Source organism: Mixophyes fleayi, chromosome 2 (assembly GCF_038048845.1).
Source record: "Mixophyes fleayi isolate aMixFle1 chromosome 2, aMixFle1.hap1, whole genome shotgun sequence".
Lineage (NCBI taxonomy): Eukaryota > Metazoa > Chordata > Amphibia > Anura > Limnodynastidae > Mixophyes > Mixophyes fleayi.
This window is the reverse complement of record NC_134403.1, coordinates 40296616-40425279: the sequence shown is the minus strand read 5'-3', so window position 1 is coordinate 40425279 and position 128664 is coordinate 40296616. Positions and strand designations below refer to the sequence as shown.

The 128664-nt window shown below is 41.5% G+C and overlaps 1 protein-coding gene across 1 annotated transcript; it reads right to left on the bottom strand.

Moving 5' to 3' along the window:
- Positions 1–13814: 13814 nt before the first annotated feature.
- On the bottom strand, positions 13815–107455 carry MIPEP (mitochondrial intermediate peptidase). The gene is made up of 19 exons (XM_075198838.1): positions 107267–107455; positions 105086–105259; positions 103286–103374; positions 102057–102143; positions 101025–101088; positions 99337–99519; positions 91872–92028; positions 89575–89623; positions 87321–87381; positions 84702–84754; positions 72069–72222; positions 71292–71369; positions 69488–69692; positions 56807–56916; positions 55680–55754; positions 54818–54937; positions 45593–45714; positions 44275–44348; positions 13815–14503 (listed from the first exon to the last, which is right to left on the bottom strand). The coding sequence occupies exons 1-19, from the start codon at positions 107438–107440 to the stop codon at positions 14406–14408; spliced, it is 2127 nt and encodes a 708-aa protein (XP_075054939.1). The 5' UTR covers positions 107441–107455; the 3' UTR covers positions 13815–14405.
- Between the last annotated feature and the right edge of the window lie 21209 nt (positions 107456–128664).

Below are 128664 nucleotides of genomic sequence, written 5' to 3'. Positions count from 1 at the left end.
ACGACCGACTGATAGGTTACATTTTTCTAAATAATCAGTTCATTCCACAAAATGACTCTAAAATTTGCCTCACAAAGGGCCTCAGTGGTGTATGTGATTCGGGGTGAATTGATAGGCAGCATTTTCATGAATATTAATTCAGTTTAGGCCACCGAAATGGTTGTCTACATTTTGTGCAGGCGATAGGTACTAGTTATAGTGAACTTGTCACTATGGAGGCAGCCATTTTAGAGTCAGCATGCAGGAACTAGTGACATCACTGAGGCAGTACCTGGCTGATATTCATGATGAGGTACTGGTTTCTAATAAACCTATTGGCTACATCATACGCGTCTACTTTCATACCTCTGAGAGATGTGGAGGTAGGGTATGAAATAAAAATGGCTGACCATGATAGATGACGCCATTCGTGTCATCAAGATAGTGGGGCAATGCATATGACGTTTATTTTAGTCAGTAGATATTTTTGTGAAAATGTTTTAAGGTGGTTAATGTATGTTTAAAGAAAAAAAAAAAAGCAACATAACTTTTTTGTCTGTCAGTTCAGACCAGCAAGTTTCTGTTCACGTTATGAGTTAACTTTTTATTCCTCTGAGCCACCACCAACCAATTCCTGGGCATGAAAGCAATTTTCGGTCTTCTTCCCTTCAGTGCTTGTGTCTGAAGTCTAGATTACTACCTGCAGCACATTCCAGATCATGCATCAGCTCTTTTTTTTTTCCCTTTAAGACAAAACAAAGGACATAGTGTCTGATTCTTTTTACAAAACTCAAGAGCACAGTTTGTGTGCTGCGTAACAAGGGAACACAAAGCATGCTTTGTGCTGGCAGGGTGCAATCTAATCCATATTTGGTTTAAGCATCAGTGTTGGCAAAACCCTCTTGGCTTTCACAGCGCATCTGATCCATCTTGATGATATCCCATGATGCAATGCTCTCAGCGGGGCAATACGGCAACAATGGCAAGTGGATTTGCCAGCAGTCCTGCTGTTTTTCACATCAGTGGTGAATGACGGGATTAGGGGGGAATGTTTTCTAGTGGCAGACGGGATAGTGAGAGGATTTGATTGGGTTCAGGGATCTTCAGGGATCAGAATAAGTGGCACTGTCTCTGCAAGATATGTGAGAAAAGGGGGCTTCTCATTAATTGCTAAATAAATCCCATTGATACTGAGAAATATCTACTAAATCTCTCAAAAAGACAAAGCTATTGTTAGTGACCTTCATATTTCTTCTTACAATTTATGAATTTTAAAAAAAATCCACTATAGGTTAGCATGCATTAATAGGTACATAGTTCAGTCAACTATGGCTCAAAGACCTAATAGTTCTTTAGATAAAGAGAAAAAAATGTTTTTAATGGCTTGTACTTGAGGATGGTTTTACATCTGTCAATGTGTACAACTATAGTGTATTTTTTCAAAGCCTTATTTGACCCAAAAATGAGCATTTTGTTTTGGGTGGGATTCTGTTCATTTAAACAGAGATGCAGGTTATGAATTACTTTTGTTCCAGCAGCACGGTGGCTTAGTGGTTAGCACTTCTGCCTTACAGCACTGGGGTCATGAGTTCAATACCCGAACATGGCCTTATCTGTGATGAGTTTGTATGTTCTCCCCGTGTTTGCGTGGGTTTCCTCCGGGTGCTTCAGTTTCCTCCCACACTCCAAAAACATATTGGTAGGTTAATTGGCTGCTAACAAATTGACCCTAGTTTGTATATCTGTCTGTGAGTGAATGTTAGGGAATTTAGACTGTAAGCTCCAATGGGGCAGGGACTGATGTGAGTGAGTTCTCTGTACAGCGCTGCGGAATTAGTGGCGCTATATAAATAAATGGTGAGGATAATGATGATGCACCCGATCTGGGGGGTCCCCGACATTTGACGCAGTCACAGAAGGCTGCCCTAGTTCTTGCTGGCAGTTGTCAATGGACAACGTGCTATGGTAAAAGTCCACCTAGGTAGGAGCGACCCGCTGGATTGAGTGGATTACTGGACCCCAGCTAAGAAATATTGTGCATTTATATATACCTCCCAACGGCACCCAGTTTGGAGGGACATCCCGCTTCTTGGGCCACAAAAGGGGCAGAGTTTTAAATTAATTTTGCCCATATGTGGGCGGAGATTGTATGGAACAGGGTGGGTCTTATTTTGGCCCAATTTTGTGATTCTAAATGCTGAGAGGTATGATTTATGTTGAATGTAGGGAACTCTATCTAAGCTGGGGTTTTTTTTTTATCACTAATCATTTGTATAAATGCCAAATGGGTAATGAACGCTGTATTCTTGGTCAGTTTGGAAGTTGTTACAAATCCAGTAGGCGGAACCAGTTTCCAGTCTAAGGGCAGCATAAAAATTTTGATTTTATTTCAGTTTTTTTCTCTGCTTTTTTTAATTACATTTAAAAAAATTTTTTTTTTTTAAACTCTGTCTCTACAAATCACTTAATTCTCCCTGTAGAAATACAATGTGTGTGTTGAGTAGATAGAAAAGAGCTTGTTGGGTGCAGGATTACTAAATAGGGGAACCAGTCACTATGCTGATGGTGACAGCTATCATACTTGAAATATGGCTTATAACTATTGCTACAAAACAATCAAAAATGTAAATATGGTTGCAATGTAACAAGGCCACTAGGCTCAGTAAATAGGGCAAAATCAACCCTTCCAAGTTAGTGATATGAGCCTGTAGACTGCAAACAGTGTATACTTTGCATTATAAATGTATTGGACTGTTCTATATTATTGTATCCGTAACAGTGTTATACTGTTACTAATCAGTGTCTATATGCTGCACAATCCTGTCTAAACCAAGGAACAATCATTCAGACATTTCTCTCTTAGGATTTGCCAGAGGTATCATTATTGTTGGTGGAAGCAGTTGGGATTCTGGGCTGTGTGTAATTCGGTGACCTGGTGATACAATGTAACCTCTCCACTTCAAACGGTTTCTCATGCAAAGATCAAATACTGTGTTGTGTATATTGTTTTATACCCATTGTACTCCAGTAGGTAATCCCATCAAGGGCTTTCAGGGCAGTCTTGATAATAACAAAGTAGAGAACACTTCTATCCCATCTATTGAACACAAACCAGATCCGTCTCAAGTGGTTTTACTTTGTTTAAAATAACAGAGAGATAATCAGCTGGGTACCCAAACAGGTGCTCCCAACACAGATCTGCCAAATGTCTAAAGCGAAGACGCATGAGTAAATTGGAGAAGCCGACGGAGAAATAGCGTGGCATAGAAATTCACTGAGCTCTATATGGCTCTGCTGTCTAAAGGGACAGCAGTGATACACGGCTCAATGGTTGCCCTGAGAATAAGGTCAGCACCGTTTGCTGCAGTCTCTGCCTAGTCAGGTATATCTCTTCTGTATGTGTGAACGGCAGAGGTGGTGTGACATAGAGATCAATGTATCTGTATGCTGCACAATTTTTCCCGTGGTTGTCTCAAGCTGCCTCCGTTTGGAACACCGCTGAAGTCATGTGGTTTAAGTGGAAAAGTCGTGTGCAAAAATGTGAGAAGAGATACGCCCGCGCTCAGTGTATTGTATATTATATATAGTACCAGCTACATGGCAATATAAATGCCCAAAGATGTATACAAAACAAAAAGACAGTTGTTGTTATTGGTTATACCTTTGGTGTTGTGAAAGATGTCAGCGGTGTTAGGTGGGTGTAAAGCCACAAATGCTTTTAACTTAAACGCTTTTAACTTAAACAGGTTGTTGTTTATTGAACTTTGTAACACACTTGATCATATGCTGGTACTCACAGTTGTTATACTTTGTAGTCAGCAGCAGTCAGACAATACAGTGGTATGCAGATATTCACATATGCTGGTCACTGTATTCATATACATATATAGATGCAGGCACTTTAGGATATGCTGCATATCCGTGCAGTGTTTATTATTGTGGGTACGGGCTCCTATATTATTATGGGAGTCTCCGGTCACTTAACTGAGTCTTTGAGGGCTTTTACTATGTATAGGCAAGCAGCTAGTAATTGCTGCATCCGTGTCTGTGCACCGGCTGATGGAAGTGTCTGTGCACCGGCTGATGGAAGTGTCTGTGCGAAAGCCAAACTTCTTGTTTCTGTTCTGACTGCGGATTCCGCAGTAGCGTATATCAGATGCTGGGCATTCTGCCCCACTTCCTCCTTCTAGACCATCAGAGAAATGCAAGGTAGCGGAGAGGGATCATAGTGCTCCTATTCCAACAGTTGTCAGCACCCTAAAACTGCGTAACTGTGTATCTAGCAAAATGAAAACATGAGGTTCGTATATTCATCAAAACATATAAGCCTGCATGTTTAAAGCATATAGGTCAGTGTAGAACCTGCATACAATGAGGTGTTTAAAGCATATAGGTCAGTGTAGGACCTGCATACAATGAGGTGCTCTTGATGCTTGGATGCAGGCTTAAATGTTTTGATCAAATTATAAACTAATACCTCATCTTTTCATATTGTTAGATACACACAGATATGAAGTGCTAAGGATGAGCGCTGACAACAACTGTTGTTATAAATGGTCCATGAATAGCATTTGTACTTGTCTTACACCAGTTTCCTGGCTTCATTTGGTCATCAGACAGACTGCATATATAGGATATGTTCGCATGTTGGTTCTGGTTATATACATTGGTGTAAAACAAATAGAGACATGCAATGAAGTGAATTGAAAAGAATACTTGGAATTTAACACCCTGCGGTCTGAACTCTCTTACATCCAGAGTGCACAGCTTCGGGGAAACACTACTATACACGGATATATTTGAAGATATGTAATCTATATCTCCTCTTTTTTAAAAAAAATAACCACAAATCTTTAATTGGCTACATATGGATCTGTGATCCATTAAAACGTTCTTCTCCAGTGACCAATCACAAACAGGTTATTACAGTGTTATTTCCCGTCTGCTTGATAATACGTCAATAGTAACAACAGAAGGCGCCAAAGATGACATACCAGTCTATACCCTCCTATAATTTTGGTCTGGTTGCACCCTTGTCCTAACCACACAAACCTCTTTTCCAAAGTTCCTTATAATTATATTCTCTTTCAAGAGATTGGCCATTCTTCATAGAGAATATGACAACTTGATTAAGTGTAGAGGGAACGGCATTATTTACAGAAGCTTCTCACAGAAACCACAGGATTGTGAATTGGAGATTAATACACAAGACAAATCCTCTTCTTTTAGACACGTTAAAGTGAAGACTGATCTCACTTTTATTAAAGCGGACTTGGAAAATGTCAGCTAAACTTCACCTACACATTGATCCACTATGGAACAGCCCACTGTCAGATCTGTAAATGTACATGTAAAAGGCTGATCCATCTGATTAGATTAAGAGACCTATTGCTAGGCTGCTGGTCTGATCACCAACCCACAGAACTAGATGGCAGAGGTCTTCACCTATAGGAGCCGCCTATCCCTTAGAGCAGTGATAGCTAATCTGTGACACTCCAGGGGGCATATTCAATTCCGATTAGCGGCCGCAATTCCGTGTGGCTGCGCATGTAAAGCGTTGATACGGCAGCGCAATATCACGGATTTCCACCATGTTGCGGTACCGGGACCCGTGCGGCCGCATGTAATCGCGGCTGCGAATCGGAATTGAATATGCCCCCAGTTGTTGTGAAACTACAAGCCCCAGCATGCTTTGCCAGCTATCAGCTAGTTATCTACTGGCAAAGCATGCTGGGGCTTGTAGTTTTACAACACCTGGAGTGTCACAGGTTAGCCATCACTGCCTTAGAGCTTAATGTGCTCACCGGTATTTAGATGCCCCCAGGACTTAACTCCAGGTGTAAGGTGGGTTAGCAATGCAGGCCCATAGCGGCAGGCCAGGAGGCAGCGGATAATCAGACCGTAGCTGAGGTCAAGGGTCACAGGCAAGCAGGGTAGTCAGGAAACACGCCAAGGGTCAGGGTCACAGGCAAAGTAGCAGAGTCCAAGGTACAGGCCAAAGGGTCAGGGTCACGAGCAAACAAGCAAAGTCCGCAGGCTTGCAGAGACGCGCCCGGCTGTTCTGAATAGCAGGGGTGCAAGCGCTGTCATTTCGGCGTCCGGCTGTTGTCCTAGCAATGGTTAGACCAACAACAGGAAGTGACGTCATGGTCGTCATAGTGACGGCCGGGACGCCATAGAAAGGGGCGGCCGCCGCGGCTAACACCTATTTACTATGATTCTCAATTTTGGATCATCTTTCATCGCAGAGGAGCAATTTGCTATTAATGTCTGACAATGACTCTGTAGTAATGAAAAGTCTGGGTTCTGACCCAGTCACACATGCGGAAAGGTCAATCCCATTAATTAACGCAGGGTAAAGCAGGAAGGCTGCCGAAGAGAGATCCAAAGATCCCACCCCGCGATACTCTCTCCACAGGATTGAATGGCTAACGCCAGCGGTGTCGAACTCCAAAAACCTAAGCTGATATTAAGCTATGTTAGACTATTGTTAAATTGGTGACCTACTTAAAAATGCCTAAATGTAGAATAAGATGTTTCTGTATGGTTTAAGGCTTAATAAATAGGCACCATGTGGATCATGTTTCCATTTCCACAGATCCAGTGAAAATGAGCTAAAATCCTGATAATGGTATGGGGCTGTTTCTCAGGGTTTGGGCTAGGCCCCTTATCTCCAGTGAAGGGCAACTCTAATGCTTCAGCATACCAAGTCATTTTGGATAATTGTATGCTTCAAACTTTGTGGCAACTGTTTAGAGAAGGCCCTTGTCTATTGTGTCCTAGTGCACAAAGCAAGGACTAAAGACATGGTTTGAGGAGTTCAGTGTGGAAGAACTTGACTGGCCCGCACAGAGTCCTGACCTTAACCCCATTGAACACCTTTGGGATGAACTGGAACAGAGATTTTGAGCCAGGCCTTCTCGTCCAACATCACTGTCTGACCTCATAAATGCTCTAAATAATGAATGGGCACAAATTCCCACAGAAACACTCCAACATCTTGTGGAAAGCCTTCAAAGAAGAGTGGAAGCTGTTATCGCTAAAAAAAAGGGGGACCAACTCCATCTATTAAAGTATATGTATTTGAATACAATGTCATTGCAGTCTCTGTTGGTGTAATGGTCAAGCGTCCGAATACTTTTGTCTATATAGTGTATCTTAAATATAGAAAGATCTCACAAGCTCTCAATACTGAATGTTATTAGTAACTTTTTATGACAGTTCTTTTTATCTATGACTGTGCCCAGGTTTAAATCTTTAATTTATTAAGTTATCAATGAGTTGGATGTAACCGTCAACCTTTTAAAAATAATTAGCAGCTTAGCAGCTCTTCCAACACAGGTGGCTGCCCAATGTCGTTTTTGTTTTTATATTAAATGTCATTCAAATCTATCCAGTGTAAGACCTAGATCAGGCTTCCCGGGTCAAATATCTGTCCAGTGTGCACCAACGTGCGGTCTGACCGGGACCTCAACTCCCTAGTATGTCTTCAGGGATCCAATGTTACCAGTATGTGAAGTTTTCATCCAAATCTATCCAGTGGAAAGCTCAGAACAGGCTCCCCGGGTAAGAGCTCTGCTCACTGTCTACCAACGGGAGGTCTACCCTGGGAATCTAACCCCCTGGCCCAAATTCAACTGAACCACCTTGCGTTGATTTCATCCCAATCGGTGCAGGGTTGTCCGAATGCAGGCTCAGGACAGACTCGCCAGGTCAAAGTTCTATCCAGCGTACACCAACGGGAGGTCTGATCAGGCACCTAACCCCTTAAAACCTGGCCAGGATCCAACTGGACCACCTCGTGTTGGTTTCATCCCAATCAGTGCAGAGGTGTCTGAATGCATAAATGGCGAGACAAACAAACAGACCAATGATTTTTATATATTAGATAGGGCTTTACACATACAGTTGTTATTGTGTAGAGCAGCTTCTGCTAAGGACGTCACTGTCTAATACAATGGTGGGCAACAGGAGTTTAACCTGCTGTCCTCTGACTCAGTCTGGGTCCACACTACAGCTTTTTCACACAATTTTTGGGCCTAACAAGCGATAAATGGCTTGATATCGCATTAGTGTGTATGGTCCAATGATGAACGGTTATTGCTGCAAAGCACATTGTATCATTTGATTTGATTTTATAAACAGACTAAAAATCTTGTTCAGCAATGGAACGATGTCAAGACAATTCTGCAGTGTGTATGCACTCACGACCAGCAGTGTAGACAGATCTCCATAGAGTTTACAGAGTCACGATCTTTTCAGCCCATGGCTATGACAGATGAAGAGCACAGATCTGAAGGTAAATCTTATATTACCTGTATAGTATGTACAAATGAATCAGCATGCTGATCGGGAGTTTCAGTCATTAATAAACTCGTTAATAATAATCCCATCGGGATAAATTTCCAGTAGTGTGTACCCAGTCTTACTCTCTGCTTTATGTCATAAAGTGGAGAATAGGACTGAACGGGAGCAGCCGCCTTCCACATCAGGTGACCTCCTATGCCCCCCAGTTACGTCACTCAGCACATTCTATCAGAGGAGGAGGACTGAGTGCAACATATCCTTCTCCTCATGCTTTCTCTCTTTCCTCTGTAGGCTCCGGCTGTGATGGCATTTTTTACTGTAAATTAGCCAGTGAGTGGCCTGTGCGGCACATGTAGGGGAGTTTTGGAGTATATCTGAGGCATATGGGGGTCTGAAAGCGTGTGGGAGCATTATGTGGCAAGTGGTGGTCCGAGGGCATATGGTGGCATTTTGGAGCAAGTGAAGGACATATGGGGATATGGTGGGATGCCGAGGTCTTTTTGAGGCTGTTTTATCGTTCTTGAAATTACGGTTAATATGTGGCCCATTTGAATATTGAAGGGCCGCACATGCAGCCCTAGAAGTATATCAGGTTGCCCAACATGGTCTAATATAGTGCACAGTAACAGCATAGATAAGGAGTGCTGCAACGTTCTTAGGAATATCAGAGTGGCAGAAACTGAAGATTTATATCTTGTTTCCACTTGCTGCACACATTGTAAACGGTTGCACAAACCACTGATTAAATAGAATATGTCATTTTACCCATGTGGTGTTGATATCTACGCTAGCCCACAGTTAGATATACACACTATTCATGCATCCTAAACACCAATAACAGTGTAATACTTATCACTAACTTACATTTATTGGCTATACACAAATGATTGGCTGTATGCCATGACAAGAACAGTGGATATAAATGGGTTAGCATCCAACACCCTTTACACCCCTAATTGGGCAGATTAGACGTTTGTGCTGGGAGTAGGCCTTGGAAGCCGACTCGTTGGCTCAGCTGTGCCCACTAAACGGGCTCTCAACTGGGTACAACAGTTGGAAGGAGTGAGTCATATAATTTTATTGAGAACTGAAGCAGCAATGTGTGGTAATGCAATCGGATTTAATTCTGGTATTCTTAAACTGTATTTTTTAATAAACTAAAGAACTGTGAACCTTCACAAGAACCCTGAATGTGTGGAAATAATATTTAATACTATTACAGACAGCTTACCCAGTTTATATCTATAAATCTTTATCTAAACTAATACAGTAAACAGCTATTCTGAGTTAGACGTTAACAGACTGAAGTACTCTTCTGAAAGTGCTCCCATCATTTTGAAACATAACTGTAACAGTTGTAACATCTATGGACAGTGCTGGTACTGCAATGGATACACACTGCAGAATTGGAACAACATTGTTCCATCGTTGAATGAGATTTTGATTATAGTGTGAAAATCAAATGAAACGATACGATGTGCTTTGGAACGATAATCCTTCATCGTTCAGCTATAGAACCAGCAGAACGTTGGTGACTTTTACACACCATGTGGCTTAGCAGTCGTTGAAACCTGCTCTGTGATTTTACGTGGTCCACTTCGTGGCAGAGTTGCTGTTATTCCTAAACGCTTCCACTTTCTAATAATATCACAGTTGACCTTGGAATATCCATCAGGGATAAAATTTCACAAACTGTCTTATTGCAAAGGAGGCATCCTATAACAGTACCACGCTTGAAGTCACTGAGCTCTTCAGAATAAAACATGGCTAGATGTTTGATTTTATACACCTCTGGCAACAGGTCTGATTGAAACACCTCAATGCAATAATTAACAGGTGTGGCAAAATACTTTTGTCCAATATATAATGTTTTTACACATTCTATAATAACATTTTACCTGCGGTGAAGGATATTTGAACGAATTTACGGTACTTTGTGGTTGCTGAATTCAAAAATAAAAGTTTATTTCAAATTGGCTCCAGTTCATTAGTTAATGGATACCCTGAATAGGGAACATAGTCATAACGCGTGCATATGGGAATCTACCCGAACATTCTAGAAGGTGAGATACACAAATATTCTAGGTGTTCACTCTGCACATTCTAGAATATTCCTGCTCTATATATAATTGATCGGTCACTCAACCAGCAGTCAGTTGACAGTGGGATAGTATCATATGATAGCAGCCTCTGCTTGTGGGATAGTAGGACGAAGCAAGATCATTGGAAAATAGTAACACGACTGTAGGTGCAGCGATCATTATTCATGAACCTTTGGTCGATAGGGGAGAAAAAATTAAAAGCATTCTCCCACCCCTCCATATTAAGCTGGAACTATTGAAAATTTGTTAAGGTCTTGGACAATGATGGTGATTGCTTCACATACATTTGTCGATCGTTCCCTGAACTCGGTGTGGAAAAACTAAGAGCTGGAATATTTGAAGGTTCTCAAATTCGTAAACTTATCAAGGACTCTAATTTCACAAAATGTATGAAAGGTGTTGAAGCTTCTGCCTGGTGCAGATATGTCTCAGTTGTCAAGAACTTCTTGGGTGACCACAAAGGAGACAATTATGAAGAACTGGTGCAAAACACGCTCAAACTTTAAGAACGTCAGTACTAATATGAGCATAAATGTACACTGTCTCCATAGCCACTTACACAGATTTCTGTATAATCTTGGTGATTTTAGTGAGGAACAAGGGGAGAGGCTGCATCAAGATATTAAGGTGATGGAGGAAAGGTATGAAGTCACATGGGACAGACACATGATGGCAGACTATTGATGGAGCCTCCAATGTGACTGTCCTGATAACCAACATTAAATAAAATCGTACAAACAGCGTTTTAATTTTATTTATCCAAATCAGTGTACTATGTTTATCTCCTATACTGAATAAAATGCTATTAAGTATTTCATGTGTTTACTTTTGTATAATTTGAGACAGCTTCAATGCAATTTGTAAGTAGATTCTATCTGACCATTACATTTTTTGCATTTTTATGTTTTTCAATGGTGTACCAATCATCTCAAAAGTTAGAGCCAATCTAGCAAAAGCAATGTCAGATTCGGAATCAGCACCACAAAGTTACCCCAAAAATCAGCATTATGATTGGCAATAAAATACCTGTTACACGAAGTTTCACTAAAAGAGTTTACAGATCACATATAATTAGAACTAAATATAAAATGTAGACACATTCCCTTACAGACAGTGGAGAGGAGTGTAGTCAGTTATTGGCTTAAAAACAACAACAGATTTCTTCCGGTATATATACCAGTTGTGAATAGAACCCATCCATCTGCCAGGTGCGGGCACATCGATAGCCCGATCGTTACTATATAAAAGCTACATAGAACTGCACAGACCATCCGGGAAACACTCTGTAATTTACTGTGCTGAGTAAGACCACAAGGTTTTATCCTTTCCTCTGCTGACAAGGACGTACAATGGAAATAAACGTGGTCCTCTCATAGGAACACCACAAAAATGTGGGGTCACACTCCGTTCAGTGACTCGAACATTAAATTAGAAAGTATAAATAATTAAGTCAATATATGGCTGTATTTACATGAAGTGCGCAGAGGTTTTTTTTGTATATGGTTAACGGTCCAAGTAAATGTTATATATTTTTTGGGACAAGGCCTGCCCTCCAGTGGGCCATCCCTTATATGGATGGCATAGACACATCCACAGCTGAAGTGCTTTACTATCTCCACTGAACATAAATATGTTGTTCTTTCATGTACCAATGAGCTTGGTATTGGCATCTAACCACGCCCCTAGTGGGTGGTGCCAAGTGACGTGCAAGGCTCAAGTCAATGACTGCAAAAAGCACAAGACGTTGAGGTCAATCACATTGTCACTGTCACATCAGATGGACAACAGCACCCAGGGCAGCGGTTATAAAGCATGCACTGATATGTGACATCTTTCATCCTTGTGACTGTTTAACGAGTCTCCCTTAACAAATATGTAGTGGTAGCCCCATGATACACAGAGAGCAGGTGTGTCCCGCAATGACAGAGTGACCTACACACCTTACAGGTAGCAATGTGTTTACATGGATTGATTAGTTTCCAAAGACTGTCATGTCAACATTCCTTGGGGTGCCTAGAAAGTTATCTGTAAGCATTATTCACTATCCATGTGCGCAGAGTATAACATAAGTTCTATATCTACTACTGACTACACACGGGCTGATACTGATGTTTAGTGTTTTACATGGGAGCCTATTAGTGCTGGTGGTAGATGACTGGTCATGTACCTTCCTAATTTGTGCCCGACTCAAACATTGTAGCCAAGATCAATTAGACTTAACAGTGTTGGCCTTGTTGTGGGGCCAATATGACCAGCAATATTGAAAACAATGGATCGCGTTGGCCCAAGTGTGTAGTGGAAAGTGCATTCAAATGTTTGGACCATTATCAGCAGTTCTGATAAATATTGATAATATAGCCTTCCACGATCATTAAGGTTAACGTACAGCAATAAATATAAAAAATACGTAAGCAGAGCAAAGAGGAATTCAGAATTGTAAAAATAACGGGAAAGGTTACATTAGAACTTTAAAGAAGGGGGGATAACTTCAGGGGTCACCGAATGAAATATAATACACTTGTCGCAGCACGGTCCGGGCACTTGTAAACGACACTGGAACAACCATCCCTCCCCAATCATACTAGGGCTGTTACCCCTAACTGTATATCTTCCTTAAAGAACAAAAAAACTCCCCTGAATGTTATGTATAATATTCAGGAAATTGTAAGGACAATAGTTTTATGGAGGGTTCAAATGACACAAAAGGGATAACAGCATTAAAGGTTTCCATAGGCAAAAGTGGTCAGAACACGCCAACAATCACTCTCCTGTATATGAAAACATTTTATTTTATATTGTCTAAGTTTTTGATTTTTACAGAGATAAACAATTCCAACGAATAATGACAGATATATCCAGCATTCTGAAAGCACAAAGTAGAAACTGGATAAATTCCCTGATATGTCAGTGGTCCCATGTATGCAAACATTCAGCACCGTAATTAGCCCCCTCCTTCAACATGTAACTAGTCATGCACCACTCACTACGTGACCTGGTTATTTAAATTACTCTAACCCATTTTTTTCACATTTGTATGTGTCTGGTGGGAATATTTAGACTAATGCATAATACAAAGCTTATTGTATGACCTTACCTATTTTCTATGAAGATGTCACTAAGACTAAGGGGTATATTTACTAAACTGCGGGATTGAAAAAGTGGAGATGTTGCCTATAGCAACCAATCAGATTCCAGCTGTCATTTTGTAGAATGCACTAAATAAAAGAAAGCAAGAATCTGATTGGTTGCTATAGACATCTCCACTTTTTCAAATCCAGTTTAGTAAATATACCCCTAAGAGCACATTATTCAGTATGACGTCATTCATTTTATCACATACTCCAATTATCCCCTCGTAGAGCCATCTTTCTCACACTATAATAGCTTTGGGATGCAACTTAGACGTAAGGGATGGGTATACCATAATTGGGGGTGAAGTAAGAGTTCATTATAAGAGTGGACAAGATGAAAATACGACAGGATGTGTCTGTCCCTGGGACCGTATGTATTGGTCCAGCCCACAAAATTGCCACCGTCATTTTGTGTAGCTGAGGGGTAGACTCTGGTAGATGGGACATCATAGGGCAAAAATATAAGGGGGATAAAAATATCAATGGAGGGAGAAAGGATGAAGATTATGTCTTATCAGTCGCAGCAAAAGAGGGAGCTATAAAACATGGGTTAGAATGCATTTAAAAACCTAGGAAGAATGCTGCTGAAACATACAGGACATGTCTTCACATAAATAAATAAAACTGGGCATAATACCAGTACAGAAGAAATAATATTCCCTGGAAAGTGCATCCTAGTTGATAACACTTACAGGGGTAAGTACAATAGCAGCCATGTTGTAAGGAAGGTAAATAGCTTACACTGAACCACACAGTCACATCTATATCCGGTACTAGAGAACATGCCACTCATTACCTGCAGTTTTATTATTACAATGGAAACAATTAAAAAAAAAGGACTATTACATAAATTACATTGTTAGTATTTCTACTCCTTCCATGGCTTCTACTCCGAGTCCATAAGGAATGTTTCAAAGTCCGGATCCAGATCTGAAACAAGCGCATCCACCAAGTCTTCCACAGAGGGGCACTTCTGAAGCATCCCTATAAATAAGACAGACATGCAATTAACACAACAGACACCAAGTTCCAGCAACAGGGAATACTTTAAAGATATTTACTTTGATCTGAAACAGTACCCCACTACCCACCACAAGTATTCTGTGCTCAAATAGCAGCGTTCAAAAACACAGGGAGGTCATGCAGCACCAGAGCACATCCGAGATCAGGAGGAGGACCGTGCAAGTCTGCACCATATGGTCTCCCTCCTTCCCTTTCTCCACAGGAAGAGCTGGGCGATTCCTGCTTACACCAGAAAAGCAAGGTAAATAACTTTTAAGCAGGTGCTGTTTCCTGCAAGTTGTCTGTGTTTGATTCCACTTACACTTCTTATTTTACACATAACCTTCTGGTCATCCAGAAGTCACACTGAATTTCAGGTTTGTCTGTTACAGGCTATAACACACTATAATACCTGCTAATAGGTTATTAAAGGGAGATATGTTTTTGATTATTGTAATGTGCAGCCCTGTTGAAGGTTTAGAGGGCCGCCTATGCGGCCCTTGAAGTGGATCAGGTTTCCTATCACTGCATTAGAGTCTTTGGATGGATGTTCCCTTATCTTTACATGGCAACCAACAGAACAGCTGCAAAGTGTGTTTATTTCTCCGTTCATTTCTATTAATTAAGTTGCTTGTACAGAATAACTATGTGAATGATTTAATGATGATAACTAAATAGTAATACAGTGATGTGAGCTATATTGGAGGCTGAATCATTTTTGACGACCATACAGCCAGTTGGTTCATTAGGATCTAGTACTATTACAGAGGTTCTACATGGTTCACTTTAAATTCATCATTATTGTCAGTTCATCTGCAGGTGGGAATTCAGTCTTGGCATGGGCGCCTCTCTCTTACAATCCAGTGAGTACTTCAGAATGGACTCAAAGGGCAGACAAGCAAATTTAATTTCATAAAAATTGGTTCTCCTGATTTGGGGCAGATTGACACTCTTATATTTAATGTTTCCATATGGCTTTCTTTGGACTGCTTTGCATGATGAGCAGAAAACTTCATCCTACACTGACAAGTTCCAACAAGGGTGAAACAGTCTGTCTAGGTGGAAATTCTGCATTAGCACATTGTCTGAATGTCTAGTGGTTAAGGGCAATGACAACTGCTTTGTACTTTAAATTTCTTACAAGTATGTTCTCAATTGGATGGCTACTCTCTTTAACTGTTCATTGTTTCAGCATAATTATAGGTCATACATAAAGTTCAAGAACAAGCACACATTGGACCAAATTTTTTCCTACACTATATATATATATATATATATATATATATATATATATATATATATATATATATATATATATATATATATATATATATATATATATATATATATATATATATATCTCTTGAGTTTCCTTAAATGTTCGCAAGCTGCACATCATTTAAAATCAAAAAGTCTAATGTGATGTAATACAATTTTGTGTACACACTTATACTGAACGATTTATATGAAGTTGTTCTAAAAGTAAAAAAATAAAGTTTATCCTTAGAGATTTAAAAAGAAAAATTGGATACAGGTTAAGAATATATACTACACAATGTTCCACTTTCAACAAAACCCAGATCTTCTTGTGTTACAATCAAGGCAGCTTAAATGCCACCTACTCCAATATATGGTAGTGCCAACATGTACACCAGGGCACGGCAGAGCAATAACAGAGTAGCATAGTGATTAATACTGTTGTCTTGCAAACCTGAGTTAAACTCTGAGTATTTATGTTCTCCCCATGTTTGTGTGGGGGCTCCTCAATGTTCTTCTGTTTTCTGCCATGGGCCAAAGAGAGGAGAGAGGGAGGGGGAGAGAGAGGGGGGGGGGGGAGAGGGGGGGGAGGAGGAGTGGGAGAGAGGAGGGAGGAGTGGGAGAGAGGGGGGGGGAGGAGTGGGAGAGAGGGGGGGGGGGAGGAGTGGGAGAGGGGGGGGGGAGGAGTGGGAGGGGGGGGGGAGAGGGAGAGAGAGAGGGTGGGGGGGGAGGGAGAGGGAGAGAGATGCCAGTGGTAGGGAAGTTAGATTGTAAGCTCCACTGGAATAGGATATGAATAACATTCTGTAACTGCACAGCATTACAATGAAAGATACTAAATACGGAAAAGGTCAGATCACGGGAGGTTATAACTCCTGTAAATTAGTTGTCTTGATATTGCTTAGAGGGGTGATTGGCCCAGCATGTCAGCTCAGGAGAGGATGAGCAATGTGCCATTGTCATGGGAACCATTGTGTCAGTGTTTAACTGCTGGAAAATCCAGAAGAGGTAGCTTCCAATATTATGTATTGCACATCTGGCAATCAGGGCACATAAAAGCCAGATTTCGATACTCCATTCGAGGTCACGATCCTCCGTTTGCTCACCTCTAGCACAGAGTAGCTAACAAAACCTTATACGGGTTCCATCGACAAAACTATTCGATCATGTCAACACCATCTGATAATCATGTTCACAATTAGGCGTATGTGCTCCACTTAAGTGATTAGTGTTAGAAATGATTTTCTTCGTCATGTAAAATGACCCTGTGGCGTGGCGCAGGACGGATTCGTTTCCTATGCAAGAAGACATCTGCACACGGAGCCAGAGCGTGCTGCACTCTGCAGACGCCCGCTGCTTTGAAGTGGTTCTTTATTAAAATAAAATGCTAATATGCCAAAGTAAATATGACCTGGTTGAGGACTGACACACCTTGTGTATATCATGCAAAATAAAAATGCTTTTAACAATTAAAGCTTCTCTCTGAATAATTATAGGCAGCGCTTATTAAAAAAAATACAAACTTTGCCCTGTATCCTTGAACAAACACTGCCGGAGCCGTTTGGCTTCTGCGAGAGCTTTTTGAGAATGAGCCTCCAGCGTTGACAGTTGAATCTGCATTGAGAACGAAGAGCCGCGGGCGGTAATGAGCAGTTATACAGATTGTTCCTTGATACAGGCATTGAGCTGCTTGAATATAAAACGAATGCTTTGTGCGAGTGCCAGCATGAAGAATCAATAGTATCAGAGATGGCTTTCCTACTGACAAATACAAATCTAATTACTAACCTAATTCCCGAGAACAAGTAATAGAAAAGATTGCTTATAAGGAATGCAGGTGGATTTTTTTTTTTCCTTAAACCTCCACATTCCAAAAGTACAAGACAAAGTAAACATTGTTACCCAAAGTCATTATACCAAATATTCCCCATCTACAAAAACATCAGCCTGTGTTATAGGGGTCTACCAAAAGCAAAACTACGTAACACTAAAACTAACATTACAAGATTTCAGTGCAGCTAACCAGAAAAACTGGTACAATAGGCACAGTATACAAAAGAAAATCTCATGTATATGTTTTGTAAACCACAAAGTAATATTTCAATATAATGTGTATTTTAGCCCAAAGCACCCTAAACAAAGCCATTTTAGATTTGTATGTTACTGTGCCCTCAATATACCACTGTTTCTCTCTCCTATCCTATGACATGATGACCACAAATGACTGAGTCATCTTGTTTTAATTGGTTAGTTCTAATTGGCCCCTAACGGCTGCATTGGCAGGGTAGGACAACGTTCTGTGGGTGTCTACAGGTTGGGGGCACACGGCTAGACTATTGTGGGCACATGGCTGGCATTTTAGGTTTATAGCTGGCATTTTATGAACACTGGGTGCATGGCTGTTTTTATTGGTATGGGAACACATGGCTGGTATAAAATATTATGCTCAGGTCTGATTATGATGGTGTCGGAGCACACAGCTGGCATGTTATGTAGGGGGGGGGGCAAGAGTACACGGCTGGTAGAATATATTGGTCAGTGTGACTGTGTAATATATAATTTAGTGACATCTGCAATGGATATAGTTTCTACACCCTCACCTATTAATGTGCATGCATAGACTTTTCTTTAATATAGCTCACAAAACTCGTGCCTCCAAACATTGGCCTTGACTCCTAATTTGGACTCCGGCATTAACACCGTATCAATATGAGGAAGAGGCACGCAAGGCTAACAGCCCAGAGTCTTTTTACCAAAATGTCTACTATATTATAGTAGACATAGGAAGAATAGGTAATTAGTTCATGATTTTAGACATCCACTGCAGCTATCAAGGGTTTTATCAGACATTTGTTTTACATCCTCTTTAGCGGAGTCTTTTATTGCAATTTTAACTCTTGTCCTCAGGAATTATTAATATATTTTATTTACTTAAGCTGGGTACACACTACAGAAATTTCAAGCAACTTTTTATGCCGAGCGATTTTACATGCGATCGATGGTCCGATCGCTCGATCCATGGACTGCATACACACTAGTCTTGTTTAGGACGATAAAGGGAAGAGCGGACGTCCCTTTAGCGACTTTTTACAGCCATGTTGTCGTGAGCAATGACTGTAATTTCGTACGACCAACCAAATGAGGCGACAATCGTCCATTTGGGCAGACTTTCGACCATCGCGACACTACACACACTGACCCGACTTTTGCACGAGCGGTCGTACGTCAGCTGATTGAGCCGATTATTGGATGAAAACCGTGTAGTGTGTACCCAGCTTTACAAACACTTTTAGCTGCAGCCCCCAGGGCCTTTCTGCTTTGATGTTAGATTTGTTTGTTTTAACACTTGTTTAAAATGCCTAAAGTGTCCCCTTAACTAACTGTATTGTTTTACCTTATTACAGAGATTAAGGGGGAGGTGCAGTCCTTTTAAAGGCTAGAGGGCAGCATTGTGCGGACAATGAACAATATCAGGTTGCCCATCACTAACTTACAAGGTAATTCATAGTGTACATATAATGATCTACATCTGGATAACACCTCTATACTTTAACCATTCACTGGTGACAGAATGGGGAATTGGTTTGTAGAATTATTATTGTTGTTGATTTGTAAGGCTCCACAAGACTCTGCAGTGCCGGACAGACAGAGCTAAAAAACAGAGCGCACATAAAACAGGGACATACAAATGAGAAAAAGTAAGTCCAGACATGGAAACCAAGGGTAGGAAGGGCCAAGCTTACAGTTTAATCTATATATACTGCAAGGCCTCCTAATGCAAAAACTCCAATAAAACGCATGTGACATGCACTTGTTAATAGCACTTTTACTTGCATTCAGGTGGTCACTGGAGTTCAACTAAGATCCTCCAATGCTTTCACTTGCAAGTCTATAGCACAAACTACGTTTGAAAAAAATGCAACGCAACAAAAACGCACATTAACGCAAAGTAAAAACGTAAGTAACAGGAAACAATGGTTTACATTTTCAGACCCGTTTACATGCGTTGTACTAACATTATAAACACTAGTATAACACAAGAAGTTTAACACTAGCATGTAGAGAGCCTACAGCACACCTGCCAAACTAACTTTTCATCATGCAATAATCTGGTTCTGCTTCTTCCACTTCTTCACAATTGCAATAAACTTGGTTTAATATGTTGATTGTTGTTCAAAGATACATATTACTCCAGCTCAGGTTTACAGCTATTTTAAATTGATTGAGAAGCATAGAATCTGACTATTCTTACACCGGACAGGCTGGCAAGTAAACTATTATGTCAAATCAAAAACGTGATGAAAACCTGATAAATCCACAAGAACGAATGAGCCATTTTCTTTTGAACAAACCAGCAGTCCAGGAAACATCTGTTATCCTAGGAAATATTTCCCCCAAAGCTCTATACAGTACAGTATGTTGGGCTCATTCCCATAAAACTCACACTGTTACCATGACTGGACCTCCAATTGCCAAACATTTTTATTTTCCTGGCACTGCTGCCTGGAAAACATTTGAAGGTTTGGAAGTCTGCCGCAGCCTCTTAACTCCAGACTTCCCCCAGCACAAGTCCCAAAGCAAAGCAGTACAGTGCTATATCGTAAACTCCTCCTACCTGCTAGCACTATAAGACTAAGGGTGGGTACACACTTCTGTCTTTTCAGATGATTATCAGGCCAATCAGACGATAAATGACCGATTGGCCCGATGTCACAGCAGTGTGTACCCTGGAGCAATGAACAATTATCGTTCCAAAGCACACAAAATCGGTGATGGAGGTTTTCAAATGGACTTGAAAATCTCGTTCCTTCATTGATGGAACAGTGTTGTTCCAATTCTGCAGTGTGAATGCACCTTGCAGAATTGGAGCGACAATTTAGGATGTACCAGCCCCTCTCTGGCTTTCAGCCGCTGGCAGTCAATTCCAGCACTGGAAATATTGGCACTTATTCTACACAATCACACTCTCGACACTGTGAACCTGTCAGCACAACGGCACTGTAGGCATTTAGCCTGCTGACATGGCAGGTTAAGTGCAGACATTTCCAGTGCCGGAATTACGTACCCCACCGCTTTCATAAACACCGTGCTCCAGCCCGGCCTCTCTTCTCTGGGCTCATTCCTTCCATCCTGTTAAGTACTTCACATATCAATAATATATAAAAATAATATATAAAAAAAATAGTATTGCGGACCTTATGACCTCTGGCAATGAAGAGATTTGGTTGTTGACAGGCCGGGGGGCTGCTGCCGGAGACTATGTGGTTGCCAAACGGCTACTTTCAAAGCTGAATAAGTGTTCAGAAATGAAGTGACTACAAAGCCCGGCTGGTCTTCCAGTTCTATTCTGAAGCAGAACCCTATGGAGAGTAGAACTACAGCATCACCTCCAGATTACCAAATACATTTTGCTCTGTTCAGAGCAGTTGTGCCGGTTACCGTCATTGTACTCATATCTACCTGCAAACTTGTCCTGCAGTGTGTAACAGACAAACACACAGAGATCCCCCAGCACACTGCTATAGCCAGCAACAGGTCTGCTATTTCTACTGTGATAAAAAAATGCAAAAGTCTCAGTTGCACACATTTGCAAATGTATGTTTAAGCCACCCGCCTCTCCACAGCGCTTTTGCTAATTGGGTGGTCCTAACTCTAAACCATAAGAGTCCCATATATTTGGGCCATACAGGTGTGTTTTTAAATTGAGAGCTAACTTACCAAAGAGGTACCCCAAAGACCTCCAAATAGCAATCCAATGTCAGCACTCCCCCTCAGCTACTGACACCAACATGCCAAAGCGCCGTGGAGAGGCGGGCGGCTTAAACATACATTTGCAAATGTGTGCAACTGAGACTTTTGCATTTTTATCTACAGTAGAAATAGCAGGCCTGTTGCTGGCTATAGCAGTGTGCTGGGGGATCTCTGTGTGTTTGTTTCTTTTAGGATAACCCCACCCTTTCATGCACCTGCTGTAGCCTATAAATTGATTTGAGCAACTTCCATTTCTTTATTTGTCACAGGAACAAACAGAATCACAGACTGAAATATAATTATCTCAGCTACTGCATTGATTTTGCACAAAAGTGACATTTCTGATAAAAGTCAGTTAGGAGGTAAGCCCTTCAGTCTAGGTGCGGTCACATCTCCAGTGTCGGCATTTAGTACCTAACTCCTCTGCATGTGCTGTGTCTACCCACTGGCACCATAACCTAGGACAGCTGTTGCTTGCAGCCATTGGTTATGACATATGAAGAGCGAAGAGCACAGATTGAAGGTAAATCTTGTATAGTGTGTACACTTGAATCCACAGACTGATTGGAATTTCAGTCGTTCATAAAATTGTTATAGATAACAAATTGGCCTAAAGTTTTTGTAGTGTGTACCTAGCCTAAGAGTCATTTAATGTATGCAAAAGCTAAGGCTAGATACACACTGGAGGTTTTTTAGACGATTATCGCGACAAATCACCCGATAAATGGCCGCTCGGCCACATAATCGTTCCAAAGTGCCGAATGTCGTTTCATTTGGTTGGTCGTACTATTTAATAATCTCGTTACAATCACCTTCCGGTCATGTAGTGTGTATGCACTCACGCTCTTCACAGAGTTTACAGAGTCATGGTCTTTTCAGCCGATGCCGGCAATGAAATGTCCCGGTGACTTAAGTGTAGAGAGTGCTGTATATGGAATAGTTTGTTCATTTGTTCTGAGACTGAATATTTTGTTTCAGTCACAGAAGCTAATGAAATTTCGTAAGGACATGGATAGCTATAACAAGGCGGTTTTAATCAGTGTGACAGGAATGAATGAATGAGTGACCATTGTGCTGTGATTCTCTAGACACTAGAGGACCAGATGAAGAGCACAGATCTGCAGGTAAATCGTGTCACTGTGTGCGCATGAATCGCTCGAGCGATCGGACGTTCAGGTCATTCGTAAAATCGTTGTAGATAACATGTTGGTCTGAACATTCTTCAGTGTATATCTAGTCTAAGGCCATCCAAACAAATCAGGTTGTAAGAATAATTTACAATAAGAAAAAGCTCCAATGCTACTACACATTAATTCGTCTCTATCACTCCTCTAATAAAATTCCTAGATCTCCTCAGAAAAAAACATATATTAAGCATTCATTCTAAGTACATTACATTCTGTCTAATATTAAATCTGCTTCAGTGAAAGAATGAAATCGCAGACTGACTAAAACCTCATGGCACTTATTTCTTCTGCACACTTGTTTATGTTAGAATTAACAAAACTATCTAGACTACACAGAGTCTTGTCTTTGAGAACTACAATATAAAGTGTATTTTAGCAAACCTAAAAAAATAAATAAATATTGTTATATAAAATAAGTTACTCCCGATGAAAATCAGATGGCTTGGCAAGTGCAAGCTTTGGAATCTTAAAAGGAAACCAATTCTGGGTCTGGTGTGGCCAGATGTGTGTGTATGTGCGTGTGTGTGTGTGTGCTTGTCAAACAATCAGTTTTACCAAAATGACTGAATTCTGTTCTTCCATTTTGTCTTGTCCAATTTGGTGGTCGAAATGTGGCCTGTTCATTGTGGGCACATGCTTGGTATTTTTCTGGGTATCAGGACAAGGCTGGCATTTTATAGGTATTGAAGCACATGGCTTGTATAGAATATGATGATCTGGGTCTATTGTACATTTTTCCATCACTCCAGATTGCTCACTACATGACAGCTTGGCTCTTCTGTGCATCAGTTGGGAACCATTAGGAGCTCATATGCACAACGTTCTAGAACACAACCAGACTTCTACATTAGCCAGGTGTCATTACAGGGTTTGATGTGTAGCTGTAAAGCAGATTTCTGGAACACTGTACATAAGATGTATAAACCACAAGAACCAGTTCTGATTGGCCCCCAGCTGATGCATTGGTGGGAGCAAACAATGTTTTGTGAGGGAATATGAAGGCTTACAGGATGGGGATACAAGGATAGAACATTGTGGGCACATGGTTGGTATTTTTCTGGGTAACAGGACATGGCTGGTATTTTATAGGTATTGAAGCACATGGCTTGTATAGAATATTATGATCTGGCTTGATATTATGCTGGTTTGAACAGCTGATATATTATGTTGGGGGAACAGGGTGGTAAGGTGTCCATTGTGTGTGAATATTATATAAATTAGTAAGGCTTGTAATGCATATACATTCTATATTAACACCTATAAGTGTTGATCCAATGTAGCTCACATTATACGTGACAAAACTGCTGACTCCTAATATCTGACCTTGGCATCTAACTTCTGAAGTACCTTTATCAATAAGGACATTGGAGTGTATAGTACAATAATAATTTTAGTCTGTAGCTATTTTGAAAAGAAAAAAAAAAGTAATTTTAAAACTTTATTTGTATAACTATTCAGTAAAACTGTACGTGCACAGTCACACTGCAGGGAAAGTTACGTTTTTCACTTAACATGAGTTGGAACAGATTTGTGTGACATTCTATGATGCGCATAACGCACCATGTGACTGATCAGTAGAGGTGAACTGATCCTAACACGCCCCCATCTGTACCACACTACCCGAATATCCAGTGCCCTCTCACGACTAGTTTGTTACGCACATCTCAAACACAAGAATGCTATTGTTCAGTATAATGAAACAGTTCAATAAAACACGTATTGCTTTCAAGAGAAGCAGCATTTCAGCAAAATGTCCCTTTAACAGTGGTCGATTAACAATATACAAGCGCACTATTGTCTAACACACATGGGAGTTTAATTAGCCAGTGACAACAGAGATTTCACAATATAGTTTGAGAGCCAAGAGTCACAGAGCAGCTGAGCCTCTCCCAAGCCCGGGGCCACTGTAAGACTCACCTTCCCTGCTTTGATGTTTCTGCCCTTGTGGCAGGAAACAATTTCTTTTAATGATGTCAGTGATAAGTGTTCCTGGTTGAGTTTTTGCATTAATGAGAGGGTGATTTATGAGACTGGATGGCAGTGTGCTCGAAAAAGGGTCAAGTGCTGCAGCTAACTGCAATATAAAGTGACCAGATGCTGCAGGACATTTCTGAGAGACACAATGATATGTCCTAAGCTCTCAGACATGTGACAACATAATACACTGTACTACATGCATAGAACATTACACCTCCATACAATGTGTGCAGTAATACTATGTACAGCGGCTACGGCATCAATCAAAGAAACAAAAATACAACCCAACAACTAAAAAAATCAAGTGTACAGTCCAAGGAAGGCTTTACTGAAGACAAGCCTCACGCCCCACTGGCATCAATATTAAGATTTTTAAGAGTTTAAAATTAGATACCATTTTCCCCAATCTGCAATGTTACTTGGGTCTGGGATTGTGGCCGAACGCTGCCAGCTCCCTTCACTGGGGAAACCTAACTGACCTCCAAAGACACTGTCTTTCACTGGCGTTTACCAATGGTATATCGCTTTACCAACACCAAGAAAGACGCTCTATGTGATTTCATTGATCAGAATATGGATAGGCAGCATCGTCCCAGCACTGGGGTCCTTATCTGTGTGGGGTTTGTAGTCTCTCTCCGTGTTTGCGTGGGCTTCTTCCAGGTGCTCCGGTTTCCTCCCACGCTCCAAAAAAACAAGAGTATACTGGCAGGTTAACAGCCTGTTGATTAGCAGTATGGCAATGTATATTTGCATGGCAGTGTGTCTCTCTACCTGTATGTATGTCAGTGTGTTGCTTTATCATTTTTGTGTTTTAAGTAGATTAAAACTTGTGTAAGAAATAATATACCTTTACAGTAAATCATGATATTAGAAGTCACCTCGGAATTCAGTGACCTGTATAGAAGCATTTTGGCTCTTTTATACAGTTATGGAACTCCCTGGAAAACTCTAATATCGTAACTTACATTAGGGGGTACAGTATTTTATTCCTTGTGTTATAGACTCTTGCTTTTGTATACCAGCACTGCCACCTATATTGTGCTCACCTCTTCTGTCTCTACCTGGTAGCATAATAGCATTAACTTTGGTGCTGATTTGTTTTACTGAACACTGGAAGACAATCATTTTACACAGCGGCTCCTAATTCTCCGCACAGCTGAAATTACCAACGTCACCTGCCACATTCAGCAGGAAGAGACCACAAAACACCTTAAGGATATTTTTAACATTGTGGATTAAATAAAACCTGGCGTTAACAGTGGACTAATTAGGGACCATTATAATTGTGGCTATGTAATGTTTATATAACATCATTTGTTACTTAATCGCTCTAATAATATCCATGCGGTAAGTGAGGAGACAACCTTTGTGTAGCATCAAAACAAGAGATAAAAGATTTTTCAATGAGATAAAATACATTTACTTCTACAACAGACAGTTCTCTACAAAATATGTCTTCTTGCAATTGTTGGTGTGGAAATATATCGTAAATGGTCTTTTCATCCCTGCGCATAATTCCCAATTTCTGTATTCGATAGAGATTGTGCAAGGGGAAATTTGGAGGGGTGCTATTTACAACATCCGGGATGGAATGTCAGTAGAAATTACTTTTATTTCCAATTTCCCCGATGTTCTAGGCAGGCACTACATAAGGTGAGTGAAGAAAGCCTGGAACTCCTATCAAAATACCTCTCTTCTTAGATGTGCAGCTGATGTTTAAAAAAATCTGCAAAAAAAAGATAAACTAGCTGCATAAGAAGATGAAACTATGTTTATCAGATCTGAAAATGTAGGGCATGATAAATAAGACGGGTTCTCTCTTTGTAGTGCCTGCTTCCTTCTACAATACAGCGATTTTATCTTTGCAGAGACCTGATGGGCAAAATATATCATTACTTTAAGAGCAAAGCAGATCAAAGAAGAGAACATGACCGAGTCAGGCAACAAACAGTAACAGTATATCTTAAGCATTTCAAGATTCAATGTCAGGGCAAAAATCATTTCATACTCCCAGGCGACAGCATGAAATTGAGACAAGGCTAGAAAAAAAATGGCACAAATAAAATCTAAAACAATTCTGTTACTTTATTTCTTAAAAGCACTTGAAAAACTGTAACCAAGTGAAAGAGTGGAGAGCCAAAGAAATAAAGGTCACTGTTACAGGATGGACCGCCTAAGCCACCCTGTCTGTTGCTGCTGGGAACCATCTGGGCTTACTTTGCCACCGTTTCCTTTTGGTATCCCAATGTTTTCAAGCAGGTCTTTGAAGCAAGTGATGTTTATTTGCAGTCACACTGGTTGAAGGTACCAGACTTCCTCCAGCAATGTTACAAACCCAAACAATGACACTTGCATACAAAACACATCCCAATGTAACACAAGTGCATTTCAAATGATACATTGGTGCCTGCGCCTCTGATTGAAATACATTTCTGCAATAAATTATTTCTACATGATCCAGCCACAAATAAGTTATTTATAAGTGATCCAGTCACACTCCTCCCCCACCCTTGTCCATGTGGGCAACCAGTGTGCCATGTCCAACGATTTGGCTCCTGGTCCGCAGTTCTTAGGGTTACCAGGAGTGACCCGAGGTTCCGGCTCTTCTTGCCAAGACAGTCCATCAGCATTGCTGTGAATTATGTCAAAGTCATAAATTTAAAGTGCAAGGCTCCATCGCAACAGTCGGCCATTTTCCCCTGAGGTGTGTTGTAGACATTTTAAAGGATTATGATCAGTCACCACAGTAAAATGTCATCCATACAAATAAGGTTGAAGTTTTTTCACTGCCCACACAATGGGCAAAAATTCCTTCACAATTGTGGCATACCCCACCTCAGGGGTTTAGCAGTTTTATGCTCAAATAAGCCACAGGGTGCTCCTGCCCATTTGGCCCCACCTGGCTAAGTACTGCTCCTAGCCCATACTGTGACGCGTCAGTTTGCACAATAAAGTCCTTGTCATAAATAGGCACCAACAGTACTGCAGCACGAATCAGCGCTTCCTTTAATGACTGAAATGCCAGCTCACAAGCGGGTGTCCAGTCAACTACTTTGTGGAGTTTCTTCTTACTGAGAACTGTCAGGGGATTCGCTACAAGACTAAAGTCTGGGACAGAACGTCTGTAGCACCCTGCAGTCTTTAAGAATGCCAGTACATGTAACTGGGTCGGTGGCTGTTGCCAGTCTCCGATTCGCTCTACCTTAGCTGGTTCTGACCTAACCCTACTCCCCCCCCCCCCCCCCACATGATGACCCAGGTACTGTATCATCCCCACCTGGCACCTCTCTGCCCTCACAGTCAGACATGCCCACCCAATCTTCCCCAACACCAGCCCTATTTGCTCCAGATTATCTTCCCAAATCTTACTGGAAATGTCTTCTAGGTAACCCTGAACTCTGTCCAACTCATCTACAAAAGCGTTAATACAGGGCAAGGGGTAGGTGTCAGACATGGGCGCATTATTCAACTGGCAGCAGTATAGGCAAAACCGTGCTGCCTTATCATTTGTGGGAACCAATACTCCTTGGCCGCTGGTGAGACCCGATACGCGGGTCAGACGCTTCAGTGTTCAGTCTCTTCCCTGGTGTCCAGCCATAGGGATTTCACGGGCAACTGACATTAGTTGCGCGTGAAAGTCCCGTGGTACCACCAGTTGAAGTTGTTCCCAGACTGGTCTATCCCCATCTACCTTCCTAGCTCCACGGTACGACAACCCTTTACGCCAGGTCACACTCCCTACCTCCATCGCTGGAAGGCTGCCGCCAGCCTGGCGCCTCATGCCTTCCAGTAAGGGATCAGAGAGCTGTGCTGCCCTGAACTCTTCCCTGCGGCCCTCACTATCATCTAAGTCAGGATACGCTGCAGGGGGGGTCTATGTTGGGTGACTAGGGTCAGTCAAAGGGAGGTCACCGTGGTCTGCTATACTCACCGCTGAAGCTGGCGTACTGCTAGGGACAGGAGCATCCCCGTGCACCCCCACAATATCAGGTTGGCAAGAGAAAACATCCGCTGCATTGCTATGGTATGTAGTCTTTCCAGAGGCAAAGCGCTGGTTGTTTCCTGAAGAAATAGCAGATGTGGTCTTTACCTCTGGGCTGGCTGTTGCTGTGGTTGCTGGTGATGGCGGTTGTCTAGCAGCTGTGGTCTTTTCCTCTGGGCTGGGTTGTGCAGGTGTAGATCCTGAAGACACTAGTTTAGCAGTTTGGCTCCGGGTAATAGAGTTGAGAAATGCAGTCACAATTCCACCCCCAACATCGTTGCCCAAGATCACATCAGTTGGGAGGCCATCCATAACGGCAACAACTCGCAACTCCTGGCCATCTCCCCAGTCCCTTTCGACAGGCACTTCCTTCTCCAATCAATCTGACACAGTAACTTTGGCAGTGCCACCCTGCAATACTGCAGCAGGACCAATAAGATGGAGACTCACAACAGTGATTGAGGCCACCGAGTCTTTAAGTCCTTCACCCTGCAGGGGTCCCAATTGAACCGGCTGCAGGTTCCTCCACATGTTTTTGGGGGGTCTTTTGAACAAACAAGTGACTCTCTCTGCTGAGTCAACTTCAGACACCCGACACTCCATTGGGCTGGCAGGGTTGGAAACAGTCTCTACTGGCCGACCTTTGGCCCCAGGACTCAGATTAGGGGCACGAGTCTGGGGCGCTGGGGCTGTGGGACAGTCCATCCTTAAATGACCGGTTTTCAGTGGCTGTAGCACTTCTTCACCAGCCTTGGCTCTGATAGTCTCTACTAACTCACAGGGACAGGGCAAGGCGGTGGCTGGCAAGTGGTACCTGAAGGGTTAGGTACTTGCTTTTGGGGGTGAGTAGAAGAGGGTTGTCCTCCTAGTTGTACAGTCCGTTGGTGCTGGCTGTGAGCCTGGCGCTTCTGCCAGTGTGGCCTCACTGCCACATACTGATCAGCCAACTGGGCTGGTTGTGCGGGTGCAGTCTGCTCGGTAGAGGTCGCTGCAGCTGTTGAGCAGGGGATCTCTGCTGTCTGGGGTACCTAGCTCCAAGTCCTCAACTGGGCCGCCGCCTTGGCCACTGCCGCCATCAGTTTCCTCCACCTGGGTACCATACCCCAAGAGCCTCGCTCATCTCCGCCCTGTTTGGCGAATGGCTGATGTCTATGCCCTTGGCACTGCAGAGTCTCGAGGTCTGCCCTGGACACGTTGGTATAATCAAACATCATGTATGTTCCCTTGGCTGCAGTTATTCATCTCCTGAATAACTCGGCTCTCCCGAATGATGCACGAAAATCCGCCTGCGGTTATCCCACCGCTTGTCGCCAGAAATCTGTGACAGAATGGATCGCCTATGCCACCATGTCTGTTGCTGCAGGGAACTGGCTGGGCTTACTTTGCCACAGTTCCCTTTCGGTATCTCAAATGTGCCCTCTCATTGTAGTAGGAGGGGCTTACAAATGCTGCCACCACTGGACTCCTTTACCGGCATCCAGTACCGGGTTTATTCTGGGTAACTGACGCTGCGAGTGTACCCCGTTACTTATGTACCTGGGCTGGTATTCCTGACCTCTTCCTATGATCAGGGTTGCTGTGGATGGATTCCACCTGGCCTATCACACTGGCCAGAGCTGCTGGGTAGCAGCAGAGCGGTGGTACTGGATGCTGGGTCCAAACCTCAGAAATATCCGGGAACGGATTAGATTTTGGGTCTAATCTGCAGGTCACAGGATTTTCAGCATGGAAGATGTGTTCAAGTCAGATGGAATCAGAAGAACAATTTTCAATAGAAGACTGTGCTTTTTATACAGATTTGGACACAGTCTCACAGGCTATTTTTAGAATCAGGATGCAAATTGTTTACCCAAACATGGATTTACATGCAATGCAAAGCTAACAATATTTACACTTCTCTGTTATGTACAAAAACTTGATCCTTGCATTATCTGAGATGCAGTCAAGCCAGACAGCGGCCCACTGCTGGGTTTACAGGCTAAATAGGTGTTTGTCACTTCACATAACAACTTACTTAACACTTCCTGCTATCTACAAACAGACTTCCTCTAGCAATGTTACAAACCCAAACAATGACACTTGCATACAAAGCACATCCCAATGTAACACGATAAGTGGATTTCAAATTATATATTGGTGCCTGCACTTCTGATTGAAAAACATTTCTACAATAAATTACTTCTACATGTTCCAGCCACAAATAAGATATTTATAAGCGATCCAGTCACAGCTGCAGTAAAACCTTCAGTGCTAAGGATGATTAGGAATGCACATATACCTCTAAGCGCTAAGGACGAGTTCTACTCATCTTTGTGCTGAAGGTGTTCAAAGTAATTAAAATTATATTTACTTGTCCCCCACCGGTATTTCCTGCCAGTGGGGGCCACGAGAAGAGATAACATCACCGCACCAGAGCACAATGAATTCACTGCCCTTTCAATTGCCAAACACACAAATATTCTTCCAATCTCTAAAATCCACCCAATCTTCTAACCCATGTCGCCTCTTTGCCACCTTTAACTCACTCTGCCCGCCTGCACCTCCTCCCCCCCTCACTGCCCATGATTTTGTCACTTATTTCAAAGACATAAAAGACACCATTCGACAAGATATTTCCTCATGCCAAATTCCACTCACTCTACTCGCCTATACCTACACTCCCCAATCCACCCTTAAGTCATTCTCACCAGTAACTGAAAACGAAGTCTCTGCACTCATCTTACAACCTGTCCACTCGACCCTATTCCCTCCCAACTACTCCGCTCCCTCTCCTCCACCGCATGCCCATCCTCTCCACTGGCACATTTCCATCCTCCTTTAAACATGCACTCATCTCACCTATTCTAAAGAAACCATCTCTCGAACCAGCCTCTCCCCAACTACCGCCCTATTTCTCTCCTCCCATTTGCCTCCAAACTACTTGAGTGATTAGTGTACAAACGCCTGTCTCACTTTCTCTCCTCTCATTCCATTCTCGACTCTCTGCAATCAGGCTTCTGCCCCAACATTCCACTGAAACTGTTCTCACAAAAGTGACCAATGATCTACTTACTGCAAAATCTAATGGTAATTTCTCCATACTCCTTCTCCTGGATCGCTCTACTGCTTTTGATACTGTTGATCACCCTCTTCTCCTACACATCCTTCACTCCATTGGACTTCGTGATACAGTTCTTTCCTAGTTTACTTCCTACCTAACAAACCGCTCCTTTACCGTTTCTGGCGCATCCTCCCCTCCACTCCCAATATCTGTTGGGGTCCCACAAGGCTCTGTTCTTGGCCCTTTACTTTTTCATTGTACACCTCTTCTATTGGGGTACTAATTCGCTCATTCAGTCTCCAATCTGTAGTCTCCTTCTGTACTATCTTGTGCAACCAACAGTCTTTCTGCTATCTCAGCATGGATTTCCCAACACTGCCTAAAGCTCAACATGCCCAAAACAGAACTTATTATCTTCCCTCCTGCCAGAGTCACCACCTGCCCTCAAATCTCCCTCACTGTCAATAACACCACAATTTCCTCAGTCTCACAAGTCCACTGACTTGGTGTCACACCTGACTCTGCCCTCTGCTTTATTCTTCACATCCAGACTCTCTCCCAATCTTGTCGACTCCACCTTAAAAACAATGCCAGAATACGATCTTTTCTTACTCAACTTGCTACCAAAACGTTTACCCATTCTATCATCATCTCCTGTCTTTACTATTGCAACCTCCTGCTATCTGGTATTCCTGACACCAATATTTCCACACTTCAATCCATCCTAAATGCTGCTGCAAGACTGATCTTCCTCTCTCACCGTTCCACATCTGTTGAACCACTTTGCAAATCCTGACACTGGCTCCCTGTGTCCTCCAGAATCCAATTCAAATTACTCACCCTTACCTCCAAAGCCCTCAACAACACTACCCCTGCATACATGTCAAATCTCATATCAAAATACTCTCCCTCCTGCCCTCTTAGATCTACCTCTGACCTGCGCCTTGTCTCGTCTCTGGTAACCACCTCTCACTCCCGTCTACAAGAGTTCCCCCATGCTGCTGCTCTCTACTTATGGAACTCCCTACCACGCTCAATCAAATTTTCTGACAACCTTCAAATCTTTAGATGCTCTTTGAAACCCCATCTCTTTTTTAGAGATGGCCTTATCCTCGATAACACTATTCACACTAATCCACCTTCACAACTATCCCAATCTACACTCTGAAACACATTTGCGCCTCTTGTTTCAGCTGTGCCCTCTTCCATTTAGAATGTAAGCTGGTCCTCCATACCGTTTGTTTTCATGTCTGCGTTTATTTTGTCTACCTTGTATGTCCCTGTTTTATGTATGTACCGTTATTCCTACTGTACGGCACTGCAGAGTACTGTGGTGCCTTACAAATCTACTACTACTAACAACAACAACTGAGCTTGCAGGCCCTCAGCCTCTGTCTTGCCTTCCCTCTCCGCTTCTGACTTCGCCACCTTTTTCTCTTCCAAAATTGAGGCCATCAGACTGAACATCTCCTCCTCCCCTTTTCTCCTGCCACTCTCATCGCTTTATCTCCCTCCAACCAACTCTGGTGTTCCTTCTGCCCTACAACAGGTGAAGAAGTTCCCTCTCTTATTCTTTCCTCTCCACCCTCTACCTGTCCTCTCGATCCCATCCCCTCCCACCTCCTTCGCTCTCTCTCTCCCACTGCCTGCTCTTACCTAGCACACCTTTTCAACCTATCACTCTCCTCTGGTGTAGTACTCTCCTCATTTAAACACGCTCTTATCTCCCCTATCCTCAAAAAACTCAATCTCAAGCCCACCTCTCTTGCTAATTATCGTCCTCTCTCACTTCTCCCCTATGCCTCTAAATTACTTGAGCAGATTGTCTGCAGCCGCCTAACCATACACACCTCAGACAATTCCCTCCTTGACCCTCTCCAATCCGGCTACCGCCCCCTCCATTCTCCGTGACCTCTCCGCAGCCTTTGACACCGTGGACCAGCCCCTCCTGCTGCAAACTCTTCTCTCTCTCGGCCTCTCTGGTTCTGTCCACGCCTGGTTCATCACCTCATACCTCGCTAATCGCTCCTTCTCTGTATCCACGTCTGGATCTTCCTCCTCCCCCTACCCTCCCCTCTGTTCTTGGCACTCTGCTCTTTTCACTCTATACTTCCTCCCTTGGTGCTCTCATCTCCTCCTTTGGGCTTCAGTATCACCTTTATGCTGACGACATTCAACTCTACATCTCTTCTCCTGATCTTTCCTTCACCCTCCTCGCTCGGGTATCTGACTGCCTCTCCGCCATCTCCTCCTGGATGTCCGAGCGCTTTCTCAAAATCATTATCTCTAAAACTGAACTCATTGTCTTTCCTCCGACTAGACTCCCATCCCACCATGACCTCTCTATTGTCGTCAACAACACCACCATCTCCTCCGTCACCTAACTCCACTGCCTGGGTGTTACCCTCGACTCCTATCTCTCTTTTGCCCCCCACATTCATTCCCTTGCCCAAGCCTGTCGCTTCCAACTATGCATCATCGCCCGCATCCGTCCCTTTCTCTCTCAGGATGCCACCAAAACTATCATCCACGCACTCCATCTCCCGCCTCGATTATTGTGACCCCCTCCTCACTGGCCTCTAATGCCCAGATCTCTCCTACCCTGGCTCCAAGAAACTATGGGGACCCTAAACTGAAAGAGAATAGTCCTCTCTTTGAAATGAGGTGGCCCCTTAGTAGTTACACCACCACCCTACAATAACAAATTCATAGATAGGGGAGAGGGGATTATAATGCTCAGATCTCCCCCATCCTGCCTGCAATAAACTCAGGGTACTCTCATTTGATGCGGTATAATTTGTGTAGGTACTGCATCAACAAATTCCGGATATTGATATTGGAATGTGACTAGCCCAAGTAGTGCCAAAATAGCTTCAGCACGTGGATAAGAAAAGCCTCAGCGGTGAAGGGGTTATGGGCTAATCCATACCTAAAAGACTTTTATTTGTGCTTCTCAACCACAATTTAATGCATGGAAAGCAAATTAAAAACAGAATATTGCTTTCCATGACATTTACATACATCACATTAGAAATCTCAGCAGTGAGTTGAAGATTTTATAATGCTGCAAATTATATTTCAGACACGTTAGCATCTAGTATTTAATTAATTAAACTAATGAAGAGAGCATGAGTATTTATTTATTTTTTGTCTGAACACATCAATGTGAACAGAGCTTAAATATTTTGTGCCAGACAAAGACACAGGGAGGCAAATAAAAGGATGACCAACTTTATCCTTGGTGCACACTATTTGTATGGTTATCCCCTATCAATTAATCCTGGTATATTTTTTCATCAGGTCCTTCAGAGAAGCACAGAAAATCTAAGCAGACACAAAGGGGGGAAATCAATTGCTGGCTATATGCCACCGGACATCGCAAGTTGTCGGCCAATACGGTACAGAATCTCCGCTAATTTTCTTTTTGCATCTCTATTGGAAGTGAGGGAAAATGAGCAGAGATTTTAGTAAAAACTCCAATGCAACATGTCTCCATGGACTATTCCAGAGGCACATCGCATCCAATAGAATCCCCCCCTTCCCCCCACATACACACATTGTCTGGCCCCCAACCCAGCACGTTTTACTGCTTTAAGTCAAAAGTTTTCATCTGCCTCCTAAAGAATTGTGGGTGTATGGCTATTATAGATACAAACTTGCCAAACAAAACTGCTTTGTAACATCAGATGTGTCATGAGGACAAAGTCATCTGTCTAGTGCTGCCCAATGGATCTTCTTTCACCGGTATAACTCTTAAGGCTCCCCTACATTGTCGAGGTTCCCAAAACACAAGACACCCACGGCTCTATTCTCACCTTAGTGCTGAGGCAGACAGGTTACTTTGCACTGACAGTTTGTCGGTCACCTGCCTTTTGCATTTATTCTACTGAACTGGAGTCCAGGTGAAGGCTTGAAAAACATGTCCAGCGAAAATCATGACCATCTGGGGGTATGCTATATACATCCTGCTATAGGGGCAGGCAGTAAATGCAGTATATGCATTTAGGATCTAAAGATGCAGTGCATCCAAAGCTCCCCTCCACTTGTATATGGATTTATTATTTATAGTAAGTAGTGGCCAAATAAATATATAGTTTGTATACATTCAGTTACCTATAGGAGATCTATAAAAGTATAATTGGAAGTTTACCGGTGATTGCTGTTTTGATACGAGAACCAATCATTTATAGTTATACCTCTAAATAGAAGGCTGTCCCATAATTCCCAGCATGCTAGGAGTCACACAAGGCTCACAGAGATAGAGGAAACTAATGCACCAAGGGAATGTTGGTAGGGACACTCAAAGCTCATTTTCTAACACACAAATCATGAATAAAATAAAATCCACAGAAGACGTATAAATTTCACAACCATTTCTTCATTTTCCAAGCCATCTGAACATAGAGGTTGAAAACAATTCTCTCACAATTCAAATAGCTGCATGCCACTGCAAATATCCTACAGAGGTCTGAAAATCTGGTGGAAGTAACCCTTCCTATATAGTGCATCAAAAACGTGTTTACTCAGCAATTAAGCAACAACCAGACGATGGGCTGAGCTCATTCACATTAATCTCCACTGTATAATAACTGGAATTAAGCCATCTTCTCATTTTAAAATAAGACTAAATATTTTAAAACACAAGAGTAAATATTTAGACATGTTCCACCCTTAATCCAAACAAAGTTCTTCCCAAGTCACTAAAATAGGGTGTGTGTGTGTGTGTGTGTGTGTGTGTGTGTGTGTGTGTGTGTGTGTGTGTGTGTGTGTGTGTGTGTGTGTGTGTGTGTGTGTGTGTGTTGGGGGGGGGGGGGGGGGGGTTATATTGCAAAAGCATTTCATTAGTGTGTTTACCAGGTAAATACATTAAAAAAAAAATAATAATAAGATATTCACCAGCATATCCGCTAATGAAAATCACAAAAGTAACGAAAAGAATTGTAACAAAAAATATTATACAGAAAATCTATTGGAATACCAATAAAGTGTACCAGTCACTGGCACACATTGGAGACGGGCATTTTGTAGGCTGAACCAGTGTAGTGCGTCCGTTCACAACCAACTAGCGAGACCACTGAGGTGTGAGGCACTTTTTTGATAAGCCTAATGATTGGCTTGGCCCACAAAATGTCCGCCTCCACTTTGTAAACAATGATACACTTTAAAATAAAAACAAGACACACTTATGGGAGCAGTGGCTGTGATTGCTGAATGTTCAGCATACGATACTTGGCATGAGGTATCAGTGATGTCATTAGTTCCGAGTGTCCTTTCATAAAAATTTGTTCAACCAACAAAATGGCTGACTCCACTGTGTGCAGACGATGAGTTTTCATATAAACCACAAACCTCTAAAAAATTAACCAGCAGGAATAGTAGCATGAATTAAAAGTGCAAAGATACTCAAAATTACATGGTCTCAGACATAGGTCCCATTTATAATAGTTAGATCATTATTGGTAAGTGCAATTATTTTAGTAAGATTGCTTTTTAAAGTGAAGACCCAGTGTAACTTTCATTAAAAAACCATGACCTTACTGTAAATTATATAAAACTTGCAGGATATTTAATATATTGTCCTATGGACAACTTTCACAAGTTAGGTAGCCACAATGCCTAAAGATTTACTGCTTGTGAGAACATTTTTTGGGGACATTTCCACAGCTCTCAATGGGTGCACCTTTTTCCAGGCTCATTAAAAGCTGGCTCCTTGATTTGAGTGACTGGCCCCTTATACACCTATACTTATTTTTGTCAAGCGCTGTAGCTGTACCACAGATTACGCACTCCTCCCTTACAACCGGGCTAGTCTCTGTCTACCTTTAGTTGACATCTCTGGTTTATGAACTGAATGTCCCCCTCAGGGAATTAGTCAATCTTAATCCTTGTTGATCTCTGTCTAGCATTTGACAGACTCAATCACAAGGGTTTCAAAACAGCTCCTGTAAGATTTACATGGCTTAGACTAATCAGTTCTGATTGGTCATACAGTCTATATGACAATCAGCGTCTCTGCGTACTGTCCGATTTGTAACACATTGTCACAAAGGGATTCCAAGCTGTGCTATTCACCTTTGCAATTCCACTGACAGCCGCACGTCATGAACTACACTCAAATGAAAAGTAATGCTCGATATATGTTATAAGCTGAAATGCATGGTAAGAACATGTAGGTTGGGCGCTTATCTGACCAAATTGCATCAATGGGGACCTCTGTGTTGGGTTGTTCAGTAATCAGGTTGAAATCCCAAATTATGTATTTTTAAGATGTTTGTGCCTAGATTTAGCAGGCTGTTCACTGTACATTGGTGCTAGGATATTTACATGCAGAATCTTAGCCCCAGGGTCTGGTAAACTAGGACAGAACACAGAATACTATTGAGAACAGTCAGGAATGGAAAAAAAAATACAGGCTTTGTAGATATTTTCTTGTTTTGCAAAACAATAATACTTAGAAACCAAACAAGTATTGTCTGGTAAAGAAAAACAAGAATCCTACCATAAACCATTGTTGGCCACCGAGCACTTTCCCATTGGAGTCTGTGGATACTGAATTCTATCTTACAGCAATAAATAATTTGCCATATCCCACCAATATGAATATAGTAATTGCACAAAGTGAAATAATGAGTATTTCAAGAAGAATAAAGCACAAGAACATTAATACTAATGAACAAGACATGTTTACGAAATTAACACGTTATCCTCCAAGGAGAGTCTTGCCACTTAATGACTAGTTATTTTAGTATTAGTAATTGTATAGTGACATAATCTGATATAACTTCACTCTATGGTGTGAACAGAAATATGCAATTTGCTTGGGTGTGACCATATAAAAAAACAAGCTGTATTTATTTTTTGTACCATGATCTTTAAGACTTCGAACATCCTGGTTTGTCTTGCTTGTTCGGAAACCCTGGCATTTTTAAAGTGTCAATTAGGATTATGTCAACATACATAGATGGATTACTGAGGGCTGACGATGGTAATGTCAATAATACGATCTATTAAAAGCATATTTATCAGGTCATATTACATTGGAACTAAGGTAATAGTTGATGGCACTCCCTTTTAAAAATGGATTATTGGCAAATTTTAAAAAATTATTTATATGAAACATTGCATCAGTAAAAAACACAAATCTATTTGCTAAAGCGAGACGGACCAGGGAAAACTGAATATAGTTTTCCTAGAGGAAGATTCAATTTTTCTTTGCACTCCAAACTTTCCTGGGAGAAATGAAGGTAATAATTGTGACTTTATGGACACTGGCATTGCAAGATGCATTTAATTGGTGTTTAAAAAACAAAACAAAAAAACAACTCAGTATGAACAACCTTGTAAACCCCAATGCAGTGTGGTTTACATGTGATATAAAAAGAGACACTGCAAACACCACTGTGTATATTAAAGATTAAAGTTAGCCATATGTGCATCAATGCTGACAAATTGGTCCCAATATCTTAACATATGATGCACAAAAATGGGCACAAAGACCAATAACTATCAAACATCGCTCTGATCATTGCAGGGCCTGCCAGTAAATTCAAAGACAGCCATCTGCTGCGTGTGCCAACCACACTAATAATACCCAATGCCATTACCTATCCTCATGTGTCCTATAGATTGTAAGCTTGCAAGCAGGGCAGTCTTACCACTCTGTCTGTCTGTAATACACAGACACTCAGGGCCGGATTTACCACTAGGCAACCTAGGCAATTGCCTAGGGCCCATCAGTCCCCAGAGGGCCCTCCCAGGACCGGCGGTGAGACCACCCTTTAAAAATAGGCCGCTACTTATGGGCCAGTGCTATATGCTTGCCCTCCGGGCTAAAGTCTGCCAGCCAGCCCCTGAATAGGGATATATGTTATGCTAAAAAACTATAGTGCTATGGATTTTTTTCAGGGAGGGGGCCCCAAATTAGTATCTTGCCTAGGGCCCCATGAGGTCTAAATCCGGCTCTGCAGACACTACCTGATCAATACCCATTAAACTTGTGTTGGCTTCACGTACTCTGTAACTGGTATTAGTCAATTCTAAATGATAAGAACACAATTGGTTCAGGTAACTTAGAAGCAGTCACAAACAGGCCTTAATGCGACTATGCAACACAAGAGACAGGATCATCATTCAGTTTGACCACACAAGTGAGTAGCCAGATTAGACCGGATCCCACCATAAAGCTCTTGGGTCAGATCACTTCTGGGTCGTTACCGAGCACACAGGACGATAGCAGTCACCTTTACAACCACATTATACACCATGCACAATGAGCATCTCAGACATTAAGTCTCCACACATATAGTAACCCCCATAGCAACGACAAGCATTCTTTCATTTTCTAAACACTGGAAACGCGTCAAAGCCTAAGTGGTTGCTGTGCACAATGGAGCACCATATTATGAAATATACCCAAATTACTGGCCCGAAACAAGTGGATAGCAGACACTACTCGCAGCTCAGGGAGGATACATTTGTGGAGCGATGTCTCTGCTAGCTTGGTGGTGGGGTTGGGGGACACACCTTGAGCTCGAAAACAAAACAATGCTTGAGTCAAGTGAGATTAGTCAAAGACCTTACAAAGGGAAACAGAAGTCAAAACAATAATACCTAAAAAGAAAACAAACAATGTTTTGTAGCACAACTCGAACCCCATGACAAACAACGGACAGGGAAGTGAATGCATATGTAGAAACACCATTTCTAGAGTAGGATATCTCATGCTGTGAAGACATTGTATAGAAGGGTTATTTTTACAGCAATGAGCGATGGTCGGGATAGGTTGATCTTTACAGTACAATGCACTTAGCTGCAGGGTCAATAAAACAATAAAGGTCAAACAATACAGAATATTAATGGTGCATATAGTGTTCTAACAAATGCTCAGGAAAACCTATTGGCACGCCATTCTCTGCACATATAACTATATCCCTATACATAACATTATTAGCGGGAGATGATGGATGTGTCAAGATAAAATTAAAGTGTATCCCATTCACCTATAAACAGAGGAGGCTGCCACGCTGAGCCTAGCGATTCACCAAGTACTATAGGCACTCTGAGAGGTGGGAGCTGGAGAGACATTTCACCGTCTCAACTGCTAGAGGTAACAAAAAAATCTGAATGCAACGTTCATATAAAAACATACAACAGGATGGAGCAGATGTCAGCAGAGATGTAGTCTAGCAGCAGCCACAATAAGGGTACTGGAATGTGAGTGAAAATTGATCAAAGGTTTCCTACTCTTCAAACTAAGAATTTTAATAATACTCTGCAGCCATATAAATATAGCTACGCTGGCATCGGACTTCCTCCTGACAGAACTGTGCACACTCCCACTGCAAAATGTGCTTTTATCTGGGACACAGACACAGCGATAGCCGCTTGTGACTGCTTCTAGTTATTTTTGTTTATTTTACCAGGAAACGTACAGCAGTCTACTTTGACATCATTTACCTTTAAAGAGGTTGTGCACCTTCAAATGACTACATGCCCTCCTGCAACTATGACTTAATGCTTTGCTTTGTTTTTCTGGCGTTGGTGCCCTTCATCCATGTGTTTATATCATCAGACGGAGTTGTTTTTGTACTGTGGTCTCTGCACTAGTTGCTATCTAGAGAGCAGCTTTGTATCATATCCCAGAGCGACATGAAACCAACTGTGATATCAAGACATATCACATATTAGGACAGAGGTCAGCATCGCTGCCTCACGGCATTGGAGGCGGGGTCTCAAATCCAACCAGGGTCCATTCTGTGTGAGGTTTGTATGTTGTCCCTTTACTTGTGCAGGTTTCCTCCAACAGCCAAAAAACACACTGTTCATCATCATCACCATCGATTTATATAGCGCCACTAATTCCGCAGTGCTGTACAGAGAACTCACTCACATCAGTCCCTGCCCCATTGGGGCTTACAGTCTAAATTCCCTCACACACAGACAGATCAGGGTCAATTTTCTTAGCAGCCAATTAACCTACCAGTATGTTTTGGGAGTGTGGGAGGAAACCCACGCAAACACGGGGATAACATACAAACTCCTCACAGATAAGGCCATGGTCGGGAATTGAACTCATGACCCCAGTGCTGTGAGGCAGAAGTGCTAATCACTACGCCACCGTGGTTCATTTTAATATAGACCATGAGCTCCACTGGGGCAGGGACTGATGAGAATAATTACATATTCTCTGTACAGTGCTGTATAACATGTAGGCACTATATAAATAATGGTTAAGTAATAAATAAATAATATCCCATAGCAGCGGGTAGCCAACCTTCATCTGAACCACTGGGCACATGCACCCTTCCCTCTTCTGGTTTTATACAAGAGGGGGTGGGCCGTGCACCTCCAGGGCATTATAGATGTGAATGTACCAATGTTAAAAGGATAGTAAGGAAGATATTACACGCTGTAATTGTCTTTAAATTATTAGTAAAACATATGAACAGAAGTTATTTTGCACAGATAGTCTTATTTTTCTGCACATAAATGTGTATTAATGAGAAACCACACATATTAGGTCCACTTTGAAGGTAAAATGAAATACTGACCATGGGGAAAAAAATTTAACATTGGGACATTATTAAGAGGCTGACATTTTGATTCCTAAGAACATACCTGCACATTCTTAGAAGCTGCCCAAATCCAGTGCCTCATACATATTTGGACATGATGCACCTTAGTGCTGTTATTAGTGCCGAGTGGATAGATAGCATAGGCTGCAAATCTTAATAACATTGGATCAAGCCACAAAATAGCTGCCTCCACTGTGTCTAGGTGACAGATGCATGGTAAACTATTTTTTACAAAAATGGGACGGAGAAGTATCATTAGAGTTGAAAGTGTGCTTTATAACCAGTGTGTGTGGCTGATGTGGATGAATGGAATAATTTTACATGTATAAGATATTTTTTTTTTGTTGGATATTGCTGTGTATTGTAATGGGGTGTGGGTCCTTTGAAATGTAATTAATTAGGCGATATCTGTGTAAAAGAGTAAGGCTGGTGTCACACAAGCTGCTTTCATTTAGCCAGGGGAGAAAAAGGTTTTCAATATGTCAGAGCAGGGAAAAGGCAAGCTGAAAATGTACACACACAATACATGAGCCGCAAAGCGGTGTCATTTCTCGTGAGACAGGAGCAGGAGAAAACAACACACAACGCATTTTACATCTTCAGCTGTTTTCCTGCTCACCAGAAACAGAGTTTGCAGTGTTTCAAATGTTTTCTAAGAATCTCCCATACACAATGAGCAGAGAAGTTTCTACACAGCAGCAAAAAGATTCCCTGCAAATCCATTTAGAGGAGAATATAGATTTATACTTCCCAGCAGGGTAAAACATAAGTAGGTATTATGTCATGTAGATATCTTACAAAAATGACATGACATCTAATTAGCTCATATTCTGTACAGCATTCTATAGCACAGGCATGAATTATCACTAGAAATACTAGGCCTGGATTAACTGAAAAAAATACATTATATTATATATACACATATACATATATATCATCATCATGTATTTATATAGCACTTCTAATTCTGCAGCGCTCTACAGAGAACTCGCTCACATCAGTTCTTGCACCATTGGAGCTTACAGTCTGAATTCCCTAACACACACACACACACACACACACACACACACACACACACACACACACACACACACACGGTTCAATTTGATTGCAGCCAATTAACCTGCTGGTGTGTTTCCTGGAATGGTTGAGGAAAGCGGAGCATGCACATACATACATACATACATACATACATACATACATAACACACACTTATATATGTCCATAAACACTTACAATGAAGACACATAGACAAAAACTACCATCTCTATGTGTGTAACATTTCTCATATATCAGATTTCCTGCCTGTAAGCCAATAGCAGTGCCCTGAAGGGTAACGATTATAGCCTATATATGTACTAACTAGTGACATCACTGACACAGCATAAATTATAGCATAGGCTGAATACCGATACAGCCCACAAAACGGGTGTTTTCACTTTAACTGCTTGTAAGGAAGAGATACAACGTAGGTATCACACATAAAAGCAAAATAATGTTCAGGATGCGGCCAGCGGATAACCGAGAACGAAGGCCACTTTCTTGACTAGTACACAGCAGATTAATATATTTTCAGCTGTTGCAGTATTACTATTTTTGCTGTACTTTTAGTTGGTCTGTTTACGCTGTTTGTAGAATACTGTTCTTATTTTACTATCGTCCAACGTACACTGCAGTATGTGGTCGTAAAGCAGATAAGAACAATGAAACAACATACAATGAAACAGGTGGTTCTGCTCGCTAGAGCTTACAATCTAAAGAAAACCAAGATTTTGGTGACAACTCTCAAGCATTGTGAGCGCAGTGTTCCTTAATATGGGAATCTCTTAAGGTGGTGTTGCTGACATGAAGTCTGGGGCTGGGAACAGGCTGAAACTACTGATAACCATCTAATCACAGCAGCTGTTGTTTCCCCAAACATACACCCTGGTCAACTGAACAGACGGAAAGATCAGAGGATCAAACATCTCTTGTTTTTACTTTACCTTGAACCATGAGCAATGGCTCTTTCCCACCTCCATGTGCCAGCATCTCCTTACGATAGCGCTCTCCCATCACCCTAAAGACAAGACAGATCCTGTTACTGCCACCTGCATGCTCCGCTCTCAGGAGAACGTGACCGTCTCATGTTTCCTAACTGATACAGATGTAATGAAGCCTGCCACTACCACACAATGACATCCTTCATTCTACAGAGAGCAAGAAAAACGTCCAAAACATTTCAAAGTACACAACGCTGAATGATATCCAGCATATTGGATACCAAAAATGTTCACTGGTTTAATCTACATTTTATTGGACAAAAGAACAAACCAACACCCCCCCCATCCTCCTCCTCCCCTCTCATCAGTTCCAGCAAACATTTTATACAGAAGAATTCTAAAAGTTTAGATAGATTCCATCCACACAATGTGTACCTAACATGGCATGGTACTAAATACTTTAGTATAAGGGGTATTCCACATTGCTAGTTTATGTTCCCTAAATTACACCTAGTCCTTCAAAGGGGCTCCCTCCACCAGGACACCCACTGTTTGCATAACACAGCAGTGTCCTGGTACATAGACTGAGGGCTAACCTGTGCTGGCTGGTAAAGCTCTGGAAAAGGCATAGTTTGTTGCATAGCTAGATACGACAACCACCCTGATTGGAAGAGAGCCAATGCCAACCGATCAGTATCTAGTATCAATCATTTATTTATATAGCGCCAGCAAATTCCGTAGCGCTTTACAATTGGGAACAAACAGTAATAAAACAATACTGGGTAATACATACAGACAGAGAGGTTATGGGGCCCTGCTCACAAGCTTACAATCTATGGGACAATGGCAGTTTGATAGACAAGGGTAGGTAGATCAATTCTAGTCATCAGGAGGATCCAAAGGTGCTTAGAGATGATCACAAAGGCTGACTAGGGGAGACCGTCGGACATTGTATAGGGACCTGGCTGAATTGGGTAAACAATGGCAGCCCTGGGGAATGAAAAGGTGGGGGTAGGGGGTAGTGGGTGAAAACAAGTTAGGAAGGCAGAAAACCCATCTCTAGTTCTATTTTTGCACGTACTATATCAGGACAGCTAATACTGGTTAGTTTGTAAATGTTCTCCTGAACTGCTGTGGTCTTACAAGTTTTATAAAGTGGCTAGGTAAAGACACGAAGGGCTCGAAGTTCTAGAATGTACTAGATAAATGATAACTAGAATCTGATTGGTTGCTATGGACAACATCTCCATTCTTCCTTTTTAGAATGTTTGATAAATCTACTCCTAAGAGACAGAAGACAAAATGAGAGTAAAGTTCTTACCGGTCAAATGGGTTTTTCATGAAGCACTGTTTCCATACCATAGAGGCCACTGCACGGGACATGAGGTACGAATAGTATTTGGCACCATAGCCCACCAGATGACTAAATCTCAGATGCCACGCCTGCCACAAGACAATAAGGATAGTCATTATGTAAAAAGGGAGTCTTCAACTGCTGCGGTGTACGGATTATAGAACTACCCATTAAAATCAACATGTAAGATGTTAATACTGGTAGGAGTAGCTCTAAAAACGGCACATGGTACAAACTAGGCAGAAATCAAACATATTACATTGATATTAAAGTGTGTGATTTATTTAGTGACGTTAAAGCGGACAATGTTAAACAGCATTGTAATGTAGTTCATAATACTGAAGTATTGACTTCACTTACAATAATTACTCATAAAACATTGTCAAAATTAATGGCATCACATGACTAGCAGGAAATACGCACAGTATCTACGAGGGGTACTGAAAACCTTAAACGTAGCACTGCATTGTTTTTACAGTATATGTAATATAAAAAAACCTCACTTTTAAAGCTAATTTTTGCCGCTTTTCTTTGGGAGCAGAGGTTTAATAAATGTCTCTCTATGTTTTGGTATAAAGCAACGCGTTACTGACTGGTCAGCAGAATTAGGTTGCTGGAAACTTGCAGAAAGTACCTCAGTTGTGGCACTGGTTCTCAGTGAGTTAATAGGTTAGACCAGTGATGGCTAACCTGTGACACTCCAGGTGTTGTGAAACTACAAGTCCCAGCATGCTCTTAAAGCTAACAGCTAGTTATCTACTGGCAAAGCCTGCTGGGGCTTGTAGTTTCACAGCACCTGGAGTGTCACAGTTTAGCCATCACTGGGTTAGACACTGGCTTAGCCCACAAAATGGCTGCCTCCACTGTGAGTAGGGAACACATGCACCAAGACTCATTCACTAAGGTAGGCAACACAGTTACGAATGTGCAAATAAGCCTGTCATGTGGTGAATAACAAGGTGCCTGTCGGGTTTCTGAGTTTAGAAGTGGCTGTATGCTCTGTTCCAACTATTTGTGGGACATGACAGAAAATAAACAAAAAATGAGTTACACTCAAGTCCATCCAACTAGTGTTTAATAACACTATCTAAATACATTTAAACTTGTGCCTAACTAACATTATGCTGGTTCAAACATCTTTCATAATGTAAATAATTTATTAACAAGGGACACACTGGGATTGCATTTGTATTTATTCCATATTTTGCATTTTTAAAGTACTTATTTTCCCTTAAAACTCTTGCTGCAATATTTGCAAAACACAAACTGACCTTGTTCACAAGCGGAACCTAAATGAGCAACGATAACCTCCTGAAACATTTCATTTGAAACTGAGGTGTGAAAAGTCATTTAGAGCATGTCCTGTAAGCATCTTTAATGTTATGGCTGTTGAAAGATCCTGACATGTTCAATATAAACTAGGACACTATGTTTCCAATGAAATGAAAGACAGCCAAGGGCTAAACGTGCACATTGGAGAAATATGTCTTTAGCTGCAGGTTACATTACACAGGTAATACAGGCTCCATGGAGTGAAGTCTGTATAATTATCTGTAACACCATACAGATGTAACAATCCAAGGAAGGGTGATGAGGACATTTAATAAGGTTTGTGAAGGATTGCCCAGGGCTTGTTATGGGCCATGTGCAGGTCATGTCGCTGCCTGTTTTCTGTCTTCAGTAGCTAAGGATAATCATAACGTGATGGATTATTTTCAAAGATGGCTCCTTTAGCTCAACAGGACTTCGATCCACAATGATTACATTGTAAAGGGAAATGCCGCAGTTTCACTTGCAAGAGTTAGAAACTAATTAAAACAAACATGTTTTTTGCTATTGTGGGAGACTTGGGTTACCACAAAAATGTATTTGCTAAAGAGCACCATGAAGCAGAGGTAGCCATTTGTAAAGTGGGCACTTTAACACCAAACACTCGATAAACAATGTGCTGCCTGCACCCTCAGGATGGTGATGTCAAACGCCCTGGTAGCTGGAAATTCTAAAATGTGCCCTGGTATATCGCCACTTCTGCTGCTTTCATCGTAGACCTATTAAACTCCATTCACTTACATATTCCATACAGCCACTTCTAAATTTCCACTTCGACAACTGATACTATTAGAAAGCAAAGTACAAAAACGTCCTTTAGCACAGCTATATGCCCAATTAAAATCAGATAAAAACATACACGATTTGTTGGACATGTAAATGAGCACGTCATTCCTGTGTGTTCCAGGCAGACGATTACAACAGAACATTGATGTGGAGCCACGACTAAGGATAACATGGCCGGTCTAAAATAAGATACTAGTCTGGTTTTGTATCAGACCTGGCCAACCTCTGGCTCTCCAGGTGTTGTAAAACTACAAGCCCCAGCATGCTTTGACAGTGGATAGCCAGATGATAACTGGCAAGGTATGCTGGGACTTTTAGTCTTACAACACTTGGAGAGCCTGAGGTTGGCCAGGTCTGGTTTAGATGATAGGCTAGCTTTAAGATGGTTTCTATAGATAGCAAGCTCTGTGGAGCAGGATTGCGTCTTCGATTTTTAATGTTAGAGACTTTTGGTTTTGGTTGCACTATTTAATATCAGGTACTACAACTGAACCCTTACGTCTTTATTCGATCCCCTGATACATTATGCATCTACTAATACAGTATGATGACACTATGTCAAAACAGAGGTAGAGACACTCCATCTCTTGGCAGGATAAGACATTCTGTCATCACCATGTTATACCCGACACCTTTCCCTCAAATCCTCAAGCATTCTGTTTCCTATTCACAACATCATAATTATTTTTATTACATGTCCCTAGGGTGTTTTTATAAGTCAGCAGGTAAAATTAAGCCTCAATGCTCGTAAATTCTAATCTCGTTGATTCATTTTTGCAAACAGCAGCGTTTGACAATGATGTCCACATAGTGATTACAGCTATCTGGTAAGAGGTATGTCAGCAAGCAGAATTCTATACCCATTATAAGTAGTACTTCTAAAACTCTAGGACAAGCTAAAAGGAACTTTCAAGCAATATAGATCTGAACATATGCAAGTATCTAAAAATGACTGTACAGCTTTATAGCTTTACAGGGTAAGTGCAGTCCTAAACCAAACTTTTCAGGTTGAACCCTGCCACTCAACTACCAGAGCCTAATGAACCCTCCAGGGCCACTTGTATCCAATGATTCTCCAGGAATAATAGCCTGAAAATTGTGAATGCAAACAGCACTGGTAAGGTTGTCAGTCAGAAGCCAAATGGACAATTCAGGTATACGTCCAATCACCTTCGCCTTACAAGGTGCCACACTGCTGTTCATGCCCAAAATTATCCAGGCTATATTGCCAGGAGAATTATCCCATGCAGATATACCAGCAAGAGTGGGCGAGAGAGTATCTTCTCAACCAAGGAGAACTTGGCAGGTGAGCCCAGCAGCTCTACTACATGAGAGGAGAGGGTTTCAGCAATAAAACTCTTTTTCCCTAGGGTTTCCCTTTAAGCACAGTCCATTGATCTAATAAACCAGGTAGAAGTCATAATGTTCTGTGATTCAAGGGCTGCATTTAAAATATGGAATGAGGCAGACAAAACTGTGCAGGTCCCCACTGTACTAGTAGGGTCAGCAATAAGCTAAAAGGCTCGAGATAGGGAGCCGGTCCCTCTGCAATATTACATTAGGGTCAGGACTTATTAAATCCCCTCCTTGTGCCACTGCAACGCATGATCCTTATTGACAATTTTGTCCTTCAAGTTTTTTTAGCTGGTGCTGCATGGCTCTGATTTACTAAAGTACAGGCTGCGTATAAACTGGAATTTGCAATGAGCTTTTTGTAAGCATCTAATATGCGTTTCGATGTGTTTACAAGGGCATTCAACGCCTCTTAATTGCATCTTATTTGACTCAAATGCCTTGACACGCACTGAAACAAGAAGTAGTCAGAAAAATGCCCAGCTGCACAGGTTAAACACACGTAAAGGCGCAAAATAGGATGGTCTGATTTGGAACAATGTTTTTTTTATTTTCACAGCTGTTTTTATGCACTTAACTTGCATTGGAAATGCATCTTAAAAGCAGAATTTTAATGCCAGTGTGTATGTAAAGGCTACCAATTCCTGGAATATATAAATCATATTTGTCTACTGTCCAGGAGACTGCTGGAGGGCTGGGCCTGGTTAGTACTTGGATGGGAGACCACCTGGTAATACCAGGTGCTGTAGACCGAGGAAAGAATATAGCTAACCGCTGTCTCCCTTGGAGGTAAGCTCGGAGGATACGTCATCCACAGAGCTGGGTAATAAGACGGCTGTCTTAGCGAGTATAATCCTAAATAGGAGACAATCTGTGGACTGCTAATTCCGGATGGTCAGCTTACGCATACAACTGTAGGAGGGACTTATAGTTCCACAATTATTGGACGCTATCGTTTTGTCCATGAGTTATAAGTTGTTATACGGCACAGATTAAGAGTTAATCTCTATTAGACTGTTGATAAAGTTAAAGAAACCTCTTTACTATCTACTGTTTACCGCGGTAATAGACTTCTCATGTGCACCATCATGCGTTACAATCAGAGACTGTTATATTTAATATCTGCTTTTCTTTCTCTTATGTATTTGAGCTCTGAATTTTATTACTGTTTGTTCCTCAATTATCTTATGAGTTATCCATAATTTGATTTATGGCTATATATAATTGTTCAATAAAATATTTTAATCCTGCCCACATCCTAATAAAGTGGGTGGGACAGGGTCCTCGATAACGCGATTCGCATAGTTTTAGCCCACATGGCGCGATGACTTGATCACAGCTTTGTAATCAACAAAATGATGTGAAATGCAGCACGACTCGCCCTTCCCTCTGGGATCTCCTGGAGGGAGAGGGGTAAAGTTGACAAGTATGATATGAATACATTTATCCTACTTCAAGGGTTCCCATTCACAATATAAAATAAAACAATCCAAGCTAATACTAACTGCGCAGTGATTTCTCCTTTTTAATCCTATTTAAAAATGGATATAAAATAAGACAGACTTGAACTACAGGTTCTATTAACTTAACAAGGCTTCAGAATATCTACAAAATTCCCATCAGGAAACAGAAGTCTTTGCCTTGTATATTTGAAAGCGTAGGATGGACTTGTCAGTTTTATATGACAGCAGTAAAACATCCTGGCATTATCTGACATACTATAATTACACCAGAAAACACTGGAATGTCAATCAATAAAATGCTGCTCTGGATCCTGCCACACTTTCTTTTTTTATTAAAAGACATTTAGCACAAAATTAATCTTCAATTCCTGTAATCTCTTGATCCAAGTAAAGGTTAAAGTTTACAGTGCAGGATAATAGCCATCCATTTTATGCTGCCATAGCTAAAATAATGTGAAATTAAACTGATTCTGAATGCATTTTATTGTAATTACACCCCCACCCCTCAAAAATAAAAAATAAAATAAAAGGACCTAGTAATGTAAACCACATCCCTGCTATAATTTACTTGAGATTACAACGAAAAAATGGCCTAAATTTATTTTGACAGTACTGAAGCACCTCTGGCCATCATCAATATTGTCCAATTTCTCATCCAATGTGCCATGAAAATGCCCTTAATGTTCCGCAAAATTAGTGTCTGCCTCTGCCAGGACAGAATGTTTTCCAATGGTGAAGTATAATTTAGTCGCACCGATCGGCTCCTTCTTGACCACTCCTGTCGCTATGGCAACATATGTGACATCGTTCTTCAGGATTCCATTTTATTGAACAAAGTTCTGAGGTTGTTACTGGGAGCAGCAATTCATGAAAATAATGTGTTTGTGAATATGGGACAACGACGCCATTCTGGCGGTGACTTGGTCCTGATTGGACAAATAATGGCAGGAGAGGGAGCACAGGGAGTGTGTGTAAGACTGGAAGGAGCAAGGGGAGCTGCTAGTCTGAGGTGTTACCAGAGGGCATAATGTGTGTTTCTAGAATAAAGTAAAATTGGATCTAAACAGGAAAAACGGATAATACCCATTTAATACAAAAAACAGGCAAATTAAAGCAGATTTTTACATAATTGTACCACTAATATTATTGGATTTCAGTATGCCTCAAAGCTAACTTTTCTGTGTGACTTGCAATAACAGAAGACACACAGATAACCCCCCAACTAATGCGAGAACCATAACTTTCAGAAACACTCTGCCAAATAATGTGTCCATTTCTAAAAAAATTGTTTGATTTGGAAGACTAAATAAACAGGCCAGAGAGCGTTTTCATTTTGCGAGCAGAGTAAAAACAAAATATGAAAAGGTCCAATCTACAACACTTCACTGTTTGTGCTAAGCTGTCACTGGTACATATAGAGTGGTATAAAATGTAAATATTTAGAACGTATTTACTCAGGGGGAAGAGGAGCGGAATTTAACATCCAATTAACCACTTACGTGGTTGTAAACATGGAACCAGGTGGCTGCTCAATTTTTCATGGCTTTATAATATTATGACTTACTTGAGGGAGCTACTAAAAACCAAGCAGTTAACCAATAACTTATTATACAAAGATCAACACATCATAACAAACGGAAACTGACAGAGGAGAAGGACAAAGCAATGTATTTTGGAACTGTAACCACACATAATAAACAGATGCATCTAGCTCCTGTGTAAAGTTTAATATTTACACAACATATGTCTTTAGAAACAACTAAACGCTTTTATGCAGGCCACATGCTGTAGTATCGCTGGTGTCCTCGAGCAACTGTCCTAACAATGCCACAACCGTGTGGCTCCAAAAAGGCCATTATTGGGCATGTTAGCAGTCGGAAGATAACCACTAGGGAGCGGTATGCAGTTGTCTTCCGACCATGCTAACATGGCCCGGTGATGCTGGAAGTATCCTTGTCCAAGTTGCCTATCCGTGTGTGTGGCCAAATTGAGCACCGATCCAGTCGCTCAGTTCTTGGATTGAGAACCACGACAGCAACATAACCATTGTATGGTTAGTGGAATCTAGAAGCACAAGTATATTAAGCATTTCTGTAATAGAGATAATATTTGCCCCAGAAATATTTTGTAGGAGATTCTGTGAATCCCTGCAGAACTTTTTCTGCTAGTTATCTCTTTGAAATGCAGTTCTAGGAAGGGTGGCCGGCTATGACATCACAGCACTGTGTGCAACTATTATGGTAATACACTAAAGCTCACATAATTGCAAAAATGCAACCACAATGAGCTCCATCTCTCCAGACTGCCTGTGGCATAGATGCATCAGCTAATGTTTGTATCCTGAGAGCTAACACAAACAGAGAAGGTGACACAAAACGGAGGTAAGAGCGGGAGGGTGAGCCAAAGAGTCCCAGCACCACATAAGCTGTGTCTGGTACAAAGAGCTAACAAACAGAACAATCCTACTTTAGAGGAGGCAAACACCGCTGGATCTTCTAAACTAAAGATCACAAGTATCAAGTTTTATGTTTGGGTCAAACATATCTAATGGAAACCACTTGTATGAAAGTTGCATTATTGTTTAATTATGCCCTCATCCCTCGCAAAGTTTGTATCTCCTCACAGGAGCAGATGGGGATTAATCACTATTGGAACGAATATGCACTAAGAAGAGATAAACATATGAGCTCCTTGAGATGCCCAACAGGATGTAAAGAAATCAATAGCCATCACTGCAGCTCAGGACTTGGACGTACAAAGGGTTATATATGAACATTGCTCAAATATGCAAACCTGCTAGCCTAGCCTTACTCCCACTACAAGGGGATGTCAGGTGCTAGAGTACTGGCAGTGCAGAGACGGAGGGGTATGGCTTGTAATACATACATTCCTGAGCAACTTCTAGTCACCTGCAGCTAAATTAGCTGTGGGGCAAGTGGGCCCACTCAATGACCTTCAACTATAAGCCAACCAAGTGCAGACAACAATATCCATGATAAGGGAACGTGTCCAGACCATCAAAGCACTTTGTAAAGCAGGCATCATCTGTAATGGGGCTTTGTGGTGACATTGTAAGTATCGTGACCCGCCAGTTTAACCACTAAACGGTCTCCTGTAACGGATAGCCATGTTATATCATGGCTCCGTGCGAGATGCGAGCCACCGCTTAAACTGTAAAGTATTGGTGAACTACACCTACCTTTGTCGTGCATCCCTCCTGTCCATGCCAATTTTTCTAATGATTTTGTTATAGGTGTTTTAACAAATTTTACAGCACCCAACCCAAGGGTCTGCTGACATCACCGATCTGAATACCGATCTTCTATACTTAAAACGTTTTATTAAGTCTCACAAAGAGGTCCAAGATGCCATTGAAGGGTGTATTTAATGTCCTTCTAATCTGGGCATCTTGTTTCATCAGCCATGTACCTCATGGAAGTACTACTTGTATGTCCTCAAACATAACGCAGACGGCATCTGAGCACAATTAGGCGTCATTATGGCAGTTGTTGTACTTACAGAACAGCTGCTCCCTTAATGCAGATGTTCATCAATAAGAGTAGAGTGATAAATCTCAAGGGCCATCCGATGACTAAAGCCTCGCTTTATAGATTTTGTGCTTTGCATTATCAGACCCGCTCTTCTTCTTGAAAGCGGACCTCCACTTACCTCCATTCCCCTTCTTACCCTATACTTTTTGCATTGCCAAGGGAAGCTACAGCACCTTATCAAACAGAAGTAGATTTTCGGATTGCATGAGGGAATCAGTTAAAATAATTTATTTCAATGTTAAGAGACTTAATTTCTCAGACGTTTGGCTTTGAAGACTTCCTGTGAGCTTCTGTATCTTTGATGTGTGCCCTAAATAGTAATCAAAGTCCTTCCAGATCTCAGAGACTACATAAATACCTCTGGAATACGCAAGTTCAAGTAAAGGCCCTAAACTTCATCACTTATTTCTCCAAATCCGACGACACCGGCTTGGAAATGCTTTGGTATATATTTGAAGCTTTAAGTAAGGGAAAAGCAACAGTACTGGCTATATGTAGCAAACATGGAAGACAGCTAAGATTTCAGAAATCTGTAACCAGTATTGGAAGCGGCACATAAGAAGCCTCTACTTCCTTCCTTCTCCACCCTCCTAAATTCTGTCCCCATACCTTTTATTTTAAAACATTTTGAGCCGCAATATCATCCCAATACGTTGTATCAAAGAAATGAGAAGACAGGGCTGGATAAATTGTATTTATCTTGTACTCACTGTATGAGGTATATATGGCAATCCATAGAATTGTTCCTGGGTTTCTCTTAAAATATCCATTGTTGAACCTGTCAGAGGGTGTTTTCCATGATAAATTTGATCCAAAATGGAATAAAAAACCTATATAAGAGAAACCAGACACATGTAATTATCAGGTAAGTCTTTACAACTTGCATTTCTCTCCTCGGGTGTATAATTTGTGACAAGTTTGTCTCTACTTCCTCAGTAAGAGGTGTAGAATACAACATATAGAATAGTAAAACAGTGATAAATCGCAACAACATTTGTGCGGTGGAGTAACAGGTGAACAGATATTACAGATCTATATGTACAAGCTAAAACAAAAAGTAAAAAGGGCAGGAACCACGAGAACTTACAATCTAACGGAGGAAAGTGTGCTGGAGAAATGGTGATGTAGGGCAGACAACGTGTGGGTCATGACCACAAGTCCAAGTATCTGTTTTTGGGTTCCTCTGTCAGATATGGAATAAACTCCCATTGGGTACCTGCTCTATTGGGGCTCCAGAGAAATGACACATTGACACGTGGGATCCTAAAACAATGGAAGAGTCACACTTGGCCCCAGCTTTGATAAATAAGGGCACCAATACCGTGGAGGACAGGAGGACTAAGAAAAGTCAAAGCAAGCTTCTCTAAAATGAAGTTTAGCAACCAACTCAAAGGCTGACACTTGAATGAAGTCGAGGGTTTCAGAGAAGAGAGGCTGCTCTGCAACTATGACGTTTCTCAAGTTGAGACTATTAAATTACCTTGGAGGACCCAGGTTGTAGGACTCCCAAGTAGAGTTTTTACCCTCACCACTGATGGAGGCCCACTGGCTGTACAAACTGAGCGCACTTACCTGGAGCTGCATATCTGAAGCGGCCCCAACTTTTTTGGACTCACAGAGGCGAGATACCATAGGTTTGGACAATGGCTAAAGTAGAGAAGAAAAGACAAACAATGACTTTAATGAATAGTCTACGTGGTCTTTATTTAACACATAAAACTGCTAATTATAAGACTTATTGTTTTACATTTCTAACCACCTACAGCACATGGTTTTGTAATAGCTACCTGCATTGGGTGGCAACGTCATGATGGTAACTACATCTACAGCCTTCACGAGGAACTGCGCAAGGTTAGAAAATGATGAGGCTTTCTTCCTCCCATGTGCTTTTCTATTTTGTCAGAAGCCAATTATCCTACAAGTTTTTGGACTGTTGGAAGAGATCGGAGGACCCGGAGGAATCCTACCCAAACACGGGGAGTACATACACCTCCATGCAGATTGGGCCCTGGTTGAACTCAAACTTATGATCCCAGTTTTGTTTAGAATGTCTAGTAGTAGTGTCCACAGTTACCAATATAAGACATGGGGGCAGCTGGCAGACGGTACACATATGCTTAACACAATTCAATCAGCATACATAGTGCTGTAGCCTGTGGCTGGGATATATTACTTGATTCAGAAGCATGTAATCCCCTCACCTATCTAACAGATGTTCAGCAACCATGTTTATAAAGCCAACTAATGTAACTCATAATTCATTTTTCTATGTATAATCCATTGGGAAACATATTGAAAGAGCAAACTACTGTACTTTGCATGAACTGTGCTTAATGAATGATTCACTGGGTACAGTATTAATGTACATATGCCAAATCTATTAACACTTATTAAAGAAAACAAAAAGTAGCTATAATGGCTTGTCTGGGGCGATTCTCATTTCTATTTGTACTTTGCCTTCAAAGATTTACGCATTTCACAACACTATCAAAACGAATCACGTCCCACAAGTGTGCGAGTGGTTTTCAGACTATGTATAAATGACGGACGGATTGGACAAGCACAACATGTGTTTCTTGCCATTCACAAACCATACCTGAGAATCATATACCTGTAGGGTCACAGAACGATGCTGATTAATAACTGCACTATCACATACCTGTAATATATATAAATAAACAGAAGTAAGATATGGTTACCTGTCCAGTCTGGTAATGCCGAGCAAACTGGTTTACCACCCGGTAATCACTGGCAAAGTATTCCATGAGTATAGAAGGGACTTCGGCAAAATCTGTAGCACATCTGGTGCCTAGAAGACAGAAAGAGTGGAAAACACTCAATAAGAATGAATGGAGAGTATTTACATTTCAGGTGTACCCAACATAACACAGCGGAGGCTGCCATTTTGAGGCCTGAACCAACATTCATGGGAATGCGACCGAGGAATCATTGATGCGTTTTGCGAGATACAATCATTTCATCATTACCATTACCTACTTATATAGCACAGCGTTGTACAGAGAGTATTTGTCAGTCCCTGCCCTACTGGCGCTTACAGACTAAAATGTAGCACACGTTAGACAAATGTGTACCGCACTGGTTAAGTCCTAAAAAGACTGGTAGAACTTCTTTATGATATATGAAATAATCATAAATGTTACTGTATCTGTGTATATTATTTTATATCATCCACCAGAAGTGGTGCACTCATACAGTACTATTGGTAAGTGTAGCACACGCAGACAGACACACTAGGGATCATTTTGTCAGCAGCTAATTAATCTACCAGTGTGTTTTTGGACTGTGGGAGCAAACCCACGCAAACACGGAGACAACATACAAACTTCACACAGATAATGTAGGAAGCCCATACTCTCCCGGAATGTCCAGGAGATTTCCGAATTCCGGGTATGTCTCCCAGGAGAGCAGGCAAGTCTCCCGCATACTGTCCTCGAAGGGCCTCATTGGCGCGAATCATGGCGAATCGCATCATTTTGGTCCCGAGACAAAATGCCGATATTTGTCGCGGTGCGGGGCCAAAATTATGCCATTCACCATGTCCCACCCCCTTCCTCCCTCCCACCACACCCCTCTCTTAAAGTAGGCAAGTATGAAGAAGCCTTCTGTGGGCTGAAGCAATAATGAAATAAAGACCAACAATCTACTAAAAGAGAAAAACAACAACAATATCCTGCGGTACAAAATGGTTCAGCCTATAGCGAATTTTATAGGCTGAAGTCTCATCAAACTCACTGCTTCCATTGAGCAGGAGGTGGGGGAATTTAAACAATCAGTATTGTATATCAGCAACCATCTCTCAAAATTGGTATAATATCTACCATGTCTTGTATTCTACGGGGGCATTTCAATTCACTGAAAGGTCCCGTAGGAGACACGCACAATGTGCGGTTATGGACAGTACCGGTTATTACGGCAGAGAAATCTCCTACAGATGTGACCACAAATGAGTGCAAATTTCAATCTGAACATGGACACAGGGTGACATCGTGTGGAGCTCCTACGGGACCTCACGGTGAACTGAATCCCCCCCTTATGTGTCGACGTCATTTTACCAATGCATAATGTGTGCACGGTCATACAGTCTTGTTTATTATTCTGCAAATGCAGTATTAAAAAAACCAAAATAAAAATCACAAGGCTTACACCAAAGGTGCCACTTAACACAGAACAATGAAAATATTTTTTTTTCAGAGTATTAAATGGAAATACAGAGTGGGGGAAATCACATGTTCATACATATTTGTAAAAACAGAAAATCTGATAATATTTGCACAGCTGGAAGGAGGTAGACTTAACACAGCTGAACACAGCTGATCACACCCTTTACAAACATCAGCAGGATACTGTAAAACTGGCCCAACATGAAAGAATGACATTGTCATTGTGCTACATAACAGCTTCCTCAGGCAGCATACAGACAACAAGCTAAGCTGCAGCCAGCATGCGGACTGTTTGTGGTGCCCCCATCTGCAGCCTGTGCTGTGTTTATAGACTCAGGCTGACTTTGTATTGCATACAAAACAAACCTAGGAGAAAACTAACAGCTGCATACACCATTACAGGATGCTTACTACTATTCTGCACTGGGAAGGAAAAGGACTGGGAGCCTGAGTGTTCGTCTGCACATGCAAACCTAGTTAAAGGTAAACATATATTGGAAGGGAAAAAAAAAGGTTGTGTTCACATATTAACATTACAGCTTCCAAAATGTTTATTAAGTACAATTCACAGCATGCTCTGCCTAGCAACTAGAAAGATACAAAAACTAAATAAAGTTAAAAAAAGTTTTAGACTAGTGTCCTAAAGTCACTTTGCACTCCATGTATAAAGCAAAACGCCTAATCGTTCAAAGTGAAACAATTCATTTACATGAGTAAAACTGAGAAGGGTCACACAAGCGCTTTAAGTGGTACTATAACAAAGGTACATAAGAAACAAACATAACTGACCGCATATACAATATACAGTTTATTGGTTTAAGCATTGGTAGAAAGTATTGCAAAGAAAGAAAAAAAAAGTAGGGAGACCTAGATGAAATATGGAAGATGATCTCAATATAAACATGGTATTAAAATAGTAAGGATCGGCTGGATAAAACATTTTATACAAATCAAGTGAGGTTCTGAAGTTAAATCTCATGAATCTGAAAATATCGGCTTCCCTGTTCACAGGAAATAATCTAATCACTGGTACATGGGACACGCCAGAATTTAGCGTGGGTGATGGAGGAAGGAGGATGAGGGGATAAAAGGCAATCATTAAGGAGTGTCAGAGAAAACACATCCAGCTAGGCTGTACCAGACTCAGGGGTAACATGGTTTCTAGGTAGGGAGAAACTTCACAAGAGAATGAGACATGAATATTCCGATGGATGAGACAAACCAAATGCCATTCGCCATCAACACTAAAATGGGGTCCGGCTCTTGCCAATGAAAAACTCTTTGGTAGTGGGCTGCATTGTTTACAAGCACAATGAGTTTGTCTGTAAGACTTGAATGTGAATTGATCGGTTCATCATCATCCATTTCTATAACGTCACTAATTCCGCAGCGCTGTACAGTGAACACACTCACATCAGTCCCTGCCCCATTGGAGCTTACACTCTAAATTCCCTAACATACACAGACACAGACATAGAGAGAGACTAAGGTCAATTTGAAAGCAGCCAATTAACCTACCAGTATGTTCTTGGCGTGTGGGAGGAAACCAGAGCACCAGGTGGAAACCCACGCAAAACGGGGAGAACATACAAACTCTTTACAGATAAGGCCATGGTTGGGAATTGAACTGATGACCCCAGAACAGTCGTTGGTTGATCATTGACATTTTCTGCTTAATTTTAAGACATGACCAACAAATTTAAATGCGCCACCTGAGCATACTGCCTCCAACATAATTTAGAAGTTGAGTAAAAGATGTGGTAGCGTCTTGAAGGCACCATGTACCATCAGATGTAAATCTTCTAATAGAGCATTTGCTGTTCTATTTCATCGTTATCAAAGGCTAAACCTTGTTACCATACAGACTCATGTGAATCAAGTTGCGGCAATTTGGGAATTACTACTAAATCCATACATAATGAAATAAAAGCTCCACTCATAGCTTCAACAGGTGTTCAAAGTGTGTAACATACCTAGACATAACCTGTTATAGGTCCGACTGTGCACTTGTACTTGCAGATATTGATAAAACAGCCTATGGGTTAAATGGAATCTTTTCTGTAGTTTGACAATTTAAGCCACTGAAAGGATTACTGAAATACGGAGGATTCTCGGGATGCCTGAGTCTGAGCAAAGCTTATAAAATGGTTTGTGAATTCCAGGGAACACCGAGGTGCTCCTATAAAGATGGAGGCCGAACAAGATGTTATTTAAAGCAGCTCCTTCCTGTACCCTATCTCTTGAATCAATCTCAATCCATCTAACATCCATGGCCATCAAGATTCTCTCACTCCATATCTCCTCTACTCCGCTGACATACTCCGTGGTCACCCGCTTGGTCTATCAAACACCCCTTCTGCAAGCCTATATACATCCCATTGTCAATTTAGACAAGAACTAAAAATTTAAGTGCACATCTCACAAAGTTTTTTTTAGAACGGTTCCAGATTACGTTTAATGCCTTTCCAAGAAACAGGAAATTCGTCAGCTATATTAAGTCTGCTCTGCATAAAGTTAAATTGTTGGAGACAGAAAAATTGTTGAATACAATGAACAGAACATCAAATGATAGGAGCTTGTGGGTAGACAGGTCGTTGATATTCATCTCTAAAATTACCACGCTCAGACAAAAATTAAAAGTATTATTATTACCATTTATTTATATAGCGCCATTAATTCCGCAGCACTGTACAGAGAACTCATTCACATCAGTCCTTGCCCCATTGGGGCTTACAGTCTAAATTCCCTAACATACACACACACAGACAGACAGACACAGACACAGACTAGGGTCAATTTGTTAGCAGCCAATTAACCTAGAGTGCAGCTTTGTATCATAACCCAGAGCGACATAAAACCAACTGTGATATGAAGACATATCCCATGTTAGGACAGAGGTCAGCATTGCTGCCTCACGGCATTGGCGTCACACACAGACTAGTGTCAATTTTGTTAGCAGCCAATTAACCTACCAGTATGTTTTTGGAGTGTGGGAGGAAACCTGAGCACCCGGAGGAAACCCACGGAAACACGGGGAGAACATACAAACTCCTCACATTAAGGCCAAAAGTATTATTTGCAAACATCATTGAACACTGAAACTGGACTCGTTGAGTAATTGTTTACCAGGAAAACCTATTGTGCTTTTCAAGAAACCTTAAAACATATTTTAGCACCAAGGTTTTTTTTGGAAGTAATAGGAAAATAAAAACTGAATGAGAGAAGAAATGTGGACGGCTAACAAGTAAACCATTTGTTATAAGTGCTATCAGTCTAATTGTATTACTTGCAAATTTATAGTCAAACAGCAGGAGTTCACTTCTTTCATTTCTAAGGAAACTTTTCAGAATATGTTGAGTTTAAATTTAATTCAGTCATTTCTTTTCTTTTTTTGATATTATGATTACAAAATACGCATGATGACATTTTAACATGTTGCAATTTAGTTATTTGTGTTGCTGTCATCTTATACAAGTTTCTTAAAGGGTTGACTACAAGATCAACTCCAATGCACAGAGGTTTACTAATGAATGGACAGGTTTGATTGATGAATGAGCATTTAAATAGGGATATCCCTTGAGTCTGTATTAATGTTGCACTTCTGACGAAATCACGGCTTTCAAGCTAAGAAACGCATCAAGGCTTTCATTAATTTAATATGTGCAGTTAACCCGACAGGACCGAATGATTATCTTTTATTTATTTCCAAGAACGCATACAACTGAGCTTTGATGCTGCTCATAGTTGTATGTTTCGGCTGCTATACCTTACCAATAAGGACACCCTACAGAGAAATCCTGCATTATGATGGAGAACTCTACTACAAGCAGCAGGTAATTCCACTGCTCCCTACACTAATGAATGATTTAAAGGTTACTGGACATAAGACCAGTGCTCGATTGTTTGGAAAAGAACATAATGTATTACTACAACTCTTATAGTTGTTGATTTAAAGCAACGAACACACTGTATTTTGACATTGACAAAATATTTTTTCAATGGTTTGATAGTGCTCATCATATCTGCTTGCCTTTTCTCATTGTTAGGCTACGTACACACTGGAGAATTTTCCGACTGGTGTTATATCTACAACAATTGTATATGCGACTGAAGGTCCGGTCAGTCAAGTGATTCATGCTTACACACGCTTAGACACATTTTAAATGATTTGTTGAAGACCAACAGTCCAGGCAGCGACTTTTGACAGCATATTGGCTTCTTAAAAGAGGATTTCGTACACAATGAAAACATACGGGCTCCCTGCAGTGATATGCTGAAGTGGTTGTGAATTCATACACACTACATGATCGGAAGGTGATTGGAACGAGATTATCAAACAGTACGACCAACCAAATTAAACGATAAATCAGCACTCTAGAAAGACTGCGGTTCATCGTGTAAGTACACACACTAATGCGATATCTGACCGCATAATCGTATATCAGCTGACCGGTGCGATAATTGGCTGAAAAACCTTCTGCGCGTACCTAGCCTTATTGGGTGGGACTGATACGTTCCCACCATGGATTGATTGTAGTTGTTTGTTGTGTCACAGTCATTTAGCACCATTATAAGATTTTGTTTTGTGTTTTATGTCTAACCATTTGTATACATTAGGGGAGGAGGCCAAGACAAAAGTTGGCTAATTTGGGTGGCTTTGCAGTACTTATGGAATAATGGTTCAACCTAAACCTCTTCTATTGCAGGAATAGCTAAAACTAACATTTTATGTCTGGATTTCCTGCCCTTCCATATACAGTTGTTGCAGCTGATTTGTGTAGCATTAGGAGTGCATTCGGGATCTTAATTGGTCAGGTCTAAAATAAAAATAAGAAACATGGCAGTAAACTCATTTATATGGTGTGAACTCGAGCCATGAAATATAAAGAGGAAATCAGATCACTAAGACGTGAATGACTTCGTTAAACAATGTGGGAAAATATGCCGGATATAATCTGTCACAAGTCATAATGAATTCCAAGGAAAATTTGAGCTTCAGAAGTTTTTTTTTTAATGTGATTCGAGAGATAAAAGAGAAGTGCTTTCGATTTTTTTTTAACCCAGATTGCAGACCATAGGGAACTCATGGCACAAGGAAGGTTGGGAGATTAACGGACGTGTTACGATTAGGCGTAAGATATTTACAAATAATGCCATTTTATATTGTTTGTAACGGACTTTAATTCCTGATACATCTGGATTCAGCCTTATTTTGGCAACCAAAAATTCAACCTTCAGTCTTGTCCCATTACCAAATTTGAATGAGCATGAAGTGATAGCGTTAGTCATAACTGAAGTTGAAGGATCGTATTACAACATCTTTGTAACTCGGTTACTTTCTCTCTGAAACACAACTGGTTGTAAGTATTGCAGCATAAAAGGCCAGGAGATCCTATCAAATGACTTTTCAGCATCCAAAGCAAGGGCCAAAGTAGGTGTTTTATATTTGTCTACATCAGTGTTTCCCAAACCCAGTCCTCACGGACCCCTAACAGAGCAGGTTTCCTGGGTGACAAGTGAAATAATTAGCACCACCTGTAGATCTGTTACAATGTATCAGTCAGTAATGAATACACCTGTGCTCCTGCAAGGAGATATGGAAAACCTGCACTGTTAGGTGTCCCTGTGGACTGGGTTTTGGAAACACTGGTCTACATCAGGGGTGGGCAAACCTGTCCTCAAGGGCCGTATCCAGTTCATGTTTTTAGGATTTCTGTCTGTAGAAACAGGTGGGATAATTACTGACCCAGCCAAATAGATTAACTCAGCTGTACATGATTAAAGAAATCCTACAAACATGAACTGGATATGGCCCTTGAGGACAGGTTTGCCCACCCCTGGTCTACATGATGGGTTAGGTTAATGGTCTTCGTGTTATCAAAGGCTTGGCATAGCGAGATAACCCAACCCAGACCAGATAGCAATGGGTTTAATCTATTGGCCAACAATTTAGCAAAAAGCTTAAGGTCAGGGTTCAGAAGGGAAATGGGATGATAATTACTAATAATTAGTGAGGACTTTATTATTAGCCTGAGAGGTGTTAGCATGAAAATGTTCCCTTTTTTTAAAATTATTACACAACATTGTTAAATGGGGAAGAAAGGGTTTTGTAAGAAGACACGGGGTACCCATCTGGACTCAGAGGCCTTAAACAGAAATGGAGGATTTTAAGGCAGCTTTGAGTTTGTCTACTGTAAACTCCTATTCAGATGCTGAATAAAATATCTAGGGTTGGTATTTTGCAGGAAGTTAAAAAGGGTTGAAATTCTAACATGAGGTTTTGGGTGTCAGACTTGTCTTTGTGAACACTGTAAAGAGATTCATAATATGATTTAAAACTCTTATGTGTTTGGCTATAGTTGTAGTGTAAACCTTGTCTCGTACCTCTTGTATAGTCTTGGCTCTGAATGATTTAAGTCTAGGGGATATATTTACTAAACTGCGGGTTTGAAAAAGTGGAGATGTTGCCTATAACAACCAATCAGATTCTAGTTATCATTTATTTAGAAGCTTCTACAAAATGACAGCTATAATCTGATTGGTTGCTATAGGCAACATCTCTACTTTTTCAAACCAGCAGTTTAATAAATCTAGCCCTAGGAGTAAGCACAGTGTCACTTTTTGTTGCTGACTCTATCCATAAAATCGTTGCTTAAGCCAACATGGGGATCTTTCAGTTATTTACACTAGGATGGCGATCATTTCCCCCCTGAGTTTGATAAACTTTTGTTGGATTGTGTTGATTTGTGGGTCTGTTCAAGTGATCACATTTGTTTGGTCAGATCATCAATGTGATCTATTAATTTGGCCTGTGTTAAAGTGGCTGATGCGAGTCGGAGTAAAACGTATAATTTTTGGTAGTCTGACTACTGCATCTCTAAGTGTCATGAAAGCCCATTGCGCCTTTATGTGTTTGTTAAGTGCTTTTGAGCCTGGATAGGGAAGTATTTAGAAGCTGATTTATACAAGTTGATGTAGGTACTATAATTGTAGATCGTGCAGATGGTGGGCTGACTAGGTGGAGCACACAAACGGATAAGTGTTACTGGTCCTGTGGAAGGCTGCCAGTCACCATGGAGTAGACATCCAAGAGGTAAACCTTGCAAAGGTTCTAGTGCCACTATGTAGTGTCCATATCAAAGCTAGGGCAGGGCACAAGAAAGAAATACAAGTTCAGAGTCCAGGAGTTTATACTCCAGAGTAAGAACCTTACTTAGGCTGGGCCATTAAGGCTTGGTGCAGTAGAATGACCAGACTGGCTCAGGGGTCTACGTCTATTGAGTCTTTACCTCACGTTTTGGTGGTTGTTCCTTGAACAGTGCTGCTGGTGATGCATTTGAAAGCCCCCAGCATTGAAATGTAAGGTCAGTGTTTCCAATAAAGACCTTTCTTCTCTAGGCAAGTTAATGGTAACCAATTTGCCAGCCACATCTACAATTAAACGCAAGGGAGAACCCCAAATGTATTTCAGACTCTGACCCCACAGGCTTTTGCAATTTCTCCGAGACCGTTTCTTTTGGGTTTTGTAGTGGAGGCCAAGTCTTTGTATCTGGAACTCGGTTTTAAAGGCATGTAAGGACAAAATAAGGATAAGGGAGAGTCTAATACTTGTGTCTGGTTTCAAAGAGCTCTATGGGCTCTATCCATTTGTATCTGGGTATCTTCAAAGATTCTGAGCAAGGTGTTGAAACAAGTGCATGAGATATGCTTGAAGTTTGTCAGGGCCTTTAGCTAAAAGAACGTTATGTACTGCAATATGTTATGGCTTTCTCGATTTTTCTGTTCCTTAAATTAACCTTCAGGTCCTCTCCAACTCACTAAGTAGTCCAGTTCCCGGTCCGATACAGTGTGATAGCGGTACCGCTTACAGGCCTGTTCCAACTTTGCAGTGTGGCTATTCAGTGAGTCAAACTTCTTTTTCATTTCCGCTATAGCATTATGGATGTCCGAGACAAAGGATTGTTTAAAATCTTTACTCATGGCTTACAGGCCCACAATGTCCCTTTTAGAAGGGGGAGAAGTTTTGAGCCCAATTCCTAGTCCAGGTGCTGCTTGTGGGGAAGATGACGGTTCAGTAGAGCTCTGTCCACGCTGCATAAAATAATAACAGCTCTTGGGTAGAAACCAGATCTTCTGCTTTGAGGTGGTTTTCTACATGATGAGGTTTTGATTTGTGAGCAAATTGCCCAATTTATTTGGGGGATTATGCATCTAACATTAGTTTCACAGGCTCAGCCATCCAGGAGGGCTAGGATAGCATGTTAACCTAGAGAGGAGCACCTGCATATTAACCTAACGATAATCACACTCACCTGTGACATGTCCCAGACTAAAGTTTGAAAGAATGTCGTGGATACCTGGCTCAGAATGCCATTCGTTTTGGAATATTTTATTTGCAAGGCGCCACACAACTCTACAGCGCCAGACAATCCTACAAAGTACATACGAGGTTGACGAAGGAAGTGCAGACATGAGTCAGAGGGTACATGGGGCCCTGCTCATGACATCTAAAGGGAGAGGGCAATACTGAGACAATGGGAGTTAGTAGGACTGGAACACGGGACTGGAGCTGGTAGAACATTCAGAGGGACTAGTATCAGATGGTGGTAAGATAGGCTATAGACAAGTGGTGGCTTATGAGAGCGCACTTGAAAGTTTGAGTGTTGGAAGAGAGTCTAAACCAACAAGTTTAGAATAAGCAGTCGTCTATTCTGGAGAAGAACCAAGGATAAATAAGATGGGCTACAGGGTACAAAAGTCCCATCAACAAACAATTTCTGCTCTAGATTTAGAGTGCGTTAGGTTGTAGGAAATATACTTTACGTTATTACTACATTTGATGCACACATGACAGCAGTAAGCTTCAAACACATTTGTTTGCATTAACATGTTGTTTTTGATTAGTAACAGCTCACAAGCTCAGAGCTACAGCCTATTTCCCCTCACCCCGAGAAGAGCAGGATGCTGTCCGGTGTGTGCAATGTTTCTACGATGAAGCTAAAATAAATAACCGATAATACCAATAAACCACTGGCACTTTTACCCAGTTCGTGATGACAGTAGACAAAAATATATGTTAAAAGACACCAGGAGAAAGTGGAGTATATGCATTACGATTCTGATAGCAGAAGCATTGTATTCCCGATTTATCCAAAGAAGTAGAAACGGAGATATTTGTTTTGAAAACACAGCATTAAGTTCTGCTTTATTTCACTCTAAAGACACTTTTTGTCTATGGTTTTAAAAAGTGAGATAACCTACTACTGAGCATTAAAGAAAAGCTAAATCCCAAAATTAAGAGAAACAATGTGCCCTTTGACTACTATAAATTGGGAACGTTCCTAGAAAATCTAGCCATTTGCGTGTGAGTTTTTCTTCCCATTATGTTATTTTTTTTTTTAAGTTTCCTTTTTGGCAACAGTCAAAAACAAGTTTGGACATAGAACACAAAACAAATAAAAACAAAAAAGCAAAGAATAAGGACAACATGAGACCGCTTCAAACTCACATGCAAAAGCACATTAAGTTCACACCGCTGTATTAGAAGCAGAGGAACTAATCACCAAATTTGTTTAAGATGTTTGCAGTTCCTATCAATATAGGTGAGCTTGTACATGAGACAGCGATAGCTTTCTGAGCATGAAACATTAAACAGTTAAAACTGAGATTTTCCTGCTCTTGTATGAAAGTGAACCTCCACAACTCCTGTAAGGAGACCTCAGGTGAGCCTGGGGAGACACCTAAAAATATCGAAGCTACCAAAGTAATTTTACCAGGACAGGGCATGGCTACATCATACAGAATTACCAAGCATTACTTTACACATAAAACATACACCTGCTCTATTCTATGCAAACTGATTGGGGCAAACCATGCACTCTGGAGAAATTTCAACTGTACCAATTTTCCCTGAAGCTGATAACAGTACCAATAAAGGGTGATTGTACCTGTATCCAAATACACTAGGACAGTGGTTCCCAAACTGTGCGCCTATGCTTCCTGGGGTGCCTTGGCCAGGGCCAGTGGCAAGCAAGACGGGGGACTACTTGGTAATTATTTTGCCTTAGGGGTGTCTTGAAAAATTTTTTGGAGACCCTAAGGGTGCCTTGAACTGAAAAAGTTTGGAATCCACTACACTAGGGGAATATCTCCGCATAGGAAGTACAGAGGGGAGAGGCATCAACACCTTAACCTGTCTGAGCACGGTGGCTTAGTGGTTAGCACTTCTGCCTCACAGCACTGGGGTCACAAGTTTGATTCCCAACCATGGCCGTATCTGTGAGGAGTTTGTATGTTCTCCCTGTGTTTGCGTGGGTTTCCTCCGGGTGCTCCGGTTTCCTCACACACTTCAAAAACATACTGGTAGGTTAATTGGCTGCTATCAAATTGACCTTAGTCTCTCTCTGTATGTTAGGGAATTTAGACTGTAAGCCCCAATGGGGCAGGAACTGATGTGAATAAGTTCTCTGTACAGCGCTGCGAATTTAGTGGCGCTATATAAATAACTGATGATGATGATAATAATAAAGCAAGTGGTTGTAGCACAACCCAATAAATGGTTTCTCACAGATAAATAAACCTTTGTATTTATTGTTAACCTACTGAACTCTAACATCATATTTTAAGTTTGTATTTAAACACAATGTAGAGACGGACTTGCAGCTTCATTATTATTGTAAATACTGTGTAGGCCGGTGGACCTAACCACCCAGACAGAGCCTGTGGAATGATTGTTGCAAGTGTAAAAAAAAAAAACAGACACCTTCTACCTTCCTTTTGGTCCGTTGGCTTTTAGGTTACTTATCTCAGGGTACGCAATGTGTTTTCTATGTTTTTGCCATACAGGGCAGCACATCACTCTCTTAACACAGCGCCATTAAAATGTGATCACATACTAGGTATTCACATAATACTAAGTGGTGACCTCTGCATGTAAGTGATAAATATGATTGAGCACAGGTATTCTGTGGTGTTAAATTTCAGCTGTGACGGGTTATACAATCCCAGGGCATGTAAAGTACAGAATACACTTATACAACATTAACCTGCACTTCTGCAAGCTACACATCCAGCACAACTGCAGACCGTGAGGCCTTCTTGTACAGTAAGTGTGTCTATTCTGAATCAAATCATTGTTCCTCTAACTGTTTAAAACAATGCACATCAGGCATGTATATATCCAACATGGATGCCTCTTACCAGTGACATGTTGGTAGCGTGTCCTCCCCAGCATGGAATGCATAGCATGCCCCATTTCGTGGAACAGGTTCTCCACCATACCAGGGGTTAGCAGCGTTGGGGAGCTCTTGGTGGACTGCGGGAAATTAAGCATGAGAACCACCACGGGAAGTTGATAGTGCCCGTCTTCTTTAAGTCGTCCTCCGCGAATTGTGAAGTGACAATCCTGTTGTAGAACAAACGGATTAAAACTACTTCACACAACTGGTTTTTTTTTGCTTTGTTTTTAAGAAATGTATCCAGTATGCCCACGACTACAAGTGGCTGACAGCGCTATCCCAATTCTAATAGTAACTTCAGAACCCTCAGTATAATATAGGACCACTGAACCTTAAGTGCAAGACCTACTAATATCATTTACAAACACATAGCTGTCCCAGAATATTGTACATCTGTCACATCTGAAATTCTGTCCAGCACTGAAGACCATAATTGGTGATTGGGTGTGGATCTGTCAAGCAGTAGGTTTGAAAACGTGGAAATGTTGCCTATAGCAACCAATCAGATTCTAGTTATTCATGCAGTACATTCTACAAAATGACAGCCAAAATCTGATTGGTTCCTTTAGGCAACATCTCCACGTTTTCAAACCCACAGCTTGATAAATTTACCCCTAAAAGTTTTAACCGAACTTGGTTGTACCAAGAGATGGCATCATTGGGACACACATAATGATGGCCAAACGGGAAGAGAACTTGGAGCTTGGGCCAAGCGGCAGGGTCACATCCACACTATATGGGGGCCCGTTAGTGTACTCATCTTCTCGGAGCTTTCCCGGATATGTCCAATAAGAACCTGAATGACTGCATAATTACTAAGAATCAGGCTAGTTTTGGGGCTATACACACAGTGTAATTGGGCCAATTGTGATCTGCAATTGGATCGGCAACTTTGCATTGTCTGCAGAAAGAATAAGCTACATAGAAAGGGTAGGTAGATATAGACCGACCTTAAGATTGATAGATTATAATTCTAAACAAACCACAAAGTTGTATAAACTTAGAGCATTGGAAGCCATTCGTCTTTGCATTGTTGTTTTGATAAGTTGCAGGAATAACACAACACAAAAATGTATGTATGTATGTATATATATATATATATATATATATATATATATATATATATATATATATATATATATATATACTTTAAGTTTGTACAAACATCCAGCAAATGTGGATTCAGATAACTGTCTCTACATATGTGTGATGATTAGCATCAGGGGGAGATACAGATCGCACCCCTAATAAAAATAAATATATAAATAACAAAAGCAAAGCAAATAATAATAACAAAAAATATCCATCATCAGCAATTTATATAGCGCCACTAATTCCACAGCGCTGAACTTTGTGACAAATTGCTTATACCTGTGACAGGCTTTTAAAACAAAACCTGCAGATATCATGCAAACAAATTTAGACCCATATATGTCACTTTGTGGAGACAAGACTGTCACTGGAACACCCTACTGAAACTCGATGAAGTGTGTTGCTATATTCAAAAACCACATATTATCTCAAGAGATTTCATTTTTATTTTGTGTTTACATCAGTGTCCCACAATTTAGAATTTGCGAAGTAAAAACTTCAGGGGAAAAAATCAAAACAAAAAAAAACACATATAGAAACTGGAGAATCATCCTGCATATGTAGCTAGATGACATCAAACAGCATCAGCTTCGGAGTAATTGCGCAGATCAGACATTTTAACACACGTTACGTTATTACAGCACCAGAGAAATGGTTGTTATTATTGTCATTACCTGGGGAGGTTTCTCTGGCCGGTGAAAGAAATCACAATAAATATATCCCAATAAGCCTTCATTTTCATGTACAACGGCCTAGTAAAGAAAGAAGCATTTCTCATTTATTTAATTATAAAACGGATTAAATCAAATTCCTCAGTGATCTCACAAGTTCCTCGTGAATGGACTCGCGAGGGCCCCAAAATGGCTGCCTCCGTGTGAGGGCGACACTGTGACCTTAACGTCTTTAGGAGTTATTTAGCACCAAAATATTTACTAGTAATGTACATTAGAGCATCACAGCATGAAACAGGGAAAGTACAGTATTATACAGCATTAGAAGCAGCCAAGGATTAGACATACCCAAATGTTAAAGGCCAAATAACAAGAGAAAAAAAATACTGCAAGGCAAATAGACAACAGCACTGTCCTCTTGCCATGGCCGTCAAAAGGAATTTTTAAGCTCGGTACAGTAACTTCTTTGGGCCCCTTCCATAGGTGCAGAATTGGGTGTTGCTACATCAGGTGGGTGGCTCCTCCCACTACACAGGCAGGTCTAGGCCCTGGTACGTCCCCCCCACCCGGTTATCTCACCCTACTATGCTACACCCCAATATCACGCTCTTCCCTCAGTGTATACCTGCTCTCTTTAGTGGGCGTCTCTCTTTACCCTTCAGTATAATTCTCCCTCTCACTCCCTGACTACTTGAAAATATATCTAGGAAAGTTCTATAATAGATTTCACTGAATAACAGAAACCACTTTTATAGTTTTCAGAGATAATTGAAGAGTTACCAGCTTCCTGACGTCTTTGGACCACACCTCTCCTTTCTCTGGCTGCTCAGAATACAAAGAGATGCCAAGAAGTTGATTGAAAAGTGAATTTAATCCTTCCATGCAGGCACCAAGGGAGAAAAATGGAGAATACAGACTGGGTTCTATGTTATACCTATGGGAGACAAAAACAAAAGCAGTTGTGTTAGTGGAAACTGGAAGAGAAAGTATATTACTGTAATGTTTCCATTTCTCTGTCAATATAAAAACAAAAACCGGGGACTGTATCCCATTACACAGATTGACACTGATGGCACCTTGACAATGGAATATTAAATTCCTAAACTGTATTTCTTAAAAGAGAACTCTGCCCATACTGAAGTATTTACTGTAAAGCCTAAACTAGCAGCAGGGTGACAGGTACAGAGTCAATGCCCCCAAAAGACAGACACATATACTGAATAGGGTATATTACACAATAGAATATCGACACAAGAATGCCAGCAACACTAAGAATACATTTCCCTATAAGAGGTGGCAGAAGAATTTCGAAGCGTCTAAGGAACAGGGGGCGGAGTACAGTCATGGCCAAAAGTTTTGAGAATGACACAAGTATTGGTTTTCACAAAGTTTGCTGCTTCAGTGTTTTTAGACATTTGTCAGAAGTTGCTGTGGTATACTGAAGTAAAAATACAAAAATTCCATAAGTGTCAAAGGCTTTTATTGACAATTACATTAAGTTTACGCAAAGAGTCAATATTTGCAGTGTTGACCCTTCTTTTTTTTAAGACCTCTGCAATTCGCCCTGGCATGCTGTCAATCAACTTCTGGGCCACATACTTCCTGATGGACGCCCATTCTTGCCTAATCAATGCCTGGAGTTTGTCAGAATTTGTGGGTTTTTGCTTGTCCACCCGCCTCTTGACGTCTGGGGAGTTTCCTGGCCATGGACCCAAAAATTCAATATTTTGATCCCCGAGCCACTTAGTTATCACTTTTGTCTTATGACAAGGTGCTCCAGCATGCTGGAAAAGGCATTGATCATCACCAAACTGAACTTGGATGGTTGGGAGAAGTTGCTCTTGGAGGATGTTTTGGTACCATTCTTTATTCTTGGCTTTGTTCTTAGGTAAAACTGCGAGTGAGACCACTCCCTTGGCTGAGAAGTAACCACACACATGAATGGTCTCAGGATGCTTTACTGTTGGCATGACACAGGATTGATGGCAGCGCTCACCTTTCCATCTCTGGAGAAGCGCTTTTCCAGATGCCCCAAACAATCTGAAAGGGGATTCATCAGAGAAAATGATTTCACCCCCAGTCCTCAGTAGAATATCAGTCTGTCCCTGATGTTTTTCCTGGAAAAAAGTGGCTTCTTTGCAGGCCTTCTTAACACCAGGCCATCCTCCAAGTCTTCGCCTCACTGTGCGTGCAGATGCACTCACACCTGCCTGCTGCCATTCCTGAGCAAGCTCTGAACTGGTGGTGCCCTGATCCCACAGCTGAATCAACTTTAGGAGACGGTCTTGCACTTGCTGAACGTTCATGGGCACCCTGAAGCCCTTTTCACAACTATTGAACCTCTCTTCTTGAAGTTCCGTGCCTGTGAAGCCCTTTTTGTTCAAAGAAATGATGACTGCGTGTGTGCAGGTAACCATGGTTAACAGAGGAAGAACAATGAGTTCAAAACACCACCCTCCTTTTAAAGCTTCCAGTCGGTTATTCTAACTCAGTCAGTATGACAGAGTGGTCCTGGACATGGTACCCGTCATTCTGTTAGGTGGTGAGAAGAGGGTTCTATTCTTTCCTGTCTACACTCCATTCCCTTTTGTTACAATGTCCATGATGTCATTATTACTAGAGATCAATCGTTAATGATGAATGCAGCACAGCTCACACACGGGAAGTAACGTCTGGCTGAATAAATTAATAAAGAATTTCTCTGTGCCAGAGAGCCAAGTATTCTGCAAAACAGGAGGTAGATGCTTTGTATATAAACCAAAACAGAAGTGCTTTAATTTCCCTTCAAGTTTTACAATTCCAACTATTCCAAATCAATCAAAAGTAACAAGTAATGATGTATACCAGGCAGAACAACGGCAATATAGGATAACTTTTGCCAAAGTGTCACCTTGATACATACCGCCGATTGCTTGTCATGAGTATTCTGTCGACAGATATGTCTAACTTTAATTTTGATCATTTAGACTGAACTAATTTTAAATTGAATGCAGGAAACAACTATACAACTGTATCATCGCGCTAATTGGTCTCACGTGCATTCCATTAACTTGCCATTTGACGGCCAATTCTCAGTACCAGTGCTAGGAATGTGATCGCTGACTGTCATAACCGTTCCAGCTAGTCTGCAGCCCAGGCTTCTGGTTGGCAGAAGAGAACCACAAGATGTTTGACATCTGTGCTACTTCTTGCAACGCTCGTTCTTTTCAGCGGCTGCCAGGAAAACAGATCTATTTGCCCCTCCTTATATTGTGAGCACAGAACTCTACAATCACAAAAGGTCAAGCAGACTTAAAAGGCAACCATATGCATTTAGTCAATGATGGTTTCATTTAAGAGGGGAACAAGTAGAGGGGAATCTGGGTCACTAACCAAGTTGTTTGGATAAATGCAAAGAACTAAGGAGGAAACACGAGGACAACATCTGGGCTGAGAAAACGAAGGCTGTGAAATTAATTACATGGTAGAAACTAAGACTTTAATCAGAACTACATTATATTTAAAATCACACACCAGTTTAATGCATTACAGTGAACCAATGTCCTGCAGTTGAGGCAGCCATCTTGTTGGCTTCATTAATCTTCATTCCAATGCAGCCGCAGGAGGCACTAACTCCGTGTGAAAACTGGTTAATTCGACAAATGGCTGCCCCCACTGAGCCTAGATCCACGCTGGGCGGATAGTGTGATAGTGTGCAGCTACCTCATCATGATTAGTAGATGCTTGCCTGGTCAATGTAAAATTAGTAACCATCTAGACACTAGAATTAACAAATGCAGTAAAATGGTAAAAGGACTGTTTACCAAAAGTATGCTTAACAGCATGATGTCCTTTAAAAGTACTGTAAACCTCTATTACAGATAGGGTAAGGGTTATACTTGCAAAATAGACCCCGAGTGTGTGTTATGCACTATCACTCACTTAAACAATTCAAATCCATATAAGTAAAGTTTTCCTTTAACTCTCTGATACAATTGGTCTACCGGAATCAAAGAAACGGGTGGGCGGGAGAAAGAGGCAATCAAATCCTGTTTCTTCCCATAAAACACATTGGTAGGATAATCCATAAATGAATCCCATTTGTGTGGTAGAAAAACACTTCAAATTCCACTGGAACTAGGATGGATGTGAGAGATTATATACACACAGTAAAGCAACGAGTAATAAGGAGCTATCACAATGATGTTCTGGACGGGCACAGGTGGCCACAATACAGCGACTATTGGTCTTCTCTAAATAACAGCAGGTGTGACTCAATACTGTACGGTAGCCCTAGAGTGGAGTGTACAATTCTAAGAGGACCAGTGACCATGGTAAACTTCTGTTAGTACATCACAGAATAAAATCTGGATCACATTCACAGAATGAGGTATGCACTGCCAACTCAAATTAATTAATAGAGAATACAAATGTCTGATAGCCAGCAAATAGTGTGTGTGTGTGTGTATATATATTTAAATTCAAAAACATAGGTCTGATATTCAAAGAATTAAAAAATCATGGGCTAGACCAAGGTGTCCAAGTTCTGGCACACTAGAAGTCAGATATTGTAGTCCATATCAAAGCCAAAGGTCTGGTCCGCTAATATTAAATACACTTGTAGAGCAGATGTTAATTTATGATTTTTTTTGGAGTGTATAAACGTGGGCAAACAACAGAGTTTATGGTCAAGGGATAGTGGAGGGTCTGGTACGCTGTATAAACTTGGAGAGCGTAAGAGCGAAATACTGGTGGAAGGTAACAATCTGCCAACCCGGTGACTGGGCTGCCGGGTTAACCAAAGCAGCTGGGATGCGCAGAGCGCAAACATGTGTTCAAGTAACTAGTATCACCGGCAGGCAGATTCCACCATCCGATCCAGCTCCGGAGCCTAAACAACAGTACACCAAGAGCATGCGAGGTATATCTGTGTGACAACTGCTTGTAATAACTAGTCTTGGGATTATAGACAACCTGTCATTGTGGCCAAGCGGCAGGGACTATTGTAGAAGCAGCTCTTTGTGACAAGTGCGTAATATAAAAGGATAAAGTGCCAAGCCTACAACATATTTTAAAACATGGCACATTTCAGAGACATATAGATGACATTTCAAGCTTCAAAAAGGGGGCACAATTAATGTCCATATAGACCTTGCACAGGGCAGGAGCCTTTAGACAGCTGTTCAACAAGTTGCGCAGTGAAGCAGACCGCTTTACAAAAAGGGGAAGGGGGGGGGGGGGGGGAGTCTCAGAATTTAATAAATGCCCCCCACTTCTTGAATACAACAGTCTTTCGCTAAAGACAGAAAAGAGACGGCAACTTCCTACAAACCGCACAATTGGTTTGTTGTTGTTTTTATTTTGTAATATGCCTATATCACGATCATTTGTAGTGGCACTGAATTAATACCAAATCAAACCACATACTTAGATATATGCCAACAGAAGTTGGCTTTTTAAAAAAAAAATTGCTTATTTGTTTATTTTTAGTATTTTTGTCAAATTTAGTTAAGTAGCATTTATGGAAAAATAGTAAAACTGATCATTTTTAGGGATTTCATAAACTATGTGAAAGTAATTATGAGCGTTCATGTATTTGATGAATAGTGACAAGGCGGCATTTACAGGCAGTTTCCACAGCGGATTTCCCAGGGCTCGCATTTAACTCTTCTTATGTAGGACAATTAAGGAAATAACATTTGTACATGTTGCATGGAATATTAAACATTCTATAAAACACATGCATATATTGTAATATTTTGGTTAGCCTTGGTTATAACAAATAAAAAGAGTTGAAGGGGGAAAAGTGATTATTTCTATACTTGACTACTCCCTGACTAATTTCAATTACATTAGCTGCATCCCAAATACTAGTTGTAATGGAGCTTTGTATTATGGCTGTCAGCGTTCCAGAGACCAAGCAATTACCGTAGCTCTTCTATGACTGTGCTATGGCCATCCTTGCAAGTCTGCCTCCAGGTTGTCTTAAACGTGCACTTACAAGATCAGAGGCTCCAAGCTAGAATCGTTGCTGAAAATGATGTGTGGCGAGAATCAGAGTCGTTGAAATTATTAGATGAATCACGCTGTCGTTATGGGTTATTCTTTTTGCCTAAGGTTTCAGGTCAAAACAAGGGGGGTGGAATGAGCTGGGGAAGTCTTTAGATAAAGCTAAATTGGGGGACATTTATGAAAGCTGGAGCAATTTTCTTTTTTTGATCCTTCTTGTTTTATTGTCAGAATAGATTGTTATAGCTTGTAACACTTGTTTAAAATGCCCGCTAATAGGTTATTACAAATAGGTATCTCTTTCTTTGTTATATATATATATATATATATATATATATATATATATATAAACTTATTACAGATATTAATGGTAATGTGTGGAGCTCTTGAAGATTAGAAGCGATCCATGTGAAGTGTAACAGGTTGCCCGTCACGTCTAATCGTCCATGTCTTTGTTAATGTACAAGTGAAACCCTTCCTGTGTCTGACAAAGTTATTTTGTCCAAAAACATTTGGCAAAACAACTGTAAAAATGTATTCTCTTCATTTATGTTTTGTATCATCTCCCTAAAGTGCTACTATCTCATTTGCCTAACGGAGCCACTGGAATTAGGCAGAAAATGGGAAAACAAAATTATAAACAGTAGGTGCTACTATAAGAAACTGCAAGTATGGGGAATCAGCGTTTACTATTTATATTACACCAATAAACAAAATATAGGGTTATAATGTCTTTACATTTTGTATTCAATAATGTGTGTGTACTTTTCATATAAATGCGAGTACACAGAATGTAGAGAATGCCGATGTGCTCACACTGGATATATCGCCCAGGTGCTGTACTATAAGTAACAATAGATAATCACCCTGTACCCTGTTTTAACGAAACTGGGGTGACCCGGTACAATGTTTTAAAGAAAGGAACTAACTCCTACAGCACCAATTAGTCAGGGCCTTGGACAAAACAAAAAGTGAACTCCTTATTTCAAAACCACCAAGCAGGCTCCAAACTAGGAGGTGGTTCTTCACATCCATATCACCCAGAGCATGTCTGCAATCAGTTCTCTCTCCTACTTTCACCCATTTTTTACAGACTGGCATATAGGCTGCAATTCGCTTAAAACAGATCCCTTCCTTCTGCCTCTATCAAGCATCATATGCATATTGCTCATCAGAGCCTGGAGTGCTATAAGCATCCCTAACTGTGCCACATGCAGCACAATGCTACTGGACCGTATTTTCTTCTACCCTAACTAGACATTAAAACAATTCTGGTTTTGTCATCTACGTGTTAAGAAATGGGAGCTCTCCTGTTTGTTTCATCTATCATCTGTGCAATTACTGCTATTACTATGTGTAGGATCATTCCTGCAGTTCACAGATTCAGGCGGATGCTAGGCAAATAGTTACAAGCTTCATTCAGCTATCAGTCTGGCAGCCTCAGGTGTGCAATCACCTACAACACTCATGCAGCTAATCATCCTGCAGTTCTGATTGGTGCTGCTGCCTTTATAAACCTCTTCCTGGCAGCATACCAATGCAGGTGATTGTTTATAGGAATTGCTGTCTCCCCCACTCCTGACTTTGCTAAACGGATTTGCTCTCATATCTCTACCTGCCCTGACCCCTTGCTTGTTTAAAGGATTTTGCTGTCTTCTGTACTCCTGATCCCTATCTGACACAGAGTTCTCCTATTTACAATCTGGTTGCTCGCTACCTGCTGCTGTGTGCTGTCCACTTCATCAGGCAAGTGCCAGACTTCTCCACATTAACACTTGCCTGAATGGCTCAGAGTTCTGCTAACATATCCTGGTTGCTCATTACCTCCTACTGTGTTCTGTCCTCTCCACCAGGCAGGTGCTAGATCAACAACTGCTACTACCCACAAAGCAGTTCTAGCAGTTGAGGACCTCATGCCCTTAACACTACGTTCTCCTCTGTCCTTGTGGACTGCATTGTGTTGGCAAGACATGAATGCATGGGGAAGCACATGACATCCAATTTCAGGTGTATAAAAATGGCATAACCTCTTCACCTGGAAACGTTATATGCCACGTCTTGGCTATATGGTCACTGGTCATGTTCCTCTCTTGTTGTGGAGGTGATTACTACAGACTATTGTGACATTCTTGGTGTTTTTTTACGAATTACAGGACCCCAGGGGTTGAATGAACATTTATCGACCACCTGCTTCCTGAGTTGGTTATTCTCTGGCTTTGGGAGCTGTTTAGTTGCCCAGATAGTTTGAAGGGGTCAGTTTCCTGGCCAGGTCTCGGGTTGACACCCGACCTCCTGCTTACCACATTGTGTATTGTTGCTACACTCTTTTGCATCCACTTCTTGGCACTCCTCCTTGTACCAGCCAGTCACCTGTTCGGCCACTTCTGGATGGATTTCGGGATTTATTTCCAATACCAAGTCGGTGTGCTACCTTCTGGCCGAGCGGTCAGACGTCTTTACATAACATTACTCATCCACCCCTCTATCCTCCACTTACACGGGTCACTCATTGTGCCATTTTATTCTGTAGCATGGTTTATTCTTTATGCCTCAATCCAGGATTTTAAATCCTGTCAGGGGGGAAACGGGGGAGGGAGGCGTCACAGGTTCCGTGGTGGCAGATTGGCGCATGTTATGAATAGTCTGTTCACTGCTCTAACGTGTCATCCAGATAAAGGTGTCCTGTGCCTTACGGATATGGGTTTGGTTTACCAGCACTAAATCTAGTATTACATATATTATTTCCCACAGTTTCAAGTCCTGTGAGGCCGTCCAGCATCACCGTGTGTCTGTCTGTGATCCCGGCCAATTGTTACTGATCATCAGAACCAGATCTCACTATAACGTGCTATAAAGTATAGCATCAGAGAGACAGGAGCAGACACACATGGGTCTGCAGATGAGTCAAATCTGTGACCATACAGGTTCAAAACGGGTCCTGCGCTATGTACACTGCTTGATCAACGCTGGATCACCATCAGATAAGTAAGAAAACAAATATTTATTATGGAGGAAGAGGTCATAAAGGGGAGAGAATATTTATTTATTTATTTTTAACAACTTTAGTTAGGGATAAACATACAAAAATATTCCTGTTAGGACTTCAAATAATTTCATTTGAAGGATATATCAAGTCTGTTGGCAGAACACACCATTCAGCAGAGATGTCATTGTTTGCGTCTTTTCCCACATAATCCCTTTCTGTCCTCCCAGAACCCTCCCGTCAGTGCTACTCGGGGATTATAATAATCTCACAATATAACAGTTTGGACCAGAAGCAAGAGATATGCATGGCCTAGATGTTAACCACGGTCCAGAGGTCAAACAGTCTGAACGTTAGGTGGCAAAGTGGTGTCAGACACATCTTCCTAAATTTGCGCACAGCCTGTAAAGAGGGACGATATACACTATGTCTAGTCTAATATCCCCTGAATTTGGCACCAATTAAAAATAAAACTATTTTGGATTTTAGAGTACCATCAGTTTATGGTAGGAAGCTGCAGTTTAATGTTACCTTGTCGTTAAAAAATAAATATGGTATCCACCACTCGTTACAATATGTCGACATTTCGTCCATTAGAAACATACAGCATTCTGAAACTGGGAATGATTTGCATAGTGACAACGGGAAACGCTCGTCGTCTAACATGCACAGCAATTTAGCTCTGAAGTCTATATACACCGGTTGGGTGTCCCCCAGGTCAATCTTTCTGAAGCTCTGTTAACCAAACACCAACTCAGCAGGTTAAAATATTCCAGTTAAAAGTGCATTTGACATCTGCACTCAGTGGGGGCTGCTACTCTGTGGCCTGACATTTATGGGCAATGCAGCATATAAATTCTTTAGGAACCTGAGACACCTTTCTTGTGATGAAATCATGAAAACAATACACTCCTATCTCTAACAGATGGAAAATATAATGGAAATATCTTCTTAAATAATGGGTTGGTGAAGAACCACAAAGTAAATATTTAATGTAAACCCACCCTCGACCAATGATGTTCAGTACACCTGGTCGGGCTAGCTGTTGCCCGTCACTATTTTAGATAGTGGAAGAAGGCTGGGTAGGTGGATGGGGGGCAGTGGTTAACGTCAGATATTTGAGCAGACCGCACCTTGGTTAAATGGAACTACCGGTAAGCTACATGTGTATATCTGATTCTGCTTGTGATGAATAACATATCCCCAGCCTGTAGTTAATTTGTACCCTATTGTCCTGGTGGGAGGGAGGTGTTATTAAAGTAATCTGCACACTATACTAGTACAATTAAAAACTAATATAAAGAATAAGAATACACATTTCCCTGATCCTAGGAGCATCATAAAGAGCACTGTAGGGGACACAAAAAATATCACTTTCTTTAGTAATAGTGAATAGTTCAACAAAATAATAAAGTCTATTCAAACTATTCTAATGAAATATACATTATGCAAGAATCATTTAAGAATGATTACAGCTTAAACTGAAAGTAAAAAAATTGGCACTTTAACCCTGTTAGTACAAATAGTGGAGCAGAGGTCAGAAATAAGTTATTTCACATTTTTCCTCTAAGCTCTAATTCTGGAACATTGTCGCCCCCTGCTGTTCAACATCGGGTACAAAGACTAACTTTCTATGGGAAGAGATTCTTTCATACACTACAACAGAGTATAGGTAAATCATGCAAATTCTAAAGCAAACCACCCAACCAAATTCTGTGTCTTAACTACCTTTATATGTTAAAAGGTTAACACTATACTATGCTATTAGAATACACCAAAAAATAATCTGTGCATGAAGGTATCCAATCCAACTGGTCCAATCCAGATATGATACATGACTTCTGTTTGTTTAACAGCTCCCGTCATAGCAGAAAATCTTATGACTGCTGTGGGAAAGATATGAAGCCGCACCAGGCATGATGATTAAAAATGTCACAATGAAAAAAGTCTTGGAGGAGTGGCTTTGCCAGATATAACAAAAACATTCCTACTCTTCTTCATGGTACACGTTACTTGTGTTTAGTAGATGGACTCAACTAGAGGATCTTTGGATAGCTCCAGTGCACCTAAATCCTCTAAATTTCCCTAACTCCCCCTAATCAGCCAAATTCCTGTTTACAGTGTAATGTATATGTGATCGAGTTTAACCGAGCCTCGACTGCTTGGAGGAGAACACCCTTTTTTACATAATCATTCCCTTCCAGACAGTTTGTATAATAAAATGGGGGGTCCATGGAAAACCATTTGTCTTTTCAAATGTGACTATATCGTTAATAGTATTACAGATCAACTAGAATGGTTCCCTGAAACGACGGATTCATTTGGAATACTGGAGATGTCAAAGTGTAGCTACTTGCAGATTACACACTTGGTCTATGTCTAATCTGGACTTTGGAATTATGCAAAACCTCTTCTGACCGGTGTGCTCCAAGGATCGACGGCAGAAGACGTCTTAGCCGATATCTACAGCATGCTTACCTCATAACGGAACGACCCTTTCCCCAAATATACATTTATGATGAAATGGGGAGAGATCTTGGGGAAGAAAGATCAGTTGCCAATGAGGGCTAAACTATGGAAGATGTCCTATGTACATGACATATGCATATAATGTTTAAGAAATGTTATTACAATAGTTTGACAGAACAGAATAGCTGCATACTATTTACCCAATAGACTATTTATTGGTAACGTAAGAGTGCAGTGGGCGTCCTTCAGTGGGCGTCGAATCTGATTGGTTGTTATAGGCAACATCTCCACTTTTTCAAACCTGCAGTTTAGTAAATCTAGCCCTAAGTCTCATCTATACTATTTATTGGTAACGTAAGAGTGCAGTGGGCGTCCTTCACCTCATCCAGGATATGCTCTGATATCACTCCATCCTGGGAGGGATTTTGCAGTACTAGATGTAATGAGTCTCTACATTGCTTTTGAAAGTTATTTAGTTACTTGGTCTGCAGGTTATAAACAGATCTATGGTAGCAAAGAAATTTATTGTGATTATTCTGACTTCAGGGAGCCGAGTGACTCTAGGTCCAGTTGCCGCCACCAATCTAGAGTTCATGACACTAGACACGTGGAGCGTTTAACTGCCAGATTCAATGGCAGAAAAGAGTGCTCCAGAAAATAAGGGTGTTACGGGACTATATTGCATTAGGGCTGGGATATGATTAATAAAGTCCAACTTTAATATGTTGAGACACATTCTACCAATTTGTGTGCTGTGCAGAACACAGGCTGGCTGTTTAATGAGTCTCTTTCACTGATTTCATTGTAGAAGCACCAACTGAAAGCATGCATATGCTGTTAATAAGGAATCATTACATGGATTCTTATGTAATAAACATTTCATAGAAGCACAGCTAATATAAGAAATGTCATCATGCATTATGGTTTGCAGCTGCTTTTTTCCATGACTAAAAACTCAATCTGAAAAATGCAAAATAGCAATTTTCAACAGGGATTGAAGATGGTAGAAAATCCCCTTCACAAATTAATACAGGAATAACCTACCATGAAAACCCACAGCTGAAAAATCACCTGTGCAACACTAGTGGAACTCGGCAGAGTAATCTCCTGACTATCTGCATCCAATGCTCTTTTTCCCCAGACATTTGATTTAGGCTACAGTGGAGCGAGTACAGATAATGAGGCTATCACTGTGATCATAGTATACACAATGATCTGCTCTTAATCAGTGCAGTTTGGCAGCTTTGCTGGCGGAGGTGTCAATGGACAGAGCACGATAAGTATATAATTATTAATGGAAGTTACACCTTTCACCTCCCCTAATATTAGTAAGGGCTCATACATAAAGCCCCACACACAACTGAAACAGAGGGGCAACCAGATCTATCATTATTTAGACATCCAGAGGCAAAATTCTGACTATTAGAGATGAACAAAACCCAAATTTTAGAATGTCCTTAATTGATAAAATCCTATCTCCATTAATCTCCCTAAACCCTGTCTTACACAATAAAATCACAAGGAAATCAGGAAGCGCCTCAGCACTCCCCAAGATCTTACTAACTGGGTTGGAGCCCCTACCTATTCCAAAAGGCAGCAACTGAAGCCCACCAGACGTACGTGCAGATGGTTCATACCCAATGAATGATAACAGCACGGGCAAAATTGATCAGACCATTAGCAAACCAGTTGGTAAATGAAGGCAGCGTGACCCCTACTGGCCTGTGTGTGCATTTATCTCCCAACACATTAACAGGCCCAAGAGATCGGTCACTGTATCTTGTCCAACTTGACCACCAAACATGTGTGGCTAAACTGGACACCGTGGTCTGGTGGCTCTGAGAAAAATCAGTAGAATTGGCCTCTGTGGCCAGCGTTAGAACATGACCAATTCAGATGTAGTCCTAATAAGTAGTGAGCCAAAACATTCTCTATGTTTGCGCTACAACAAACTATCACTAGACTTGACTTACTTCTCTGCTCGTAGAACACCGGAGTAATAAGGAGGATCCCACGGCATCAATTCCTGAAACAGAAGGATTCAAATATTATAGACATGCACAAAAAAACAAAAGATAGAGGATCAACAACCCAATAAAAGGTCAATAGAGGCAGCGAAAACAACTACAACTGGAAAAAGGGGAAACTAACAATGCTATTTTTGTAATGACCGCAAAGAAAAACTTTGGGTTAGATACAAAGCTCAATATGTCTGTACTGACATCTGAGCTCTGTATAACATTTGATGAATCCATCACAGCTTTGAAGTCAAGCCAAGCCTGGTAATAGTGCCATGTCCTTGATAGGGTAACACTGTCTTGCCAGCTCAGTCTATACTGTATGTAGATATCGGTTACAGGTCTTGTTATTTCTGGTTCCGAACTTTGTGAGGAATCTTGACCACGCTTCTGTCTTTCTAATTATAATATGGAACAACTGTAGGCAACCAAGTCCTGGTGAACCTACTTGTACAGGATCTGCTGCAGACCACAACAGCTACACACCGGGTTTTGGTGGTCAAAGATAACAAAAGGATCATCAGCCAAAAGTTTGGATATTTGTGTGGGAAGGGACAAAAGAACGGGGGTATTTGCATAAATGTCCTGAAATGTCATCACTATATTGAAACATCCAGTATATGGTACTTGTGAATCTTTTACAGAAACATTAATTATTTTAAAATCATATATAATATGATTCTTGCTGAACAAGACAATGCTTCCTAGGAACCCTTCTCCCCAGTCCTCCTTTACCCTTGAAGGATTTTGGCTTCCCCTCTGCTTCTGCCACTGACACCCAATCCTTTCATAGGCCACAGGGGAAACTAGAGTCTATGTACAAACAGATGGACCGTCACAGTGTACTTATTTTCTACAATGTATATAAGACACTTGGCAACATTACAATGTGAACATGTACTGTATATAACCACAAATAATATACTTTTATGTTGTGTTTATTTTATCATTAATAAGCACTGCATGCAACGGTTCGGGTGTCATTGTTAATAAACATTATTCTGCTAGAACAGAGGGTATATTTTGTACTGACGGTTCAATCGCTCTCTAAGATACTGTGATGGAGGCACAGATGATGGATTATGTTCCACTCCTAGGGGGCAGGGCACTGGCAAAAAATGGAAGACTTATGTTCCCCATAATCCTCTTGATTCCATGCATCTACCCATTCATAGGTGGGCTGGTCTGTGTCGTCCTACAGAAAAAAATGTAAGCCATTTCTCCATCTCTAGAAGAGGAATACAGAGAATGGGATGTCCAAAAGCCACTCAAGAGGAAAGTAGTAATACCCACATATAGAATACATCAGCTGAAGACAGCCTGCACCGATGCGTCACCAGCACGTTTACACCCAGCACATGACAAGGAAGTAGCTCCTTAATGTTTTGAGAAAGGGGGAACAAGGTCAGTACCCACCAAAGTATCAACTGTGTGGGTGATATTAGTCCCATGAGAGGATTTTATAGGTAAGAAAAACACTCATATTGAAAAAGGCCCAGGAATAAAAATGGAGTTCGTTGGAACCAGAGACAACTTGGCCAGGTTTATAACCTAGTCATGGTTTTTCAGGGTGTGGATGGTTAGCACAATATACTGGATCACCAGCTGACTGGATGGTCTTCACCAGGATTGTGTCCTTACACGAGAGACCTATGACTCTTCCAGTGATGCAGGAGTGTTACCATGGTGTTCTTGACCTTTGTGAGCTGATAAAGGCCAAAATGGAGCCTTCTAAATAAAAAGTATGTTCACTGGAATACAAAGTGGATGAAGCACTGATGGTCCTACCAGACGGAGATTTGTAGAGATGTTAGAAACACCCCTTTCCTCTTGGCTTGAATCACTAAGAGGAGACATGTTGAATCACTCGTGTTGAAGGAAATTGTTGAGGGCTTTTAGGTCCACAAAAGGGCTTTATATATAGCCCTCTCTTTGGCACTAGGAGGCGAATGATTATCCAAAACTGGGGAGATGACCAAAGCATTGGAAGGCTTTTCCAGCCAGCCCCTGGACAGGAAAAAATATAGTTCAGTGTTGATCCAAAGAGGTCTGGCAACAACGGACTGCAATACATAGCACCCAGGGGTCAAACACGGAGCAAGACCAGGAGTTGCTAAAGAGGAGAAGACGAGCTACCAGACTCTCTGAACCCATATCCAGAGCTGGAATTCAGAAAGACCTGTCGGCACTTGCACACCTGTCTCTGGACCAGCATCAGGATCATAGCATGTTTACTCAGCTTAAATCACATATATAATCTCAATTGTTTATGAAAACTGTGTACAGCTACTTGCATACAATCAATGTAGCATGGTATAAATAAAACACTCCGAATACAAAAACAACAAGGTCATGCATTATGCAGTTATTTACATGGCGTTGCTTACACAGTACAGGTTATCTATGTCACAGCATGAATCACTCCAGATTGATTAATCATCTAACACCTTATCTGGTAGATAAAATACTAATATCACATATGTTTGTGGTACTATGATCTCACAGTCTTAGAAACCTTACTGAGATGACGGCGAGCATGATTATAATAATATAACAGATGACTTCCTAACGTACCCGATTCATGGGGTTCAGCTTCATCTTCATTCCAAGCATCATTTCAAAATCTTTCACTGTACTGGAAATAAATGAATCAATATGAGTTGGGTATTAAGAGGTCTTTATGCCTGATACATTACAGATTAAAAACAAAATCGATAGCAATTAAGAAGCCTTTTGTGGCTTGTCTTTATTTTATTTTTTAAACCTAAGAAAATATAACACCAACTTCATCCCTATTATGATTTAGCCCAGCATCTCATTTGATAGGAAGCTATTAAAGGGGGTCCCCATCCACATTTCCCTTCTTACTATGCCAGTGTACAAAGGTCAGTGACAGGACATCACATTAATAGGGATTTCTCTGGCTATTCACATTTCTGTTACTGACATTTCTGCTTTTATCATGAACAGACTGAAGAATTCAGGTAAAGCCCATTGAGGGTATAATATCGCAGGTAACACTTGTTCTACCACTCATACATTTCCGAGCATTCAATGAGAGATGAGCACAACATTGCTGATCCTGAATATAGTGGTGTATTGATCACTATGAGGCCCACACTCATAGACCATCGTTTTGAGGGCCAGTAATGTTGTGTTCATCTCCCATTGAATAAAGTGCAGAATAACACACCAGGAGCAGATTAACAACTGTTCAGGAATATCATCCTTACATCATTCTCCTCTTTTCTCCTCCACCAAACCTTTATCAGGATCAAAGTGTCTCATAACCCAGATCATTGACATTAGCTGTAGACAAGTAATATCAGTATACAGTATATAGAACCGAGCTAATCGGAGGACCCACTAAATCTAAACAAAAAATGGCACCTATTTCATTATATTGCCAATACCTGGCCTCACTATGGCTTTAATATGCGGACATTTCACCCACAGCGCATGGCTTAGAGGAGCAACAGAAGTTTGCACAGCTGATGGGTGGAGGGAAGGCCGGGGGCACCATTTCAAGTTGCAGACTGAGATCATTGAAATGAGATAAATGGGTGGAGGGTGTATTTTTAAGAGAGATTCATTGCTGTGCAGAAGAGCGCACAGACAAAAAGTCGATGATTTTGTATTGGCTCCAAGCTGCCAGAGATTAGGAGGTATATTTACTAAACTGCAGGTTTGAAAAAGTGGAGATGTTGCCTATAGCAACCAATCAGATTCTAGTTATTTATTTAGTACAGTCTACAAAATGACAGCTAGAATCTGATTGGTTGTTATAGGCAACATCTCCACTTTTTCAAACCTGCAGTTTAGTAAATCTAGCCCTAAGTCTCATCTATACTTTTAATGGGACACGTCCTGCTCCTTTAACTGGAGAAGGCTCACACTGCCCAATGTAAAAAGTACTGTTGTCTCCTCAATCTCATGATTAATTTAAGCATGTATTCATTATTGAGGCTAAATTGAGCAGTATTTGTAGGAGATTTTTCCCTCTGCCTGCCTCTAGTAGGCAGAGACATCTCTGGAGAACAGAAAACAGGCGTGCGCATTGATAGGCCCTGGGCAAACCATCATGGTGTTCTGCTGAGCGCATCGAGTTGACTTTGTAAATTAAGTCCATTGTGTATTGAAAAAAAAAAAAGCTTATAGTTTCACAGCAATACACTTATGGCCCGATTCAACAAGACATGCAAAATTAACGCAAATTGCGTTTTTTATATATATTTTTCTTTCAATTGAATACATTTATCATGATGTTATTACTGTTTCTCCTGATTGTAAACATGTTCTAGTTTGTATACACAGCTGTCATCACTAGTAATTGGCACTTACACCAGACCTATAGCTGGTAAAGTCATACGAAAGAAAAACAACTACCCGAGAGATGCCCAAAGATTGAATCGTGTGCTGCTGCCGGCGTTTGAGCTTGGCACAACCTTACTGTACACTGACTACGTGCATACGCCCAGTCCCTGCCCCCTTCACACCATGAAATCATAGGTTGAAATAATGGTCCTCTACGCTCGAAAGATGACTTGAATGTTCACTGCCGTATAGTCCAGTTCGGGGCATGTGAAGAACGATTCTACACAAAATACAGCAAGTATCATCATTTAAGTTCCTTAATGAATCAGGCCCTTAATGTACACCTGTCATCTACATATAATGCAAACTGCCATTGTAGACTGAAATGCATGAAAAACCAGCCTCAGTAATGTGATTGGATCCTCAGGAATTAATAGGCTGCATTATTCTGAATATCAGGTTAGCCTACAAAGTAGCAACCTCTTCCGTGATCATCACATGCAAGAAAACTCACCGCTCACGTAATCTGCTGGATAACTTTTCAAGGAACATCATCACATTCTCTGTTAATGACATTAAAAAAGATGTCACATAGTAACAGTATTTGTTTTGTTTTAAATTGGTTATTGATTTTCTGAGAAAAATCACAGAGCAGTACAAACATACTGAACAAACATACAAATATATGTACAATATACATTTTGCAAAATAAAAAGTAATGTATCAAAAATCTAATTATTCATTATTTTTATTCATCTAATTATAGAGAACAAGAGGGGGAAAGAGGACATAAATGGAAAGCTGCCCAGAGAAAGCTCTGAACAATCATCATCATCAGATCTTGAAAACTGCGTTGTTGTAGATGTTGATCTATTGTGGGTGGAGATCAAGACATTTGTTTGCCTGTCTTCTTGTTAGTTATATTGAACCAAATAAATACCTCAAGAGATCTTCTTACAAGTAGATTATTTATAGCAAATTCAGTTAGTAATTTTTGAGGGGTATTTGCAGATACATTAATTGTAAATCACTAACTTTCTGTATCGTTTTGAAAGGGGGAACTTTACAGCAGAGATGACCAATCTGAAACACGTCAGGGGCCCCTTGGGCAACATTCTGACCTTTAAATGGGACACAAATTACCCTTAATCTCAGGAATAAGTTAAAACAATAGATTTAATCAAAGAGAGAACAGACAAAGCAGGAAGGAGCTGGGGGCACAGATGGACGCTCAGGGGCGGCTGCTGGTGGATTTAAGCTACACACAAGCTTATATCTAATAGATTTTATACAGTTGCTTACAGAGAAGTTACTAAGATTTAAATGAAAAAATTTGCGGCTAAGTGGAATGTCAGTATCCAAAAATTCAGCTAAGTTGTATTCTCCACCAAAATGAACCAAATAGTTAAAGTTTCTCTATATTACATTGTCAACAGAACTTTTAAATAGATGAACAGTTTGTGCTAATTAATAGTAACTACTGTACACATAAAGGGGTAGATTCAATTGGCCGCAATGTTCCTGAGCAAATGTAAATGTGACTTTCACTAAATAAAAAAAAAAATAAAAAAAAAAGACTGCATTACGTCTCGCGGACGTTCTGGGACACTACACATCGATTTTTTTTTTACTAATTGCATCTGTCCTAAAATATACATATATCACTGCAATTCGCTAATTGTTTAAGTAAGCACTTATGTATGTTATGTATGTATATTTGTATCCCTCTTTTGTAAATTAAAACAGTATTTACCAATTCAAGCTTTTCCTTTTGACTCTGCCGTAGTTATACCCATTATTGTAATATAATATTTGATAAGTGAATTTTAATCGTCTGTTCATTTCTCTGTATGGTTTCTACATGGCTTATTTTTAATTGCATAAAATAACGTCAAAGTAAAATTGTTAGGTGTCATTTGTCATATGAGACTTAGACTTCTCAATGTTTAGTACTTGGCGAGCATTAGATGATTGCTAAATACAGGCCGGTATGTAAATACACAAAGGGGCAGATTCAATTGGGCGCGTTATTGTCAAAAGTAACACGACTGGCGCACCATTACCAATAATACGGTAATTTTAACCCGTATTTCAAATCAGCGTTAACCACTACCGTGACAACGGTAATAATAGGCACTATTACCATAGTAACGGTAATGATGCGCCGGCCGGGTTCATTTTGACAGTAACGTGGCCAATCGAATTTGCCCCTATGAGTGTAATTTCCTTTTCACATAACTGTATGGGGGGTATTCAATTGTTTCTTTTAACGCGCTAAAACAAAAAAAAACGAGCGCTCTAAAAATATTACCGTTAATACGGTAATTACTCGCTAAATTTCATCTCGCAGCTCCCTGAGCAGCGAGCTGAAATTCAGCCCGCTGGCAGCGAGTAAGTACCGTATTAACTGTTTACGCGCGCAAAATTACCGTATAATATGAAGTTTTTTTCGAGCGCTCGTTTTTTTTTTGTTTTAGCGCGTTAAAAGAAACAATTGAATACCCCCTTATATGTGTAATATGCCAATTTCTTTTATGCCTTGTCATTTTATGTTTTGGATTGATGTTGTATTACTTTCTCCTAATCCCAAGAGATGTCATCATGTCATCTACATTTCCATTAGCTAAAAAGACAAGTGACCTACCAGCTATTGCCCTGCAGGTAGCAACAGGGGGGTAGTACAACACACAAACTAAACACATATTTGAAGGAAATACAAACAAAAACAAAACCCAATACATCAATCATACAATTTATTTATAAAATAAAACGACAAGTGTCCTTTTAAACCATGTCAGAGAAACGTTTTACCTGGAGTTTTCGTCATGGTTCCTAGCAATGCTCTGTGTGCGAATGTTGGGTATCCCACCAGCTGAGTTAAAGCATTTCTACTACGGAGTAATTCCTCCAAACACTTCAACTGTCTGCTGTTTGGGTAAAGGAAAATCTTGTAAGCTGCTTCCCGAACCTAAACACAAAAAACAACAAATACAGTGCAAGCGTTACATCTTATAATACTTCACTGCAAATTATGTATCACAAACTTGTTTCCTCAATAGGAAACCTGACAAGACACAAAACGCTTTTTTACCCATCAGTTTGAGAATTTTTCTAGGAAATCAATTAACTACACTACAAAAATTTAAATATGACGATAACAATATAAATGTGTCGGCTGCTTTAACTGTAAAGAAGACATGTCTGCATATTTCCCAAAGCCAATTATTGCCACAGACAGTTTGTAGAATGTCGGTTATATATACCCATAATTTGGGGAAATGTTCTAATGCAAGATTAAAAAAAGTGGTTACTACCCTACTTGGGGTATCGGTGTTTGTAATTCACCTCAACCACCAGCACAGCTTAAATGCAATTTGCCATAGTTAACAGCTTTTAGTTACTGGTATGCATTAGGTTTAACACAAGGCCTCATACTGGTACCTTGGATTAACCGCACCAGGGGTGCACGCAGGGGGGGGTTTCTGGTTCTCCAGAAACCCCTCCCCTCCACGAAGAACAGTGTCCCTACATAGCGGCACTGTACTATACAGCACTGCTGCGGACGCTTCTTTGAACGCGCCGCGGCTACTGTTCAGTGCAGTGCCGCTGAAATGGAGCTGCTGCGCAAGAGCGGCCGCATGAGCAGCAGCTCTCTCTATGTTTTTTAAGGGGGGGGGGGATTAAAAATCCTGCGTGCGCCCCTGCGCGCTGGCAGCAGTGAGGAATGAGAAAGAAATATAAGAAGAGGTGGTAAATGGTGAGAGACCGAGCCCGGAGGTTGTGATTGAAATTTATGCAAATACTAAGCTAAAGGGGAATATATTCAGTTACTAATTCTTCTAATAATATAAATAGTAACATTCAATGGGGGGTATTCAATTACAATTCACGGCCGCGCGTATAAAGCGTCATTACAGAAGCGCAATATCGCGGATTTCTGTGCGCACCCCATAAATCCACGATTTTGCGGTACCGGGACCCGTGCGGCCGCGCATTGCAATTGAATATGCCCCTATGAAGAATAAAAGAATATATTTGTGTAAAATACAAAAAAGTATAAAATGAGGACACACACAAAGTACAATGAGGGAAAATACTTAACGCAAACTGCAATAGACCACAGTGCTTTATGGCATTAAACAGTCTGTGCGGTATTTATATCTACAAACAGTGAGGTTTCCATGTCTGTACAGTCAAAGCCAATTTTAACTTGATGGTGAAAAAAAGAGGATTTATGTACTTACGTTAAATCCGTTTCTCTGATTCCGTATGGGGGACACTGCTTACCGTGGGTTGTGGAGTGGAACACGGGGGTTGGCACCTAGCTAGTTAATCTTTAGCACTGCTGACAGACCCCTCCCCTCTACAATCCTCCCGCCTCTTCCTCTTCCTGTCAGTTAATTAAAAAGCCCCAAGGAGAAAGGTCAATCAACCAAGAACATACAGAGGAAAAGCAGAAGGGAGGGATCGCAGTGTCCCCCAGACGGAATCAGAGAAACGGATTTAACGTAAGTACATAAATCCTCTTTTCTCTTTCATCCAGTCTAGGGGACACTGCTTACCATGGGGACGTTCTAAAGCAGCCCCCTAAGGGTGGGACCGCTCTGAAAGCCCCGCTCATAGAGCACTACGAGCGAAATTTGCATCCGCAGATGCAAATACATTAAACTGATAAAATTTTGTAAAAAGGTGTGGACAGAGGACCAGGTGGCTGCCCTGCAAAGCTGGTCTGCAGAAGCCCCATTTCTCGCTGCCCATGACGCCCCTACCGATCTGGTGGAATGGGCCATAAGTCTCTCTGGCACAGGACGGTTAGCCTTTATGTAAGCTTGCTTAATGGTTGCTGTAATCCATCTTGCGATGAACTGTTTTGAGGCTGGCCAGCCTCTCTTATTAGAATCATAAAGAACAAACAGAGAATCTGTACGTCTAATCTGAGAAGTTCTTTTGACATAAAAGCGGAGAACCCTAACTACATCTAACTTTTCCGTAGACTGTTGATCAGAATGGGAAGAAGATGAAAAGACCGGAACTACAATTTCCTGGTTTAGATGGAAAGCCGAAACTACTTTTGGAAGAAGGAAGGGAGGGTTCTTAACACCACTCTGTCCTAGTACGATGATAGATGCGAGCCGAAACCAGTTTTCGAGCTTGCAGCATAGTGTTCACTACACTGGGGGAAAAACCCCTAGCTCTCCAGAGGCTGGCCATGCCGTTAAACTGAGCGGAGGTAAATTCTGGTGACGAAAGGGATCTTGGAGAAGAAGGTCGTCTCGTGACAGAAGACGATATCTTTGTCCAACCGCCATGGATATTATGTCTGCGTACCACACTCGACGCGGTCATGAGGGAGCTATTAGAATCACCGGCCGACCGCCTTGCCTCACTCGTCTGAGTACTCGAGGAAGCATGGGAATCGGGGGAAACAGATAACCCAACCTGAGTCTCTTGCCCTTGCGCAAAACCTGTGAACTTTTTTGTTGTGTCTGGAGGCCATGAGATCTATATCCGGAAGACCCCACCTCTGAACTAGAGACTGAAATACTTCCGGGTGGAGGGACCACTCCCCTGGCATCATCGCATTGCGACTGAGGTAATCGGCCTCCCAATTTTTTATTCCTGGAATGAACACCGCCGATATTGCTGGAACGTACTGTTCTGCCCAAAGGAATATCCGAGCTGCCACTCGCATTGCAGCTGCACTCCTGGTTCCTCCCTGTCTGTTGACGCAAGCCACAGCCGTGGCATTGTCGGACTGAACTCTGACTGGGTGGCCCTGAAGAAGATTCTGGGCCCCCCGGAGGGCTAAAAGAATTGCTTTCAACTCTAATGTGTTGATTGATAAGGCTGACTCCTGAACTGACTGACCAGAGCCCCTGGAGCCTGAGGTGCAGGACCACCGCTCCCCAACCCCTCAGACTGGCGTCTGTTGTGGCTATGATCCATGACCATGGAGCAAAGGACCTGCCCACCGCCATGTGATCCTGATTCAGCCACTACTAGAGCGATTCTCTCGCCCTCGGAGACAGCGAGATCCTCTGGAGATCCAAGCGTAGGTGGGATCCTGACCATTTTGTCAACAGATCCCACTAGAAGCATCGAGAATGAGCTCGACCGAAGGGGATGGTCTCGAAGGAGGCCTCCATCTTTCCCAGCAGCCGCATTTACAAGTGAATTGAGGGGCTGGGAGAAGACAAGACTTAAGATGTTATGCTCCGAATTGAACTGATCTTCTCGGCAGGCAGGAACACCTTTTGCTGACTGGTGTCCATGATGAGCCCTAGGAAAACCATGCGTTGACACGGAACCACCTGGGATTTCTTTAAGTTTATCAGCCACCCATGGCTCTCGAGAACCGCCAAGGTGAGGGATAAGTGCTGACGTAAGCAAATCTCTGAGGAGGATTTGATGACCAGATTGTCCAAATAAGGCACGACCTGAACTCCCTTTAAGTGAAGACACGCTGCCATCACTGACATGATCTTCGTGAAGACCTTCGGAGCTGTGGAGAGGTGAAGGGAAGAGCCCGAAACTGATAGTGGGAGGACCCCACTGTGAATCTTAGAAGAGACTGATGGTCACTCCAAATGGGAACGTGGAGGTATGCCGTTTATTACCGACCTCAGGGATTCCATCCGAAATCTGTCCACCCGTAAGTGCACATTGAGGTTCTTTAGGTTTAAGATGGGTCAAAAGGACCCGTCCGGCTTCTTGACCAGAAAGAGATTTGAATAAAACCCCTGTCCCTTCTGGTCGTCTGGGACCCTGCAGATGACTCTTTGCGAAGGAAGAGAGGCGACACAGGCCTGTATTGCCTGTCTTCTTGTTGGATCTCGGGGTAGCGGGGTTATGAAGAAACGATGTGGTACCGGACCCAGCAGGTCTATCATGTACCCCCTTGATATAATGCCCCGAATCCAAGGGTCTTGGGATGACGCTGCCCACTGTTCCTGAAACAAAGACAGACGTCCTCCCACTGGCGCCACCTCCAGCAGAATAGAGTGGTCGTCAAGACGCAGGCTTCTTCTGGGTCTTGGAGGCCTGGCGCCTAGCTGCAAACGAGGATCTACCCCTGACAGAGGAGCCTCGAGCATTTGGTTGTCTACCTCTAAATGACTGTCCCCTAGGCAAGGAGATCCCCCTAAAGGGCTGACGAAAGGAGCTGACCCGAAGGGTCCAGCCCCTACTAGAAAATACCGGCAAGGAAGTGCTTTTGCCCCTGTTGCCTGGGAGATCATAGTATCCAATTTCGGGCCGAACAAACCTGTTGCTGAAAAAGGAATGGCTTCAACGGACTTTTTTGATTCCGAATCTCCTTCCCAGGATTTCAGCCATAACGTTCTTCTTGCTGAAATAGATGCAGCCTGAATAGAGGAGGACACAGACGCTGTGTTCTGGGCCGCCTCATAAAGGTACCCCGATGCCTCTTTCAAATATAAAGCCAGGGGAAGTAAATCGGAGTCCTGTAAGGCCTCTGCCAGTTGGTCTGCCCATGCTTCCATGGCTCTAGCAACCCAAGCTGAAGCAAATGTGGGCCTAAAGTAAGAACCCGCTGCCACAAATATAGATTTCAGCTGGGATTCCACTCTGCGATCAGTGGCATCCTGCAGAGTTGCTGAACCTGGGACTGGTAGTAAAGTGTGTCTGGCCAAATGGGCTACTGGAATATCTACCTTAGGAATACTCTCCCAGCGAGCCACGTCTTCCTCCTGCAATGAATACACGGAAGAGAATCTCCTGGGAACAGAGAACCTTCTATCAGGCTGTTTCCAGGCTCCCTCTGCAATATCTCTCAGTTCTACCGAAGGGGGAAAACGGATAGCCTTCCTTTTGGCCTTCTTAAATAGACTTCTGTCTCTAGGAGTAGGATCCTCGGGGTCTGGGAGGTCCAACGCCTGTCTCACCGCTAAAACCAAATTATCAATAAATTGGCTTTTAGTGTTCTCTTCCTGTTCCAAAGGTTGAACCTGGTCAGGATCAGAATTTATTTCCCCCTCCTCCTCTGAAAACCCCTCAGAGTCTGAAAGGACCATAAGGGGATTAGCAGATCTAAGCCGCTTCCTTTTAGCAGGCGGGATGTTTGGGGATTCAAGTAACTGGTTTAGTTTGTCCAAACCCTTTATAAATGCTGCGGACCATGCCGGTTCTGTGGGAACAGGGGCCTGGTCCGTAAGCAATGAGGAAGGTCCTGGTATAGACGTTCCAATAGAACCTGTGGTAGCAGGGAGGTCCAATGAACTAGCATTATTAGCCGCCGAGGCTGCCACACTAGATAGCATCTGAGTAGATTGTAATATCATCTGTGCTAAAGAGGAAACAGACTGTCAGGGAGGTCACCCAGGCCGGTTCCTCCATCAGTGGAGCTGGAATATGCTGGGTTTGCGCAGGGGGGACCCCTGCTTCGCAGACAGAGCAGAGCGCCAACGGGTCCTTCTGCCCACATGGTAATTTTACATTATATCTTGAACATGTAAAATACTTTGCCATAGGGCCCTTCCCTTTATCTGTCATTTTTACAAAGGAAGGTACACCAAACACACAGCCTTAAATAGTTAGATTTTAGCTGAGAGATACAGAGAGAGAGAGAGACAGAGAGAACAGTGGAAAAAAAACAAGTAATCAACTAATCTGACATAAAAGTTGTACTTGTAATTTGTTAAACAACAAAATAATATATTGGCAAGTAGGAGAACTACAATATAACCCCTACTAGCCCACTTAGCAGTCAGCAAATACAGTAATATGTGTTTAAATAAATCAGATACTTAGCCCACAGGCCAAACAGGGGAGAAGTCCAACAGCAGTGTCCTGGTGCCTGCTCCCTCTGATCTGTGTGCTTTCCCGGGCTTCTCTTAGGCGCCAGAAGGCCAGGCTAGTCCAAGTTTTCATGGAGAGCAGGGGAGCTCTATGTCTTAGCTCCCCCCCCCCCTCTGATAATGCTGTCTCTCTGTAGGTTTTTCTAGAGTTCACCATTAGAAAAAAACGGGTGGTATACAGCAGAGTAGTGGAGACCTCAATTGAGGTCTCCGCAGCGGATTTGCACCCCGATGCCCCCTCCTATGTATGAGGGGGGATCTTGGTATGGCCCCCTTCTGTTCTCTCTCCTCCGCGGATTCCAAGATGGCCGCCGGCATTTTGTTCACTACGATAACCGGCACTCAATGTCCGCAGTGGCAGCGCCGGTTTTCGGGGAGGCCCCAAGAGTGACAGCGGTCCGGAGAGACCGCCTGTCACTCTGTATTCAGGCACCCTATTTACTCTGCCAGTGAGAGCCTCTGGCTCTCATCTGACAGAGCAGTGCCTGCGCTGCTGTTCTGGGAGTGTGTTCTCTATAATAGAACGCACTCCCAGGTCTGCCACCAAAAGAAGAACTTCCTATATAAAAAAAAAAAAAAAAAGGAATTAAATAAAATTAATTAAATGAAAAAAAACACTAGCAGTACGAAAACACTGCCCAACTCCATGGGCACCCTAAAAAAAACTGACAGGAAGAGGAAGATGCAGGGGGATTGTAGAGGAAAGGGGTCTGTCAGCAGTGCTAAAGTTAACTAGCTAGGTGCCAACTCCCATGCTCCCCTCCACAACCCATGGTAAGCAGTGTCCCCCAGACTGGATGAAAGAGAAAATCCTTATGTACAGTATTTGATGACATTTATTTTTCATGAACTACGGTACCGAACTAAACACTTCCACTGACATACAAACAAATACAATCATAGACAGTAAACGTGTCTCACGTAAAACGCAGCAAGGTAAGGTTAAATCAGGTAAACTGGGCCACAGAAACGTATTAGGGAATGTATTTGAAGCGGTACAGAGCGTGCCTGTTACCTAGTAGACTACAAGTCAATAGATCATTAGCCTTTTGTACACTACACTTGCTCTGCCTCTAATGTACAGCATCAAACACCATGGGTAATATAGCATTATTGACAGTTTTCAGGATAAACAGTTCAGTTATTTCATGTATATTATTTATCTAAGCATTATAGATCAGAATGTGTGTATTAATGTTTAATGCCCAGGTTTATGGGCTTTTTAAAACATTGAGACGCAGAATATTTAAAAATATAATAAAATGTAAAAATTCATTGTTCAGTAATTGCCCCATAGCAACAGAAAGCAAAACATCCCTCATAACCTTAGTCGCTGTTATGAAGTGGAGGCATGAAAGCAAGTGATAGGCCAGATTCTCGGGACTATTGGTACAGCCCACAAAATGTCTACCTCCACTGTGAGCGAGAGAGACTCCTGTGTACATCCAACCATCGCTTACCAGATCATTCGGAGAATCTGCGTGTAAACCATTGACTTGTATGTACTTCCCATCCCAGGAAAAGTGAGAGCGGATATGCTCAGGTATAAGACTTTTATCAATCTTATTAGGCAGGTTAGCTCCCATTAGGAAGTCATTACTCAAGTCTGCAATGACATCGTTCAGGTGGACAGCCTTCTGACGCTGCATTTAAACAAACACACAATGCAATTACAGGAAGAAAACGCTTTCAGTGAGAACAATGTATAAAGCAGAGGTAACCTTTTACTCTCACATTTGTTGAACTAAAAGTCTCTGTGTGTCCTGACAGCTACTATAACCTACCGCATAGTCAAGTAAAGGATAAAACTGCTGGGGAACAATGAACACAAAACCCATAACTCTTAAAATAAGTTTATCCAAACTTAAAAATATGAGTTTATCCAGCGATTATACCATCAGTATATAAACCCTCTCTTCATTTTATAGTTTATTCTTACAATGATTTACTTTTGCCTTCTGCATTTATTAAATGTCTACTGTGTCCTTATATTTCCCAGGTTTCCAACTTCTATTTTCATTTGGAAAGTCTGTTTCAAATAATCACTGACCACAGAGATTACAAAAACTGATTTAAGACAATATAAAACACCAGTTTATTGGTTTCACATGTATGATCAGACCTCATTACAAACCTTATAATATCTAATAAATAATATAAGTCTATTAGATAGTATGTTATGCTTTCTAATACAGAGACAGTATAGCATAGTAGCATGCTGCAAGCAGCACTCTAAAGGCTAAATTGCAGGTTTGAAAAAGTGGAGATGTTGCCTATAGCAACCAGATTCTACTTATTTGTTTAGTACATTCTACAAAATGACATCCATGATCTGATTGGTTGCTATAGACAACATCTCCACTTTTCAAACCCATAGTTTAGGAAATATACCCCCAAGTCTTATCTGACAACCTAACTTTTAGGGCAACACTCTGCTTCTCCCACTTTTTTACAATTGCAGCAATATGGGATTATTTTCTTAGGTGTTAAAATGCAGTTAATTAAATTTGTCCCAGGTTATTGTTGTTTGAAAAGAATTGAGGAACACATAATTAAACTATTACACTGGTCAGGTTCCGAAGTACGATATAAAGTCAATGCAAACATGTGATAATACCCAGACTAAAAAAATCCCCCCAAAAAAATCACAGACAATAATGAATGGGTCCCGAAGCTTTATCTCCCTATAAGTCACACTATGGTGGACTACCTGCCATAAAACCAACATTGTTTCCAATTGCCATACACTAGTCTATTCTCCAGGCTCTGCTGCCTGGAATACTTCCAAAGGTGCTGACAACACTGACTAAGCTTATCATAGATTTCTTGTAATCAGAAAGTGTCTTATTCGACAGTCCAAGGGGTATATTTACCAAACTGCGGGTTTGAAAAAGTGGAGATGTTGCCTATAGCAACCAATCAGATTCTAGCTGTCATTTATTTAGTGCATTCTACACAATGAGAACTAGAATCTGATTGGTTGCTAGAGGCAACATCTCCACCTTTTCAAACCCGCAGTTTAGTAAATATATCCCATAGAATCAGAAGTCTAAACACTGTACCATCATACTGCTCAGAGAGGGAAGAGCTTTAAGCAGGGATGGACACAGACAAAAATATTTCTCTTTGCATATTAAAATGAACCTACCTTTTCCTCATCCATATGAATGCCACTGATCTCGAAATCAAATAAAAACAATTCAGCCACCCGTCTTAAGAGGAAAAAGAAAAAACAAGATTAAATCCCTTTCGTTCTATTGCAGACATATTTTGCTACTGCAGAGAAAGACAACAATCACAGCACAAAGAGAATGAACAGTTTAACTCTCATAATAATCAATACTAAAAGGGTTAATGTGATTGACCAGAACAGGTGATCGCTTGTCAGCTGACCATGATCCTTTCTATCACGTTTTGCATTTTACACTAAATACTGTAGTGGGTGAAGGTAAATAAGCAACACCGCCAATGTGGTGTACAAATAACGAACGATAAATGCAGGGCAGCGGCTTCACCTTTGAGCGCAGTGGACATGGCGGGATGATGCTGCTGCAACATTTCTTTAAGAAAATGTTGGACAGGGCCCTGACATTGTAAAGGCCAGCCCTGGCCCTATATAAACATAAAACCCTGTCACACAAAAGATAAATCTCACATAAATGATGCCGATGTCTGTGTTTGTGCTATAGGATTCAGGATCTCAAATTAAATTTGTTTCCCAATGTACACCACAGACACACTTTATATCTACAGTAGTTTCCCAATGCTTATAACTTATGCAATAAGATGACATGTTTCAGTTTTCCTACATAATGAAGCTACTATCTACTCTATTTGTGCAGGACAATAGGGTATATTTACTAAAAGTTCTAAAAATGGAACAGTGGAGGTGTTGCCAATAGCAACCAGATTCTAACTATAATTTATCTAATATATTCTAGAGCTAGAACCCGTGTTGCTATGGGCAACACCTCCACTTTTCCATTTTAGAACTTTTAGTAAATCTACCCCAGTGTGTAAACTGAAACAAAGATCTGCTCAATGTGACAGAATGTGAAATCTCATGTCAGAAGAAATAATTAGTATTTACACCAGGCTATTCAAGAGTGCTATTTATTATTTTAATATATTTAGACAGCAAGCCATTTCTTAGCTTTTAAAGAATATATCTATACCCTACCTGGTTTCTGGGTCTAGAGAATCCATAACCGATTTGTTATCCAGAAGTCTCCTCAAACTTTGACACAACTCAATGTTGGTGTTTAATCTTTAAAATGAAACAATTAAAAACATTAAAGATTTTGAATTAGAAATATTATTTATTGTAAAGTGTCAAAAAGATTATAAAAACACAGAATTGAACACGGTCCTGGGAGCCACCTGCCTACTGAAAGCACCATATCACCTGCTATTAGACATAAACTACATGGATGCCAGCATTTTATCACCTACTGACAGTCTCAATGCTGTCCGGTAAGGAGACTAATATGAAATCCTACAATTGGAAGATACTGACAGTCAAACCGTAGGAAGCATATATAACTTGGATGATAGCCGATCGGCAAAATGGATTATGGGTGGGCATAAGGACAGTCGCACACCTAAACATTTGTAGCACTCCAATATGTTTTCTAATTTACTGTTGCTTTTCTTTAGCATGGTGGACACATCCAATCTTGTTGTGTCATTAACATGTATCTGCCGATTCTCAGCAGATCTATTTCGTCTCCCCAAATAGTGTTCAAAAATGTATTCTCAAAGAGGGTAATAAACTGCCAGAAATGATTTGTGTGAACATCCCATTTAAAGGGAAACAACCTTATATTACCCATGGAGAAACAGTGGACAGTAAGATATTTAAATGCTGTATAACCTGCAGAAATTGAACTATTAGATAAAAGGAACAAAACATTGACTTGAATTTTATATATTACCATCTGAATAAAAAAAAAAATGGCAGCCAAAAAGAAGCCGAGGCAGACCAACGCCTTAAAACAATGCTGAAATTTTAGCCAACACATTTGTGAACATTATAGGTCATGTTTGATCTGAAATGTATAAGTCAGCGTATTGAAAAGACAAATGGTAATGGTTTTAAGTGGGTTTTGCAGTGGGTTTTGCTGTGCCTTCCTCTGGACCAACACATCCAAAACATAACTTAAAAATAAAACACTTTGGACTTTTCTTACTGTTAGTCCAACCTAATGATGCAACCACGTAAGAATGAGTACATTTAAAAAAAATTGTAATAAAATTTCTAAAAAAACGCAATTGAAAAGACTAACGATGTGGATATAGAAATCTCATTAAAGTCTCTCATTCTCGCAGCATAACCACACAGCGGATATTTCACGCTCACAGTTACACACACACAAAGATCAGAACATGGCTAGGACGGGGTTAACATACTTCTCCACCATCGTGCCAATGTTCCTGAACGCTTCCTCGGCTGCTTCTCTGAATGAAGAGTCAGGATGAGCGATCTTCACAAAATCAGCCTGCAGATATGAGACAAAGGGTCATCTAAGCAGAAAATATACTTACAAATTATTATATGCTAAACACAACTGTTGCAACAAATCTGTTTACCCACCACAAGCTAGTGTCAGGCACTTTAGGAGGACAAGGCAGAAAATGAAGTGTCAGAGTAAAGTCAGGCTCAGAACTCTAGTGTTTGCTTTGGAACGTTTGGAAAACGATTTAACTGATGCGGCTGTGCCTACTGAGAACTGAGCTGTAGGGATCACTGTCCAGTTCTGGGGTACCTGGGGTCTGTCAGCATGGCTGGAAAAGAACTGCATACTCAGACCGATCATCCTCTGACCACGCTTGCCAACATGCCCAAAGGGAGGGGCTACCCATGCCCTTCCATGGTGGCCAACTCCATGGTGGGCATGGGTAGCTCCTCCCTTCCACCACCTCTATCTAATCTTCCTGTATATAACGCACACACCACTAAGTGGTTTGCACAGCATTTGCAGAAAGTGAAGAGTGTCAAATCAAAACAGTCAAAGTATATTTTATTTATATAAGTATATTCTTTATATAATTATTTTTCAATATATAAATCAATATATTATATAAACATTGGTTGAAGTTCGTCAAAGGGCTTTTCTAATATAAATATGAACTTAGACACTTTGATGGTAGTATTTGCGTGAGTTCCACCTTTATAATATAGGGGTATGATTTGCACCCAAGTCCCAGGATTTTACAGTCCATCAAACGCACCCAAATTTTAGGGGAAAGGAATAAAAAAAATATTTCAGTCCAAAAACACTGATAACACAGACTATTAAGGGGCATATTCAATTGGCAACGTTACTGTTAAAAGTAAAGCGGCCTGCGCATTATTACCGTTATTAAGGTAATAGTGCGCGTAATTATCGTTATTACGGTAATTCTAACGCCGGCTTTTTGCTTGCAGCTCAAGCCGGGTTAAAACTACCGTAATAACGGTAATAGTTTTAACTCAACTGTACTTCGGGGGGAATTGAATTCCCCGCTAAGTGTACCTAAATATATACACATTCCCCACTGTGCCTCTCTCTCCTGGAGGTGTGTGTCTCATTGTCTATCTCTGCCATCTCATGCCCTTCAGTGTCTCTCCCCCTCCTGAGTTCTGTGCCATTTCCCCTCCTGTGTTCTTAGTGTTCCTCTATCCCTGGGATGCATAGTAACTATGGGGGACATTGCTACAGTAAATCTGTAGTACTGCTTGCAACTTATTTGTAGAAGTGGCATTATTTCTGTGCATGTCCCAAGACCCAGATCCTGGAAGCAGAATGAGGTCATGTGCTGCAACAGCGCGACATAGTAACTGCACAGCAGCTGCTGGGTGTGGATGGATGGAAGACAAGGAGGTGTGCAGTCTTCTCCCTGCATCTTCCACACACACAGAAACCAAGCAGCAGGCTATCATGGCACCGTGTCCTTCTGCCACTACAGTTTGCCTCCCACTTTTACGTTTGGCTCCTCTACTGTGATGTCTGCAAGCACAGCAGGCAACAGTGGGACACAGAAGCAGACACACACACACTTCGCAACACCCATTTTTAAGGTCACAAAAAGTCCATCCCATGCCCCTCCCCCCCCCCCAAAAAAAAAAATCCCAGTACCTAATGCCTTAGCTGTTCTACTATGCCACTAGCACCTGCATAAATAAAATGTTTAACGCACAGGAGGACTTATTTATACTTTTGTTCTCACCAGGTCAGCAACTCTACATAGCTCATCGCTGAGCAGGTCAAACATCTTCACAGTCTCCGCACTTGGAGGCGTAGTACACACTTTGTCCACCAGGGACTCTGCTTTTCTCAGGGCATTTTCTTGAACTACCTGAAATCCCTCCGGAGAACTTAACTCAGGAACTCCAAAGAGACCCTACAATGTATAAAAACCCAATGTTAGATATGAATTACTTAAATAGCACTATGTAACATGAGGCAGTATGTACGAATGAATAATAGCAATGCCACTCTCTGTGCTAGATGGTAACTAAGAAATCACATGGAATAAACATTACTTGGAAAGACACACTGAACATTTTCTGTTCTCCCCCAGGCATGACATACAATCTGCAGGATTGTTTCTTGTTTGTGGGATAACCAAACAATAGTCAACGGCCATGAATGTTTATGAGATAATCACCTGCTACTGACACCCAGGGAGCCTCGCCAGTGGTAAGCAAGGCGGGGGACTACTTGGTAATTACTTTGGCTTAGGGATGTCTTAAAAAATTATGGAGACCCTAACAGTGCCTTGAACTGAAAAAGTTTGGGATCCACTGGACTAGTCAGCTACAGTATATTTAAGCTTTTACCTATTGTTTAAAACAAACAAAAAAAAACATTACTTCTTGTGAAGTTGGTAAAATTGGTAGATGACTTTAAAATTCAAGTCATTTAGCCTCAAACAAGGTGACAACGTTGTATAATATTGATGCTAGCGAGACAACACAATGACTAGGCTGTTACAGCACATAGCATGGTGCAATGTGCTGTAAACCATAGGAAATAGATTTTAAATAAAAGAAAACATGGTGTATGTATGCATGTATATGTGTGTGTGTATGTGTAATTTATATATATATATATATATATTTACACATACACACACACACAAAAATGCTATTATAGTCACATCTGGCTGGAATCTTAGTGGACATAATTCAGAATTATTACTCCTCAAGCAATATCAACTTTATTAAACACCTAAGGAATTACCTGGCTGTTGGAGAAGGTTGGCAACTACACTATGTTTGGTGACAAAAACTTTTAACATAATACAAAACATACTATATTGCATTGTTCCCTACCACAATATTTAATTAAATAGGAATGAATGAATGCAATCGGAGTACAAGAGTGGTGTGACCACTGTATAAACAAAATGAAAACATTAGACACACCCCTCTTTTCAATTCACTCTCCCCCCCCATTTCATTAAATACTTGTGGTAGAGCACAACAGCAGTGTATAGATATATATACAATTTAAGAGGAACTCATTCACGGCAGCTTGCTTAACTTTAATGTGATTAGAAGTGTGCGCTTCCAATCAGCTTCAACAACATATCCTACATAAACAACTTCTGCCACACTGTATCATCCTGATGTATATATATAGGTGTATTAGACTTGATCATCCTGATGTATATATAGGTGTATTAGACTTGCTCTACACACTATAGTAAGTAGTGTCAATTCACATAAACTATAGAGGCAGCAGAGATGTATTAAAAAAAAAACAAGCATCATGAACACTCTATTCTACAATGCCACTGAAATGCATGTAAACAGAGAATGATAATTGCAGGCTTTGTGCTTCATCCACAACAGGGTTAGGAGCTTAGATGTTGATGGAACTGTGTATAACTCAAAATGATTAGTGTCAGTATCACATCCCAGATAAAGCAGAGCTGCACTGTACAGAACATCACCAATGTACACAAGGAGTACAACCTTAAACTGTGTTTATCTCAGAATAGTGTAATACTGACTGCCAGATGTGGGGAGAGCATGGGACTTGACCAATCCTCAACAGAACAGACTTGGGCAGCCTGGGTGGCTTTTGTCTAACTACAGCTCCCAGAAAGCTCTACCAGCTAATACTACTACAACTAGGTCACCAGACTCGGGCATATGTGCTTATATAAAGTGGTCTCTGATCTACCACTCATAGCAATTTAATTTATTTGCTGCACAAATTAAACTTTCATAACTGCACTGCAGTGTTTTGGAAGATTGGGTTGTATGACCTAATGCACTCCCCACCCATTGCCCTCAGTGTGTGCCTCCCATGTAGCAGCACGGTGCAGTAACCTGCCCATAGCACGATGTGTGACAGCCATGCAGGGCGCAGACCGAGGACACGTGACCCCGCCTCTCACCGTGTTCTTCTCGAACACATCCAGCCTCCACTGCTGCTTCACATTGAAGGCGGCCCCGACGGGGGCCCAGCCCGTGCTGACCGAGCGCTGTGTGGACGCTGCCCCGGCCTGGTGCCAGAGGGCATAGAGAACCCGCCGCACGGACAGCATGCTGGCACTGTGAGCCCGGAACATGCAGGAGGAGACGTCACAGAGGCGCCCATTGGTGGAAGACATTAACCCCTCACTCACCACACTACAGTTTAGTTGTTTGGGGGTTTTTCTCTGCCCATGTGCTGATTAAAGGACAAGACTGTTATTACTTGTTAGGTTATTGAAGATGGTTTTATATATTGTCATATTTTCGTGATAGGCATTGTAGTGTATTTAGACTTTGGCTTTTATATTTTGCAGGAAATCTGAATTGGAAGAAAACAGCAAAATTTACTTTTCCATGATTGTACTAGTGGTTTTTAAAGCAATTAGCAAGTCCCCTAGAAAATTTTCTTAAATATCTTAATATATTTCTCCCGTTCGTTTTGAGACCTGGGGGTAAATGTATCAAGCTGAGAGTTTTCCGGCGGGTTTGAAAAACCAATCAGATTCTAGTTATTATTTATTTAGTACATTCTACAAAATGATAGCTAGAATCTGGTTGCTATAGGCAACATCTCCACTTTTCAAACCCACCGGAAAACTCTCAGCTTGATACATTTACCCCCTAATATGTATAATTTTCTCTAGTTTAGGAAAAGTCATTAGGGCTAGGGCAGTGATAGCCAAATTGCATTCCTGATAATCCATTAGGCTTCTACCTAGGGCGTAAGGCATTTTTTGGGGGTTGGGGGCAAAATTTGGGGTGAAAACTGTTACAGGGAGAGTAGTATAGTAAGGTTTTAATCTTGACATCCATGGTAAAGACTGAAGACAATGGGCCTTAATCATTAAGGTACGAATACTGAGCGCATTGTTATATGGCCGTACTCCCGAAGTCAACAAAGAAGGCCAGACACTGCAGGATAAGTACAATACCTACGTGGTATATCAAATCTCAAAAAAACTCACAGAAAAAAAGAATAGGCAAATTAATGTTACCTGTCAATAATATAGTCATTTATGAGTATAAATGGAAATATTAATATATATAAATATACATATACACACATATATATATATATATATAAATATACATATACACACATATATACATATACATATACACATATATATATATATATATATATATATAAATATACATATACACACACATATATATATATATATATATATATATATATATATATATATACATATACACACACATATATATATCCTTTGGAAAACATTTATTAGGCTGTCCTTGATGTCTGCAGGGAAAGACGGATGGTGACCGTAAACCACAAAGAATGGACTTCTTGAAGATGACTCATGATACATGTTGTTATGAGCGAATTCAGCCCATGGAAGTAAATCTACCCAGTTGTCTTGGTTGGCTGAGGAGAACATCCTTATGAAAGTTTCAAGATCTTGGTTGACTCTCTTGGTCTGTCCGTTTGATTGAGGATGGTAGGAGGATGAGAGTGATAATCGAATACCCAAGGTCTTACAAAGGGCTCGCCAGAATCTGGAAACAAATTGCACTCCTCTATCCGAAACAATCTCAGAAGGACATCCAAGAATTCGGAAAATCTCTATGATGAAATGATCAGCCAGAGTAGATGAAGAAGGTAAACCGGTCAAAGGAACGAAATGTGCCATTTTCGAAAATCTATCCACCACTACCCAGATGGTATTACACTTATTACTCGGAGAAAGATCGGTGACAAAGTTCATACTAATATGGGTCCAAGGTTTGAAAGGAATGGGTAGTGGTTGAAGTAATCCCACCGATGTTCTGCGGGGAGTTTTAAACTGGGAACATAGCTCACAAGCTACCACAAAGTCTTTGACATCTTTCCTCATAGAGGGCCACCAGTAGCTTCGAGAAAGGACTTCTAAGGTCTTGCGTTCACCCGAATGTCCAAACGTGAGGAGTGAAACCAAGACAAAATTTTCCTCCTTAGAGATGGAGGCACGAGGGTTCTCCCAAATGGTAGCACCTTGATGGACGAAGTGGCCAGAGACACACATTTGGGGTCTAGTAAAGAATGGTTAGGACCATCTTCAACTTCTGAGGACGTCACAAATGCCCGAGACAGGGCGTCTGCTTTTTTATTCTTGGAAGCCGGTTTGGAGGTTATAATAAGTTCAAAACGGGAAAAGAAAAGAGACCATCTTGCTTGACAGGGATTCAAACATTGGGCTGACTGTAGATATGACAGATTTTTGTGGTCCGTAAAAATGGTTACAGGATGACGAGCTCCCTCCAGCAGATATGTCCACTCCTCTAATGCTGCTCGTATGGCCAACAACTCCTTGTCCCTGATGGTATAATTCCTCTCCGCAGGTAGAAGACCTCGGGAATAGAAGGCACAAGGATGGAATTTTTGTTGCTCCGATCTTTGGGATAATATAGCCCCTAGGCCAACATTAGAGGCGTCTACCTCTAGGAAGAAGGGAAGCGTCACGACAGGCTGTCGAAGAACAGGAGCGGAAGAGAAGACTCCTTGAGAGACTGGAAAGCTTGAAGAGCCTCAGAGGACCATTGTTTAGTGTTAGCCCCCTTGCAGGTCAGGGACACTATAGGAGAGGTGGAAGGTCGGATAAATCCTCGCTGGAGGTTCTCTTTAATATACTCAGATGTTGCTTGAGTCTCAGGTAATGAACGTGGATACACACGGCCCCTAGGAGGATTCTTGCCAGGTTGTAAGTCAATCGGACAATCCCATGCCCGATGAGGAGGAAGGCGTTCTGACTGAACCTTATCGAACACATCCGCAAAGGAAGCATACTGTGGAGGGAGGCCCAGTGGACACGAAGAAAAGGAAGACTGCTGTATTTTGAGTGGAACTACTTGAGAGAGACAACGATGACGACATTCGGGACCCCAGGAAGTGACTTGAGGAGTGTTCCAGTCAATCTGAGGGGAATGAAGTTGGAGCCATGGAAGGCCTAGTACGATGGGACTGGTAGTAACAGGAAGGATCAGTAAAAAAAAAATTTCTTGGTGTAAGGCTCCAATTTGAAGAGTCAGTGGAGACGTACTTTGAGTAATGAGACCATTAATTATACGTGATGCATCGATAGCAGTCACAGCAATAGGTACCTTTAAAGAAATCACTGGTAGGGACCATTGATTCACTAGGGAAGTAGAGATAAAATTTCCGGCAGCTCCAGATACTATAAGTGCTTGAGACACAAAGGATTTGGTAGCAAAGGAAACGGTGACATCAAAAACACAAACTTTCACATTCTTAGAACATGGAGAGGACTCCAGGAACCCTAACCTTACCTCTCCAGAACTGGTTAGGGCCTGGCATTTTCCAGACTTCCTAGGACATGAGTTCAGCATGTGCGTAGAGTCAGCGCAATAGATACAGAGTCTATTTTTCACTCTTCGTTCTCTCTCCTCTGATGTTAGTTTAGAGCGACCTACCTCCAAAGATTCTACTGGAGGTGGAGAATGACAAACTTGGGATACTGAGCGAAGAGACGCTTTGCAGGAAGTTACTTTCTCGGAATCTCTCTCACGAAACCTCATGTCTACACGATGGCAAAGGGAAATCAAATCATCCAAGGAGGAGGGTAATTCTTGGGAGGTCAGTGCGTCTTTAATCTTATCGGAAAGACCCTGCCAGAAGGCGGCGATCAGTGCCTCAGTATTCCACTGAAGTTCAGAGGCAAGTATCCGAAATTGAATGACATACTGAGCTACAGTCCGAGATCCTTGGCTTAGTCGGAGGATACTGGAAGCTGCAGAGATAACACGACCAGGTTCGTCAAAAATACTTCGAAACGTAGAAATAAACATGGCACTATCTTGCAATAAAGGGTCATTTCTTACCCACAGAGGGGAGGCCCATGCAAGAGCCTGTCCGGAAAACAAAGAGATGAGGTAGGCCACTTTGGAACGATGAGTAGAAAAGTTATGAGGTTGAAGTTCAAACTGAACGGAGCATTGGTTCAGAAAGCCCCTACAGGTTTTGGGACCTCCATCATATTTGGAAGGAGTAGGCAGGTGTAGCGTGGGAGTGATGGACACCTGAGATGACACTGGGGAAGAAGATGGAGGTACTGGAGGATCAACAGTAGCTGCTACATTTTGCTCAGGGATTCCTTGGGAGGCTAAAGCCTGACAATATTGCAACAACTGTTGTTGGCGAACATCTTGTTGTTCGATTCGAGTGACCAGATACTGCAGCATCTCTTTAGCTGTTGGTTCCGATCCTGGGTCTGTCATGGCCTGATCTTACTGTCACGGGCACTAGGAGTCTTGCCCAGGAATTCACCAGATGACTGGGCTTACCAGAGCGGTGAAGTTAACACAACGGTCCTCTGGTAGCAGGGTGACTAGCGGAACATATATCACAGCAGATGGAGAGAGGATGCCAATAGAGAATAGGAAAGTCAGTGACTTGCAGCTATCTTGGTCAATGAGTCAGCGACTAGCTGCTATTGTGGAAAGGCAGATTTGAACACGGAGATCAGGATGGACGTGAGCAGATGCAGGAAGGTAGCAGGGAAGTCAGTGGGCTGCGTACAGCAAGTTGTACCACTGCTTATGGTGAGAAGACTAGTCCAGGTGCAGGTAGGTAGCGGGGAAGTCAGTGGTCTGCGTACAGCAAGTTGTACCACTGCTTATGGTGAGAAGACTTGTCCAGGTGCAGGTAGGTAGCGGGGAAGTCAGTGGTCTGCATACAGCAAGTTGTACCACTGCTTATGGTGAGAAGACTTGTCCAGGTGCAGGTAGGTAGCGGGGAAGTCAGTGGTCTGCGTACAGCACGTTGTACCACTGCTTATGGTGAGAAGACTTGTCCAGGTGCAGGTAGGTAGCGGGGAAGTCAGTGGTCTGCGTACAGCAAGTTGTACCACTGCTTAATAGGTGAGGATGTGTACAGATGCCGATGAGTGGAGGCATACAAAGGGTAATAGGATGAAGACACTGAGAGCACAGAGGAACTTGATCCCAACAGATATGCAGCGTATCCAGCAAAGTCTATAACGGTATGTGTGGCGCTGCTGGGTAGAGAGACTTGCTCAGCACAGCTATGCAGGCCAATAACGGATAGTCAATCACAAGTATGCATATAACGGCTGAGTAGTACAGCTAGTTCCAAACAAATATGCAGCGTAACAATAACAGTCTATAGCGGGTATGGATACCGCTGCCAAGAAGAGAGGCTTGTCCTAGCGGATATGCATAGTAAACGTGGAAAGTCAATAACAAATAGGCATACCTCTATTCAGTAGAACAGTCTGTCCACAGGAAGATGCAGGGACTGCAGAGACGCTGAACGGCAGAAACGGGTATAGCAACCACAGGTGAGTAGAACCGGTAATCGGAGACCAGCTGAGGACACAGGCAGGAAGCAGGAGACTGTGGCAGGTATGGAAACCAGCGATGAGTAGCACAGGGAATCCACAGGAAACTGAAGACACTAGTAGAACACAGGAGACTGTAGCGGGTATGGAAACCAGCGATGAGTAACACAGGGAATCCACAGGAAACTGAAGACACTAGTAGAACACAGGAGACACCTTCAGAGACTCACAGGGAATGAGACTCAAAATGAGGTAATGAGCACAGGTGCCTTAAATAGGGAGAGTTGCCTGATCAACCAATTAGATTAAAAGCAAGGGTCACAAGAGTTCTTGGGTGCTGCGCATGCGCAGTCCATCAGGATGGCGGACGGCCGCGGTTCAGGACAGGTGCCGGCAGGAAGGCTAGGGAGCCACGCACCAGCGTAGAGGCACTCACGGTCCGGTGAGTGACACCTTTGAATAACACCGTTATGTTTCCTTGCCCACATAAGTTAGGCCTCCATTAAATGTAAACTTTTCAGGTGCTTCCCCGGCACTTGGCCAGCAGCGGGAGACAACTTTCAAATATCTGTCATCGGCCAGTGTGACATCACCGACTGCCGGAAATTGCCTTGTAAAAGCCTATCTAAGACAAACTCTGGCACTGATCCTGTGCCAGAGTATTGGATCACTGGTAGATCTGTTCGTAGTTCCTGTTTGAATCTGAACCTTAGATCTCTTATTGGGACTTCCTGTTGCCGACTATTCTTCAGCTTAACAATTCTGGTTCCATTGGATTCTTAGTTTGACTACCCTGACTATTCTTCTGCTCCTCTTTCCCAGTCCCGTTTAGATTTCTAGCTTGACCTCGGCTACCTCAACCATTCTTCTGCTTCACGTTTCTGGATTCACTTGAATCTCCTGGTACTGACCCGACTAGTCCACTATGCTTTGTTTGTGACTCCGGCTACCTCGCTAGTGACTGGCACTGAGGGCCGTGACCTGCAGCCCAGGCCCAGACCAAAATCCAGGTGTCGGCAATAGGAATAGAGAGCAAAGTCTCTACGTCTGCCTAGATTCAAAGCTGGTTTTACTGTAGAAGAGACCTAGGGCAAATATCAAGCATGGAGCCATCAATAGTGCTGCAACTGTACGTAAAATGCAGATTTGCATACAGAACAGACATTAGGCAGTACTCGAATATGAAAATTTAACTAGAAAAGTTAAATATACATGAATGTAATAATATGTAAAAAAAAAGGCATTAAGTAAGTTGTACATTAAGGTAAACCCTGCATTAATTAACTCCCTTTACATAAATCTTACCAAATTAATACTGTTCTACAAAATCAATATTAATCTCTCCTCACACCCATTTAAAATAATAATTATTACAATTAGGGTTGACTGTAGCAATGTTATAGTTTATTTAACGCAAACACTAACTGGGAGGTTCCTAGAACCTGGCAGATCATGTGATTGGGGCATCTGGGGAGCTGGAATAGTGTGCAGCTGCCCATAAATAGTAAATACACATCACCATACTTGCCAACTCTCCCGGAAAGTCCAAGAGACTCCCGAAATTCGGGTCAGTCTCCCGGACTCCAACGAGAGCTGGCATTTCTCCCGCATCCCAAAATTCAGTTGTGTAAATGACGCGATTCACAGAGAATTGTGTCATTTTGGCCCTGCAACAAAACACAATTTTTCTCGTGGGGGCGGGGCCAAAATGACGCAATTTGAGGTATAATTTTTCAGTCAGCAATTTAGTTTTTAATGGTTTTAGTCAGATTTCTCAATACTTTTGATACAACAGTATTATTACTAATTAAACAGATGACTGCCTGCACCAAGATATCAACACTTTGTGCATGATGTGGGCTGTACTGTTATCATTATTAATAGACCTCTTGATTTTAAAGAGAGTTTATATCAAGTAAATAACTTTGGTGTTGAGAATGATGCTACTTTGTATAATTACAGTTTTAACCTTATTGGTTATTTTATGGCTAGAGAAATCCCAGGGGACAAACAGGCAAAAAGTGTATTGATTAGGGATAGTTATCATAGATATGCATGAATTTGCCCCTAGCCAGAGCTCCAAATATATAGGCCGCATACAGCAGTCAGGGCTTTGGCTAGGGTGGAAGGCAAGTTCACCATATGTTTTATGTAGGAGGTCGTGGGTCATCCATAAATTCATAAATATTTCTGTATTGATGATCTGTGTATAGAGCTCACAGGCTTCTATAATAGTATACTTCTTATTGTTAATAATCTTCATTTTACTTTTTTAACACTTAGAGGCCTATTGATCAAAGTTTGTCCTGATCTATCAAGGGGATACTGCCGGTTACCTAATATGGGGAAACCTATTTAAGAAGGACAAGATGGCTATAGTGGAGGATTCCAGAGGAAATAATCCACTATATCCATTCTCCAGCCCCCCTCCCAGAATCCTCCAGCCCCACTGGAAAATCCTCCAGCCCTCTCCCAGGGCTGTTGTCACCTCTGGAACACATAAGAAAATGTTTATTCTGTTAATAAAGGATGTTTTTCTATCTTTTCCTTTGACTTGATTTAAAATTATTTTAAATCTATTTTTTTTACTCATTTATTTCTTCTTTTTTTTTTTTTAAATTGAAAGTGGAACTGAAAGATCAATTTCAGGCTTCCAGAACCAGTGCACAGTGCTGGGACACATATAGGTAGATGGACCCAAGATTGTCTGGAAGCGGTAAGATATCTCTTACCACTGCTAGCCAGTATTGCCGAGCTGCGGAAAATCTCTCAGTTTATATTCTATTGCTGTGGTACGCAACAATAAAAAATCATTGTTTTCACTGCATATTGATAAATAGTTCTGTAAACGTTATATCCTGATAAACTGGAACCAAATCTTAGAAATAAAATGTGCCTAAAAGTGTCTGACTGCAACTAAGACAGAGTATTTAAGACCAGAAGGGTTAAGAATTATTAAATAATTTTCAGTACAAACAGAGATGGTAAAATAAGATGATCATTATCATATGCTTTCAGGCTATTTATATTATGGTGGTAGCACATTGACATGTTTATATGGTGTTATAGGCACATTATAGTACGATATGTTGTTAAATAAAACTAAAATAATGGGGCACTTTTTCTGTGCATCAGTTGGCACAAAATACACTAGGGTGAGTGTGCTTACTGTTATTGGTTTCAGATTAGAGATGTTCGTGTGTCCCTACTTTTGAACTGCACATTAGAGTGGATTTAGCTTTGAGTAGGGCGACATTCAGATCGAAGTTAGCAAGAAAAGGTGCTTAAAAGCAAGTGCATTATTACAGCATTGAGTAGGGCTATTTTTCAGGATAGAAAATTAGCCCTTTATTGGATCCTGTTATTGGTTTCCCTGGTGGGCCCTTCATGCCCCAGTCCGACACTGTGTATGATCAAATCTGTGTATATTGGTCCACTACGTGCTAGGCACAGAACCCATCTGTTTAGTGATCAGACCAGTGGTGTTACTGGGCTGATATATGGGGGTATGCCATATCGTAACCTCTCCTACTGCTTTCATTGTAAAATTATCAAATTCCATTCACTTACAGTGCATACCGCCACTTCTAAATTTCCACTGGATCAGACTGAACTTTTGACTCTGGGTCAGGCCAGTAAAGGTACATTCTCTCTGGTGGCAGTCACTCACCTTCATCCATATGGCTTTGAGAAAATTACTCTCACAGGGAGGACAGGAAATAAAACTGTTCTCTGCTGTTTAGAACTTTGTACCAAGACACTGGAATGTTGATGACATACATGAATGACTGTGATGTATACAGATTCTACAAGTCTTAGAATCATATCATGGACCATGTCTCTGACAGGTAAGTGGTGTTGTGTTGTTGTCCAGGTATTTTCCTAGAAATTATTTGGAGGGTAATTCAGGCCACTTGCTGCTGGCCGGACAGGCGAGCCAATCCATTTAAACTTTTGGTGCCATCGCAAGCCAATCAGGGCTCGCGGCAACGGCCAATGATGTCTGCGCGCCCGCGGTTTTTTAAGGCGCTGGATGCCGCCATTGAGACAAGGCTCTGGAGCTTTAGGAGGGCAGAAGGCCCTAGAGTTTAGGAGGCTGCCAGGCCCTTGGGTTGAGCAGGGCGCCAGGCCCTTTGAGTGAGCAGGGCACCAGGCCCTTGGAGTGTAGTAGGGCCCCAGGTCCTTCAGTGTAGAGAGGCACAGGCCTCTGGGTGAAGGGAGCGATAGGTTCCCACCAGCGTAGCAGGGTGGCTGCCCTGTAGTGTAGCAGGACATTGGGTCCTTTCACCTAGAGGGACAGAAGGTCCCTGATGGTTAGCGGGGCAGTAGGCCCTTATAGTTGGTAGTGGGCGTTCGGCCCAGGTCTAGCAGGACGCTAGGTCCCGAAGTAGTGTAGGGGACACGTGGTCCCTTGGTAAGTAAGTAGTAAAGTACTGGAGCGGTTTACAGAATCCCCCCATCCATCCATAAGGGCACCTAAAATCCTGAGCCCCAGGACATGGTCGGCTTAACAGCCAAGGCTCGGGCCGCGGGCGGAAGCCTGCGTAGCGACAGAGTGGCAATAGACCTGGACGGCTGAAGACGGGTGAGTAGGAGAATCCTGGTCGCGGAGTCAAAGGGTACGGTGCGTTCCATAGCGGTCCCTCGTGAGTGAGTGTGTAGCTGGGGTGTTGGGGAAGGGATTGTTCTTTGTGGCTTTGTACTTCCAATTGTATTGGATAGTGGTGATATAGACTGATTGTCTGATTTAAAATCCCTATTCAATGAAAATCATGTGGATAAGGAAAATTGTAGTCTGATATTTGATATTGATAGATCTAGGGGAAAACAGCATACTACAAATCAATCACTTTTTAGGAATAAATCAAGTTTTTTTTCCCACTAAACATAAAAGTCTAGCTATAACCCTTTTTTATAATAAGACACTGAATGATTTTAGATCTCTTTGTAGTCCAAGATTATCACAGGGAGTTCGGAATATAAGCACAATAACAAAAGAAAGTGTTTAAGAATTTTGGGAGTAGGTAATCTCACAGGATGCGAAAAACAGGCCCTTAGGGAACTTCAGAAGGACTCCTCCCTAGTCATAAAATAGGCAGACAAGGGGGGTGGAGTGGTGGTGATGGATAGAGAACATTATATTAATGAAGCTATGAAACAACTTACCAACGATCTATTCTATCAACCACTGGATAATGACCCGACTCAGAGTTTTCAGTTGGAATTGAAGATGTTTCTCCAAGAAAACTGTAGACAAGGAACCATAATGAAAGATGAGTATATGTTTCTATACAGTGAGCATCCTGTGGTTCCAGTGTTTTATCATCTACCTAAAATACACAAGTCCCCAGTTCTGCCACCAGGGAGACCGATCATATCGGGAGTAGGGTCTCTTACTTCCAATCTGTCTATGTATATAGATCATTTCCTGCAGGGTTATGGTTCTAGTCAGAAGTCCCATATTAAGGATACTATACATATGTTAAAACTAGTGGAGCCAATAGAATTGGATGATGAATATAGTTTTTTAACTCTGGATTTACAAGCCCTCTATACTAACATCCCACGCAGGAACGGTATTGAGGACATGAAAACGTATCTTAAAGGTGACAGTGAAATTCCCTGTGGGAAAAAGAAGTTTATCTTGGAGGCAATTGCATTTATTTTATCACATAACTATTTTTGTTTGAAAAACGGTTTTATTTACAGATTACCGGAACTGCGATGGGGACCATGTTCGTGCCGAGTTTCGCAAACTTATATATGGGCACCTTTGAACAACAGTTCATATGGGATGGCCCATTCGCCGCAAACCTGGTCCTCTATGGACGCTATATAGACAACCTTTTCGTTATATGGAAGGGCAGTCAAGACTCAGCTTTAGATTTTGTAAATTTTCTGAATATTAAGACCTTTAATTTGACATTTACTCACACGTTTAATAAATACAAGATTAATTTTCTAGATATAACTTTATCTTTTAAAGAGGGTAAAATTGTTACATCCAATTATAACAAACCAGCCGATGTTTGTAGTTTTTTGCATTTTAGGAGTGGTCATCATAGACCCTGGGTGAAAAACATCCCTAAAAGTCAGGTAGGTCGTTTACGAAGGAATTGCTCTACCGACCTCGAATTTAGAAGCCATTTGAATATAATGCTGGATTCCTTTAGATCTAGAGATTATCCGGAAGCTCTATTGGAGACAACTAAAGAATATGCTCTGTCTCTAAATAGGGAGTCTCTTCTTCGAAACACCAAAAACTCAAAACTGAATGCTAAAAAGTATGAAAGCTTGAAGATTCCTGCTTTTGTCTCAAAATATAACTCTAAATCCAATCAGATTACTAACATCATTAAGACCAATTTTAGTTAATTGAAGATGGGTAATGTTTTATGTGATCATATTGAAGAAAAACCTGTTATTATTTTTAAGAAGAATTTAGATCTCAAAAGGATCTTAGCCATGAAGGTAACCCAAGTAGTTTGACGGTGGTAGGGGTTGAACATATTATAAATACTGAAAGGAGAGGAGACAGATTTATCAGCGTGGATTTTTAAATTAGCCACTCTATTTCCTACAGGTCTGAATGAAGCCTTAGACCATTACTGTCTCAATTAAGAAACTGGTCATGTTCCCTCGGTTTCTAAATTATAAGATCTCTTCAGAATGTAATTATACGGATTAATGAACCCCTCCTCCTATTTACTTGGGTCTATATGTGTTTTTTTTACAAATGGTTGAGGCATCATACTTGGGTTTATTGGAAGATTGGTGTTTATGTATCTTATTACTTGATAGATGTGGCTGATTTATACTGGCATCTGTATATAGTCGTATTACATTATAAAAGGATTACTAAGGAGTCTGCGTGTTAAAAATAGAAAATAAAGTTGCTTATGGATATTTACCGATAGCGAATTACTTTGAGAGTGCCAGTGTAAATATTTACACATCATGTGTAGGCGATCTTACAGGTATAAACCTACATCTGCTTATCAATGTCAAACACGCTGTTGATACATATGAAGGAAGGAATGTCTTTTTTATAAATATCTTTTAATAATATCACTGTTATATTGGTAACTGTAAACAGATAATTTTAATGAATGTTTATACTTAAAACTCTGGTTTTGCAAAACAAAAATAGTATTGTGGGTTGAGTTAATGCAAATTGAAAACTTTAATCAGTAACCACACCTGTGATTTGGGCTCCCTATTTAAAGAACATACACAGACCCTAAGCAGCTTTGAAAAAGTGCCAAGTACCGGCATGAAACGCGTCAGCGAGGTCTGTGAATGTCTCACATTACCTGTGGACATTGTATTCTACTCCTGTTGGCTCACATACAATATTGCAACAGCGGAACTAGTGTTACTATTACTCGATATCAGCGGGATTCCATTTGAAGCTGCGCGTGATTGCTCTAAGGAAAGCAGCATTGGAAAAGAGGAATCACCACTCCCCTGTTAGCGGGCTTCACCTGGAGCCACGCAGCATTGCGCTAAGTACCATAGGACAAAGCAGGAAGGTACATATGGAGCAGGTTCGTGACTAAAGTTTGTGTTGCCATACATTAATTCCCTCTGGAGGGGTGAAGACGACACGGGTAAGCAATGTGTTATCATTTGTCTGAACTCTATTAACTCTATTACCCGATCCCGGGTAGTCAAAAGGGAGCCGGACGATTGTTTCAGCATACCAACTTGCCATACAATAGGAAGAAACATTATTATGGTCACAGAGGAACACTCTTAAATTTACTGACAACTTATGAGGTGGTCTAAGCTGAAGTCATAGCCCCCTAAGATATACCTATTTCTGAATTATGGGAAAAGCTTTTTTACACTTGAATGAAGAAATACAGTTTCTATAATCAACCCAATTAACTACCTCAGTACTGATGTTTTTTTTTATATTATATATGATTCAATTGATGGTCTAATTGCCGACTGGTGATGTTTTTTATATTTGTATAGATTTTTATGACCGCTTTTGTCTGGTGAATAAACATTGTACCTTTTTTGATCTTTTATGTCTTTAATGATTCCCTTCTGCTTCTTAAGAGAGACTTCAGTCATATTGATTTGATTACAGGTGTCACAGGGTTTCCACAGCGCAGCCCAATTTTCTTTTTTCTTGTCTGATATATATAAGAACAAAACTTATTTTTAAGTAAAGTTGGTGTGGCGGGTAGTAGCAGGTGTGTAGAGGGGGTGCAGGAATAATAGTAGATGTGCAGACTCCTTATCATCCTATAATAGAAATAGGAAGAGGGTGCCTAACAAAGTTGGGTATTCTCAAGAGAGAGAGATATTATTAAGTGGGAAAGGGATTTATAGAAGGTAGATCTCCCCATCAAGCATGGGGAGATCTAGTGTATGAGGGGACAGGGGTTCAAATTTGTCCAAATACATGGCCACTATTGTGGAGATATTGGGTGATTTTCTCCATTGCTAGTATCTGCCATATTTAAAATGCACAATTTGTAAATATTAATCATGTGAATAGTCCAATTCTTCTTATTATGTCTACTGAATGCAGCTAAGACTATCTCTTTGTATTCTCTGTGCGTTATACATTTAAATGTATTATAACTATGAATTGATAAGAATTGGAAATAGAAATGATGACATTACAAGCATGCTTAGTGATCATGTCATGATAGAGTATGTAGTACCAATATCTGTCTAGGCTGCACCTCTTATGGAGTGCACCTGCTCAGAGGTAAAGTATCCTTTGAAATAATATTCTTATGTTGGCATCTAAAGCATAACCTACTAATTAAGTCTATGGTAGGAAAACATTTTTGGAAACTGTTTTCCATCATTTTCTGGCTGCTGATTTACTCTTTCTTTATCAATGGTGCACCATATTTATTTTTGTGTGGTGTGATCAATACAAAACAACAATTTCCTTGTATGCTTTCTAGAAGCACCGCCATGGGTGATATCTTGTGCTTATCTAGGTCCAATTCTGAACCCGTCACTGCACCAAAACTTTAAATATGCAGCTCATGTTTATATCATAGTATCTTACATTTGCAATTTGTTTATTACAGGTTATAATGGGTCAGGAAAAACAAAAGAATCACCTGTCTCTCCACCTGATTGTGCATAAAGCACAAATACCACCCAGAACCCAGACTGCAGTTTCTCGATCAAAGGAGCACCCTGCCACACTGTTATCATTGGTGATTCACAGCATGTGCTTAAAATTGACCCGGAAAAAAGAAAAGGCAAATATGTTAACAACACAGGAGAAGTTAATGTAGCAGCACGGTGTAAGATGCAGCAGCCAGTGGGACAGATTGAACCGAATGGTAGAGGACGGCGTATTCTGCATCCGAACATCATGCAGAATTTAGATGTGAAGAAGTGCACACTGTTTAGTAGGAAAACAACTAAAGATGAGAGAGACTAGAAAGTCATTTAAAATGCACACTACAATCTTTAGCATGTATTTCCGTTTTATTTATTTTATTAAATTTATATATAGCTAATTGCTTGGTGTACTTAAATTTGTATATGGTTCTATGATTCCATCTCCAGTATACCTAGAGGGATCAAAGCTTCCTGTTTTGTTGCCAAAATGTGTTACTTTCTACACTCCAGACACATAGGGGCATATTCAATTGACGGCGTGAAAACGGTAATTACTCGCTGCATTTCAGCTCGCAGCTCCCTGAGCCGTGAGCTGAAATCCAGCGAGTAAATTACCGTATTAACGGTTTTCCCATGCAGGATTACCGTAATAACGTTAATCCTGCGCGGACCGCAGGATTTTCGGCAATCCCGCCATCAATTGAATATGCCCCATAGACAGAGTCTGGACACTCAGTCACCCTCATCCTCTCAAATTACACAGACAGAGGTTACCCCATCCTCTCTAATTACACAGATTGAGGTTACCCCATCATCTCAAATTACACAGACAGAGGTTATCCCATCCTCTCTAATTACACAGACAGAGGTTACCCCATCCTCTCAAATTACACAGACAGAGGTTATCCCATCCTCTCTAATTACACAGACAGATGTTACCCCATCCTCTCTAATTACACAGACAGAGGTTGCCCCAACCTCTCTAATTACACAGACAGAGGTTGCCCCATCCTCTCTAATTACACAGACAGAGGTTGCCCCATCCTCTCTAATTACACAGAGGTTGCCCCATCCTCTCTAATTACACAGACAGAGGTTGCCCCATCCTCTCTAATTACACAGAGGTTGCCCCATCCTCTCTAATTACACAGAGGTTGCCCCATCGTCTCTAATTACACAGAGGTTACCCCATCCTCTCTAATTACACAGACAGATGTTACCCCATCCTCTCTAATTACACAGACGAGGTTATCCCATCCTCTCTAATTACACAGACAGATGTTACCCCATCCTCTCTAATTACACAGACAGAGGTTGCCCCATCCTCTCTAATTACACAGACAGAGGTTACCCCATCCTCTCTAATTACACAGACAGAGGTCACCCCATCCTCTCTAATTACACAGACAGAGGTTACCCCATTCTCTTGAATTCCACAGATAGAGGTTGCCCCATCCTCTCTAATTACACAGACCGAGGTTGCCCCATCCTCTCTAATTACACAGACAGATGCTCCCCCATCCTCTCTAATTACGCAGATAGAGGTTACCCCATCTTCTCTAATTACACAGACAGATGCTCCCCCATCCTCTCTAATTATGCAGACAGAGGTTACCCCATTCTCTCGAATTCCACAGATAGAGGTTACCCCATCCTCTCTAATTACACAGACCGAGGTTGCCCCATCCTCTCTAATTACACAGACAGAGGTTGCCCCATCTTCTCTAATTACACAGACAGATGCTCCCCCATCCTCTCTAATTACGCAGACAGAGGTTGCCCCATCCTCTCTAATATTGATATTTATCATAAAACATTGGTGCATCATCTATCAAGACCAAACATTTCCATAATTATTAGATTGATACCATAATTGATTAAATATTTACAAAGTTTCTTTCAAATTTATTTCATTATCAATAAAACACATAAGAACATGGTCATAATAGTGTTGTATGTAAATCATGTCTCGTCAATGTGAATATTGTTATTACTCACAATCTTTCTCATCTAATATAGTATATGTCATAAACTAGCAGTAAGTCCACGATGTTAGATTCATGGTTATGATTATGATTATAGTTTTGCTGAATGGTTCAATGTGATTACAAAGCATGAAGCATTGCATCTGGTAAACTGGGTCATAATATGTTATAGCCACATGGCAGCCACATTTGCATGCTGCATATATCCATCATTGTGTTAGACTCCTCCAGATTGATTTTGGCTTCAATGAAGACTTATTTTCTTTATAAAGACAAATTTGAGGAACCAATATGTGGTATAATTTCAGACACATATGTATTTGTGAATGGCACTGTCATGGTTTGGTACACTGGACTCTTGGACGTGCCCAACTTGGCGCTACTTCCAGCAGGGTGTGGAGTCTAACGGATGGATGGTATTCACCAGTGATCACCGCAAGATGATTTGGGCTTAGCGGCGTCCGTCCGCAGGTCACGGTCCCTACCAGGAGTGTTAGGCGAGATCCCAGGGGAGTAGGTGTAAGAGGTATGCAGACACACTGGAGATAATTGGGATGTAAGCTCTACTTCCAAGTAGCGGAGTGAAGACAGATGCAGGATGAAAAATTCAAGCAGCGGTTTAATGATGACTAGAGGTTTGAACAGAACAGTCTGTAGTATATTGACACAAGGAGAGTAATAGCAACATGTACAGTTCCACTAGCAGAGTAACAGGAGTGAATACAGCTTAGCAGTATAATGACATAATAAGAGCAGTAGTGGCATGAACAGTCCAGCAGCAGAATGGTAGCGACAAGTGCAGCTTGAGTATTTGGGACCACAGTATGGCAGCACGATAAGAGAGGTGCAGTTAACAGTCCAGCTAGCAGGGTAATAATGACAAATGCAGCCTGAGTGGAATAGCCCGTAATACAGCAACACAACAGAGACAAATGCAGTAGGAACAGTCCAGCCAACAAAGGTAGCACTCCCTGGGCCGGTGATATTGTTTCAGTTGCTGGCGGTGGAGGTCACAATGTATTTGGCCCATGTAATTGGCTTTTTCAGCCACAATATGAAAAATGATAAAGAGGGAGAGAATATTTAACTTAATAAAAAAAAAAATCTATAAAACAAGATCATAAAAATAAATTTTTCACACATAAATAGCAGAGGGAATAATTAATATTTATTGATCGTAGGAATGCGGACATGCTTTTTGCTTTATACAAAATCGAAAATGGGGAAGTATAAAATACTAAAAGTAGCAAAGTTTGTACTTTTTCTGAATAAAAGTGTCAGCGTCTGACAAGTGCGTGCTAGAGATAATCACGCATGTGTGAATGTGTCTAAGCAAATAAAATAAACCACACATACCTTCAATACAACCCTCTGTGGAGCTGTAGCAAATAATAAAATGCCACAAACAAGTGTGAGGTCAGTCAGTTTATATAGTTGTGCTTGATGAATGCAGTGGTTACAATCATCCAATCCAGAGACGGAACTAGCGAGCTGTGGGCCCCGGTGCAGAGAAGCGGGGAGGAGGGAACTGGGGCCCACAACTCGCTAGTTCCCCATGCAGCAGATCCCATTATCTCCACAGGCCCTGATGCACCGCACCTGCTTGGTAGTTCTGCCACTGATCTAATCAGAAGCAATGAGGTAATGGCGCCGTCCATCCAGAAGCAACTGCATTGATTTCTAGAGGGGGAGTTTTCAAATGGTTGATTTCGGGAATTTTTTTTACGTAGATGTGTCAGTTCCCTATTGGTAGCAAGTTTCTCAGGGCCAAGATGGGTTAATCCACCACTGGTTCTATAAAGACGCGCAACCATATCACACACACAATATATATATATATATATATATATATATGTATATATATATATATATATATATATATATACACTTTGTTTATTATTGTTATATTCAGTTTCCCAAACATTGGTATTTATACTGTAAGCAGAGTCTTATGCTAATTCAGGCCTCCAGCAAATATCACTTATTTTGTTTTGTTTTTTCAAATAAACAGCCCTATACTATACGTTCTTTTAGGTGGCAAACAAAGCAAAACATTTAGGATTCTATCCCCACTTATACTGTTATTGTTGTTACATTTAGAAGCTGCGTATAGTGAGTTAGGCATTTCTAGTGGGATAAAAGCACTGTTGGGACACATGGGAGCCTTATACCATTTTCATCCCATTGTCCATTCTTATTATTACCTTAAGTTATTTACATAGTTTCCAGACCAACTCATTAAAGACAATATAACCGATTTTTTAAAATATCCCATATGCCTAAATAAAAATGTGTATAATTTTTATCCCTGCAAATGCAAGTCTGGCCATAACACGTATAATAGATGACAAAACTATTGTTCGTCAGTAATTAGATATTTGCAAAATATGGCCTCTTACTGACACAATTACCCAACATCACATAACATGCATGACACACATGGTTTGGGCCTATATAGGGTTATAAGCCCCCATACGTTCAATGTCTGTCCCTATATGTTCACTAGATTGGTCATAAAGTCACTTCTTTATGCAGTTTCTATCTCTGAATAATGTGCCAGTAAAAATGATTTATCGTCAGTAAATATTTTCTTAAAAAATTTAATGTATCGCAACACTGCCTAGAAGCCGCTGCCCAGACATGTGAGAACCCTCTAATATAATCTTTTTTCTTTTAGGTGTAACCCCCTGTCACTGTGTGTATTGTGGAGGTGCACAGTTTAGGCAGTGCACCTCCTTCTCAGCCCTGGCTAGCTCCTGATGTGCATGCAGATGCAGGTTATTATTATAGAGTCTCTGTGAAGTTGTTGGGACACAGGTGATGTAACTTAGGGTGCAGTGCAATCAGATGTCCTAATTACTGCATGCGCCAGACCATTTCTATATTGCAAAATAAACTCTTTATTTACATTCCTTCACTCCAGCACATTCTTACACTGTTTCAGTGATAAATATGTACAGTTCCTATATACAGCTCCTGTCTCCTCCAGCACAGATCTTAAGGGCTACATGGACAGAATATTAATGGAGCAGTCACATCCAAAATGGTGGCTCTCTAGCTCACCCTCATCTCTCTCCCACAGCAGTGTTCACTAACCCTTCCTCTGCAGGGGTAATATCTCTCTCCCGTGCTCTGCGGTGGTATTATCTCTCTTCCTCCTCTAAGCAGGGGGGGGGGGGGGGGGGTAATATCTCTCTCCCTTCCTCTGTGAGGGTAATATCTCTCTCCCCTCCTCTGGGCAGAGGGTGGGGTTAATATCCCTCTCCCTCCTCTGTGGGGTAATATCTCTCACCAGTGCTCTGGGAGGTAATATCTCTCTCCCCTGCTCTGTGGGGTAATATATCTCTCCCCTCCTCTGTGAGGTAATATCTCTCTCCCTTCCGCTGGGGGGGGTAATATCTTTCTCCCCTCCTCTGGGGGGGTAATATCTCTCTCCCCTCCGCTGGGGGGGTAATATTTCTCTCCTTCCTCTGGGGGGGGGTAATATCTCTCTCCCCTCCTCTGGGGGGGGGGGTAATATCTCTCTCCCCTCCTCTGTGAGGTAATATCTCTCTCCCCTCCTCTGTGAGGTAATATCTCTCTCCCCTCCTCTGGGGGGGGGGGGGGGTAATATCTCTCTCCCCTCCTCTGTGAGGTAATATCTCTCTCCCCTCCTCTGGGGGGGTAATATATCTCTCCCCTCCTCTGTGAGGTAATATATCTCTCCCCTCCTCTGTGGGGGTAATATCTTTCTCCCCTCCTCTGCGTGGGTAATATCTCTCTCCCGTGCTCTGGGGGGTAATATCTCTCTCCCCTGCTCTGTGGGGTAATATCTCTCTCCCGTGCTCTGGGGGGTAATATCTCTCTCCCCTGCTCTGTGGGGTAATATCTCTCACCCGTGCTCTGGGAGGTAATATCTCTCTCCCCTGCTCTGTGAGGTAATATCTCTCTCCCTTCTGCTGGGGGGGGGGTAATATCTCTCTCCCCTCCTCTGGGGGGGTAATATCTCTCTCCCCTCCTCTGGGGGGGTAATATCTCTCTCCCCTCCGCTGGGGGGGTAATATTTCTCTCCTTCCTCTGGGGGGGGGGGTAATATCTCTCTCCCCTCCTCTGGGGGGGGGGTAATATCTCTCTCCCCTCCTCTGTGAGGTAATATCTCTCTCCCCTCCGCTGGGGGGTAATATCTCTCTCCCTCCTCTGGGGGGGGTAATATTTCTCTCCTTCCTCTGGGGGGGGGGGTAATATCTCTCTCCCCTCCTCTGGGGGGGGGGTAATATCTCTCTCCCCTCCTCTGTGAGGTAATATCTCTCTCCCCTCCTCTGGGGGGGTAATATATCTCTCCCCTCCTCTGTGAGGTAATATCTCTCTCCCCTCCTCTGTGGGGGTAATATCTTTCTCCCCTCCTCTGGGGGGGTAATATCTTTCTCCCCTCCTCTGGGGGGGTAATATCTCTCTCCCCTCCGCTAGGGGGGGGTAATATTTCTCTCCTTCCTCTGGGGGGGGGGGTTAAAATCTCTCTCCCCTCCTCTGGGGGGTAATATCTCCCTCCCCTCTGCTGGGGGGTAATATCTCTCTCCCCTCCTCTGGGGGGGTAATATCTCTCTCCCCTCCGCTGGGGGGGTAATATTTCTCTCCTTCCTCTGGGGGGGGGGGGTAATATCTCTCTCCCCTCCTCTGGGGGGGGGTAATATCTCTCTCCCCTCCTCTGTGAGGTAATATCTCTCTCCCCTCCTCTGTGAGGTAATATCTCTCTCCCCTCCGCTGGGGGGTAATATCTCTCTCCCTCCTCTGGGGGGGTAATATTTCTCTCCTTCCTCTGGGGGGGGGGGGGTAATATCTCTCTCCCCTCCTCTGGGGGGGGTAATATCTCTCTCCCCTCCTCTGTGAGGTAATATCTCTCTCCCCTCCTCTGGGGGGGTAATATATCTC

Bases quoted from the DNA above. Each gene is read 5' to 3' on its own strand.
- MIPEP (XM_075198838.1), bottom strand. From the start codon at position 107,440: ATGTTCCGGGCTCACAGTGCCAGCATGCTGTCCGTGCGGCGGGTTCTC. The intron at 92,029-99,336 runs GTAAGCGATGGT...TTTTGTGTTTAG, and splicing joins CAGATTCTCCGAATGATCTG to GTTCGGGAAGCAGCTTACAA. The intron at 84,755-87,320 runs GTACGTTAGGAA...CTTCTGTTTCAG, and splicing joins AGCTGAACCCCATGAATCGG to GAATTGATGCCGTGGGATCC.